This window comes from Hordeum vulgare, chromosome 6H (genome assembly GCF_904849725.1).
Source record: "Hordeum vulgare subsp. vulgare chromosome 6H, MorexV3_pseudomolecules_assembly, whole genome shotgun sequence".
Lineage (NCBI taxonomy): Eukaryota > Viridiplantae > Streptophyta > Magnoliopsida > Poales > Poaceae > Hordeum > Hordeum vulgare.
The window spans coordinates 57990280-58134458 of record NC_058523.1 but is presented as its reverse complement, the minus strand read 5'-3'; positions in this window follow the sequence as shown (position 1 = coordinate 58134458).

The window sequence follows — 144179 nt, the reverse complement described above, 5'->3', positions numbered from 1 at the left end:
ACCAAGATGCCCATCATATTACCACTTATCTTTTTGCCACCCTCATTGATGATAGTCGTGGTGTTCATGTTATCAAATTTTGCCGATTGATGTCCACTTATCTTTTTTTGTGAAATGCATGGATAGTTTTTTACTCAGTGAACATTTTTTGAATCGATGAACTTTATCATAAATGGAGTACAAAATTTGAAATTCGCATTTTCTTGAGTTTCTGTGAACATTTTTTAAAATTTCACACACATTTTCTTTAAATTCACCTATATGTTTTGAATACATGATCATTGTCAAAATCTTGAACGGTTTATATTTGCTAAATATATTTTTCACAACTGTGAACGATATACGAACTGTTCTATAAAATCATCAACATTTTTTAGTCCGTGAAAATTTTATGATTTCCTGAAACCGTTTTTTAAAATTACCAAGCATTTTATAATTTCATGATTTGTTTTTCCAAAACTCGAAACTTTTAAAATATAGAATTTTGAAAATAGTGAATTAATTTATAGAATAAAAAATATTGAAATAAGAAACATTATATATTTTTTCAGAATATATTTGTCAAAATTGTGAATTCTTTTATAATATGCGAACAGCTTTTTGAAAATCATAAACAATTTTGAACGCGCAAACATTTTATGATTTCCTGATCCTTCTTTTAAATTCCTAGACATTTTACGATTTCATGAACATGTTTTCTATGTTTGAATACATGATCATTTTCAAATCATGAATGTTATATATTTTCTGTATATATTTTTTGAAATTCCAAATTCTTTTCAAATATGCAAACGTTGTTTTCAAATCATCAACATTTTTGAATCCCCGAACATTTTATGATTTTCTGAACCTTCCTTGAAACTCCCATCATTTTATGATTTCATGAGGGATTTTTTTTCGAAAATCTAAAGCTTTCTAAAATCATCAATATTTTTTGAATCCGTGAAAATTTAATGAACATTTTGAAAAATTCCGAATTACATTAAAGAAGGCAAAAAATAAATTGAAATAATGAAACAGAAAAAAGATGTATGTTCAGGAATCGAACCTCGAACTCCCCAGGTGATGATCATTTTCAAATCATGAATGTTTTATATTTTCTGAATATATTTTTTGGATATTCTAAATTCTTTTAAAATATGCAAACATTGTTTTCAAATCATCAACATTTTTGAATTCGCGAACATTTTATGATTTTCTGAACCTTCTTTGAAACTCCCAACATTTTATGATTTCATGAGGAATTTTTTTCGAAACTCAAAATCTTTCTAAAATCATCAGCATTTTTTGAATCCGTGAAAATTTAATGAACATTTTGAAAAATTACAAATTACATTAAAGAAGGCAAAAAATAAATTGAAATAATGAAACACAAAAAAGGTGTATGTTCAGGAATCGAACCTGGGACTCCCTAGGTGGAGGAGCAACGCTATAGCTAGTACACCACGCAAGGCATCTATGTTTTTTAAGGTCTCAGCCTTTAAGTACCTACCGGGATGATGACTTTGACAAAAAAGAAATCGAATCATTTTCCTCACTTATGGATGGCATAGTGAGTAAATTAATACAACAATGGGGGTAATTTCAATGACGTACGACAGAAGCAATCCACGCTTTATTATTAGGACTAGCACAAGGACCCGTGTGTTACAACGGAGAATACAAATTTTAGTTATTTTACTTATTTTTTGTATGAAATGCATGGACAGTTTTATACTTAGCTAACATTTTTGAGTCGATGAACTTTTTTGAAATTAGAGAACAAATCTTTAAATTAATGATTTTTTTAGTTTATGTGAACATTTTTTTTTAAATTTCATAGACATTTTCTTCGAACTCATGAATATTTTTTTTAATGCATGCTCATTTTTCGAATTATCAATTTTTTATATTTGCTAAATATATTTTTAAAAATCATGAATTATTTTATAATATGCGAACAATTTTTTAAAATCATCCACATTTTTTTGAATCCGTAAACATTTAATGATTTCCCAAAGCATTTTTTGAATTATAGAACAATTTACGATTTCATGATTTTTTTTTTCAAATTTCACAACTTTTAAATTTTGGGTTTCTGAAAATTCCCTATTTAATTTATAAGGAAAAATCAAATTGAAAAAATAAAATATAAGCGAGCTCATGAACTGGTGCTAGAACAAAGGAGGTGCATGCTGCTATTTTAATGATTTCCCAAAGCATTTTTTGAATTATAGAACAATTTACGATTTCATGATTTTTTTTTCAATTTTCGCAACTTTTAAAATTTGGGTTTCTGAAAATTCCTTATTTAATTTATAAAGAAAAATCAAATTGAAAAAATAAAATATGGGCGGGCTCATGAACTGGTGCTAGGACAAAGGAGGTGCATGCTGCTATTAAAGAGAGAAAAAAGGGGGGAGAAGAAATTGCAAGAAAGGGGGATCAAACCCAGCTCTCCTAGGTGCACAAGAGGTGCTCCAGCCATTACGCCAAACGACTGATACTGATAGACTAGGGTCTCATTCTTTAAGAAGGATAGCGTTGACAGGAAAAAAATCTGAACCGTTTTTTTTAATTATGTGTGGCAGCTTCTCTATAAATGGGAAGGTCCTTACATTGTTGAGGAAGTATATCGTTCCGGTGCCATCAAGATCAGCAACACGGAAGGTAATTTACCGAGAGTGGTAAATGGGCAAAGAATCAAGCATTATATCTCAGGTACTCCCATAAATGTTGAAAGCAATATTATCAATACCATAACTCCGGAGGAGTACATAAGGGATATTTATCAGTCTGTTTCAGACTCAGAAAACGAAGAGGTATGTGATTCGGTAAGTAAACCGACTGCAAAAATTTTCTAGTATGAATTTTTCTCCGTTTTGGAATTTTTAGAAAAATAGAAAAATTTAAAGTAGTCCGGAAAGCGCACGAGGAGGCGACAAGCCTCCCAGGCGCGGGCCACCCCCTGGCCGCACGTGGGGGATCGTGTGCCTCCCAGACTTCGTTTTATTGCGGAGTACTCCTTCTGGTCGAAAAAAAAATCATTATATATTCTCCCAAAAGGTCTGACCCTCGTATCATGCAAATTTCCTTTGTTTTCGTTTCGAGCCTGTTTCTGCTGCAGATCTAGATCGCTATGGCGTCCCCAAAAGCTCCGAAGGACAAAATCTTCGAGAAGGTCATCAATCCCTACCTCGCGGGAGTGCTGCAACACCCTCAATCTATTGAGATGCGTGAGGGGATGCTGCACAGCCGTGATGTTGAGGGGCCCAAGAAGACCGAAAGGATGGAGGCGAGGCTCGAAGCAATGGAGCAACAAGTCTTCAAGTGCCAAGGGATGGTTGAACATGGACTCAACGCCAAACACATGATGATCACGGAGTTCACCAACAAGCACAAGATCGATGCCAATGACATCGGGAAGCACCTCTCCAGGCTCTATGACAGAATTGATCACCTCCAAGCCCAGATCTATGACTTGCAAAGCCAAAACTGTGAGTATGAGTATAGATTTAAATCAATACGGTTGGCTGCAGATTTGAGGATTCCGGACACTCGGTCATCTTTCCATGATGGAGAACCTATGACTTGGAAGAAGGAGGATCAAACCCATGTTGCAACAACTCCACCACCATCACCTCCGAAGGAAGACAACTAAGCACGGGTATGGGAAATCCCCTTGGCTTGTGCCAAGCTTGGGGGAGTTGCCCAGGTATCGTATCACCATCACATCTTTTGCCTTTACCTTTTCTTAGTTCGATCCTTTTTGGTTTTATCTTTCTCTAGTAGAATAAAGTTCTTAGTGTTTTAGGCTTGAGTTTTGCTTTGTGTCACCCCGACGTATTCGAGCTCATGAGTCATATAATAAAGAGTGTTTTAGTTAAAGGCCTTGCTTTATGCCATGATGTGAAAGAAAGAATGATAAAAGTACACAAGCATGAAAGATCATGTAATTATCTTATGGGAAGTGATGACTTCACATATAAAAAGAATGTTAATTGAAACTTTTTGCGGGTGGACAAACGTAGACCTTGGTCATTGATACAATTAATAGGAAGTAATAAGGAAAGAGAGGTTCACATATAAATATATCATCTTGGACACCATCTATGATTGTGAACACTCACTAAACTATTGCATGCTTAGAAGTAGATGTTGGACAAGGAAGACAACATAATGAATTATGCCTGCTTGGTTCCGAACAATGATTATATGACTAGAGATCCCTTAGCATGTGACGCTTGCTTCCACCTCATATCAGCCAAAACTTCTGCACTAAGTAGAGATACTACATGTGCATACATAAACCTTCAACCCCAGTTTTGCCATGAGAGTCCACCGTACCTACCTATGGATTGAATAAGATCCCTCGAGTAAGTTGTCATCGGTGCAAGCAATAAAAATTGCTCCCTAAATTTGTATGATCTATTATTGTGTGGAAAATAAGCTTTGTACGAACCTGTGATGAGGAAGACATAAAAGCGATAGACTGCATAATAAAGTTCTTTATCACAGGAGGCAATATAAAGTGACGTTCCTTCACACTAAGAGACCACACATCCAAACCTCAAAAGTGCATGACAACCTCTGTTCCCCTCTGCGAAGGGCCTATCTTGTACCTTTACTTTTTGCCCTTGAAAGAGTCATGGTGATCTACACCAATTCCTTATTTTGCTTTTATCTTGGCTAACGTCATATGCTAGGGAAAGGTCTATATTCATATGTCAACTTGGAGGTAAGTATTCATGAATTAGTATTTTTGACATTACCCTTGAGGTAAATGGTTGGGAGGCGAAACTATAAGCCCCTATCTTTCTCTGTGTCCGACTGAAACTTTGATCTCATGAGTACCACGTGAGTTGTAGCAATTGTAGAAGACAAAAGGACGATTGAGTATGTGGATTTGCCTTGCAAGCTCTTATTTGACACTTTCCGATGTTATGATAAATTGCAATTGCTTCAATGACTAAAGGCTATTGGTTGTTAATTCTCAATAAGGTTCTTGATCCATACTATACTTTCTGAAGGAATTATCACTTTAGGATGAGATATTATATGATGATATTGCTGTTCTAACTATGATCATGATGCCTGCATGTCCATATCTTGTTTTGTCGACACCTCTCTCTCTAAACATGTGGGCATATTTATTGATCTCGGTTTCCGCTTGAGGACAAGCAAAGTCTAAGCTTGGGGGAGTTGATACGTCCATTTTGCATCATGTTTTATGTTGATATTTATCGCTTTATGGGTTGTTATTACACTTCTTGGTACAATACTTATGCCTTTTCTCTCTTATTTTGCAAGGTTTACATGAAGAAGGAGAATGCCGGCAGCTAGAATTTTGGCCTGAAAAAGGAGCAAGTTTGAGATACCTATTCTGCGCAACTCCAAAAGCCGTGAAAATCAACGAGGAATTATTTTGGAATTTATAAAAAATACTGGGCCGAAGAAGTACCAAAGGGGAGCCACCAAGAGGCCACAAGTCTGCTAGGTGCGCCCTACCCCCTGGCCGCGCCTAGGGGGCTTGTGGGCTCCCTGTTGGCCCTTTGGCTCCCCTCTTTTGCTATAAGGAGGGTTTTGTTCCAGAAAAAACCAAGAGGAGGCTTTCGGGAGGAATCGCCGCCGCCACGAGGCGGAACTTGAGCAGAACCAATCTAGAGCTCTGGCAGGGTCGTCCTGCCGGGGAAACTTCCCTCCCGGAGGGGGAAATCATTGCCATCATCATCACCAACACTCCTCTCATCGGAGGGGACTCATCACCATCAACGTCTTCATCAGCACCATCTCATCTCCTAACCCTAGTTCATCTCTTGTAACCAATCTCCATCTCACGACTCTGATTGGTACTTGTAAGGATGCTAGTAGTGTTAATTACTCTTTGTAGTTGATGCTAGTTCGATTACTCGGTCGAAGATTATATGTTCAGATCCTTGATGCTATTCAATACCTCTCTGGTCATGAACATAATTATTCTTTGTAAGTAGTTACTTTTGTTCCGAAGGACATGGGATAAGTCATGCTATAACTAGTCATGTGAATTTGGTGTTCGTTCGATATTTTGATGCGTTGTATGTTGTTTTTCCTCTAGTGGTGTTATGTGAACGTCGACTACATAACACTTCACCATTATTTGGGCCTAGAGGAAGGCATTGGGAAGTAGTAAGTAGATGATGGGTTGCTAGAGTGACAGAAGCTTAAACCCTAGTTTATGCGTTGCTTTGTAAGGGGCTGATTTGGATCCACTAGTTTAATGCTATGGTTAGACTTTGTATTAATTCTTCTTCGTAGTTGCGGATGCTTGTGAGAGGGGTTAATCATAAGTGGGATGTTTGTCCAAGTAAGGGCAGCACCCAAGCACCGGTCCAACCACATATCAAACTATCAAAGTAGCGAACGCGAATCATATGAACATGATGAAAACTAGCTTGACAGAAATTCCCATGTGTCCTCGGGAGCGCTTTACCTCCTATAAGAGTTTGTCCAGGCTTGTCCCTTGCTACAAATGGGATTGGGCTACTTTGCTGCACTGTTGTTACTATTGTTACTTGCTACTTGCTACGAATCATCTGACGACACAACTATCTGTTACCGATAATTGCAGTGCTTGCACAGAATACCTTGCTGAAAACCACTTGTCAGATCCTTCTGCTCCTCGTTGGTTTCGACACTCTTACTTATTGAAAGGACTACGATAGATACCCTATACTTGTGGGTCATCAACTGCCTGCACAGCCTGCCTCATGCACATGAAGAAGCTGGGTCATGGGACCCTACCAAGTCGCCCTCGACGGGCCCACTCCACGAGAGTCTCAGGGGCAGACCTCGCGATGGATGCCCTCCCGAGGCCCTTGGCGATGATTTTCAAGCACCCACCTTGCGAGGCAAGGGCCCTCGCAAGGATCCTCCTTTCCAGGGGCCCCATAGCAGCGCTCAAGGTCGTCTTCTGTATGAGCCCACCCGTTGGGGGGCAAAGCGACGCGGGAACCAACCGCTCATGGGACAAGCTCGACGCGTGGCATCCGAAGTGACGTGGGACCGACCCATCCCACAACACTTCGGGAACCGCTCCAAGCAGACCAAAGCAAAGCTCGTGTGCAAGTCTCGCCCTCATTGCTTCCGATCAATGCCATCCAGTTGCGACGTCCTTCCTGCGAAGACAACCGGTTGGGGGAAGGAGGCCACGCAGGTCAGAACCGCCCACCGGCCAATTGTTGCACACGTCGCATGACGGGCGCACATCGCCACTACTCCCATGACCCTCGGGGGCCATGATCATGGCTATAAAACGCCCCCCAGGGCCTGCAACCACACCGCTTCTTCCTTCCTCCTACTCTTGTGGCACTCCACCATCCCCGCATGAAGGCTGCATCCTTCCTACCTCCTACCATTTCATGGCGACAGGAAGGGATTCTTCCGGCGACGAGATGTACGTGGGGCCTTCAAAGCCGTGGCTGCCCCCACTGCAACGGTGCTGGGCCACGAGCGACGAGTAAGTACACCGCTATCGTTGCTTCTTCTCATGTGTCTTTCTTGGCCTGACGAATCTTGATCGCTGGACCTTTTAAGGCGCCCGTGCCCTAGAGGCGCCGCATGGGCCCGCTGGGGGGCATCCTCTCGCGTGCGGCCTTCCGGGGATGCCTCCTCCTCCACAAGCGGCCTGGCATGGACTGTGGGACCCGCAGCCCCTGCTGGAGCAATGGCCAGGCCCTGGGCCGGACCCAGCTCCCATGCCTGCCCCACGGGTCACTGGGCACGACATGGAGGAGTGATTGACGATGAAAATATGTGTTCATAATTAGTACTACCGACTTTCTATGAACTAGCGTATACATCGCTCTAGTTAATTAGTTTGCGTATGAGGAACTTTGTTATTTATGTTTACTATAGGTTGCTTGTATTTTGCTAACTATGCTAGTTTGTGTTTCTCGTGTACAATATGTTGCATATTATCATTCAATTCATCAACTTACGATGCATGTACATAGATCGGAGATGTCGAAGGACTGCTACGTCGTATTCATTGGGAGGATTCCAGGAGTGTACGACCAATCGCCAGCCGCTCAGGCCCAGGTGGACAGGTACCCGGGAGCTATCCACAGATGGTTCGAGAGCAGAGCCGAAGCGGAAAATAGTTACTTGAGGTGGATACTACGAAAAGAGAGGGAGCAAAACCGGTGTCTCAAGAAGTACTACATAGTCGCGCTCTTGATCATGCTGATCGCTGTTGATCATGATGTGGCTCACGTGCGAATCACTTCAAGCGGAGACGGGCACGCTCAAGGCCCAGCTGCGGGATGCTCATGCCGTACTCCTAGAACCCTCAGGGGCGAGGAGGACGCCAAGGAGGAGCTGGCCGCACTCCAGGCCGAAGTTGAAGAAGCTGCCGATGCCGTGCATGTGGCCAAGAACGACACAGCACATGCAGAATGATGGAGGTGCAACGTGCCAAGCAGTTCCTGGAGCTCGCCCTTTGCCCGAATGGCGTGTTGTGTCACTTCGTCGCGGACGCCCTGCTGCTACCTCGCGCGCTTGGCGATGGGGTTACCTCGACTTCATCCTCAAGGTAGTGTAGGCGCTGGAGTCGGGCATCTCCAAGGTGGACGACGACATCGAGTCCAGCGCGTGCGACCTTCGAGGCGATGTTTGATATGTCTCCAACATATCTATAAGTTTTGATGGTTTCATGCTATTATCTTGTCAAACTTTGGATGTTTTGTATGCCTTCTATATATTTTTTGGAACTAACTTATTAACTCAGTGCCAAGTGCCAGTTCCTGTTTTTCCATGTTTTTGACCCCTTTCAGAGGAGGATTTTGAACAGAGTCCAAACGGAATGAAACTGCCAAAAAGATTTTTCCTGAAACAGAAAAAGATCAGGAATCCGGAGAATCAGGGCAGCGGGCCTGCAGGGACCCCACAAGACCTCATGGCACGACCAGGGGGGCCCACGCCACCGAGGCTTGTGGGCTCCCTGGGCCACTTGTGCCATAGGTTTTGCGCCTATATATTCCCTAAAATCCCAGAAAAAATCAGGAGATCATCGAAAGTACTTTTCGGCCGTCGCAAGCTTCTGTCTCTGCAAGATCCCATCTGGGGCACGTTTTGGTGCCCTGCCAGAGGGGGGATTCAGACACGGAGGGCTTCTTCATCAACACCATGACCTCTCCAATGATGCGTGAGTAGTTCACCATAGACCTACGGGTCCATACCTAGTAGCTAGATGGCTTCTTCTCTCTCTTGGATCTTCAATACAAAGTTCTCCATGATCTTCATGGAGATCTATCCGATGTAATCTTCTTTTGCGGTGTGTTTGTCGAGATCCGATGAATTGTGGATTTATGATCAGATTATCTATGAATCTTATTTGAGTTTCTTCTGATCTCTCTTATGCATGATTTCATAGCCTTGTAATTCTCTTAGAGTTGTGGGTTTTGTTTGGCCAACTAGATCTATGATTCTTGCAATGGGATAAGTGCTTGGTTTTGAGTTCATACCGTGCGGTGACCTCACCCATTGACAGAAGGGGTAGCGAGGCACACATCATGTTGTTGCCATCAAGGGTAAAAAGTTGGGGTTTTGATCATTGGTTTGAGATTATCCCTCTGCATCATGTCATCTTGGTTAAGGCGTTACTCTGTTCATCATGAACTCAATACACTAGATGCATGCTGGATAGCGGTCGATGTGTGGAGTAATAGTAGTACATGCAGAAAGTATCGATCTACTTGTCTCGGACATGATGCCTATATGTATGATCATTGCCTTAGATATCGTCATGACTTTGCGCGGTTCTATCAATTGCTCGACAGTAATTTGTTCACCCACCGTAATATTTGCTATTTTGAGAGAAGCCTCTAGTGAACACTATGGCCCCCGGGTCTACTCCACACCATATTTTCAGCCTTACACTTTTTTTTCGTTGCACTTTCCACCTTCAGATCTAACTTTGCAATCAATCTTGAAGGGATTGACAACCCCTTTATAGCGTTGGGTGCAAGCTCTTTCCTCTTCAAGGGATTGACAACCCCTTTATAGCATTGTGCAGGTACTCTGGACTTGACGAGATTCTCCTACTGGATTGATATCTTGGTTCTCAAACTGAGGGAAATACTTACTACTCCTGTGCTGCATCACCCTTTCCTCTTCAAGGGGAAAACCGACGCAAGCAAGAGAAGTAGCAAGAAGAATTCCTGGCATTGCCGGGAAAGGACTTTTGTTGCCGTAGCAACGTGCTGACGCGTGTCTTCTTGAACCTGCACCGCCGTGATCCCTCGTTTGATCTCCCCTGCATAACAGAGCCGGTGTCCACGAACCTCCGGGCCCCCCTCAGGAATGAGGTGCGCGAGCACGTGGAGTCCCTGGTGGAGTTGTTCGTCCGGGCGGACGCCCCTAAAGGAAGCGGCATCCCAGGCGAGGGGCTTTCGAGGCCCACAATGAAGACAACGCAACCTCCGCCTAGGCTTCCCTTTTTCCTGTTGCATTCAAAATCACTCAGCCCCGTGCGGGGGCGTTAGATGTCATGTAATATACCTTTGTTTTTAACGATGTTTGACTGTCATGCTTGGCGCGTCCCTGCTCCCCTCGCGAGGCCTTCCTGCACCCCACATGAGTTTCCTTAGTCCTCATCGGGGCTCGAGCAGCACTGTGCTCGAGTGGCCCTTTCCCATCGGGCGACGAGGCCTCGAGGGGTAGCCCACGAGTGCTCCTTAATACTTGCCCTTGCCCTTGCATGGCGAGGCTGCTGCTCCGCGCTACCTTAGTCGTCCTTCCTCATGCAGCCCCTGAGCGACTCTCACCACCGCTCTGCGGGGGCGCTTCGAAATCCCTCATGTTAGTCGCAGGCGCAAGCCATGCAAGACTGGTGCCTTCGCGAGGGCCGTGTTAGCGCGGCATGTGATACGTCCATTTTGCATCATGTTTTATTGCTGCTATTTATAAAGTTTTTGGTCAATATAACAATTCATGGAGTATTTCTAATGCCTTTTCTCTCTTAATATACAAGATTTACACAAGAGGGAGAATACATGCACCTAGATTTCAGGGCTTGGAAAAGCTACAACACACATACCTATTCTGCACATCTCCAAATGGGCTGAAATTTCACGGAGAATTATTTTGGAATATATAAAATAGTGGGCCAAATATCCACTGGAGGAGGCAAGCCAGGTTCCCACTGATACGTATCCAACGTATATATATTTATTAAGTATTCATGCCATGTTTATCACAATTCTATATTGTTTTCGTACGTTTTGATTAGAACTAACCCAGACTGACGCTGTTTCGAGCAGAACTACCGTGGTGTTGTTTTTCGTGCAAAAATAAAAGTTCTGCAAATGCAAAGAAACTTTTTGATTTGAGTTGCAGAAGTGCTCCGAATAAATTATTTACTACCCGTTGTTCTGTTTTTCACAGATTCTGCCATGTTTTGCGTTTTCATTGTTTTGCAAATCCTAATCTTGCTTTTTATTTGCAAAAAACCTTTCTCATTCATAACAAGCAGTAGCCTTTCATGAAAATCTTTATTTCTAGCAAGTATTGAATTATTTTATTAAGGGAAGTAACCACTCTAATCAGCTTATGATGAGTTTTGTATGAAGGGAGTTTTCAAGTATGCGATGGGAGAGATGATGAAAGAAGATACAGGAGTGTCAAGCGCTCAAGCTTGGGGATGCCCACATGCATCCCAAGAAATATTCAAGGAGACTCAAGCGTCTAAGCTTGGGGATGCCCCCGTGCATGCCCTTCTCTATCAACAATCATTAGTTCGTCCATCTCCATGCTATATTTTTATCACTTCATATGATATGTGCTATGCTTGGAGCGTCCCGCTATTTGCTTTTTAGTTTTTTTTAGTTTAGTTTGCTGGTCATAACAAACCGAAATCTAGCCTACCTTGTTTGGGAGAGATACACGCTGCATTCCACTCTAGAACACAACATAGCTCTTCATGCTTATCTTTTTTGTGTGTTCTTCATCTTTTCGTAGCTACTCTCATGCTTAGCTCTTAGTTTTCATGCTTATCTTTTTCAGAGCTATTATTTAGGTTGATTTTGGAACTCTATTGAGTTATCATGCTTATCTTGTTTAGAGAGTTGGCTCGTTGCACTTAGTTGTTTGTCTTGCATGAGTAGGTAATTGAGGTTGCTATTTATGTATAGTAGTAACTTGCAATAGTTTTGAGGTATTGATTTGAGTAATGTTTGGACTATTGGTGCCAAGAGCTTGAGCCTATTAGTGATAGGTGTCGTATTTTGGGAAATCCGTATGTTTTTTCGAAACTAAAATTAGTTGAGAACTCTAGCTACTAAATTGATCGCTAACCTCTGGAGGGGTTGGAATATATAGAGTACCCTCACGTTACCATGAGTCGAGGATGCACAAGGTTAACCAAACCCCCAAACATTCCTCCTCGGGGTACTTGTCTCTTTGTGAATTTCCTAACTATCTAGAGAGTTAGCGATAATAAGTGTATGAGTTCTTCATACTAATGTGAGTATTCGATTGTTGGCACTTCCACCATCCATATTTTGCGAGCCTCTTCGGTACCGTGCATTGCCCTTTCTCACATTGAGAGTTGGTGCAAACTCCATCGGTGCATCCAAAACCATGACATGATACGCTCTGTCATACAGAAGCCTCATTATATATTTCCTCAAAACAACCACCATACCTACCTATTAAGGCATTTCCATAGCCTTTCCGAGATACATTGCCATGCAACATCCACCATCTAATGACTTGATCTTCATGTCATATATGCTTTTGCTTGATTGTAGAGTCGGATGCTAGTTGGGCCTTGCCCTCATTACTGCTACATGATGTGCTAGTATCATTGCATATCCTGCTACACTAGCAGAGGCGTACATTTGCATACATCATGATAGTATTCACTTGTCTTTATATTGAGTACTTCTTATAAAGTGTGCTAATTTTTCTTTCTATTCATGTAAAACATAGAGTGTTGCCCTTAAGTGAGGAAAAGAACCCAAAGTGGACAAAACAAAAGATCCCAAAGAGGACAAATGAGAGATAAAAAGAAAGAGCCAAAGAGGCCACAAAAAAATAAAAATAAATAAAAAGAGAGAAAGGGGCAACACTACTATTCCTTTTGAAAGATCCACACTCGTACTCCATTACTATATTGATACTACATAGAGATTATCATTCATGCATAACTATGTGGGGACTCTTACACTATAGAACTTAGTTTGCATATTCCAATGACGAGCCTTCTCAAATGAGCTCTAGGTCTTCATGAGCAAACAAGTTGGATGCACCACCACTAGTTCCATTGGAGAGCTTACCTTGGCTCATATGTGCATCCGTTGCATGGCAATCCCTACTCCTCACATCATATCTATCATTTGGCTTTCTCTCGCCTATGGTTGTCCTCGTTGATGTGAGCCTTCGACACCCTTTTTGACTTCCTTCCCCATCATTATTCTATTTTTCATCCTAAGTGCCAACATATCTTGCTTACACTCATCCATTGCATGAGTGCTCACAATCGAAAGGGAGAGGATCATTTTGACTTGTGTCTGACAAGTGGTCTGGGGATGAGTCAAAATAAGATTCCGAAGGAGATTAAGTGTGAGGTTTAGTAGATTGATTTCTCAATTAAAAAATATTTTATAATCTCTGAAACCATCTCCCACTTCTTGCATGCAAACACCATTTGGAGACATTCGAGTCACGAACAACAAGAGCTCTTGCACCTTTATGTTCTTACTTTGCTAAATTCAATGATAGAAATAGGTGATAACCCATAAGTATAGGGGATCGCAATAGTTTTCAAGGGTAGAGTATTCAATCCAAATTTATTGATTCGACACAAGGGGAAGCCAAAGAATATTCTCAAGTATTAGTAGTTGAGTTGTCAATTCAACCACACCTGAAAGATTTAGTATTTGCATCAAAGTATCAGTAGCAAGGTAATATGATAGCAACAATAATAACGGTAACCAATAGCAGCAAAGTGACAACAGTAGCGACAGAGTAACAGTAGCAACAGCAGAGTAATAGTAGCAGCAGTGACAGCAATAGCAGCAAAGTAACGTAGCAAGGACCAGTAGGAAAAGACTCGTAGTCATTGGATCGGTGATGGATGATTATGCCGGATGTTATTCATCATGCAACAATTATAACACGGAGAGATATGTAACTAGCTCCAGTTCGTCAATGTAATGTAGGCATGTATTCCGTATGTAGTCATACGTGCTTAGGGAAAAGAACTTGCATGACATCTATTGTCCATCCCTCCCGTGGCAGCGGGGTCCTAATGGAAACTACGGGATATTAAGGTTCTCTTATTAATAAAGAACCGGACCAACGCATTAACACTTAGTGAATACATGAATTCCTCATACTATGGTCATCTCCGGGAGTGGTTCCGACTATTGTCACTTCGGGGTTGCCGGGTCATAACACATAGTAGGTGACTACAACTTGCAAGATAGGATCAAGATCACACATATATTGGCGACAATATAATAGGTTCAGATCTGAAATCATGGCACTCGGGCCCTAGTGACAAGCATTAAGCATGGCAAAGTAGTAGCAACATCAAACTCAGAACATAGTGGATACTAGGGATCAATCCCCGTCAAAACTAACTCGATTACATGATAGATCTCATCCAACCCGTCATCGTCCACCAAGCCTACGATGAGATTAATCACGAACGGTGAAGAGCATCATGGAATTGGGGATGAAGGAAGGTTGGTGATGATGATGGAGACGATCTCCCCTCTCCGGAGCCCAGAACGGACTCCAGATCTGCCCTCCAAAGGAAGAACTGGAGGTGGCGGCGCCTCTGTATTGTAAAACGCGACGAACTCTTCTCCTTATTTTTTTCCGGACGAAAGGGACTAAATAGAGCTGAGATTGGAGGCAGTGGAGCAACATGGGCCCCACAAGCCTGGCAGGTGCGGCCAGGGGGCCCCGCGCATGGTGGGCTTGTGGGCTCTTGATAACCCACAAGTGTAGGGGATCGCAACAGTTTTCGAGGGTAGAGTATTCAACCCAAATTTGTTGATTCGCCAAAGGGGAAGCGAAAGAATATTCTCAAGTATTAGCAGCTGAGTTTGTGAGATTCAACCACACCTGAAAGATTAGTGTCTGCAAGCAAAGTATCAGTAGCAAAGTAGTATGATAGCAACGGTGCCAGAAACGATCTGTTGACGGCAGACTATTCCTAACTGTTGTATCAATGGCGCCAGTAGGTTGTACGTGAGCGAGTAACTATTCTTCCCCGACAACAGTGTCGGAAAAGGATCTTGCAAAGAGTAACAACAAAGGAGCAAGTAACAGCAGTAGTGACAGCAGTAGCGACAGCAGTAGCAACAGTAGTAGCAACAAAGTGGCCCAAACCCTTTTGTAGCAAGGGAAAAGCCTAGACAAAGTAACGTAGCAAGGACCAGTAGTAAAAGACTTGTAGGCAGTGGATCGGTGATGGATGAGTATGACGGATGTGATTCATCATGTAACAGCTATAACACGAAGAGATATGTAACTAGCTCCTGTTCGTCAATCTGATGTAGGCATGTATTCCGTATGTAGTCATACGTGCTTAGGGAAAAGAACTTGCATGACATCTATTGTCCATCCCTCCCGTGGCAGCGGGGTCCTAATAGAAACTACGGGATATTAAGGTTCTCCTTTTAATAAAGAACCGGACCAACGCATTAGCACGCGGTGAATACATGAACTCCTCATACTATGGTCATCTCCGGGAGTGGTTCCGGCTATTGTCACTGCGGGGTTGCCGAGTCATAACACATAGTAGGTGACTACAACTTTCAAGATAGGATCAAAAACACACATATATTGGTGACAACATAATAGGTTCAGATCTGAAATCATGGCACTCGGGCCCTAGTGACAAGCATTAAGCATAGCCAAGTAGTAGCAACATCAATCTAGAACATAGTGGATACTAGGGATCAATCCCCGTCAAAAACTAACTCGATTACATGATAGATCTCATCCAACTCATCACCGTCCAACAAGCCTATGATGAGATTACTCACGAACGATGAAGAGCATCATGGAATTGTCGATGGAGGCAGGTTGATGATGACGATGGCGACGATTTCCCCTCTCCGGAGCCCCGAACGGACTCCAGATCTGCCCTCCAGATGAAGAACAGGAGGTGGCGGCGCCTCCGTATCGTAAAACGTGATGAAACCTTCTCTCTGATTTTTTCCGGGTGAGACGGAAGATATAGAGCTGAGTTTGGGGGCGGTGGTGCCACGTGGGCCCCACAAGCCCTCACGGCGCGACCTAGGGGGGTGGCCGTGGCCCAAGGGCTTGTGGCCCACTGGCACGCCCCCTCCGGTGGATATTTGTGCAGGTATTTTTCTTTTATTCCAGAAAAATTCTCCGTAAATTTTCAGGACATTTCGAGAACTTTTATTTCTGCACAAAAATAACACCATGGCAATTCAGCTGAAAACAACGTCAGTCCGGGTTAGTTCCATCTAAATCATGCAAATTAGAGTCCAAAACAAGGGCAAAAGAGTTTGGAAAAGTAGATACGACGGAGACGTATCAACTCCCCCAAGCTTAAAGCCTTGATTGTCCTCAAGCAATTCAGTTGACAAACTGAAAGAGACAAAAGAAAAACTTTGACGAACTCTGTTTGATCTTGTTGTTGCAACTATGTCTAACTCATAACCAGAATTTCAGCAAGATCACAAGCAAACCACATAAGTAAATGACATCTAGGTCTCATGGTAAACTCATATCAATGGCATAGTCAACTAGCGAGCAAATAATAATAAGTCTCAAACGTCAACACTTCAATCAAAACAACATGAAGCAGTACGAATAGATGGTATCTCGCTGATACGTCTCCAACGTATCTATAATTTTTTATGGTTCCATGCTATTATCTTGTCAACTTTGGATGTTTTATATGCATGAATATGCTATTTTATATCTTTTTTTGGACTAAGGTGTTAACTCGGTGCCAAGTGCCAGTTTCTACTTTTTCCGTGTTTTTGACCCTTTTTCAGACGGAGTCCAAATGGAATGGAACTTTAAAATGATTTTTTTTGGACCAAAAGAGACCCCCGAAGCTTTGGAAGAAGGCCAGAAGAGCCACGAGGGAGTCACAAGCCCTGACGCCGCGGCCACCCCCCCAGGCTGCACCGTGCAGGCTTGTGACCTCCCCGTTGGCCCAACTTATGCAATTCCACCGCCATAAATTCCTATAAATTCAGAAACCCCCAGAAAGAAACCTAGATCGGGAGTTCCGCCGTCGCAAGCCTCTGTAGCCACCAAAAAAAATCTGGAGCCCGTTCCGGCACCCTGCCGGAGGGGGAATCCATCTCAGGTGGCCATCTTCATCATCCTGGCAATCTCCATGATGAGGAGGGAGTAGTTCTCCCTCGGGGCTGAGGGTATGTACCTGTAGCTATGTGTTGGATCTCTCTCTCTCTCTCTCTCTCTCTCTCTCTCTCGTGTTCTTGAGATGTCTTGATCTCGATGTACCGTGGGCTTTGCTACTATAGTTGGATCTTATGATGTTCTTCCCCCTCTCCCTTCTTGTAATGAATTGAGTTTCCCCTTTGAAGTTATCTTATCGGATTGAGTCTTTGAGAACACTTGATGTATGTCTTGCACGTGTCTATCTGCTTTGATCAACTTGCGGGTTTCTGACATTGGGAACCTATGCATATGGGTTGGCACACGTTTGATTCATGTGAGTACTCGATGTATGTTTTGGTGATCAACTTGCGGGTTCGTGACATTGGGAACCTATGCATAGGGGTTGGCCCACGTTTTGACTCTCCGGTAGAAACTTTAGGGCAATCTTTGAAGTTCTATGTGTTGGTTGAATAGATGATTCTGAGATTGTGTGATGTATATCGTATAATCATGCCCACGGATACTTGATGTGACAATGGAGTACCTAGGTGACATTAGGGGTCTTGGTTGATATGTATCTTAAGGTGTTATTCTAGTACGAACTCTATGATGGATCGAATGGAAAGAATAGCTTCGTGTTATTTTACTACAGACTCTTGAATAGATCGATCAGAAAGAATAACTTTGTGGTGGTTTCGTACCCAACAATAATCTCTTCGTTTGTTCTCCGCTATTAGTGACTTTGGAGTGACTCTTTGTTGCATGTTGAGGGCTAGTTATATGATCCAATTATGTTATCTTTGTTGAGAGAACTTCACTAGTGAAAGTATGAACCCTAGGCCTTGTTTCCAAGCATTGCAATACCGTTCTTGCTCACTTTTGTTACTAGTTACCTTGCTGTTTCTGTAATTTCAGATTACAAAAACCTATATCTACCATCCATATTGCACTTGTATCACCATCTCTTCGCCGAACTAGTGGACCTATACAACTTACCATTGTATTGGGTCTGTTGGGGACACAAGAGACTATTTGTTATTTGGTTGCAGGGTTGCTTGAGAGAGACCATCTTCATCCTACGCCTCCCGCGGATTGATAAACCTTAGGTCACCCACTTGAGGGAAAATTGCTACTATCCTACAAATCTCTGCACTTGGAGGCCCAACAACGTCTACAAGGAGAAGGTTGCGTAGTAGACATCACTCGCTAGCTCTTTCTGAGACCGCAAAACATAAATGCGGAGCACCTTCAAAGACCAAGGGCTGACTAAACATTGTAATTCATGGCAATGAAGATCCAGTCACAGTCATACTCAACACAGTAAAAAGCAAAGCATAAAAATGACAGAGGTGCTCTCTAATTGGTGCTTTTGTAAGAGGAGGATGACTCAATAGGAACATAAATAGACAGGCCCTTCGCAGAGGGAAGCATTGATTTGCAGAGGTGCCAGAGCTCAAGCTTTGAAAACAGAGATAATAATTTTGGGTGGCATGCTTTCATTGTCAACACAATGACTAAGAGTTATCAACATATTCCATGCTACACAGGCTATAGGCGGTTCCCAAACACAAAAGTGAAGTTTTGACTCCCCCCCCCCCACCAATCAATCACACTCCACGGCTAGCCGAATCCTCGGGTACCGTCCATACCAACATCAATCCTGGGGGAGTTTTGTTTGCAATTATCTTTTTGATTTGAGCATGGAACTGGGAATTCCAATTATTGACCCCTTTCTCGTGAATGATAGTGAATAAACACATATCGAGGATAACACGCCTAGCATGGAAGATACTGATAACCCCCAGTCACCACATGAGCGGTTCGGGCATGCAAAACAGATTATTTCTTGAAGATTTAGAGAGTGGCACATGCAAATTTACTTGGAACGGCGGGTAGATACCGCATATAGGTAGGTATGGTGGACTCATATGGAACAACTTTGGGTTTATGGAAGTGAATGCACAAGCAGTATTCCCGCTTAGTACAAGTGAAGGCAAGCAAAAGACTGGGAAGCCACCAACTAGAGAGCGACAACAGTCAGCAAAATGCATTGAGATTAACCAACATTGAGTGCAAGCATGAGTAGGACATAAATCACCATGAACATGAATATCATAGAGGCTATGTTGATTTTGTTTCAACTACATGCGTAAACATGCGCCAAGTGAAGCCACTTGAATCATTCAAAGGAGGATACCATCCTATCATACTACATCATAGTCATCTTAAGATTCATGTTGGCATCCAAGACAAACCATTATAATGTCCTAGCTAATTAGGCATGGCATCAGAAACTATGATCTCTAAGTTGTCATTGCAAATATGTTTCTCTCACAACAAAGCTGAATCAGGAATGATGAGCTAGTCATATTTACAAAAACAAAATAGATCGAGTTCATACAAGGTTTTCCACGCTCAGTCACTTCATCATATATCGTCATTATTGCCTTTCACTTGCACGACCGAATGAGGTGAACAATAATAAGAGTGCTCATGCATTGGACTACGCTGGAATCGGCAAGCAAACACAAAGGAGAAGACAAAGTAATATGGCTCTTTGACAGAAAAACAGATATGCATGCAAGAGCCACTAAACATTGTAACCATGGTCTTCTACCTTGACCCAAAGAAAAAGAAAACTATTTACACGGGAAAGCTCCCAACAAGCAAAAGAAGAATGGAAAATCTTTTTGGGTTTTCTCAAACTAGACAAACACACGAGAAGAAAACGAGAAAAAGAAATAAACTATCATGGATGATGCAGTGGCAAAGTGTGAACACCGACTAACAAAGTGAAAGTGTGAGCAAGAATATAAAGTCGGTGAGAAACACGTACTCGCCCAAGCTTAGACTTTTGGCCTAAGTTGGTCTACTCCCAAGGAGGGAAATAACCGTCTCCAGGGTACTCCGGAGTGGACTGGGGATGCCACTGTTGTGTGAGCTCCTCTGGCTCACACTGATAAACTGGCGGCTGGTACTCGACTGGTAGCTCGGGCACGGGCGCGTGTGGTTGGGCTATGCCCCAATATGCGTAGATGTCCGAGGGCATAATAATGTACCTGCCTGTATGAAGATTCAACAAAGAAGGAGCAGACAAAGTAATAGTTTCACGAGTGCCCTGACTAAATACGAGGTTATAAACCATCCTTATATTTATATCTCTATCAAGAAAGTCATGGCGAACCATGCTATCATAATCTAGATATCTCTCAGGAAGAAGAATCTCTTCTTCCTTGTCCAGTCTAATAGGTATTGATACGTCTCCATCGTATCTACTTTTCCAAACTCTTTTGCCCTTGTTTTGGACTCTAATTTGTATGATTTGAATGGAACTAACCCGGACTAACGCTGTTTTCAGCAGAATTGCCATGGTGTTGTTTTTGCGCAGAAATAAAAGTTCTCGGAATGACCTGGAAATTTACGGAGAATTTTTGTGGAATATATAAAAAATACTAGCGCAAGAATCAACTAAGGAAGTGGAGCATGGAGCCCACAAGCCCAACAGGTGCTCCCCTGGCCGCGGCTGGCACGCTTGTGGGGCCCACGTTGCTCCACCGCCTCCAATCTCAGGTCTATTTAGCCTATTTCGTCCGGAAAAAAATCAAGGAGAAGAGTTCATCGCATTTTACGATACGGAGGCACCGCCACCTCCTGTTCTTCCTGTGGAGGGCAGATCTGGAGTCCGTTCTGGGCTACAAAGAGGGGAGATCGTCGCCATTGTCATCACCAACCTTCCTTCATCGCCAATTCCATGATGCTCTTCACCATTCGTGAGTAATCTCATCGTAGGCTTGCTGGATGGTGATGGGTTGGATGAGATCTATCATGTAATCAAGTTAGTTTTGACGGGGATTGATCCCTAGTATCCACTATGTTTTGAGATTGATCTTGCTACTACTTTGCCATGCTTAATGCTTGTCACTAGGGCCCGAGTGCCATGATTTCAGATCTGAACCTATTATGTTGTCGCCAATATATGTGTGTTCTTGATCCTATCTTGCAAGTTGTAGTCACCTACTATGTGTTATGACCCGGCAACCCCGGAGTGACAACAACCGGAACCACTCCCGGAGATGACCATAGTATGAGGAGTTCATGTATTCACCAAGTGTTAATGCGTTGGTATGGTTCTTTATTAAAAGGAGAACCTTAATATCCTGTAGTTTCCTTTAGGACCCCGCTGCCACGGGAGGAATGGACAATAGATGTCATGCAAGTTCTTTTCCCTAAGCACGTATGACTACATACGGAATACATGCCTACAATACATTGACGAACTGGAGGTAGTTACATATCTCTCCGTGTTATAACTGTTGCATGATGAATAGCATCCGACATAATCATCCATCACCGATCCAATGCCTATGAGTTTTTCCTACTGGTTCTTGCTACGTTACTTTGCTGGTACTGCTGTCACTGCTGCTACTTTTACTCTGCTGCTACTACTGTCACTTTGCTGCTACTGGTTACTGTTGCTACTGCTGCTATCATACTACCTTGCTACTGATACTTTGCTGCAGATGCTAAATCTTTCAGGTGCGGTTGAATTGACAACTCAACTGCTAATACTTGAGAATATTCTTTGGCTTCCCCTTGAGTCGAATCAATAAATTTGGGTTGAATACTCTACCCTCGAAAACTGTTGTGATCCCCTATACTTCTGGGTTATCAGGTATCTCAAAATGTCTAGCAAGACGAGTAGCATAGATACCTCCGTAGACAACGCCTTTAGAATGGTTCGTGTTCAACCGTTGAGCTACTATAGCGCCCAAGCTATAAGTTTTATCATTATAAAGGGTTGCGCGCAAGACCGCAAGATCTGGGGAGCTAAGGGCCCCATCTTTCCCACGACCAATCAAACATTTTCCCACAAATAGTGAGAAGTACCGAAACACAGGAAAATGTATGCTAGAAGCTCTAGCGCAAGACACTCCTCTCTCCTCTCCTACAACAATAGTATCTATGAAAGCATCCAAGTCCCGTGGACGAGGTTCATGAATATCCCCAACATAAGGTAATTTACAAACATTGCAAAAATCCTGAAGTGACATGCTCTGGGGGATATCATATAACTTGAACTCAACCATAGGAGGACTCTTCCTTGGGTAGAAGTTAAAGCTTTGCACGGAAATATTAGTGAGGAGGAGGTATTGCGGACACTTATCTCCAATGAAGGTGGTAAAGCATGCGTTCTCCACCAAGTAGTAAAAGTCCTCATAAAGTCCGGCGGCGCGTAAGAACACATCGCTTGGCCACTCGCACGCTCGAACTTCTGCAACTCGGGGGACCGGATACTTGGGTTTCTTCTTCTCATTCCCATCATCCTTGGGGTCATGGCTTGAAGAGCCTCTTAAGAACCTCCTCATCTTTTCCTCTTTCTATCTCTGAAAAATTCTGAAATTTTTAGTGACTCAAAGGAAGAGTGAACAAGGCTCAACTAAACTCGTAGCAACTACTCCTTCAAGTGCCTAGAGGCCATATCACGCATCAAAACTACTTGGGACCAGCTAAAATTAGCATGCAAAGCTCAAGAACAGGGTCACCAAGGCAGCAAAAATACGCAAAGTATATGGCACTAGAGAAAAAACTAATTGGACCAATGGAGGAGTCACATACCAAGGAACAATTTCCCCAAAACAGCTTGGTGAATGGTGCTTTGCACAAGGAGATCAAAAATCCCAGCAAGAAGAGCAAGAACACGGGTTTCAGCTGCGAAACGATTTTTTCTGGAGGTAGGAGAAGCGAATGGGAGCTAGAATGAGTGGAGGGGGTACACGTGGGCCCCACAAGCCTGGTAGGCGCGGCCAGGGGGGTGCCCGCGCCTCCAGGGCTTGTGGCCCACTGGTGCAGCCCCCTGACTAGCTCTCCGTCTCAGAATTTTTCAAAAATTCCAGAAAAAACCATACTTGATTTTCAGGACATTCAGAGAACTTTTATTTTCGGGGTACTTTTCTATGGGACGCTAAAATCAGAAAACAGGGAAAACTAAACTAAATCTATCATTTTTCTTCTAAGCAACCGAAAGTGAAAGCTTTGAACAGAGGTTTGTGACTCCTTGATTCATCCATCCCATGGTCATCGAAAGAAATCCATCAATGAGGTTGATCAAGTCTCCTTGACAAACTTTTTCGAATCTTAAAAGAGAACGAAGAATTTTTGAATAGCCACTAGGTTACCTCAATGGGGATGTGAATATCCCCAACAAGCAAATCATACTTCATCTTGATAAGAGGTATAGGGCATTCGAAGCTCCCAATAAGAATTGATGAAGTTTTTTCGATAGCATTGATGCAATGTACTCGATATTGTTTCTTCGGAAAGTGCACCATATGCTCATTACCGTTGACATGGAAAGTTACATTGCCTTTGTTGCAATAAATAATAGTCCCTGCATTGTTTAGAAAGGGTTTTCCAAGGATGACTGCCATGGCATCATCCTCGGGAATATCCAGGATAACAAAGTCCGTTAAGATAGTGACGTTAGCAACCACAACAGGCACATCCTCGCAAATGCCGATAGGGAAATCAGTTGATTTGTCGGCCATTTGCAGAGAGATTTCAGTGGGTGTCAACTTATCAAGTTCAAGTCTATGATAAAGAGACAGAGGCATAACACTAACACCGGCTCCAAGGTCGCATAAAGCAGTTCTAATGTTGACTCCTTTAATGGAGCAAGGTATAGTGGGCACTCCGGGATCACCTAGTTTCTTAGGAGTTCCACCCTTGAAGGTATAATTACCGAGCATGGTGGAAACCTCAACCTCAGGTATCCTCCTCTTAGGGGGACATTTTGAGCATATCTGTCAAACGCATTTGCAGAAAGATAGGTCTAATCATTTCAACAAATCGCTCAAAATCCTCATCATCCTTTTGCTTGGATGGTTTGGGAGGAAAGGGCATGGGTTTCTGAACCCATGGTTCCCTTTCTTTACCATGCTTGCTAGCAGCGAAGTCATTCTTATCGTAACTCTTATTCTTAGGTTGTGGGTTATCAAGATCAACAGGTTCAATCTCCACATCCTTATCATTGCTAGGTTGAGCATCAACATGAACATCACTATTGATATTATCATTAGGCTCATGTTCATCACCAGATTGTGTTTCGGCATCAGAGACAGAGACATCGTTTGGACTCTCAGGTGTAACAGCAACAGGGTGCTAGGGTGCAAATTCCTATCATCTTTCTTCTTCTTTCTAGGATGACTAGGTGCATCAGTGCTAACTCCTTGAGAATCTTGTTCAATTCTCTTAGGATGACCCTCGGGGTACAAAGGTTCCTGGGTCATTCTACCACCCCTAGTGACGACTCTGACAGAATTGTCATTCAACTCATTGAGCAAGTCATTTTGAGCCTTAAGTACTTGTTCTACTTGAGTAGTAACAATAGAGGCATGTTTAGTGAAGAGCTTAAGATCATTGACGTTTTTGTCCATACAAGCACTTAAATGACTAAGCATACGAGCATTATGTTGCAATTGTCTGCTAACATAATCATTGAAACTTTGTTGTTTGGCAACAAAGTTATCAAATTCATCCAGGGATAAGCTAGCAGGTTTATCAAAAGGAATATCACTCTCATTGAATCTACGAAGAGAATTTACATCTACTACCTGTATCGGGTTATCAAGACCATGGATCTCTTTGATAGGTGGTAGATTTTTGACATCTTCAGATTTAATGCCTTTCTCTTTCATAGATTTCTTGGCTTCTTGCATATCTTCAGGACAGAGGAATAGGATACCTCTTTTCTTCGGAGTTGGCTTTGGAGGTGGTTCGGGAATAGTCCAAGCATTCTCATTGCACAAGATATTATTCAATAGGATCTCAGCTTGTTCTACAGTTCGTTCCCTAAAGAGACAACCGACACAACTATCTAGGTGGTCCTTAGAAGCATCGGTTAGTCCATTATAGAAGATATTAATTATTTCATTCTTTTCAAGAGGGTGATCAGGCAAAGCATTCAGTAGCACGACGAGCCTCCCCCAAGCTTGTGGGAGACTCTCTTCTTCAACTTGCGCAAAGTTGTATATTTCCTGCAAAGGCAGCTTGCTTCTTATGGGCATGGAAATATTTTTCAGAGAAGTAGTAGATCATATCCTTGGGACTACGCACACAACCAGGAGCAAGAGAAGTGAACTAGGTCTTAGCATCATCCTTTAGCGAGAAAGGAAACAACTTAAGGATATAGTAATGGCGGATCTTTTCCTCACTCGTGAATAGGGTGGCTATATCATGCAGCTCAATAAGATGGGCTACAACCGTTTCAACTCATAACCGTGAAAATGATCAGATTCGACCAGAGTGATTAACTCAGGGTCGACAGAGAATTCATAATCCTTATCGGTCACAAAGATAGGCGAAGTAGCAAACTTCGGGTCGTATTTCATCCTAGCGTTCAAAGATTTTTCTTTCCACTTGCGCAGTAATTTCTCAACATCATAGCTATCCTTACAAGCAAGAAAGTCCTCAGCTATCTCTCCCTCCATAACATATCCCTTAGGCATATCAGGCGATTCATACTTAGGAGAGCTAGTTCTAACAGGCGAAATAGCAGGTTCTACTTCAATAATCTCAGCAGTTTCAGAAGTATCATCACATCTAGCAGCAACTCTAGCAATTTGTGCATCAAGGAATGCACCTAGTGGCCAAGAAGTATCAGGCATAGCATCATCACAAGCATCATGGACAACAGAAGTAGCATCATCAAGCACAGGCGACACATCAAAATTTCTAGCAGGAGGTGGTGTCGCAAACTTACTCATAACTAAAGGTGAATCAAGTGCAGAGCTAGATGGCAGTTCCTTACCTGTCCTCTTGGATCTTTCTGATTCCTCATAGTGATCAGCAGATGTAAATCCCAAGTGACTCAGAGAATATAGCTATGCCTCCCCGGCAACGGCGCCAGAAAAAGGTCTTGATAACCCACAAGTATAGGGGATCGCAACAGTTTTCGAGGGTAGAGTATTCAACCCAAATTTATTGATTCAACACAAGGGGAAGCCAAAGAATATTCTCAAGTATTAGCAGTTGAGTTTTCAATTCAACCACACCTGAAAGATTTAGTATCTGCAGCAAAGTATCAGTAGCAAGGTAATATGATAGCAGCAGTAGCAACGGTAACCAGTAGCAGCAAAGTGACTGCAGTAGCGGTAGAGTAACAGTAGCAGCAGCAGAGTAACAGTAGCAAAAGTGACAGCAATAGCAGCAAAGTAACATAGCAAGGACCAGTAGGAAAAGACTCGTAGGCATTGGATTGGTGATGGATGATTATGTCGGATGTTATTCATCATGCAACAGTTATAACACGGAGATATATGTAACTAGCTCCAGTTCGTCAATGTAATGTAGGCATGTATTTCGTATGTAGTCATACGAGCTTAGGGAAAAGAACTTGCATGACATCTATTGTCCATCCCTCCAGTGGCAGCGGGGTCCGAATGAAAACTACGAGATATTAAGGTTCTCCTTTTAATAAAGAATCAGACCAACGCATTAACACTTAGTGAATACATGAACTCCTCATACTATGGTCATCTTCGCGAGTGGTTCGAGCTATTGTCACTCCGGGGTTGCCGGGTCATAACACATAGTAGGTGACTACAACTTGCAAGATAGGATCAAGAACACACATATATTGGCGACAACATAATAGGTTCAGATCTGAAATCATGGCACTCGGGCTCTAGTGACAAGCATTAAGCATGGCAAAGTAGTAGCAACATCAATCTCAGAACATAGTGGATACTAGGGATCAATCCCCGTCAAAACAAACTCGATTTCATGATAGATCTCATCCAACCCATCACCATCCAGCAAGCCTACGATGAGATTACTCATGAACGGTGAAGAGCATCAGGGAATTGGCGATGAAGGAAGGTTGGTGATGACGATGGCGATGATCTCCCCTCTCCGGAGCCCAGAACGGACTCCAGATCTGCCCTCCAAAGGAAGAACAGGAGGTGGCGGCGCCTCCGTATTATAAAACGCGATGAACTCTTCTCCTTGATTTTTTTTCCAGACGAAAGGGACTAAATAGAGCTGAGATTGGAGGCGGTGGAGCAATGTGGGCCCCACAAGCCTGCCAGGCGCGGCCAGGGGGGCCCGTGCCTGGTAGGCTTGTGAGCTCTCAGCTCCACCCCTCCGGTTGATTCTTGCGCCAGTATTTTTATATATTCCACAGAAAATCCCCATAAATTTCCAGGTAATTCCGATAACTTTTATTTCTGCGCAAAAACAACACCATGGAATTCTGCTGAAAACAGCTTTAGTCTGGGTTAGTTCCATTCAAATCATGCAAATTAGAGTCCAAAACAAGGGCAAAAGAGTTTGGCAAATTAGATATGATAGAGACATATCAATAGGCATATCTCACTAGCTTTAATTTCAAGTTCTTATATGTGCGTTAGCATGTCACCACAGAAATTATTGTGTTATCATTTATCTACTCGAGGACGAGCAGAAATTAAGCTTGGGGATGCTGATACGTCCGAAACGTATCTATAATTTCTGCTTGTTCCATGATCTTTTGGGTGACATTGTGATTTGTTTTGCTACACTTTTCTATCATTTTACACATATTTGGACTAACCTACTAAGTCAGTGCACCCAGTGCTAGTTTTTGTCTCCTGATATCTATTTTGCAGGGCTTTTACCCAATTTTCCGAAGCTCGAATAAATCCAGAAAAATATATAAAAAATCAGCGAAACAGAAGCTTCAGGGTCACCTAAGGAGGGCTAGAGGGGGCCCACGGGCCTCCGAGTCGGCCTCCTGGCGCGACCAGGCCCTAGGCCGCGCAAGGAGGTCGCCTGGGTGGGTCCCACCTCCTCTGGTGCCCTCCTTTGGTCTATATTTAATATTCCGTAAGGAAAACCTCGTAGACTTTCTGGAATCGCAAATTTCTCCATCGATCCGCCGCCGCAGCGCTTCCAAGATCGGGAGCGTTAGGAGACCTCTTCCCTGCACCCTGCCGGAGGGAGGATAGACCTCCGGGAGCTTCTCCACCGCCATGGACGCTTCCCGGATGTGCCGTGAGTAGTCCTCCTTGCACCATGAGTCCATGACCAGTAGCGATGTGATGTCTTCTCTCCAATCTTGTGCTTCAATGGTTAGTCCTTGTGAGCCGCCCTACAAGATCAAGGCATATATGTAATCCTCTTGCTTTTGCTATGCTCGGTTTGTTCGGATCCGATGGATATGAGATTATGTTCAGATTGTTATGAGTTATATATTTGATTATCCTTTTATATTATGTTCCATAGTGATTCTTGCATGTTCTCCATTGCATTTTATTGCTTTGGCGAAGTAGTAGATCGTAACTCCAAGAGGGAGCGTTATGCATGATTATGGGTTCGGCCCCCTCGATGTCTAGCTTGAGTGACAAAAACATGAGACTAGGGGAGGTGCTTGTTGCCACCAGGTAGAAAACAACGGTTCTTGTGACTACGGTTGCAAGGATTGTTTACCTTACGCATAGTTCGGTAATGCAGTTGTCCGTTGCTTTGAGTTTACACTTTGGGTGGGGCTCGCAAATTAATACTAGCAAGATGTTCTGGACAGATATATCAAGGTGGATGATTATGATGTAGATGCTGATGAATAAACGGTCTACTTGTCTTGGCGTATTGCCCATTACTATTGATCCTCTAACTATCAAGGAGCATAATTAGCATTGCGGTGCGATCATAATTCTATCAATTGCCCAACTGTGATTTGTTTACCCAAGCATAGTTTTTTATCGTCTTTTCAGATAGAGACATCACTAGTCAACATCATGTGACTCCGGTCCATATCACCATCATTGTTTACACCTCCATCATTTACCGCTTTCATTTACTTTTCTGTTGCAATCACTATTACCTTCTCGCTTGTGTTTTGATCATTTACAAACTACAAGGCGGGAAAGATTGACAACCTCTCTGTACTCGTTGGGAGCAAAGTTATTTGTTGTGTGTGCAGGTCCATGTCTTCTGCTAGCGCCAGGGTGGAAGACACCTACTTGTTGAGCCTAGGATTCCTCCTGATTCGGTAAACCTTACAGTCTCCATGTAAGGGAAATTTTTTGCTGACTACATCTCCACCTTCCACTTGGGGTATCCAACGAGGAGCGAGAAGTATATACATCAACTCGTCATCAGGGGTCTTTAGCCATTCTTTGCAAAAAAAGTGGTAACTTCGGAAAGTCTACAATTGTCAAAATCAAGATTACTAGCATTAATTAAAGTGGTGGTAATGTCAGCTAAGCTCATTCTTCTGGTAGTCTCTAAATTCAAAGGACCATCTTGTCCTATAGTTGAGGTATTAGCATCGCCATTAATAGGTCCATTGGGACTAGGGGTGTGATGGGTGCTAAAAGTTTTGAGATCCTCAACAACTGGTATTGTAGAAATGGTAGTATGTGTAGGAGGTCTCTTAATCCTATATTCCTCTTCTTTTTCTCTAGCCCATCTATCTTTAAGTTTGGCTAGCATTCTTATGTTCTCATTAATTTGGACTTGGATATCATTCATGGGTGTGGTGTTTCTTTCCTCATGGGGGGGGGTTCTAATTCAAAAATAGACTATATATTTTTTCTAATTTCTGTTCTACACTCTTGTTGAAGGCTTTTTGAGAAGTGATAAAGTCTTTAAGCATGCTCTCTAATTCAGAAGTGGAGTTTTTGGTGCTAGGATAATTGTTGTTGGATGGGAACGGTCTATGATTGCTACCAAAATTACTCCTATATTCCTTCAATTTTTTTTACTCCTATAAGCATTATTATTAAAGTTGTTCCTAGAGATAAAATTAACATCAACTTGCTCTCTTTCTTGAGCAACCAAAGAATTTAAAGGAACATCATGAGGATCAATAGGAGTTGCTTAGTAAGTAAAGTCATGATCATGTCAACCTTGTCATTAAGGGAGGAGATCTCCTCAATAGAGTTTACCTTCCTACCCGTTGGAGCTCTCTAGGTGTGCCATTGAGAATAATTTGTCATCATATCATCCAATAGCTTTGTGGCAGCACCAAGTGTAGTTGACATAAAGGTTCCTCCCGCGGCCAAGTCTAACAGATTCCGTGAGGTAAAGTTCTATCCTGCATAGAAAGTTTGTATAACCATCCAAGTAGTCAAACCATGTGTAGGGCAATGTCACGCCCAAGATGCGACCCTATCCTCAATTTGGCATGAAGGCCTCGTCAGGGATAGAAGCGCATCTCGTCGTGTCGCAAGAATGGATATCATTACAAGTACATGTACTGAAAGGAAGATATATATATATATATATATATATATATATATATATATATATAGAATTGGCTTACACTCGCCACAAGCTACATCAGAGTCACAGCAGTACATTACATATTCATCAAGAGTAAGAGCAGGGTCCGACTACGGACGAAAACAAATGAGAAAAATAAGACCGACGTCCATCCCTGCTATCCCAGGCTGCCGATCTGGAACCCATCATAGATCAAAGAAGAAGAAGAAGAAGAAGAAGCAACTCCAAATGAACAATCAACGCGCTCGCATCAAGTAACCTTTACCTGTACCTACAACTCGTGTTGTAGTAATCTGTGAGCCACAGGGGACTCAGCAATCTCATTTCCAAAGGTATCAAGACTAGCAAAGGTTAATGGGTGAGGTATGGTAAAGTGGTGAGGTTGCAGCAGCGGCTAAGCATATATGAGGTGGCTAAACTTACGAGTACAAGAATTAAGAGGGGGAAGATCTACGCATAACAGACGTGAACTACTGATGATCAAATGAATGATCCTGACCACCTACCTACGTCAGACATAACCCCACCGTGTCCTCGATCGGAGAAGGCACTCACGAAAGAGACAGTCACGGTTACGCACACGGTTGGCATATTTTAATTAAGTTACTTCAAGTTATCTAAAACCAGTGTTAAACAAAGTTTCCACGTTGCCACATAACCGCGGGCACGGCTTTCAGAAAGATTTAACCCTGCAGGGGTGCTCCAACTAGTCCATCTCAAATTACCACAAGCCGCATAGACATCCTCGATCACGAAGCCCGCAATCTCGTCGGACTCCTTTGTGGAAAACCTCAACTCTGAGATTACCCAAAGCATCACCCGAATCCCGATGCACAAGATGTCTCGTCAAAGGTAAAACTAATCCAGAAAGGCCGCCCGACGTGTCGATGTAACCGATAGGAGCCGCGTATCTCGTTCTCAGGACACGACGGATGGAACTAGCTACGAGTGCCAAACCTCGAGTTTCCTCGCGGTGGCCCCGCAGGCAGACCGTTTGGGACCAACATCATCAGCACTGCCCCCCTGTTTATGTAAAATTACTCCTCGGGTAGCGCTAACTCCCTATGCATTTCAAATTAACAGAATTATTATGTTGGGCAAATAGTATCAAAGTTGGGCCTTGCCAGATGTGACAGCCCGAGACCGACGTTCCAGAAGATTCCCCCCTTTATTCCGTTTTCGTCGTGTGTTTAGTTTTTATTCGTTGCATCGTCATGTAGTTGCATCATCGCATCATGCATGGCATCATGTCATCTGTGTTTTATCGGTGTTGTTTGTTGCTTCGTGTTGTTGGGTGTTAGTGTTTCGTGAGTGGCGTCATTTGTTGGCGCGATGAGAGAGGGAGCGTGAGAGCCACCGCTAAACCCCGTTGCACCGCCGACCTAAACCTTCTCCCCTCCTCTCCCCTCCTAAGTTGTTTTGTGGTTTTGCTAAGGATTTCTAACTTTACCCCTCTTCCAAAATATTCGTCTTCTTTTAAAAAAATCCTTTTATTAAACGTAGGGGCAACCCTTAGGTTTTAATTTTTCTCTCCGTTTGTTTCATATTAAAAACCCTCCCATTTTATTTTCTCTTTTAAAAGGCTTTTACTTATCCTTTGAATAAAGAGGTTTTAATTAATTCTTTTGAAAAGGGGTTATTTTTATCTTCTTGTTAAAAGAGCTTTATTTTAATTCTTTTAAAAAGGGTTTTGATTTTTTTTAAACTCTTTTAAGTAGGGTTTTATTTTAATTCGTAAAAGGGGTTTCATTTTCTGTTTTAAAAAAAAGCCCAAGCTACTTTAGAGTTGGGGAATAATTTACAAAAGGAGTGAAACATTTATTTTATTTTATTTTATTTTATTTTGTTAAAGAATTTTTTTCTTTTCTTTTTCTTTAGTCTTAAAAAAAGCTGTTGTTTTAAAAGTGTTTTTTGAAAAAAACATATGGGGGAGGAGCCAGCCCAGGCCAGCAGCCCCCCCAACCCTAGCGAGCCTCCCGATCCCATCTCCTTCCTTAGCCTCCCAGCGCCTCCTCCCTCACCTCCTCTTCCCCGCGCCGCTAGCAGCCCCTCCTGCCGCCTCCTCCTCCTCCCGAGCGCGCCGCCCACCTGCAGGAGGTCCGCCGCCTGCGTTCGCCGTCGCCCCCGAGTTCCCCGCCTCCGGCAGCCCCGCAGCTCCCTCGCCCTCCCCGTGCTCCACCTCCCGTCGTCCTGCCCGAGTGCGCCGCCCCCTCTGTTCCCGTGCGCCCCGCCGGCTCGCCCCGCCGCCAGAGCACCCTCAGCCCCGCGCCGCCAGCCCTCGGCCTCGCCGCACCGCCGACCGCCTCGCCTCCCTTGCACTGTCTGCCTCCAGTAGCCATCGCCGCCGGCCTCAGCTCCCCGCCAGTACCCTCGCCGGCGTCAGTCCGGGCAGCTCCGCCTCCCCGCGCGCCAAGCTTCGCCGTCGCCCTGGCCTCCCTCCTCCTCGCCTTGGTGCCCGAGCTGCCGCGAGCCCCATGCCGCGCCGGCTTGCTGGTCCCTGCCGCCGCGCCCTCTCATCGGCGCCGCTCCGTCAGGGCCGCCTCCTCTCGTCGGCCTCGCCCCTCGCGAGCTCGCCCTGACAGAGCCGGGCACGTTCCCCGCGCCGCCTCTCCGAGATGCGCCGCTGTTGCCGTCGTTGCCGCTGTTGCTCCGTGTCGCGTGATGTAGCCTGTTGCTGCTCAAACTGCTGTGCGAGCTGCTGTTGCTGTCCTGCTGCCCATGCTGCCGTTGCTGTTGCTGCGCTCGTGCCAAGTTGTGTCGGTGGCTGCTGGCATTGATGCTTGCGTGTTGCTGTTAGACTGCTAGGCCGCTGTTGCGTTTTGCTGCTGCTATTCCTGCTGCTGGTAGTAGATGCGCGCGTTGTCTGCTGCCCTGCTTGCCTGCAGACGCTGATGCTGATTGTTGTTGCTGCTGTGTGCTGTAGCTAGCTGTTGGAGCTGTGCCGTTTTGCTGCTATTGCTATGCAAGCTGTCATGCTTGTTGCTGCCGAGTTTGTGTCCTGTGTGCCTTGCTGATATTGCTGCTAGCTTGGCTTAGCTGCTGCTCGCCTTGGTCCCATGCGCCCCCGTGCTCGCCCTGTTGCTGTTCTGCTGCCTTAGGTGTGCCTGCTGCCGAGTGCTGTTGCTAGCTGCCGTAGATGCTGCTGCTGCTAGCTGATGCTTTTGCTGTTAGATGCTAGTCTAGGTAGCTAGTGGCTTGCGGTTGTCCGCTTATTCTAGTCATGATGCTGCCGCTTGCGCCGCCGCGCGGACCATCCTCGCCTACCGTGAGTCGTCGACGAGATTGGCAAGTACAACGACGACCTCAACGGACCCCGAGCATCGACGGAGACGTGAACGACTACCGACGCCGAAGACCGTCTGCCGACGCTAAGAGTACGACTACCGTCGACGAGACCGTGTACCACTACCTCAACTACCGGTGCGTGTACGACTACTTCCACGACGACCACGACGTCCGCTTCGACCGAACCCCTCCGATTCGCACGCGTCGAAGGTATACCGAGGGGACATGTCATGTACCGTGTGCTAGTGATGTTCGAATGTATGTGTTGTACAAGTTGAATGCATGTATGCACCGTATGTATGCACCGTTTATTTGCCGTGCACATCGTCCTCCTTTTCGTCGAGCCCTCGACACATGGGAACCCGAGATACGGGATCACCCCACCTTTATTTACCGTTCCCGCACGCGCTCCCTATTCATTGTCACCGATATCTTGTTGAGTATCGGGATAGGAACGTTGCCGGGGCATCGTTTCCGATTCGCCGCCTTGTTTTCCTCTCGCTCGCCATGGCGACACCATGCTTATTTCCTCCTTGTCGTGATGTTTGAACTCGCATGCATGACGCATTCATGGCATATTTATTTTGTGTTGCTTGTTCTTGTGCCGTAGCTCTGTTCAAAGTCCGACGTGCTGTCGACTAGGTTGTCATGTAGGTTCATCGCTCACCCCTTGCCATGTTAACAACATTTAATATTACCATGATAATTAATGGGAGTTAATTAAATATTTAAACGTGGAGTTTCGTCGATATGCAACCCGTTGCATATCGAGCTTCATTTAATGTGTAGTGTATGTGTGAGGTGTTTTGCCGTGCCATCCCGTGCATCGATGACCTGTTCATGCATCATATTAGGGTTGCATCATGTCCTGCTTTGTGGTGGTGAATACTTGTGTTGATGTTTGTTTCCGGTTTCCTCCGTCTCGATAGAGTTCCGCAAGCGTGTCAGAATGTGAGGACCGTTCGACTACGTCGGTTCGCTGACTTCACCGAGTTGTTCTTCTTCCAAGCGGGATCTCAGGCAAGATGATCATTTCCCCAGATACCATTACTATCATTGCCATGCTAGTTATCGCTTCTATCATTTATGTCTCGTTGCCTACCACATGTTTCCATATCAGCCTCTCAACAATGCCATGATTACCTTCAACCTGTTCGACCTAGCAAACCACTGATTGGCTATGTTACTGCTTGCTTAACCCTGTTGTTAGCGTTGCTAGTTGCAGGTGCAGTTGCTTCCATGTGATAACATGGGTTCCTTGTCATATCACCATATTTAAATGTTATTTAATTTAATGCACCTATATACTTGGTAAAAGGTGGAAGGCTCGGCCTTTCTAGCCTGGTGTTTTGTTCCACCTTTGCCCCCCTTAGTTTCCGGCTACCGGTGTTATGTTCCATAAATGAGCGCTCCTAACACGATCGGGGTTGTTATGGGGACCCCCTTGATAATTCGTTTTAGATTAAAGCTGGTCTGGCAGGGCCCAACTTTGGTACTACATTTGCCTAATAACTAATGAACTGCATAGGGAGTAATTAACCCGAGGAAATTTAATCAACCCCCGGGCCAGTGCTCCTCATGAGTGTTGGCCCCACCTGAGCGATGTCCGGCGCCCCTCTGGTCACCCGGAGGTTTAGCGATCCCGACGTCTAGCTCATTCGCCGTGTCCTGAGAACGAGGTACGCGACTCCTATCGGGATCGTCGACACGTCGGGCGGCCTTGCTGGATTAGTTTTACCTTTGACGGAATATCTTGTGCATTGGGATTCCGGTGATGCTTTGGGTAATCTCAGAGTTGAGGTTTTCCACTAGGGAATCCGACGAGATCGCGAGCTTCGTGATTGAGGATTTCTATGCGGCTTGTGGTAATTTGTGATGGACTAGTTGGAGCACCCCTGCAGGGTTAAATCTTTTCGGAAAGCCGTGCCCGCGGTTACGTGGCAACGTGGATACTTTGTTTAACACTGGTTATAGATAACTTGAAGTTAACTTAATTAAAACATGCCAACTGTGTGCGTAACCGTGACTGTCTCTTTCGTGAGTTCTTTCTCCGATCGAGGACACGGTGGGGTTGTGTCTGACGTAGGTAGGTGTTCAGGATCATTCAGTTGATCATCAGTAGTTTACGTCCGTTATGGGTAGATCTTCCCCCTCTTATTTCTGGTACTCGTAAGTTTAGTCACCAAATATATGCTTAACCGCTGCTGCAACCTCACCACTTAACCATGCCTCACCCATTAAGCTTTGCTAGTCTTGATACCTTTGGAAATGAGATTGCTGAGTCCCCTGTGGCTCACAGATTACTACAACACCAGTTGCAGGTACAGGTAGAGGTTACAGACGCGAGCGCGTTGATTGTTCATTTGGAGTTGCTTCTTCATCTTCTTCTTCATCGATCTAGTGTGGGTTCCAGGCCGGCAGCCTGGGATAGCAAGGATGGACGTCGTTCTTCTTTTGTCGTTTGTTTTCGTCCGAAGTCGGACCCTGCTCTTACTCTTGATGATTATGTAATGTACTGATGTGACTCTGATGTAGCTTGTGGCGAGTGTAAGCCAACTCTTTATATATCTCTTGTTTTCAATACATGTACTTGTAATGATATCCATTCTTGCGACACGACGAGATGCGCTTCTATCCCTAACGAGGCCCTCTAGCCAAATTGAGGATAGGGTCGCATCTTGGGCGTGACACCAGACCAGCTTTAATCTAAAACGAATTATCAAGGGGGTCCCCATAACAACCCCGATCGTGTTAGGAGCGCTCAATTATGGAACATAACACCGGTAGCTGATACTAAAGGTGGAACAAAACACCAGGCTAGAAAGGCCGAGCCTTCCACCTTTTACCAAGTATATAGGTGCATTAAATTAAATAGCATTAATATGGTGATATAACAAGGAACCCATGTTATCACATGGAAGCAACTGCACCTGCAACTAGCAAGGCTAACACAGGGTTAAGCAAGCGGTAACATAGCCAATCAGTGGTTTTCTAGGTCGAACAAGTTGAAAGGTATCATGGCATTGTTGAGGGGCTGATATTTAACATGTGGTAGGCAACGAGACATAATCGATAGAAGCGGTAAAACTAGCATGGCAATGATAGTAATGGTATCTGGGGAAATGGTCATCTTGCCTGAGATCCTGCTTGGAAGAAGAATGACTCCGTGAAGCAGACGAACCGATGTAGTCGAACGGGTCCTCACAATCCGACACGCTTGCGGAACTCTAGCGAGACAAAGGAAACCGGAAACAAGAATCAAGACAAGAAATTCATGACACGATGCAAGACACACATGATGCATGAGCAACTCAGAACATGCAAGTCACGGCATGACAATTCACGTCAATCAAACACTACACATTAAGTGAAGTTCAATATGCAACGAGTTGCATATTGACGAAACTCCACGTTTATTTATTTAGTTCTATCCCGAATAGGTACACGACAATAGTAAATGTGGTTAAACATGACAAGAGGTGAAGCGTAATTAAACTACCTATCTAGGCATTTTAAATGAGGTCGGAAATGACATATAGCACCTCCGAGGCGACCTCACATGTTAATTTACAATTCTGCCCAGATCTGAACTAACACGTTTAATTGGTCATTAAACAGCAAAACAAATAGGTTCACGTGATTCTACGCCTCATGGTAAGAAATTTACACATAGAGATCATCTCCAACGGAGCTACGGATCGAAAGATACAAGCATCGCTAGATATGATGGCATGAATGCAATATGTGTGCAACGACGGACACGAGCACTTCAAAACATACAACCAGCAAGATAAAATGAAACTACACGAGATTCTAAGAAAGTTTCATATAGGACACGATCAAAACGGAGCTACGGTTCAACAACTACGAGCAAAACAAGAAAACACTACACTCTGCCAAAATCAGCCACATAGCATTTTCTACACCCAACAACTACGAGCTACACAACTCCAATCTACTCAACCAAGGCATGACACAAAAGAGGGCGAGAATAACTACAACAAACAACTAACAACAACTATCATGGCATCAAGGAACTCTAGGAAAAGAAGTCACAAAATGGCATCTCACACACTACTTCTGACTTAGTGAAAATAACACTTCATGAAAGTGCAGTTTTCGGTCTGAAGGCATGTTGACAGCAGAAAAACCATAAGCTACATGACTCCAAATGGCATGAAAATTCACAACATGCTAAAGAATCACAAGGTCTACAACTAACTCCATTGGACCAACCTCAAAAGAGCTACATATCAAAAGATACAAGCAAGACAAGACAACGACAAAAATATAACTGATCTCAGACTTAGAAATATTTTTGCACCTCCAAATCATTACTATTTCTAACAACTTGAGAGCAAGCAAACCACACCTAAACATGCATTTCTATTGCAACCAAAAATACCAGGGACTAGACTAAACATCAAAGAAGAACTCTCTAGTTGATAACTTAATCAAACGAAGCACGGAATAAATCCTTCGAAAAAGACAAGAGGGCAACATGGCAAAATATCGCCAGACCTAACTTGCTCTAATGCTAAAACTAATTGCACAGAAAAGTCCTATGGATTTTTCTACCCCGAAAACATATAAAACATGTGGGGTTGCAACACAAAAATATTGCCACACGTAAATGCGAGATAATAACCTCTACACGGGAACATAAACTAGAAGCAATCCCTACACGCAAAAATACCAACGTCTACTCTAAAATACATGGAAAAGTGGTTCCTAAAACATGAACATTTCTACTACGGCATTCGTGCAATCCGGACACGCACGAGAAATAACTACAGAATAAAACATATCGAGACAACACGCACAACTAGGCACTAGGCACGCTAAACTACAAGAAACAAATATGCAAGTTTTATAATCGGATTCTACGCGAAATTCTACACCAAAAGCATATACAACTCATCGCGATTCGACTTACGGATTAAAAAGATACGCGCGTTTTAATATCTATATAATTCCTGGAATTAAAATAATTCTGAAATTCCTATTTAATCTAACCGACCTAACAGCTAATGGGCTCAACAGGCTTGCGCATTCTAACTAAGGCGCGCTGGGGCGGGGCATAGGGAGGCTCTCACCGGGTGCGCTCGGCCCATGTAGTAGGAGGCGGAGGCGGGCTGGGATAGGCAGTGGCCGACTAGGCCTCGGGGCGCTTGGGCCGGCTCGACGCGCTCGTGTGCGGCCCAGCAGCGCCTAGGGCACGGGCGACGGGATCGGGCTGCTCGCCCTCCCGATCCGGTGTGGTCGCGGCGCGGCTCGTAGATTCCGGCGAAGGCGGCGCCGCAGGTGGCCGGGGACGACGCGAGGAGGCGGATCCGGCGGGGCAGGATCGGGTCCGGTGGCCGGCACGACGACGGTGGCGGCTGCTCCGGCTGGTTCCGAGGGCGGCGGCGGGCTACTCCGACCGAAGTTGGCTGCGAGGAGATCCAGGGCTCCGGCAGGGCGAGCTGCTCGACGCGGGCAGGTGGCGAAGGCGGCTGGAGGCGCGGGGCACCGGCGCAGGCGGCGGGGATCCGCCTGCCGACGAGGGAGCCGCCCCGGCTCGGGCTTGCTGCTACAACCAGGAGAGGGAGGCTCGCCTCGAGGCGGCGGCGCGAGCAGGGCCCCGGCGGCGACCGGCCAGATGGGCTCGAGAGGGCCCGATCCGGGCTGGGCGGGCCGGTGGCTGCGCAGTGGAGGTGGATGAGAGAGAGTGGGCGACTGTGTGTGGGGGTCACGGAAATCGAGGCAGGGCTAGGGTTTGCCTAAAAAAATAGGAGGGGGTGTGTAAATAGAGAAAAGGGGGGCTAGGTTTACCAGAATTGCGTTCCGGATCCAAGCATGGCTCGGATTCGGATAATTCCGAACGCGGGAATGGTTACGAGGCCGTGTAGAGGGGATATCCGGAGACGAGAGGGAGAACGGGCGGCGCGGCAACGATTTTTAAAACACCGACAACCATCCGACGATAGACCGAATACGGTGCCGCTACGGTCGACCGTTTGGGTACTAGACGGACTCCGATCGCGACGAAATTCGACACGCGACCTAGCCATAACTAATTACGACCGCATGCCAAGTTTCACCCGGATCAGAGAAATTTCCAACACACTTTTAAAAACAAGGTTTGACGATGCCGCGGGCGCGTGCGAGGGCGGTCGGGCTCAGAACGGACAACGACGAGAACCGGCAACTAACAACGGATGCAACTTTTGAAAACTGGCGGCAACGGAGATGCCGATGCAATGCAGATGATGCGCATGATGCAATGATGATGCGACAAAAGAAAATAGACACACGACGAAAACGGAATAGCAGGGAAATCTTCCGGAACGTCGGTCTCGGGCTGTCACAACTCTCCTACACTACAAGAGGATCTCGCCCCGAGATCCAAGAATGAAAGGGGGAGAGGATGAGAAAGAACAAGAGGTAAAAACTTAGTTGCTTATTTGACAAACCAGTGAAACCAATGATCTTTGAAGGTTGCAAAGAGATGAGGAATGATATGAGAAAGAAGCAAGAAATTCACGGAACATTTCGGCAGCACTTCGGTAGGAAAATGGGACAAAAAATTCGATAAGATAGGAGAAATAGACAATATTCATAACAAACAACTAAATAGAACAAGGGAACACCATGATCTTGATAGAACAACAAGATTGACCCAAAGAGCAACATCACAATGCCTTCGGAATAAGTGAATATAAACTAGCTCAAGCGGAAGAAGAGAATGAAGAAAAGAATGACAACTACTAACTCCAATGAACTAGGCAAGCATCCTTGCAACAAGAATTGAACGGAGTTGTTGGAAAAACAACAACAAAAAGAACAAGATAGTAGCGGGCTTATGGAAACCTTTCAAACTAATGAAGTGAAAACCAGCCACTAACAGAAACAAGGATTGATTGGGAGAAACAAGATATGAACAATTTCTTACACCAAGAGGATACATTGAGAACTTGGATTAATGACAAGCCCCATGATAGCAAAAATCCATAGGACAAGCTTTAGGTGAAATCCAAACCAAGATAGCTCAAAGAAGAAATCATGGGTTGAAATATCTCATGACCACAGAATTGGTGGATTTAATTATCTCATTCTTGAAGGAATAACTCTTCGAGGCTCCTACACTAACAAGAATGCTATAATACCACCTCAAAAAATAAAGGAAGAACAATTGCACATATAAATGCAAGAGAAAGGATACTTGAGGTACTCCAACAGAATCTTGAAGAACACTTGAGAATGAATTGATATCACGAGGCAGTCCGGAAGAAGAATTCAGATTACTATGAACAAGAATAAGAATTATGTTATGCTTATCCTTCATCAAGTTTAATTGATGACAAGCAACAGATTTAGCATATCACTTATTCTACTAGAAATGAATCTTGAAGAGGCATAGAGATAAGCACCACTTGAGGCATGATTGAAGGATGCACCGGTAAGAATTCACAATTGAATGGGAATACCAAGAATTAATGGAGATACATGAGAATGAAGAGATCATGATCCACCTAACAGAAAACTTGAACAAGGCACCGGAAGAAACGAGAGACGAATGAAGAGACAACAATTAAGAAGAATTGAGGATGAAGCAGAAAGCTGAGAACGAAGAATCTTCTGAAATGATGGCCTTCGGAGGATCGAGAATGAAAACAATTCAGAAAAGCACCGGATAGAAAGAAATGAATCACTCATGATTGAAAACAAATTCAAGATGATGGCACAAAGCTGAAATGAAGAATCTCCAAGAGAATGGACCAAGATTTGAGAGAAGCACTCCTTCGAATTTGCAAGCTGAGAATGACGAGGAGAACAACAACAAGAATAACTGAGACACTCCGGAATAACGAAGAATGAAAGGTTGAGCCAAAGAATGAATTAATTCGAAAAGATCTTGTAGAAGGGCTATAACTGATGAAATTCACACTTACGTCATAGTTGAAAACATATAGAGATCTCCGGAAAAATTACAAAGCTATATAAGATCCTGGGAAAAACATGTGTGTTATGGGCCCACTCAAAGTAACCACCGTTGAAACAATTACTAACAAAGAAAGATACCGCACCGGTAGAAATGAAAACTTGATGAGGTTGAGCACCTCAAAATAATTAAAGAATTGAAAACAAGAAACTCTAAGACATCTTCAACGCTCCGGATAGAAAAGAGAGGAATGAATAAACAAGATAGACTGATAAGAATTTCGAACATGGAAAAGAATTAACAAGGAAGAAAAGGACAAGATGAGCACGGATAATTGAATTGAATTCATCGAAAAAATCATAAGAATGAATAAGATGAACAAGAAGCTCATGATAATCTTCACAACGAATCACCGGATAGGACACGAAAGAAAAGATAGCGGCGTCTATAAAGAAATGAAATGCACTTGGATGAAATCCAATTACTGAAGAAAAGGGAGGGAGGGCGGGGAAAAACAAAGAAAACTTGGGACAGATGAGACAAACTCCGGTAAGAATTGAGAGACTGATCCGCAAATATTGGATAGGATTGAATTCACTTGGAGAGAAACACACCGGTTGAAAAGAATTGACACCACAACTCCGGTTGACAAGAATTGATATGACAATTTGAATGAACAAAAGAATTTGCACTCTCACATAAAAATGTGAGAACACCTCTTAGAAAAGATCTGAAATCACCACTTGACATCGAAGCAACTTGAATTACCATATTCCAACAAAACAAGGGGTGAGGCTTACGAAACAAGCCAGAACAAACCCATGAAAGAGATTTCGTCCGATATTTTCGTGGATAGGATCGCACGGGCTCGATCCTTACAGTAGCCATCAAGTGCAAGGCAGTGCACTCGACATACGAAGCGCCCCCGAGTTGTAGCAAGCTACAAGGACTCTTTAAGACACAACGTGTACCGCTGTAAGTCGACCGTCATCAAATTAATCCACTAGATGTCGAATCCCAACCTAACATCATGCATTTGTTGGAAGATTGACCTAAAAGCAACTACTGGAATTCCCACTTAAGAATTCCCGAAATATCTGGTCATGCAATCTGGTACACGGATACAAGGAGTAATATTCACACAACTCCTATACTAACCTGTCACATGTATCACATCCGTCAACGCACGACCAAAATCTCGGACCTTCATCTACAACAGACCCTCGTGATCACAATGATGCAAAGTATGGCAGTACTCCCGAATAATCTGCACCAGTACTGGGGACATCGGGGTTATCTCGCCACTACTAGTATTGAAGCAATTACGAACATCCTTCGTTCTGAGATATTAAGAAATCTGAATGATAAGGATGTGCTCGAGAATCCCCTGGAGCTCAACTCCCCGGAAGAAAATCAAGTCAGGCAGGAGGCACCAAGACAGAACTCCGTCACATCGGCATCATATAGATCCCAAAAATATCCGCGTGATCCTAAAAAAAATTTGAGTGAGAAGAGGAGTAGAATTAAATTATTACGTCAAGATTCCTCACCAGAGCATAGAAGAGGAGAAGAAAGAATCCCACTCTCCGATATATAACTAGACTCAAAGCAGTTTTTCACTAGACTCGACTCGGCCAAGTTCGATCAACCAACGGGGCTCCTAGGTCGGTACTGGTATGATACCAACTTGTCACCCCAAGATGCGACCCTATCCTCAATTTGGCACGAAGTCCTCGTCAGGGATAGAAGCGCATCTCATCGTGTCGCAAGAATGGATATCATTACAAGCACATGTACTGAAAAGAAGATATATATATATATATATATATATATATATATATATGTATGTATATAGAATTGGCTTACACTCACCACAAGCTACATCAGATTCACAACAGTACATTACATATTCATCAAGAGTAAGAGCAGGGTCCGACTACGGATGAAAAGAAACGAGAAAAATAAGAACGACGTCCATCCTTGCTATCCCAGGCTGCCGGCCTGGAACCCATCCTAGATCGAAGAAGAAGAAGAAGAAGAAGCAACTCCAAATGAACAATCAATGCGCTCGCGTCAAGTAACCTTTACATGTACCTGCAACTGGTGTTGAAGTAATGTGTGAGCCACAGGGGACTCAGCAATCTCATTTCCAAAGGTATCAAGACTAGCAAAGCTTAATGGGTGAGGTATGGTAAAGTGGTGAGGTTGTAGCAGCGGCTAAGCATATATGAGGTGGCTAAACTTACGAGTACAAGAATTAAGAGGGGGAAGATCTATGCATAACGGACATGAACTACTGATGATCAAATGAATGATCCTGAACACCTACCTACGTCAGACATAACCCCACCGTGTCCTCGATCGGAGAAGGAACTCACGAAAGAGACAGTCACGATTACGCACACGGTTGGCATATTTTAATTAAGTTACTTCAAGTTATCTAGAACCAGTGTTAAACAAAGTTTCCACGTTGCCACATAACCGTGGGCACGACTTTCCGAAAGATTTAACCCGACAGATGTGCTCCAACTAGTCCATCACAAATTACCACAAGCCACATAGAAATCCTCGATCACGAAGCTCGCGATCTCTTCGGACTCCTTAGTGGAAAACCTCAACTCTGAGATTACCCAAAGCATCACCGGAATCCCGATGCACAAGATATCTCGTCAAAGGTAAAACTAATCCAGCAAGGCCGCCCAACGTGTCGACGTACCCGATAGGAGCCGCGTATCTTGTTCTCAGGACACGACGGATGGAACTAGCTACGAGTGCCAAACCTCGAGTTTCCTCGCGGTGGCCCCGCAGGAAGACCATTTGGGACCAACACCATCAGCACTGGCCCCGCTTGTTTATGTACAATTACTCCTCGGGTAGCGCTAACTCCCTATGCATTTCAAATTAACAGAATTATTATGTTGGGCAAATAGTACCAAAGTTGGGCCTTGCCAGACCAGCTTTAATCTAAAACGAATTATCAAGGGGGCCCCCATAACAACCCCGATCGTGTTAGGAGCGCTCAATTATGGAACATAACACCGGTAGCCGATACTAAGGGGGCAAAGGTGGAACAAAAAACCAGGCTAGAAAGGCCGAGCCTTCCACCTTTTACCAAGTATATCGGTGCATTTAATTAAATAGCATTAGTATGGTGATATAACAAGGAATCCATGTTATCACATGGAAGCAACTGCACCTGCAACTAGCAACGCTAACACAGGGTTAAGCAAGCGGTAACATAGCCAATACTTGGTTTGCTAGGTCGAACAGGTTGAAGGTTATCATGGCATTGTTGAGGGGCTGATATTTAACATGTTGTAGGCAACGAGACATAATCGATAGAAGTGGTAAAACTAGCATGGCAATGATAGTAATGGTATCTGGGGAAATGGTCATCTTGCCTGAGATCCCGCTTGGAAGAAGAATGACTCCGTGAAGCAGACGAACCGATGTAGTCGAACGGGTCCTCACAATCCGACACGCTTGCGGAACTCTAGCGAGACGAAGGAAACCAGAAACAAGAATCAAGACACGAAATTCACGACACGATGCAAGACACACATGATGCATGAGCAGCTCAAAACATGCAAGTCACGGCATGGCAATTCACGTCAATCAAACACTACACATTAAGTGAAGTTCAATATGCAACGAGTTGCATATTGCAGAAACTCCACGTTTATTTATTTAGTTCTATCCCTAATAGGTACACGGCAATATTAAATATGGTTAAACATGGCAAGAGGTGAAGCGTAATTAAACTACCTATCTAGGCATTTTAAATGAGGTCGGAAATGACATATAGCACCTCCGAGGCGACCTCACATGTTAATTTACAATTCTGTCCAGATATGAACGAAGACATTTAATTGGTAGTTAAATAGCAAAACAAATAGGTTCACGTGATTCTACGCATCATGGCAAGCAATTTACACATAGAGATCATCTCCAACGGAGCTAAGGATCAAAAGATATAAGCACCGGAAGATATGATGGCATGAATGCAATATGTGTGCAACGATGGACACGAGCACTTCAAAACATACAACCAGCAAGAGAAAATGAAACTACACGAGATTCTAAGCAAGTTTCATATAGGACACGGTCAAAACAGAGCTACGGTTCAACAACTACGAGCAAAACAAGAAATCACTACAATCTGCCAAAATCAGCCACATAGCATTTTCTACACCCCACAACTACGAGCTACACAACTCCAATCTACTCAACCATGGCATGACACAAAATAGGGCAAGAAGAACTACAACAAACAACTAACAACAACTAGCATGGCATCAAGGAACTCTAGGAAAAGAAGTCACAAAATGGCATCTCACACACTATTTCAGACTTAGTGAACATAACACTTCATGAAAGTGCAGTTTTCGGTCTGAAGGCATATTGACAGCAGCAAAACCATAAGCTACAGGACTCCAAATGGCATGAAAATTCAAAGCATGCTAGAGAATCACAAGGTCTACAACTAACTCCATTGGACCAACCTCAAAAGAGCTACAAATCAAAAGATACAAGCAAGACAAGACAACAACAAAAATATAACAGATCTCAGACTTAGAAATATTTCAGCACCTCCAAATCAGCACTATTTCTAGCAACTTGAGAGCAAGCAAACCACAACTAAACATGCATTTCTATTGCAACCAAAAATACTAGGGACTAGACTAAACATCAAAGAACAACTCTCTAGTTGATAACTTAATCAAACGAAGCACGAAATAAATCCTACGAAAAAGACAAGAGGGCAACATGGCAAAATATCGCGTGAACTAACTTGCTCTAATGCTAAAACTAATTGATCAGAAAAATCCTATAGATTTTTCTACCCCGATATTGCCACACGAAAATGCGAGATAATAACCTATACATGGGAAAATAAACTAGTGGCAATCCCTACACGCAAAAATACCAACGTCTACTCTAAAATACATGGAAAAGTGGTTCCTAAAACATGAACATTTCTACTAGGGCATTCGTGCAATCCGGACACGCACGAGAAATAACCACAGAATAAAACATATCGAGACAGCATGCAAAACTAGGCACTAGGCACGCTAAACTACAACAAGCAAATATGCAAGTTTTATAATCGGATTCTACACGAAATTCTACACCAAAAGCATATACAACTCATCGCGATTCGACTTACGGATTAAAAGATACACACGTTTTAATATCTATATAATTCCTGGAATTAAAATAATTTCGAAATTCCTAATTAATCTAACCGGCCTAACAGCTAATGGGCTCAACTGGCGTGCGCAATCTAACTAAGCGCGCTGGGGGCGGGGCATAGGGAGGATCTCACCGGGTGGGCTCGGCCCATGCAGTAGGAGGCGGAGGAGGCCTGGGGTAGGCAGTGGCCGACTGGGCCTCGGGGCGCTTGGGCCGGCTCGGCGCGCTCCTGCGCGGCCCAGCAGCGCCTAGGGCACGGGCAACGGGATCGGGCTGCTCGCCCTCCCGATCCGGTCTGGTCGCGGCGGCGGCTGGTAGACTCCGGCAAAGGTGGCACCACAGGTGGCCGGGGAAGACGCGAGGAGGCGGATCCGACGGGGCAGGATCGGGTCCAGTGGCCGGCACGACGATGGCGGCGGCTGCTCTGGCTGGTTCCGAGGGCGGCGGCGGGCTACTCCGACCGAAGTTGGCTGCGAGGAGATCCAGGGCTCCGGTGGGGCGAGCTGCTCGACGCACGCAGGCGGCAAAGGCGGCTGGAGGCGCGGGGCACCGGCGCAGGCGGCGGGGATCCGGCTGCCGGTGAGGGAGCCGCTCCGGCTCGGGCTTGCTGCTGCGACCAGGAGAGGGAGGCTCGCCTCCAGGCGGCGGCACGAGCAGGGCCCCGGCGGCGGCTGGCCAGATGGGCCCGAGAGGGCCCGATCCGGGCTGGGCGGGCCGGCGGCTGCGTAGTGGAGGGGTAGGAGAGAGATTGGGCGGCTGTGTGTGGGGGCACGGACATCGAGGCAGGGCTAGGGTTTGCCTAAAAAAATAGGAGGGGGTCTATAAATAGAGAAAATGGGGGCTAGGTTTACCAGAATTGCTTCCGGATCCAACCATGGGGTCGGATTCGGATAATTCCGAACGCGGGAACGGTTACGAGGCCGTGTAGACGGGATATCCGGAGACGAGAGGGAGAATGGGCGGCGCGGCAACGATTTTTAAAACACTGACAACCGTCCGACGATAGACCAAATACGGTGCCGCTACGGTCGACCGTTCGGGTACCAGACGGACTCTGATCGCGACGAAATTCGACAGGCGGCCTAGCTATAACTAATTACGACCGCATGCCAAGTTTCACCCCGATCACAGAAAGTTTCTAACACACTTTTAAAGACAAGGTTTGACGATGCCGCGGGCGCGTGCGAGTGCGGTCGGGCTCAGAACGGAAAACGACGAGAACCGTCAACTACCAACGGATGCAACTTTTTAAAACTGGCGGCAATAGAGATGCCGATGCAATGCATATGATGCGCATGATGCGATGATGATGCGACAAAAGAAAATAGACACACGACGAAAATGGAATAGAAGGGGAATCTTCTGGAATGTCAGTTTCGGGCTGTCACACGCAATTCTTAACAACAGATTTCATACGTTCCCAAGCTTGAGCAACGTGTTCATTATCCAGTTGCCTAAAATTCATAATGTTGCTTCTTAACTAGATAATCTTAGCATGCGGGTAATACTTCCCAATAAAAGCATCTTTGCACTTATCCCAGGAATCTATGTTATTCCTAGGCAAAGATTGAAGCCACACTGTAGCTCCTCCTCTCAAGGAGAAAGGAAAAAGCTTAAGTTTAACAATATCACCATCTACTTATTTATATTTTTGCATATCACAAAGGTCAACAAAATTATTCAAGTGCAAGGCAGCATCATCTCCAGCACCGCGGAATTGATCTTTCATAACAAGGTTGAGTAAAGCACGTTTAATCTCATAGGAAGTAGCCCTAGTGGCGGGAGCAGCAATAGGAGTGCAGATAAAGTCATTTTTTTGTGACTAGTGAAGTCACACAACTTGGTGTTTTCAGTGGAACCCATAGCAGCAGCAACAAGCAAGAACAAAGAAACTAATTTTTTGTGGTTTTTGGTGTAAGACTCTAAGGCAAAAACTAGAAAGCAAACTAGCAAGACTAAAAAGCAAACTAGCAAGACTAAAAAGGAAATGTAAAAGATAACATGCAACTCCCCTATCTTGAAGACTGGAGTTGCCGGCAACGGCGCCGGAAACTTGCTTGATGACGAGTGGATGAATATACTTCTCACCCCTTGTTGGTTACCCCAAGTGGAAGGTGGAGATGTAGTCAGCAGCAAGTTTCCCTTACACGGAGATTGTAAGGTTTATCGAACCAGGAGGACTTCGAGGATCAACAAGTAGGTGTCCGCTGCTCTGGCGCTAGCAAAAGACGTGGACCTGCACACACAACAAATAACTTTGCTCCCAACAAGTACAAAGAGGTTGTCAATCTCTCCGGCCTTGTAGTTTGCAAAGGATCAAAACACAAGCGGGAATAGTGATAGTGATTGCAACAGAAAAGTAAATGAAAGCAGTAAATGATGGAGGTGTAAGAAATGGTGGTGATATGGACCGAAGTCACATAATGTTCACTAGTGATGTCTCTCTCCCAAAATACGGTAAACAACTATGCTCGGGTAAACAAATTACAGGTGGGCAATTGACAGAATTATGAATGCACCGCAATGTTTATTATGCTACTTGAAAGTTAGAGGCTCGATAGTAATGGGCAGTACGCCAAGAGAAGTAGACCATTTATTCATCAGCATCTACTTCATAATCATCCACCTTGAGATAGCTATTCAGAACATCTCGCTGGTATTAAGTTGCGAGCCCCATCCAAAGTGTAAACTCAAAGCAACGGACAGCCGCATTAACGAACTATGTGTAAGGTAAACAATACTTGCAACCTGGTCACAAGCACCGTTGTTTTCTCCCTGGTGGCAACATCACATCCCGTAGTCTCATGTTTCTGTCACTCAAGCTAGACATCAGGAGGCATGAACCCACAATCATGCATAACACTCCCTCTTGGAGTTACAATCTACTACTCGGCCAAAGCAATAAAGAGCAACGGAGAACATGCATGAATCATTGAAGAACACAATATAAAAGGATAATCAAATATATAACTCATCACAATCTGAACATAATCTCATAATCCATTAGATCCCAGCAAACCGAGCATAGCAATAGCAGGAAAATTACATAGATGCCTAGATCATGTAGGGCAGCTGACAAGGGCTAATCATGGAAGCACAAGATTGGAGAGAAGACATCACATAGCTACTTGTCATGGACTCATGGTCCAAGGAGGACTACTCATGACACGTCCGAGAAGCATCCATGACAGTGGAGAAGCCCCCGAAGGTCAATCCTCCCTCCCGCATGGTCCCGGGAAGAGGTCTCCTGATGCTCGCGATCTCGGAAGCGCTGCGGCAGCGGAACGACGAAGAAATTTGTGATTCTGGATATGATGGAAGGGTTTCCGATCGGAGGGGTAAATATAGGCCAAAGGAGGGCATGAGAGGAGGTGGGGCCCACCCAGGCGGCCTGTGGGCGCGACAAGGGGCCAGGTCGCGCAGGGTGACTGCCTGGGCAGCCCCTTGCTCCCCTCTGGCCCATCTTCAGTGATCTGGAAGCTTCCGTCACTCTGATTTTTATATATTTTTCTTGGGATTTTTGGGGCTTCGGAAATTTGGGTAAAAGCCCCTGCAAAAAAGACATCAGCACACAGAAACTGGCACTCGGTGCACTGAGTTAGTAGGTTAGTCCAAATATGTGTAAACAAATATTAAAGTCTAGCAAAACATATAACAATGTCAGCCAAAAGATCATGGAACAATAAGAAATTATACATACGTTTGGGACGTATCATCTTCCCCAAGCTTAATTCCTGCTCGTCCTCGAGTAGGTAAATGATAACACAAATAATTTTTGTGGTGACATGCTAACACACATATAAGAACTTCAAAGCAAAGCAAGTAAGATATGCAATTCAAGTCAAGGCAATAACAAGCAAGAGTCTATATCAAGTATTGAAATTAGCAAAGTAAGAACATAAAGGTGCAAGATCTCTCGCTATCCGTTACTCGAATGTCTCCAAATGGTGTTTGCGTGCAAGAAATGAACATATAACAATGTCACCCAAAAGATCATGGAACAAGCAGAAATTATAGATACGTTTGGTACGTATCAGTTGGGGACACAAGAGATTTCCTGTATTTGATTACAGGGTTGCTTGAGAGAGACTATCTTCATCATACGCCTCCCATAGATTGATAAACCTTTGGTCATCCACTTGAGGGAAAATTGCTACCATCCTACAAAACTCTGCGCTTGGAGGCCCAACACGTGTCTACAAGAACAAATTGTGTAGTAGACATCACCCACACAACACTAGGCCCCCCCTCGGGCGTGCCCTGATGTTGTGTGGAGCCCCTAGCCCACGTATGGCCTCCTCCTTCTGGTATATATGTCATTTTACCCTAAAAAATTACGAGGAGACTTTCGGGATGAGGCGCCGCCGCCACGAGGTGGAACTAGAGCAAGAACACTTTTGCTCTCTGACGGGCAGATTCTGCCAGGGACACTTCCCTCCGAGAGGTGGAAATCAAAGCCTTCATCATTAGCAACAAACCTCTCATGATGGGAGGTCCAATCTTCATCATCACCATCAACAACACCATCTCATCTCAAAACCATGTTTATCTCTTGTATTCAACCTTTGTGTCAGAACTTCAGATTGGTACATGTGATTGGCTTGTAGTGTTGATTACTTATCGTAGTTGATGCTAGTTGGTTTGCCACTTGAGATATTAAATGTTCAAATCCTTTATGTTATTTAATACCCCTCTGATCTTGAACACCATGATGATTAGTGAGTAGTTACTTTTGTTCTTCACGACATGGGAGAAGTCTTGTCATAAGTGATCATGTGAATTTGGTTTTCGTTCGATATTTTGATGATATGTATGTTGTGATTCTCTTAGTGATGTCATGTGAATGTCGACTACATGACACTTCACCATTCGTGGGCCAAAGGGAAATCATTGTGTAGTATTAATTATATGATGTGTTGCTAGAGTGACAGAAGCTTAAACTCTAGTTTATGCGCTATTCGGTAAGGGGCTGATTTGGACCCAAACGTTTATTGCCATGGTTAGACCTTGTCTTAATTCTATTTTCATAGTTGCTGATGCTTGCGAGAGAGGGTAATCATAAGTGAGAGGCTTGTTCAAGTAAGAACAACACCCAAGCACCGGCCCACCCACATATCAAATCATCAAAGTACGTAGCGATCGCCAATCAAAAGAACATGGTGAAAGTGACAAGATGAAATTCCCGTGTGTCCTCAAGAACGTTCGCATCACTCTAAGTACTTGTTCCGGTCTGTCCTTTGCACTCAAAAGTATTGGGCTATCTTGCTGCACTTTCTTTGCATTTATCCCTAGTTACTCGCTATAAATTATCTTGCTACCAAACTATCTGTTACCGCTTGTTTTAGTGCTTGTAGAAACTACCTTGCTGAAAACCACTTGTCATTTCCTCCTGCTCCTTGTGGGGTTTGACACTCTTACTTATTGAAAGGACTATGATTGATCCCCTATACTTGTGGGTAATCAAGACTCTTTTTCGACGCCGTTGCCTGGGAGTGAAGCGCCTTTGGTGAGTTGAAAGTGGTAAGGAAATATTTTTGCTACGTGCTAAAATTCATTGTTACTTGTCACTTTGGAAAGTAATCCTTTGAGAGGCTTGTTTGGGGTATCTTCACCTCAACCGGAAACAACTAGAGTTGCCTCTCCACTACCTACTGAAGCTACTAAAGATATTGCTTGTGAAGTTCCTGCTGGTCTTATTGAGAAACTTTTAGCTAATCCTTATGCAGGCGATGGAACTGAACATCCTGATATGCACTTAATTTATGTGGATGAAATTTGTGGATTGTTTAAGCTTGCATGTTTATCTGGAGAAAGGGCCAAGAATAAAGTGTTTCCTTTATTTTTGGAGGGAAAGGTGACATGGTATAGGCTATGTGATGATACTAACACATGGGATTGGAGTTGTTTCAAACTAGAGTTCCACCAGAAATTTTATCATATGCCTTTGGTTCATCGTGATCGGAATTATATTTATAACTTCTGGCCTCGTAAAGAATAAAGTATCGATCAAGCTTGGGGGATTCTCAAGTATATGCTTCACAAATGTCCCAATCATGAGCTCTCAAGAGAAATAATTCTTCAAAAAATTTATGCTCCACTTTCTCATAATGATTGAAATATGCTTGATTCTTCTTCAACTGGTTCATTTATGAAGAAGACTACTGAACTTAAATGGGATCTTCTTGAAAAGATTAAGCGCAACCATGAGGATTGGGAGATCAACAAAGGTAATGAGTTAGATATAAATCTTGAGTCTAATTGTGTTAAATCTCTTATGGAAATAGATGCCTTTTAGAAATTCAGCACCAAGTATGGACTTGACTCTGAAATAGTAGCCTCTGTTTGTGAATCTTTTGCTACTCATGTTGATCTTCCTAAGGATAAGTAGTTTAAATACCATCCTCCTATAGCAATTAAGGAGAAACCTCATGAGATTAAAGAAGAGATAACTATTGTCTATAATGTTGATCCAGTTGTTCCTACTACTTATTTTGAGAAACCACCTTTTCCTGTTAGAATTAAAGAGCATTCTAAGGTTTCTTCTGTAGTTAGGAAAAGTTATGTTAGAACACCTACACCTTCTGAGAAAATTAAGGTTGAACCTAGCATTGCTTTAGTTAAAGATCTTTCAGTTTATGAATTGGATGAACATGTTATTTCCTTCTGTGATAATGCTTCTAGAATTGCTAGTCCTGATCTTAAGAATAAAAATGGGCCCGTAGTTGGCATGCCTATTATTTCTGTTAAAATTGGAGATCATTGCTATCATGGTTTATGTGATGTGAGTGCTAGCATAAGTGCTATTCGTTTTACTTTATATCAAGAAGTCATGAATGTTATTGCACCTGCTGAGATTGAGGATATCGATGTCACTATTAAGCTTGCCGACAGAAATAGTACTATTTCACCACTTGGTATTGCCAGAGATGTTGAAATATTAAGTGGTAAGATCAAATACCCTACTGATTTTCTTGTTCTTGGTTCTCCACAAGATAGCTTTTGTCCAATCATATTTGGTAGACCTTTCTTGAATATTGTTAATGTTCAAATTGATTGTGCTAAGAAGATTGTTAGTGTCAACTTTGGTGGTGCGACATGAATTTATTTTCTCTAAGTTCCGTAGACGACAACCACATGATATAGAGTTGCCTAGTAAAGATGAGATTATTAGTCTTGCTTCTATTGTTGTGCCTCCTACTGATCCTTTGGAACAATATTTGCTTGAGCATGAGAATGGTTCGCATATGAAAGGAAGGAATGAAATAGATGAGGTTTTCTTTAAGCACCCACCCATCCTTAAGCATAATTTGCCTGTTGAAACTTTGGGAGGTCCTCCTCCACCTAAGAGCGATATTGTGTTTGAATTGAAGCCATTGCGTGATACTCTGAAATATGCTTATATTGATGACAACAAAATATATCCTCTTATTATCATTGCTAACCTTTCAGAGCATGAGGAGAAGAGATTATTAAAAGTTTTGAGGAAGCACCATGCCGCTATTGAATATACTCTCAATGATCTTAAGGGCATTACTACCACTCTATGTCAGCATAAGATTAATATGGAACCAGATTCTAAACCCGTTGTTGACCACCAACGACATTTAAATCTGAAGATGAAGGATGTGGTAAGAACAGAAATATTAAAGCTTCTAGAAGCAGTTATTATCTACCCCATAGATGATAGTAGATGGGTGAGTCTAGTTCATTGTGTTCCTAAAAATGGTGGTATTACTGTTGTTCCTAATGATAAGAATGAACTTATACCTCAGAGGATAGTAACTGGTTATAGGATGGTGATAGATTTTAGAAAGTTGAATAAAGCTACTAGGGAAGATCACTACCCTTTAGCTTTTATTGATCAAATGTATAAGCACAAACACTTCTGTTTCTTGGATAGTTATTATGGGTTTTCTCAAATACATGTTGCACAATGTGATCAAGATAAAACCACCTTTACCTGCCCTTTGGGAGCTTTTGCTTATAGACGTATGCCTTTTGGTTTATGCAATGCACCTACTACTTTTCAAAGATGTATGAATGATATCTTCTCTGATTTTTTTGAAAAGATTGTTGAGGTTTTCATGGATGAGTTCTCCGTATACGGAACTTCTTTTGATGATTGCTTAAGCAACCTTGACCGAGTTTTGCAGAGATGTGAACAAACAAATCTTGTCTTGAATTGGGAGAAGTGCCACTTTATGGTTAATGAAGGTATTGTCTTAGGCCATAAAATTTCTGAAATAGGTATTGAGGTTGATAAAGCAAAAGCGGATGCTATTGGGAAGATGCCATGCCCGAAGGATATTAAAGGTATAAGAAGTTTCCTTGGTCATGCTGGTTTCTATAGAAGATTTATTATAGACTTCTCTAAAATTTCTAGGCCTCTTACCAATCTTTTGCAAAAAGATGTTCCTTTGCTTTTGATGATAATTGTGTAGAAGCCTTTGAAATTCTTAAGTCAACTTTAATTTCTACACCTATTGTCCAGCCACCTGATTGGGATTTACCTTTTGAAATTATGTGTGATGCTAGTGATTATTTTGTTGGGGCTGTTCTAGGACAGAGAGTTGATAAGAAGAGGAACGTTAATCATTATGCTAGTAAGACTTTGGACACTACCCAAAGGGATTATTCTACCACTAAAAAAGAGTTTCCAGCAGTTGTGTTTGACTGTGATAATTTTAGATCTTATATTGTTGATTCCAAAGTTACTATTCATGATGATCGTGCTGCTATTAAGTATCTTATGGAAAAGAAAGATGCTGAGTCTAGGCTTATTAGGTGGGTTCTTTTGTTGCAAGAGTTTGATCTTCATACTGTTGACAGGAAAGGGGCTGAGAATCCCGTGGCTAATAACTTGTCTAGATTGGAAAATGTGCTTGATGACCCACAACCTATTAATGATAGTTTTCCCAATGAATAATTAGCTGCTATTCATGTTTCTTCATAATACTCCTTCGTATGCAGACTATGCTAATTATATTGTTGCTTAGTTCATACCTCCTAGTTTTACTTACCAACAAAAGAAAAAGTTATGTTATGATTTAAGACACTATTTCTAGGATGACCCACATCTTTATAAAGAAGGTATGGATGGTATTGTAAGACATTGTGTACCTGAGAATGAACAGGAACAAATTCTTCAGAAGTGTCACTCCGAAGCTTATGGAGGACACCATGCAGGACATAGAACTGCACATAAGGTATTGCAATCCGGTTTTTATTGGCCTACCCTCTTCAAGGACGCTCGTAATTTTGCCTTATCTTGTGATGAGTGTCAAAGGATTGGTAATATCAGTAGACGTTGGGAAATTCCTATGAATTATTCTCTTGTTATTGAACCATTTGATGTAATGGGGCCGTAGGATTCAGTAGTGGAATCTCTCTCAAGAAAATAGCATACGTTGGGTAAACAAATTAATGTTGGGCAATTGATAGAAAATAAAATAATTATAAAGCTATCCAAGGTAGTGATCATGATATAGGTATCATATCCAAATCAAGTAGACCGACTCCTGCCGGCCATCTACTACTGTTACTTCACACATCGATCTCTATCTAGCATGCATCTAGTGTATTAAGTTAATAAGAACGAAGTAATGCATTAAGAACGATGGCATGATGTAGTCAAGACAAAAGCATATAAGAATTCATTCCAACTTGTTATCCTTAATGGCAACAACACATGCGTATCAACTTCCCTTCTCACACTAGGACTGAACACCGCAAGATCAAACCCATTATCGAGCACCTCTTCCCATTGCAAGAAGATTCAATCTAGTTGGCCAAACCAAACCAAAAGTTCGCAGAAGAAATACAAGGCTATACTAAATCATGCATTAAATAGATCAGCACAGAACTCAAGTAAAACAAGGATAGATCTGCTCATAAACTCACAATTCATCAGATCCCAACAAACATACTGCACAAAGTCATTACATCGAATGGATCTCCATGAAGATCATGGAGACCGTTGTATTGAGATACAGAGAGAGAGAGAGACATCTAGCTACTACCTACGGACCCGTAGGTGTGTGGTGAACTACTCACGCATCATCGGAGAGCCGGCAAGGTTGATGTAGAGCGCCTCCGTGATGAGCTCCCCCTCCGGCGGAGTACCCGAGAAGGCCTCCAGATGGGATCTTGCGAGAACGGAGGCTTGTGGCGGAGGAAAAAGTATTTCATGGACTCTGTTGAGGGTTTTGGAATATTGCTGAATTTATAGTGGAAGAGGTAGGGCAAATGGAGCGTGGAGGGGCCCACACAACATCAGGGCGCGCCCTAGTGTTGTGTGGGGCCTTCCGGCAAGATCTTCCTTGGCCTCCAAGTTCCAGGTGATCCTTATATTCAATAAAAAATCCTCAAAAACTCTCGGGACAATTTGATCTTATCTGATATTGGTTTCCCGCGAAACAAAAACACGGCAGAAAACAAGAACTGGCACTTGGCACTAAGTTGATAGGTTAGTCCCAAAAATGATATAATAGGTATAAAATGATAATAAAAACATCCAAGAATAATAATATCATAGCATGGAACAAGCAAAAATAATAGATACGTTGGAGAAGTATCACCTATCATCCTCAATCTAGTGGTCAAGTTGAATTGGGCAATAGAGAGATAAAGTTGATTTTGCAAAGACTGTCAATAGATCTAGAAAGAATTGGTGTAAGAAATTATATGATGCTCTGTGGGCTTATAGAACTGCTTATAAGAATCCTATGGGTATGTCTCGTTATAAAATAGTTTATGGAAAATCATGCCATTTACCTATTGAATTGGAACATAAAGCTTTTTGGGCTATTAAAGAACATAACTATGACTTCAAGCTTGTAGGTGAAAAGAGGTTATTTCACATTAGCTCACCCGACGAATGGAGAACCCAGGCTTATGATAATGTTAAGTTGTTTATAGAAAAAGTCAAACGATGGCATGACAACAGTATCCAAAAGAGAGACTTCAAAGTGGGTGAATATGTTTTATTATATAATTCTCGTCTTAGGTTCTTTGTAGGTAAACTTCTCTCCAAATGGGAAGGACCATATATTATTGAAGAAGTTTATCGTTCTGGAGCCATAAAGATCAATAATGACGCAGGTACTAACCCGAAGGTGGTAAATGGAAAGGATCAAGCACTACATTTCACGTACACCCATTAATGTTGAAACTAATATTATTGAGACTATTACACCGGAGGAACATATCAAGGAGTCCTTCCGCATCACTCCAGAATACTGAAAAAGGGATAGGTACGTGATACGGTAAGTAAATAGACTCCAAAAATTCCGCAAAAATATATTCTGTTAGTTTTGGAATATTAAGAAAAATATAAAAATAAAAGGAAGCACAGAGGGCCCACCAGGTGCCCACGCAGCACGTGGGTGTCCCCCCTGGGGCACGCCCTGATGTTGTGTGGGGCCCTGGTGCACCTTCCCGACTCCGTTTTCCTCCCGTTTTAATTGTTATGCATGATAAAAAATCTATATATACCCCCCATAATTATTTGACCATCGCATCACGAGATATCTTGTGTTCTTGTTTCTTGCTATTTTCTGGCAGATCCAGAAATATGTCGTCCCAAGAATCCGACGATGAGAGCCATATTTCACATTATCTTCCCAACCCAAAGCTCTATGGGGGTTTAGAGCCCTATGGGTTGTTCTCAGAAGAGGAACAAGAAGGCAATTAGGAGGAAGCAAACTCGGATGAAGAAGAGATCCCTCTAACTCAGCCGGGAGACATGCATGTGAAGTTCAAGAAATCGAGCCTCCCGAACACAAGGAGAAACCCCAAAGTCTTGTTTATCCCTTCTCTTTTTCTCCAGGAGAGCAAGCAAGAATTGTGCCAAAGGATATTGAAGCTCGAGCAGGAAGTTGATGATTTTAGAGAACTAAATTTTATGCCTAAGAGGAAACTGAACAAGCTCAAGTATCTTTCACCACCACCATCACCTAAGAAGGAGGCTTGATCATATGGGTATGGTCACTCCCCTTGGCATGTGCCAATCTTGGGGGAGGTGCCCCGGTACCGTATCACCATCACTTTTATTATGTTTGCCTATTCTCAGTTTGATCCTTAGTTATTTCATGATCTAGTAGAATAAAAGTTTAGTATGATCTATATTTGAGTGCTAGTTTCGTTCCATCTATCTATGTAATCATGTGTGAGTTATATAGTAAAGAGTAGTTTGAGTTTTGCTTTTTTACTCTTGTGCTCTAATCAAAAGCATTGAAATAATGAAAAGAAAAAGATCATATGCTAATCTTATGGTGAGTAATGACATCACATAAGGAAGAGTATAAGCGGTAAAATTTATTGAAGGTTGACAAACATAACATTGTCAATGATGCAATCCATGAAAAAGTTAATAAGGAAGAGAAGATTTACATGCAAATATACTATCTTGGACATCTTTTATGACTGAGAGCACCCATTAAATATTACATGCCAAACGGTTGATGTTGGACAAGGAAGACAACATAATGAGTTGTGTTTGTTCATATTCACATAAAAGTTATAATGTCATGGATCATCCAACATGGGGTGATTTCCCAATACCATTGCTAGCCAAAAACTCCACACTAAGTAGAAATACCACTTGTGCATCGAAAACCCTTTAACCAAACACATGCCATAAGAGTCCACCATACCTACTTACGGATTGAGCAAGATCCTTCAAGTAAGTTGTCATCGGTGCAATAAAGCAATAAAAATTGCTCCTAAATATGTATGGTCCTTCATTCTAAGGGAAAGTAAGAGTGGTACGAACTTGTGATGGCAAAGAAATGAAGCGAAAACTACATAATAAAGGTTGCTATCATAAGGGGCAATATCACGTGACGTTCCTTTGCACTAAGAATGAGTGCATCCAAAATTAAAAGCGCATCACAACCTCTGCCTCCCTCTACGAAGTGCCTATCATTTATTTTATGCGAAGAATCAAAGTTTTCCCTCTATTCCTTTTTATTTTCTCCTTTCGCAAGCATCATGTGGTGGGAAATGAACTAGGCACATATATCCGGTTGAATGTGGGTGACCATGAGTTATTTTTGTTGCCATCACCATTGAGGTGATTAAGTTGGGATTCCTATCTTCCTCTGTGTACGTCTTAAACTTGATGCTCCATATGTATGGAGTGAGTGTTATCAAACATGAAAGACTAGATGATAGTTGAGTATGTGTACTTGCCAAAAGGTTCCTACATGTGACCCTTCCTGAAAGTACAATGAATTGCAATTGCATTGTTCTGTGAGAACATAGTTTGTTAGTTTTGAAGAAATTTTATGATTCATACTTCAATATTGTAGTGAATTGTTACATGCTCAAGAGAAGTCTATGATGATATTTATTATTGTTATGTTATTGTTCATGATGCTTCGATGTCCGTATTTTATTTGTGTTGACACCTCTCTCTCTAAGCATGTGGGCATGTTTTTCGATTTTGGCTTTCGCTTGAGGACAAGCGAGGTCTAAGCTTGGGGGAGTTGGTACGTCTATTTTGCATCACGTTTTATTGCTTCTATTTATAAAGTTTTTGGTAAATATAATACTTCATGGAGTATTTCTAATGGCATTTCTCTCTTAATATGCATGATTTACACAAGGAGGGATAATGCCGACAGCTGGATTTAAGGGCCTGAAAAAGCTATAGCAGAGATACCTATTCTGCACATCTCCAAATGGGCTGAAATTCATGGAGAATTATTTTGAAATATATAAAAAATATTGTGCCAAAGATCCACTTGAGGAGGCAAGCCAGGTGTCCACACAGCACCAGGGCGCCCCCCTGGGGCATGCCCTGATGTGGTGTGGATCCCCTAGCTCATGGCTGGCCTCCTCCTTCTGGTATATAAGTCATTTTACCATAAAACTTTTATGAGGATACTTTCGGGATGAGGCGCCGCCGCCAGGAGGCGAAACTAGAGCAGGAGCACTTTTTCTCTGTGGCATGCAGATTCCGTCGGGGACACTTCCCTCCAGGAGGGGGAAATCGAAGCCTTCGTCATCACCAACAATCCTCTCGTTGTGGGAGGACCAATCTTCATCATCACCATCAACATCACCATCTCATCTCAAACCCTTGTTTATCTCTTGTATTCAATCTTTGTGTCAGAACTTTAGATTGGTACCTGTGATTGGCTTGTAGTATTGATTGCTTATCGTAGTTGATGCTAGTTGGCTTGCCTCTTGAGATATTAAATGTTCAGATACTTTATGTTATCCAATACCCCTCTGATATTGAACACCATGATGATGAGGTATTAGTTACTTTTGTGCTTAGGGACATGGGAGAAGTCTTGTCATAAGTAATCATGTAAATTTGGTATTCGTTCGATATTTTGATGATATGTATGTTGGGATTCTCTTAGTGGTGCCATGTGAACGTCGACTACATGACACTTCACCATTCATGGGCCTAAGGGAACTCTTTGTGGAGTAGTAATTAGATGATAGGTTGCTAGAGTGACACAAGTTTAAACCCCAGTTTGTGCGCTATTCCGTAAGGGGCGGATTTGGACCCAAACGTATATTGATATGGTTAGACTTTGTCTTAATTCTATTTTCGTAGTTGTGGATTCTTGCAACAGGGGATAATCATAAGTGGGAGTCTTTTTAAAGTAAGAACATCACCCAAGCACTAGTCCACCCACATATCAAATCATCAAAGTAGTGAACGCGAATCAAAAGAACATGGTGAAAGTGACTAGATAAAATTCCCGTGTGTCCTCAAGAACGTTTGCATCACTATAAGTACTTGTTCTGGCCTGTCCTTTGCACTCAAAAGGACTAGGCTATCTTGCTGCACTTTATTTACATTTGTCGCTAATTACTCGCTATAAATTATCTTGCTACCAAACTATCTGTTACCGCTTGTTTCAGTGCTTTTACAAACAACCTTGCTCAAACCCACTTGTCATTTCCTTCTGCTCCTCGTTCAGTTTGACACTCTTACTTATCGTAAGGACTACGATTGATCCCCTATACTTGTGGGCCATCAGCATGGTGGCGGGCCGATACCCAAGCCACGGTGCGCATCGTGAGGCCGCAATTGGCACCTATGGGCTTCCCCGGGTCTTTGGGACCAACGGCTTGACCCGCGGGTGGACGCTCGATGAGTTTTATCCTACAGTGGGCAACGGAGCGGCACGGGTCTTCCCCGCCGAAGAGTCGCGTGTGACATCTGGCCAGCAGCGGTCGCTCCGGCTTCCACGTCGCCTCAGTTGTCGTCCGACGCCGACATAAAGCCTGTGCACAACATGGGGCCATTACTGCCCCTGTTAATCTTCCACCTGTGGGGTACGTGCGAGGCGGCTGATACGTCTCCATCATATCTACTTTTCCAAACTCTTTTGCCCTTGTTTTGGACTCTAATTTGCATGATTTGAATGGAACTAACCCAGACTAACGTTGTTTTCAGCAGAATTTCCATGGTGTTGTTTTTGTGTAGAAATGAAAGTTCTCGGAACGTCCTGAAAATTTATGGAGAACTTTTCCGGAAAATATGAAAAATACCTGCGCAAAGATCCACGGGAGGGGATGGGCCAATGGGCCACAAGCCCTATTGCCACGGCCACCCCCTCGCCGCGGCAACCAAGCTTGTGGGGCCCACGTGGCTCTGCCGCCCCCAAACTCAGCTCTATAAATTCACTTTCGCCCAAAAAAATCAGAAGAGAAGATTTCGTCGTGTTTACGATACGGAGGCGTCGCCACATCTTGTTCTTCATCCGGAGGACAGATCTGGAGTCTGTTTTGGGCTCCGGAGAGGGGAAATCATCGCCATCATCATCATCAACCTTCTTCCATCTCCAATTCCATGAAGCTCTTCATCGTTTGTGAGTAATATATTTGTAGGCTCGCTGGGCGGTGTTGAGTACGATGAGATCTATCATGTAATCGAGTTAGTTTTGACGGGGATTGATCCCTAGTATCCACTATGTTCTGAGATTGATGTTGCTACTAGTTTGCCATGCTTAATTCTTGTCACTAGGGCCCGAGTGCCATGATTTCAGATCTGAAATTATTATGTTGTCACCAATATATGTGTGTTTTAGATCCGATCTTGGAAGTTGTAGTTACCTACTATGTGTTATGACCCGGCAACCCCGGAGTGAAAATAACCGGAACACTCCCGATGATGACCATAGTTTGAGGAGTTCATGTGTTCACCAAGTGCTAATGCATTGTTCTGGTTCTTTATTAAAAGGAGAAACTTAATATCCTGTAGTATCCTTTTGGACCCCGCTGCCATGGGAGGGATGGACAAAAGATGTCATGCAAGTTCTTTTCCCTAAGCACGTATGACTACACACGGAATGCATGCCCACATCACATTGACGAACGGGAGCTAGCCACATATCTCTCCGTGTTAAAACTGTTGCATGATGAATATCATCCAAACGAATCACCGACCCATTGCCTACGAGTTTGTCCCACTGCTGTTGTTACTTGGTTTGCCCAAGATGCAACCCTATCCTCAATTTGGCACGAAGGCCTCGTTAGGGATAGAAGCGCATCTCGTCGTGTCGCAAGAATGGATATCGTTACAAGTACATGTACTAAAAAGAAGAGATATATATATAGAATTGGCTTACACTCGCCACAAGCTACATCAGAGTCACAACAGTACATTACATATTCATCAAGAGTAAGAGCAGGGTCCGACTACGGATGAAAACAAACGACAAAAGAAGAACGATGTCCATCCTTGCTATCCCAGGCTGCCGTCCTGGAACCCATCCTAGATCGATGAAGAAGAAGAAGAAGCAACTCCAAATGAACAATCAACGCGCTCGCGTCAAGTAACCTTTACCTGTACCTGCAACTGGTGTTGTAGTAATCTGTGAGCCACAGGGGACTCAGCAATCTCATTTCCAAAGGTATCAAGACTAGCAAAGCTTAATGGGTGAGGCATGGTTAAGTGGTGAGGTTGCAGCAGCGGTTAAGCATATATATCTGGTGGCTAACTTACGGGTACAAGAAATAAGAGGGGGAAGATCTATGCATAACAGACGTGAACTACTGATGATCAAATGAATGATCCTGAACACCTACCTACGTCAGACATAACCCCACCGTGTCCTCGATCGGAGAAGGAACTCACGAAAGAGAAAGTCACGGTTACGCACACAGTTGGCAAGTTTTAATTAAGTTAACTTCAAGTTATCTAGAACCAGTGTTAAACAAAGCTTCCACATTGCCACATAACCGCAGGCATGGCTTTCCGAAAATATTTAACCCTGCAGGGGTGCTCCAACTAGTCCATCACAAATTACCACAAGCCGCATAGAAATCCTCAATCACGAAGCTCGCGACCTCGTCGGATTCCCTAGTGGAAAACCTCAACTCTGAGATTACCCAAAGCATCACTGGAATCCCGATGCACAAGATATCTCATCAAAGGTAAAACTAATCCAGCAAGGCCACCCGGTGTGTCGACGAACCCGATAGGAGCCGCGTATCTCGTTCTCAGGACACATCGTCTATGCAAAGTGGACGGGAACCAAACCTCGAGTTGCCCCGTGGTGGCACCGCCGACTACTAGGTGCGTGGACCAACACTCATGAGGAGCACTGGCCCGGGGGTTGATTAAATTCCTCGGGTTAATTACTCCCTTTGCAGTTCATTAGTTATTAGGCAAATTTAGAACCAAAGTTGGGCCTTGCCAGACCAGCTTTAATCTAAAACGAATTATCAAGGGGGTCCCCATAACAACCCCGATCGTGTTAGGAGCGCTCATTTATGGAACATGACACCGGTAGCCGAAAACTAAGGGGGCAAAGGTGGAACAAAACACCAGGCTAGAAAGGTCGAGCCTTCCACCTTTTACCAAGTATATAGGTGCATTAAATTAAATAGCATTTAAATATGGTGATATAACAAGGTACCCATGTTATCACATGGAAGCATCTGCACCTGCAACTAGCAACGCTAACAACATGGATAAGCAAGCGGTAACATAGCCAATCAGTGGTTTGCTAGGTCGAAGAGGTTGAAGGTTATCATGGCATTGTTGAGAGGCTGATACGTAAACATGTGGTAGGCAATGAGACATAACGTTAGAAGCGATAAAACTAGCATAGCAATGATAGTAATGGTATCTGGGGAAATGGTCATCTTGCCTGAGACCCCGCTTGGAAGAAGAACAACTCTGCGAAGTCGGCGAACCAACATAGTCGAACGGGTCCTCACATTCCGACACACTTGCGGAACTCTATCGAGACAGAGCAAACCAGAAACAAACATCAACACAAATATTCACCACGGCAAATGCAAGACATGATGCACACCCTAATATGATGCATGATCAGATCAAAATGCAAGGGATGGCATGGAAATTCACCTCACACAAACCCTACACATTTAGTGAAGCTCGATATCAATGGGTTACATATCGACGAAACTCCACGATTAATTATTTAATTCACTCCCGGTTATTTACACGGCAATATTAAATTGTTGTTATCATGGCAAGGGGTGAAGCAGTGATCCTACATGGCATCCTAGACGGTTTAACTCGCGGAACATAGAACGGAGCTACGGCACAAGAACATGCAACACAAGATGTATATGCCATGAATGCGTCATGCTTGCGAGTTACAACATCACGACAAGAAGAGAAAGAAGCAGGTGTCACCACGGCGAGCGAAAGGGAAACTATGGCGGCAAGACGGAAACGATGCCACGGCAACGTTCCTATCCCGATAACTCGGCGAGTGTCGTGGTTTTGTCACGGCAGATGTCCTCGTGAAAGGACTTAGTACTGGAGCCATCGCACCTTGGTGGCGACTCAAAGGGGTTAAGCGGGAGAGACACGGCAATTTACCCAGGTTCGTCCCCTCGTGAGGAGGTAAAAGCCTACGTCCTGCTTTGGTGTGTATTGATATGGCTTCGATTACAAGGAGGGTGTAACTCGCCGAACCTAGCACTCGATGATTTCTAACCTACCTTTTCGTCCCCTGGGATTCGCCTTTATATACAGGTCGAACCCCTAGGGTTTACAAGGATACTGTCCTTCCTCTGCAAATCGTGACCCCTGTGGTCTCTAAGTCGCCACCTTCCGAAGCTTGGAGACCTTCCAGGAGTCATAAATCGTCTTACGACCTTGATCCGTCCAAGACAAGGCCCAAATAATTGTTTGGGTGAATCGCCTAATGAATAACCCGACCCAACTAGGGCGGGTCATTCACAGGTAATATCCCCAACATTAGGCCCCAAATTGACTTGAACTCCTCTTTCATGCCAATACTTCCGCTCAGTCAAAGGCGATTCATCCCTCACCTTCCTTCATATGTCAGAAATTGTAAACCCGCCATCGGGCACCGACAATTCTTTAAGTCGCCAAACCATTTTCGGTTTGCCTCTTCTTATCCCTCGATTTTCGGGAAGACTGTCAGAACCCCAACGGATCTTAGCGCATCGTTATCCCGAAATCTTCGGCACGTATTTATAGCAAATCTTTTTATTCCTCGGCGGTTCCCGCTCACGGCGCCTCGATTCCAGCACCCGCTCTGATAAATAGACGGGGGGGGGGGGACAGGACTGGTGCTTCCCACCTTCCAGTCTTGTCAACCTCCTCCCCATCATTGCAGCGAGAAAATCTCATCGCCTCCCGAGGAATCTGCCGCCAACCGTGCTTTCCGCATTCACACGAGGAACTTCGACGCCGCCTATAGGCCTTCGCCGTTGTCCAGCTTCGCGCCGCGGCCGACCCATCCGCCGCCGTCGTCCACTGCGTCGTCGTCGACCATCTCGTCGTTCGCCACGAACTCTGCCGCCGCCGAAGACCTCTTCGCTCAACGGGACTTCCGTGCTTCTTCAACAACCTCCATCACCGTCGGCCTCTTTCGCCCGAAAGCATCAGGTTAGGCCTCCTCCCATTTTAGGAATAGATTCAATCTCTGCTCGAAGCTCTAGCCACTGCCATGTTCTTGATGTTCCTTGCAAACAGACGTCGCCAACCTTGAACCGATTAGCATGAATATCGATGAGATAGCCAATGTTTTGAATACCTTTACTTATCCGCCTTTACTCGTGAATCCTTAGAATAGTGTTTTATCAAGCGAAGGGCATCATCTGGCAATAAATCGTTGCATCCAATCATTTTTCTCAGGTTTTTTCATCTGCCTGGTAGATCCATCATTTACCTACTGTTTGCAAAAAACTGTTTGTAGTCTTCATACTCTGATACTTCGAACGAAAGTCTTCACCATCTTTAGAACGCGGCCCTCGTGAACAGCCACACTCCATAAGTCGCCGTAGTAGCCCAACTCGGCCTTTTGATATGGCGGGTCAAGCCCTTCCCTTTGTCAAAGTACTCGGCGAGTTAAATGAACTGATTTCATCCCTTATTGTCGATGTTCAAGGCATGTAAGTTCATACTTTACTTCTTTGTAGCATGGGCGCCGTCTTCAAAAGTGACTGGCTTCCTACCAAGGTTGATGACGCCATATTAGCTGATTATGTGAAAACGGGCAGCTTGGACCCCCAGAATGTTATTGGCTGGCGCACCGGGTTCGGAGAAGATCTCCCTAACCCCAAAGAAGGGGAAATAGTCGTTTTCGTTGAACACCTGGAGCGAGGTTTTAAGCCGCCCGGGTCGAAGTTTCTTAGAGATGCCGTGGCTTTCATGAACGTCCGCCTCCAGGATTTGGGACCCAATTCCATAAGTAACTTATGCCAATTCCAAGTTTTCTGTGAGGCTTATCTGCGGATTGAGCCCTCTGTTCCTTTATTCTGGCACTTTTTCCATCTGAATCGCCAAACGGAATTCCACAACGGCCCCAGCCCAGAACTTGGCACCGTCAATGTCCAACGCCGCAGGGATAGCCCGTTTCCCTCACTCGCCATGCCTAGCCATCCCAAAGGTTGGGGTGAGTCTTGGTTCTACTGTCAAGAGACTTCTCCTGCAGGCGAAAACAAGCTTCTGGGCTACAGGCCAACTCGCCTTCCAACCAACTTCAAGCTTCCAAACAAACTCACCGAGGAGGAAGAATCGGAATTCATCCCAACACTTTCCGAATTAAGATCCTTGACGAACAACGGCCTTACTGGGGTTGACCTAATCCGCTGTTGGGTCGAATGGCATATCCTCCCTCTGAGTCTCCGGGACGGTCTGATGTGTGAATTCGATGGCACCCTGGATCATCCTCAATGTTATTTCCATACGGCTTTGACAGAAAAAGACATTGTTACCATTATCAAAAAGCTAACTGGCAAGCCTGCGGGAAAATGCGGCCAAATCGGCCTCAAGCCTTTGTGCAAAATTAACCCGGCACCCAAGGTGAACAAATCTAACCCGCCTTTGGTCTTTACTCCTTATGCTTCATTTGTATTGTGGTTTTTTGTAACATATGCTATTTCAGAAAGGCGATAAGTTCTGGTCTAGGAAACCCAAAAGGCCAGCCATGAAAAATGTTAGGCCGCCCTCAAAGAAAACCAAGGGTAAGGGCAAAGCTGCTGCGGCTGAGCCATCCGAAGTCGATGAATCTCAAGTCGGCGATGTACTTTCAGAGGTAAAGATTCATCCTCTTTCCACTCGCCATCCGCTACTGTTAATATTTGTATTTATATCTCTCCCTTTTCTTGTAATAGAACGAAGACAACGAAAGCCAGGAGGACTCTGTCGAGGTAATTTCTGTTTCCTCCGATTCATCTCCTTCTCCACCTAAGCCGGCCAGGCGAATTTGTGGGAAGTTCCTTTCTCTCACCCCAAATGCTTATTTGGACCCAAATTTCCTACTGAAGAAAGCACAACATACTTCCAATCGGAAGACACGAAGTCATTCCGGCGATCTGGTGTCCGGCTTACCAGCAACGAATAAAACGAAACCAAATGAGGTATTTTATGAATAACAATTCTTCATGTCTCTTTGGATCACGACTGTGACCCGCCTATATTGTTGACGTATAATTCTTGCAGAATTCTCCTCCTACATCTGGCGACTCAGTAATGTCGACACTTCCACGAATGATTCGAGTTCCAGGGTAAGTCTTTTGATAATCTTTCTTTGAATCCTGAGGGTAATGATCCTTCAGTCCCATAATGTGCTTCTCCTTCTTTTAGGGCACAGGCCAAGAAAAGGAAAACCAGCGGGTCAACCCCTGTCACAACTTCAGAAACCATCAAGGAATCGGGGTCGATTCAGGACAACCCAGACCAAGGTGAGCCTGAAAATCAAATGGACCTTCCCGGCTCGCCCAAGGAAGAAATGGATGCTCCTAAGTCGCCAAGTCCATTGATGACTACAGAAGACCCGGATGCTGTAGTTATTACTGGTACCGGATTCTCCAAGCCGGCGGCAACAATTTTGTCAAGACATGTGGCATCCTCCTCTCAAGCCATTCCCGAGTCTGGGCTCTCCAAAGCGAAGCTTTCCGAATATGAAAATCTGGAGTTTAAGGAACTCTGCTCTGGTTTTTCAAGTCGCCTGGAGGCGAGCTATGAAATGGAGAAAAGCCTGCTGCGGATGTTAAAAAACAAACATGAGGTAAGTTTTGTTATACTATATTACTCCCATTAACCCCCAAGGGCCGGGTCATCAGTAAAAAGATGAGCCGGGTCTTGAAAAATTTAGAAAAACTTTGCGACCAGTAACCCCCAAGGGCCGGGTCATCAGTAAAAAGATGAGCCGGGTCTTGAAAAATTTAGAAAAACTTTGCGACCAGTAACCCCCAAGGGCCGGGTCATCAGTAAAAAGATGAGTCGGGTCTTTTAAAATTTAGAAAAACTTTGCGACCAGTAATCCCCAAGGGTCGGCTCATCAGTAGAAAGATGAGCCGGGTCTTTTAAAATTTAGAAAAACTTTGCGACCAGTAACCCCCAAGGGTTGGGTCATCAGTAGAAAGATGAGCCGGGTCTTGATATTGTATAATTTAATCTGAAAATAAAAAAATATACATTAGCCCCCAAGTGTCAGGGATATTGCTTGCAGTAGTTTCTGAGACTTGCCCTTGTTTTGTACTTTCAACAGGAAACTCTTGCTCAAACTGAATCGGTGCTCGGCGATTTAAACAAAAACTTATCTGATCAGCAAGACGCCCGAGCTAAGTTGGAGGGGAAATATCAATTGACCTTGGCTGAGCTAGAAAAACTCAAAGCCAAGTTGAAAAGAGCTCAAGCTGACCAAGATGCCGCCATAAAGAGAGCAGAAAAGGCAGAAGCCAGGCTAGCCACTGTGCAACAGGAATTATCCGGTTTGAAATGTCATATCTCCAACATGACACAAGCCGTCTTCGGTAAACTTACTTAAACTTTTGATCTCCTCTTCTTTCTTTATAAATAATTTTTATCGTAAGTCGCTGATCACCATGACTCCTTGCTCAGGTCCGAGAGCCGCCAACCTTCAAGAAGACTGAGTGCTGATGCTAAAGGCGATTTACACGCTGACAGAGCAACTGTACACCGACAGTGTCTTGACTGTTAAAGCTGTGATGGGTGCCAAAGAACCTATAACTTCCATAAAAAAGGTGCTTGACTGCTTAACCACACTTCCCCCTCAGATTGGCGAGCTAACTCAGTCAGCCGCCCGAAAGGGTGTTCTGACTGCCCTGAGTTGCTGCTTGGCGTATGCTCCAGAGATCAACCCGGGAGAGGTAGCAGCCGGCTTTCCTCAGCTTAAAGACAATGGGTCAGAATTTGTTGAAGAAGACTATCAACGTGTCGTCAAGGACTCCCGGCTGGCAGCAATCCAACTTGCAGCAAGTCTTGATTTATCAAAGTATCAGGCGGCTTATGATAGCAAAAACAAAAAGGTCAACCCACCAACCTTTGTGACGACCAGTCTAACTCCTCGGCGACCCAAGAACCCTTTTGACTTGGAAGCAGACCTGGCATAAATCCTGACTGATGAAGATGACTTCGCAGCTTTGGCTAAGTGCAACTGGGTACTGGGTGACTTGCAAATCGAAGTCGGCCAAAGCTCACTACAGAATGATCCTAAGGCGCCAGCAGAATAAACCTTATTGATTTTGGCCTGAGAACCATGTAATAGGTCTTTTTTCATAAGTCGGTACTGTTTTGGTGATACCCTTTGCCAGGATCTTTATATCGCCCATAAGGCGATTTTGCAATATTTGAGACTCCTTTAAGATGCTTGACAAGCCATAAATGAAGTAGTTCTGATCATCAACCTGACTTAGGCTTTGAGAACAGCATATATGAAACCAAATAAGTGATAACAAATATTTCCCAGAGGGATCAGAAAGAAAGGTAAAAAAACCCTCAAGGCTATGCCATTAAATAAAAGCAGCAATTTCGTCGGCTCATAAGGTCGCGACAGGATGAGGCGAGTTAGAAAAACTCAAGCACGCACCCTAAATGCAGGTTTCGTCGGCTCATAAGGTCGCGACAGGATGAGGCGAGTCAGAAAGCTCGAGCACGCACCCTAAATGCAGGTTTCGTCGGCTCATAAGGTCGCGACAGGATGAGGCGAGTCAGAAAGCTCGTGCACACACCCAAAATGCAGGTTTCGTCGGCTCATAAGGTCGCGACAGGATGAGGTGAGTCAGAAAGCTCGAGCACACACCCTAAATGCAGGTTTCGTCGGCTCATAAGGTCGCGACAGGATGAGGCGAGTCGGAAAGCTCGAGCACACACCCTAAATGCAGGTTTCGTCAGCTCATAAGGTCGCGACAGGATGAGGCGAGTCAGAAAGCTCAAGCACACACCCTAAATGCAGGTTTCGTCGGCTCATAAGGTCGCGACAGGATGAGGCGAGTCAGAAAGCTCGAGCACACACCCTAAATGCAGGTTTCGTCGGCTCATAAGGTCGCGATAGGATGAGGCGAGTCAGAAAGCTCGAACACATACCCTAAATGCAGGTTCTGTCGGCTCATAAGGCCGTAACAGGATGACACAATTGCTTTTTAATGTAGAAGCCCCCAAGCTAGGGAGTATTTGTAACTTTATTACTTCATAATGAAACTGAAAAACTTACAAAATGTAGAGCTTAAGAGCTCAAGTGTAATAAGGCCACAGGTGGGTAATATTCCAGGGGCGAGTTGACTGAGCCTCCGTGGTTGGCTGGTTAGGCCGGAGATCCACCAAATAATAAGAGCCATTGCGGAGGTTTTTGCTGACGACGAACGGCCCTTCCCAAGGTGGTGACAACTTGTGCATGCCTGCACGATCTTGTATCAACCGAAGAACTATGTCGCCTTCCGGAAAGGTCCGACTTTTAACCCGACGGTTGTGATAACGCTGCAGATCCTGCTGGTAGATAGCCGAATGGGCCGCAGCTAGGTCACGCGCCTCCTCTAAGGCGTCCAAAGTGTCTTGACACGCCAGCTCATTGTCTTGTTCCAGATAAGCGGCGACTCTAAGCGAGTCATGCCTTATGTCAGTAGGAAGAACAGCCTCTGCTCCGTAGACCAGAAAGAAAGGGGTGAAACTCGTCTATCGGTACGGGGTGGTCCGAATACTCCACATCACTGAAGGTAGTTCTTCAACCCAACACCCTGGGGTTTTTTCCAGGGGAACCATGAGTCGGCGCTTAATCCCTCGCAACACTTCCTGATTCGCCCGCTCTGCTTGCCCATTAGATTGTGGGTGAGCGACCGCAGAAACGTCAAGTCGGATATGTTCTCGACGACAAAACTCCTGCATCGCCCCTTGGGACAAGTTAGTACCATTATCAGTAATGATACTGTGCGGATATCCAAACCGGAAAATCAACTTCTTCAAAAATTTGACCGTTGTCTCCGCATCGCAAGCTCCAATAGGTTCCGCCTCAACCCACTTGGTGAACTTATCAACCGCCACCAGCAGGTGGGTCTTCTTGTTAGAGGACATTTTAAAGGGGCCGACCATGTCCAGCCCCCAGACTGCAAAAGGCCAAGTGATGGGGATCATTCTTAATTCTTGAGCCGGCACATGAGCCTGCCGCCCATAACGTTGGCATCCTTCGCACCAACGAACTATATCTTCTGCATCTGCATGAGCCGTCAGCCAAAAGAAACGATGACGGAAAACCTTTGATACCAAAGAACGTGACCCGGCGTGATGCCCACAGTCTCCGGAATGAATGTCATTTAGGATTATGCATCCTTCTTCGGAGAAAACACATCGCTGAAAGACTCCAGAGGCGCTCCGCTTATATAACTCGCCATTGATGATGACCATGGATTTGCTGCGCCGAATGATTTGACGAGCCAAAACTTCATCTGCCGGTAACTCGCCCCGAGTGAGATAAGCCAGATAAGGAAGAACCCAATCCGGCGTGACATGGAGAGCCGCCACAAGCTGAGACTCAGGATCTGGTATTGCTAATTCCTCTTCCGATGGTAGAGTCATGGAGGGTTTATGTAAGATATCCAGAAAAACATTAGGAGGAACCGGCCTTCTCTGGGAGCCAAGTCGTGAGAGGGCATCAGCTGCCTCATTGAGGCGTCGATCAATATGGTCCACCTGATAACCATGAAAATGACCCTCCACATCAGACACAACTCGCCTGTAAGCCGCCATCATGGGGTCCCGAGAATCCCAGGTACCCGAAACTTGCTGTGCTACCAAATCAGAGTCGCCAAAGCATCTGACTCGTGTTAGATTCATCTCCTTGGCGAGTCGCAAGCCGTGAAGCAGAGCTTCGTATTCCGCCGCATTGTTAGTGCACGGAAACATGAGTCGGAGAACGTAACAGAACTTATCTCCTTGAGGGGATACCAGCACCACACCAGCCCCCGAGCCTTCCAGCTGCCTAGACCCATCAAAATAAATGGTCTACTGAGTGAGATCAGGCCGGTCTTCCGGAGCCTGTAACTCCGTCCAGTCGTTGACGAAATCAACCAAGGCCTGGGACTTGATGGCTCTGCGGGGAGTATACTGTATATGATGGGGCCCGAGTTCTATTGCCCACTTGGTGATTCGCCTTGTTGCTTCCCGATTCTGGATGATGTCCCCAAGGGGGGCAGAGCTAACCACTGTGATAGGGTGTTCTTGGAAGTAATGCTTAAGTTTTCGACTCACCATAAACACCCCATATACCAACTTCTGCCAGTGTGGGTACCGCTGCTTGGAAAGAGTTAGCACCTCGCTCATAAAATATATCGGGCGTTGCACTGGGTATTCCTTCCCTTCCTCCTTTCTCTCAACGACCACCGCCACACTTACTGCTTTGGAATTTGCCGCGATATACAGAAGCATGGGCTCCTTTTCAGTTGGGGCGGCCAGGACCGGCGGGTTAACCAATTGGCATTTCAAGGCTTCGAGCACCTCGTCTGCCTCATTTGTCCAAACAAACCGATCGAATTTCCTCAATAACTGATAAAGAGGGATCGCCTTCTCCCCCAGGCGACTCACAAAACGACTTAGGGCCGCGATGCGACCCGCCAGTCGTTGAACTTGATTAACATTCGCCGGCTTTTCGAGGGATGTAACCGCTTCGATCTTGTCCGGGTTAGCTTCGATGCCGTGCTCCGACACCAGGAAACCCAGCAACTTCCCTGCAGGCACACCAAAAACAAACTTGGTAGGATTTAGTTTCATCTGATATACCCGTAGATTATCGAACGTTTCCTTGAGGTCTTCCAGTAGTGTCTCCCCCTGGCGGGTCTTGATCACAATATCATCGACATAAGCATGGACGTTGCAACCAATTTGGTTACGAAGACAATTCTGGATGCAGCGTTCATAAGTCACCCCCGCACTCTTGAGTCCGAAGGGCATGGACACATAGCAAAAGGCCCCGAAGGGGGTTATGAAGGCAGTTTTCTCTTGATCCTCCACGGCCATCTTGATCTGGTGATATCCTGAATAGGCGTCCAGAAAGCACAATCGTTTGCATCCCGCCACCGAGTCATTGATTTGGTCGATGCGGGGAAGAGCGAAGGGATCTTTTGGACAAGCTCTGTTGAGGTCTGTGTAGTCAATACACATACGAAAAGTACCATTCTTCTTGAGTACTAAAACCGGGTTAGCCAGCCATTGGGGGTGAAAAACTTCCACGATGAACCCGGCGGCTAAAAGACGGGCGACTTCTTCCCCAATCGCCTTGGATCACTCCTCGTTAAATCTGCGAAGGTACTGCTGGATGGGTTTGCACTTCGGGTCAACATTAAGATGGTGCTCAGCGAATTCTCTCGGCACACCAGGCATGTCAGAAGGTTTCCATGCAAAGATGTCCCGATTCTCATGGATGAATTCGATGAGCGCGCTTTCCTATTTGGGGTCCAGACCCGTCCCAATGGTGAACTGCTTGGATGAATCACCGGGCACGAAATCGATTGTCTTAGTGTCGTCCGTTGGTTTGAACTTGAGGGGCGACTCAGAGTCTATAGTTGGCTTCTTCAGGGGTGACATATCCGCCGGGTCAACATTGGCCCGATGGTGTTTGAGCTCTTCCGCAGCACAGGCGACTTCCGCATAAGCCGCGTCCCCTTCTTCACATTCCTTCGCGATCCTCCTATATCCATCGACCGTGATGGGTCCTTTGGGACCAGGCATCTTGAGTTTGAGGTAGACATAGCACGGGCGGGCCATGAAGCGGGCGTAAGCCGGTCGCCCGAACAGCACATGGTAGGGGCTTTTCAATTTGACCACCTCGAAGATTAGTGACTCCAACCTATAATTCTGCGCAGTTCCAAACGCCACTGTGAGCCTGACCCGGTTGCCTGGGACAATTCCATGGAAAACCGTGGTTGAAGGCATCAGGTCTTTTTCCAGTAGATTCATCCTTTGGAAGGTGTCGAAGTATAGGATATTGATGCTGCTGCCACCATCCATCAGTACTCTTGATAGGGTGTAACCCCCAACTTGGGGAGCCACGACCAACGCTAGATCACCCGGGTTATCAACTCTCGGCGGGTGATCTTCCCTGCTCCACGTTATGGTTTGCTCAGACCAATGGAGGTATCTGGGAATCACCGGTTCAGATACACTGTACGCCCGGTGACTCACCTTCTTATCACGCCTGCAAGCATTAGTGGTAAAGACGTGATACTACCCATTACTTAACTGCTTGGGGTTGCTGCGGAAGCCCCCATTATCATCCTGACCCTGCGGAGCCCCCTGTGGGGGTGGCTGCTAGAAAGCTCCTGGCGGGTTGTACCGCCGCTGGTGGTGCACCGGGTATTGGCCGCCGCCTGGCTGCGGGCCTCCCTCACCCCCTGTTCGGGAAAGCCGCCGAAGGGGTTCTGTCTTTGGTTGGGCGCGGCGAATTGCTCCTGGCAATGGTCCGGGTCATCGTTTTGGCTCTTCTTGATCGCCTCTGCCCAAAACTCTCGCATCACGAAGCAGTTTTCCCAAGAGTGAGTCGCCGGGCCGTCCATCTTGGCGTGGTGCGGGCAAGGGCCTTTGAGTATCTCTTCATAGTTACGCGGCCTCTTCCCACTGAACCCTCGATTCTTCTTTTTGCCGTTGTTGGCGTTGGTATTGGAGACTAAGTCCGAGGGCTCCTCCTGTGGTCTCCGCTTGCCATTAGTCCCTTGATTGTGACGGTTACGTCCCTGGAATCGGGTATGATTTTTGGATGACTCGCCCTTCTTAGGAGAATTAGCCTTACCATCCTCGCCAGGATCTTTGGTATCATCGGCCTCAGCATATCTAGTGAGGGTGTCCATCAGCTCGCCCATGTCTTGGACCTTTCGTTTGAGTCCCCAATTTTTGCACCAAGGGTTCGTAATGGCAATTGTGCTCGAGGATGAGCACAGCTTGAGCCACCTTAATGCCATCTGACGAATGAATAATTTCTGCAACCCGCAGAGACCAATGGTGGGCCGACTCATCCGGGCGCTGAACACAGTGCTGTAGATCGACGATCGTCATCGGACATTTGCAAGTTCCTCGGAAGTTTTTGATGAAGCGCTCTTTTAACTCGGCCCAGGACTGGATGGAATTGGAAGGCAAGTTTTTCAACCAAGTGTGTGCTGACCCCTCGAGCATCATCGTGAATTACCTAGCGCAAACCGCCTCGTTTACGTCGAGCATGTCCATGGCGATTTCATAACTCTCGATCCACGACGCCGGCTCGAGGTCTGGTGTATAATTAGGCACTTTCCTTGGTCCCTTGAAGTCTTTGGGCATCTTTTCGTTCTGAAGGGCCGGGGACAAGCATGGTACCCCAACTCGCCCCCCGCCCCCCACAAGGGGGGCCGGGGCGTCTTGGATGTTCGGGAGAGCCCGACCCGGCGGGTTCCGTCCAGGCGGGTTGTCCTGTGGGACGTGTCGCGGCCCGCTGTTTACAGCGGGCTGGTCCTCTGGCCTGCTCCTGGTATAACTTGCCTAAGGGGTGGAATGCAACCTCTCGAGGCTATGTGAGAACTGGGCGTTTTGAACCACCGTTGTCTTCAACATCTCGATGGCATTCCTTGCTTCTATCTCGGCTGGGGTGTTGCCGTGAATCGGAAGAGACTCCAGATGGCGAGTTGCGGCAAGCACGTTATCCACCGGATTGGAAAAGTGGCCTTGAGGCGTCCGGAACCGGGGAATGTGATCCTCAACCGGCTGAGCCGGCGGATTAGGTGGGCAGCCCGGTCCTCCTGCCGGGGTGGCTCCCGTCCCAGGGGTTCGTGGAGTATCGAACAAGCGGGTCGGATTGAGGTCATGGGGCAGGCGACCCTGGAGTCTCCGCTGAAGGACGACGTCGGACGCGCGCTGCTGTCTCTCGAGCCGCCAGTTGTCAGTGTTTAAACGCATCCTTTCGTCCGTAATTTGAGCTTGCCGAGTCTCGATCCTGGCGGACTCCATCTCGGCGTCCCGATGGGCCTTTGCCACCGCCTCTCTGAGTTTCGCCAGCTCCGTGTTTATCTCCTCTTGGTTCTCTGGTGTGAGGGGAGTCGCCATTAGCCTTGTGATCTCCGCCGCAAAATCCACCAGGACTGCGGGTGGACTCCTGGACGTCTCGCCGGTTCCATCGCCTCCAGTAGGGTTTTCTGCGGGTTGAGTCGCCCCAGCCATGTAGAAGGCGATCTGGCGGTGGGTTCGATCAAGGATTTCTGGGTCCATGGCCAGCGACAACCCCCGAGACAATCCTCATGAAGAGACCGGATTGAATCTGAGTCGCCCATGGATGATTCGTCATCAGAGTTGACCGGTGTAGTTTTCTGAGTCGTCGAGCGCTCTGGCTCCTCCGATCCCTGGGTGAACCCCACAAAGACCGGGCGAGTCAGGTTTTGCGTTATGACTTGGCGGACGTACCTGGCCGGCTCGACGATGTCGGTGGAGGCGTCCGGCTTAGGCACGGATGATCCGATCATGCCGATGAAGACGTTGATCTTGCCGAAGGGGACCCTGTAGCCAGTTTCAATTGAATCCGCTTCAGGTCCCCATTGCCGGTTGTCGATGTACGTTATCCTGCGGCGGCTCCGAGTCATGAGCGCCGTCGCGTAACTCCCAAACCCTGGTAGGGCTCCCTTCGAGAACTCAACTCCACCGTGCGTAGGCCCCACGGTGGGCGCCAACTGTCGTGGTTTTGTCATGGGAGATGTCCTCGTGAAAGTACTTAGTACTGGAGCCATCGCACCTTGGTGGCGACTCAAAGGGGTTAAGCGGGAGAGACACGGCGATTTACCCAGGTTCGGCCCCTCGTGAGGAGGTAAAAGCCTACGTCCTGCTTTGGTGTGTATTGATATGGCTTTGATTACAAGGAGGGCGTAACTCGCCGAACCTAGCACTCGATGATTTCTAACCTACCTTTCGTCCCCTGGGACTCGCCTTTATATACAGGTCGAACCCCTAGGGTTTACAAGGGTACTTTCCTTCCTCTGCAAATCATGACCCCTGTGGTCTCTAAGTTGCCACCTTCCGAAGCTTGGAGACCTTCCAGGAGTCATAAACCGTCTTACGACCTTGATCCGTCCAAGACAAGGCCCAAATAATTGTTTGGGTGAATCGCCTAATGAATAACCCGGCCCAACTAGGGCGGGTCATTCACAGGTAATATCCCCAACAGCGAGCAATCATGCCAACGTATAGGGAGCGTGTGCGGGAACGCTAAATAAAGATGGGGTGATCCCGGTTACCGGGTTCCCATGTGTCGGGGCACAACAAAAGAGGAACACAACGTACAACGGCAACATAAGGCGCCAACATACATCCATTTCATACAACATGCATTCGGTACACGACACGTCTCATCGTTATACCTTCGACGCGTGCGAAACGGACGGGTTCGGATCGGTGAAGGAGATCAACGATCGTCGTGGTCGTCGTGGAAGTTGGGGTACTCCGGTCTCGTCGACGGTAGTCGGACACGGTGCTTCTCGTCGGCACAGGGTCTTCGGCGACGGTAATTGAACACGGTTCCGGGGGTCGTCGAGGACGTCGTTGTACTCGCCGATCTTGTCGATGATCCATGGCGGCGGCGATGGTGCACGCGGTCTTCACGACGTTCCCACAGGTAGCCGGGCAAGGCAACAGCAAGCGGCGACGGCAAGCGGCAGCAACAACTAGTCTAGCAGCAACCTCGGCCAGCGACGGTAGCATAAGCAACCAGCAACAGCACTAGCTATAGCAGCAGCTAGCAAACAATCAGCAGCTACCACACTTGGCACAGGCAAAAGCAATACTTGCAGGCATCGCGTGCAGGCAAACACACATGACAACCTAGCATCAAGCAACAACTACCTAAGCACTGTCGGCAGCCAGCAACATATACAACAATTCGACAGCAGGCACTAGCATCAGGCAGCAGCCACTACAGCAGCAGCAGCAAAAACGCAGCAGCTACAGCAATCAACTTAGCAGGTTATGGCAGCGGCGCATGCACAGGGGGCAGCAAGAGCAATAACAAATGCTCGGCAACAACACGCATCAGTAGGAGCCAGCAGCAACAGGCAACGGAACAGCAGGCAAGCAGCAGCTCGGCAGCATCTCCAAGAAGCTGCGGCCAACAGCAACAACATCTGCAGCTGCTGCAGCATCACAGCACGGCGACAACAACAAGGCAGAGCTCCACGCGGCATGAGGCGCAGCACACGGCAACAGCAAGGCAAAGCACACACTAGTGGAAAACGGGCCTTTGGCCGGGACCCTTTAGTCCCGGCCTGCCTCTAGGCCGGGACTAAAGGCCCGGCCACGTCGCCCCAATTCTCAATGCCTCCCTCGAGGCTTTAGTCCCGGCCCGTAAGGAGCCTTTTGTCCCGGTTCGTGTCCCAAACCGGGACTAAAGGGCTACGCGGTGGGCAGTGGTGGTGGCAACCGTTGGTATCCCCCTTTAGTCCCGGTTGGTGGCTCAACCCTGGACTAAAGGCCTAACACGTGGCCTGCCGTAGTGGTGGCGACCATTGGTATACCTCTTTAGTCCCGATTGGTGGCTCAACCCGGGACTAAAGGCCCAAACGGTTTGCATCCCGCGTTGTTTCGGGCGATGAAAAGCACGAACCGAAGCACAGTCGCCATTTCTCTGTTTCTTCTTCTCTCTCGCTCTTGCTCTCTGTTCTTCTCCTCTCTTCTTCCCTTCTCTTCTTCCACCATGCCAACAAGCTTTCAAAAGGTGCTCGCACATGGCACGACCATGCTCGATGTCGTGTACACGAACGAGAGCAGGGAGGTGCCGTTTTTTCTTGAACAGTTGAAGGAAAAATGGCTTGACATCGCAATGCATCATGAGAAGTTCTTGGGGCTTGATCTGGAGTACACGGCCAATCAACGCGGTGTTGCCGTCATCCAACTATGCTTCGCACGCCATGTCTTGATCTTCCAATGGGCGAGGTAAGTTTTGAGGCTTTCTTTGATCCAAGATAATGACATTGTAAGTTTATTTGTTTCAATCATAGTTGGTTCCATTCAAATAGTTGTAGTGAAACAATTTTTATTAGTTGAAGGGGAACACAATCTAATTTGAATAGTGTTCCATAATCTGAAAAATCGTATTAGAATCAACTAGTGTTTAATATGTTCCATTGGAATCATAGTTGGTTCCCTTCAAATAGTTTTAGTGAAACAATTTTGATTAGTTGAAGGGGAACACAATCTGATTGGAATAGTGTTCCATAATCTGAAAAATCGTATTAGAATCAACTAGTGTTTAATATGTTCCATTGGAATCATAGTTGGTTCGCTTCAAATAGTTGTAGTGAAATTTTTTTGATTAGTTGAAGGGAACACAATCTGATTGGAATAGTGTTCCACAATCTGAAAAATCTGATTTGTTCAAAATGTTCCATTGAAATCATAGTTGTAGTGATACAATTTTATGCGGTGTTCTTTGATCCAAGGTTATGAAAATTGCATATAGCTAGTGATCTCTCTAGGTTCCATTGGATAGCAATATGATATGTCATAGTCATGAAAATTGCATATAGCTACTGATCTCTCTAGGTTCCATTGCATATGTTCTATTTGAATCCTAAAGATAATTTTCTATTTAGTTGTAGTGAAACATGTTTCCTTATTGCAGCAGTATGTAACATTTCTTCCATTTTAATTTGTTTCTGTTGCAGAAGTGACAAGCATTGTCCAGAACTCATGGACTTCCTTCGCAGCGGCATCACTTTTGCTAGCGTTGACATAAGGAACGACAAGCTGAAGATGAGGCACAGCTTCGGTATTGAGATACCAACTGGTTGCCTCATTGATCTCCAAACGGTATTCACGCTTCGACATGTCAGGACTTCGATGGCTCATATGGCAGTTGCCTTGATCGACGAGGAATATGGTGATATGTAGACCAGTTTCCCAAAGTCTCAGCACAAACTTTGGGAGAAGGGCCCACTTGATCCTATCAACATTGAGTTTGCAGCAAAAGATGCATACGTTTCATACGAGTTGCACCGCAAGATTCGAGTCGTTAACTATGGCCAGCGTCACCTCGAGGAAGGTGGACATTCTGATTTAGACGATTCAGACGAGTAGTATTCTCAATGTCGAACACTTGTATATATATCTATGGTAGCTATTATTATGTACTGTTTGGACTAGTATCATGTACTACTTGGACCAATTTATATATGTCTAGTTTATGTTTGTGCCATTATAGTTTCCAAATTTGAATGGTTTAGCCCTTTCTAACTTCATTTGCTACTTTTGAATGGTTTATCCCTTTCTAACTTCATGGTAACATGCATTTCGACCACATATATATACAAAAAGAAGTGTCCACCATACATGAGAGAAGAAGAATGCCGACTGTTGTTGTGGGGGTTGCTTCTCCTTCTTCTCTTTGTGCTTGATATTTGTTATGCACTAGGGGAATAAGGAGTAGCGACCATCATCGACGGTCGAAAAATCAGGTGAGGGAGTGTCCACCATACATGAGAGAAGAAGAATGTCGACTGTTGCTGTGGGGGGTCGTTTCTCCTTCTTCTCCTTGTGCTAGATATTGGTTATGCACTAGGGGAAGTAGGAGTAGCGACCATCATCGACGGTTGAAAAATCAGGTGAGCTAGTGTCCACCATATATGAGAGAAGTAGAATGTCGTCTCTTATTATGGGGGTCGCTGATACTTCGAGAGAGCTTGTCCGTTTTGCACACGAAGTGCATCCAGTTTTTGTCGTAGCCCTCTCAACTTTTTCACACATGCTATGTGGGTGAAATGATGATAGCATGCCAACTTTCAACATTTTCAGAGTTCATTTGTAGTGCTTTTCAATTTCAGGGTCAACTAGCTCAAAAAAATAAGTAAATGCATGAAAAATACCAAATGAAGTCCGAAATTGCTGAAAATTTGGGATGTGCCTTTGAATGGTGCATTTTGAACACACAAAAAGTATGGAGTTCAAATAGGTTCAAAAAATGAAATCCCTTTGTAAGAGATGAGTTCTCGTTCGAAACGCTGATACTTCGAGAGAGATTGTCCGTTTTGTACACGAAGTGCATCCAGTTTTTGTCGTAGCCCTCTCAACTTTTTAACACATGCTATGTGGGTGAAATGATGATAGCATGCCAACTTTCAACATTTTCAGAGTTCATTTGTAGTGCTTTTCAATTTCAGGGTCAACTAGCTCAAAAACAAATAAGTAAATGCACGAAAAATACCAAATGAAGTCAGAAATTGCTGAAAATTTGCGATGTGCCTTTGAATGGTGTATTTTGAACACACAAAAAGTATGGAGTTCAAATAGGTTCAAAAAAATGAAATCCCTTTGTAAGAGATGAGTTCTCGTTCGAAATGCTGATACTTCGAGAGAGATTGTCCGTTTTGTACACGAAGTGCATCCAGTTTTTGTCGTAGCCCTCTCAACTTTTTAACACATGCTATGTGGGTGAAATGATGATAGCATGCCAACTTTCAACACTTTCAGAGTTCATTTGTAGTGCTTTTCAATTTCAGGGTCAACTAGCTCAAAAAAAATAAGTAAATGCAGGAAAAATACCAAATGAAGTCAGAAATTGCTGAAATTTTGGGATGTGCCTTTGAATGGTGCATTTTGAACACACAAAAAGTATGGAGTTCAAATAAGTTCAAAAAATGAAATCCCTTTGTAAGAGATGAGTTCTCGTTCGAAACGTTGATACTTCGAGAGAGATTGTCCGTTTTGTACACGAAGTGCATCCAGTTTTTGTCGTAGCCCTCTCAACTTTTTCACACATGCTATGTGGGTGAAATGATGATAGCATGCCAACTTTTAACATTTTCAGAGTTCATTTGTAGTGCTTTTCAATTTCAGGGTCAACTAGCTCAAAAAAAATAACTTAATGCACGAAGAATACCAAATGAAGTCAGAAATTGCTGAAATATTGGGATGTGCCTTTGAATGGTGCATTTTGAACACACAAAAAGTATGGAGTTCAAATAAGTTCAAAAAAATGAAATCCCTTTGTAAGAGATGAGTTCTCGTTCGAAACGCTAATACTTCGAGAGAGATTGTCCGTTTTGTACACGAAGTGCATCCAGTTTTTGTCGTAGCCCTCTCAACTTTTTAACACATGCTATGTGGGTGAAATGATGATAGCATGCCAACTTTCAACATTTTCAGAGTTCATTTGTAGTGCTTTTCAATTTCAGGGTCAACTAGCTCAAAAAAAGTAAGTAAATGCACGAAAAATACCAAATGAAGTCAGAAATTGCTGAAAATTTGGGATGTGCCTTTGAATGGTGCATTTTGAACACACAAAAAGTATAGAGTTCAAATAAGTTCAAAAAAATGAAATCCCTTTGTAAGAGATGAGTTCTCGTTCGAAACGCTCATACTTCGAGAGAGATTGTCCGTTTTGTACACGAAGTGCATCCAGTTTTTGTCGTAGCCCTCTCAACTTTTGAACACATGCTATGTGGGTGAAATGATGATAGAATGCCAACTTTCAACATTTTCAGAGTTCATTTGTAGTGGTTTTCAATTTCAGGGTCAACTAGCTCAAAAAAAATAAGTAAATGCACGAAAAATACCAAATGAAGTCAGAAATTGCTGAAAATTTGGGATGTGCCTTTGAATGGTGCATTTTGAACACACAAAAAGTATGGAGTTCAAATAGGTTCAAAAAAATGAAATCCCTTTGTAAGAGATGAGTTCTCGTTCGAAACGCTGATACTTCGAGAGAGATTGTCCGTTTTGTACATGAAGTGCATCCAGTTTTTGTCGTAGCCCTCTCAACTTTTTAACACATGCTATGTGGGTGAAATGAAGATAGCATGCCAACTTTCAACAATTTCAGAGTTCATTTGTAGTGCTTTTCAATTTCAGGGTCAACTAGCTCAAAAAAATAAGTAAATGCACGAAAAATACCAAATGAAGTCAGAAATTGCTGAAATTTTGGGATGTGCCTTTGAATGGTGCATTTTGAACACACAAAAAGTATGGAGTTCAAATAGGTTCAAAAAAATGAAATCCCTTTGTAAGAGATGAGTTCTCGTTCGAAACGCTGATACTTCGAGAGAGATTGTCCGTTTTGTACATGAAGTGCATCCAGTTTTTGTCGTAGCCCTCTCAACTTTTTAACACATGCTATGTGGGTGAAATGAAGATAACATGCCAACTTTCAACAATTTCAGAGTTCATTTGTAGTGCTTTTCAATTTCAGGGTCAACTAGCTCAAAAAAAAAGTAAATGCACGAAAAATACCAAATGAAGTCAGAAATTGCTGAAAATTTGGGATGTGCCTTTGAATGGTGCATTTTGAACACACCAAAAGTATGGAGTTCAAATAGGTTCAAAAAAATGAAATCCCTTTGTAAGAGATGAGTTCTCGTTCGAAACGCTGATACTTCGAGAGAGATTGTTCGTTTTGTACATGAAGTGCATCCAGTTTTTGTCGTAGCCCTCTCAACTTTTTAACACATGCTATGTGGGTGAAATGAAGATAGCATGCCAACTTTCAACAATTTCAGAGTTCATTTGTAGTGCTTTTGAATTTCAGGGTCAACTAGCTCAAAAAAAAAAGTAAATGCACGAAAAATACCAAATGAAGTCAGAAATTGCTGAAATTTTGGGATGTGCCTTTGAATGGTGCATTTTTAACACACAAAAAGTATGGAGTTCAAATAAGTTCAAAAAAATGAAATCCCTTTGTAAGAGATGAGTTCTCGTTCGAAACGCTGATACTTCGAGAGAGATTGTCCGTTTTGTACACGAAGTGCATCCAGTTTTTGTCGTAGCCCTCTCAAATTTTTCACACATGCTATGTGGGTGAAATGATGATAGCATGCCAACTTTCAACAATTTCAGAGTTCATTTGTAGTGCTTTTCAATTTCAGGGCCAACTAGCTCAAAAAAAATTAGTTAATGCCCGAAGAATACCAAATGAAGTCAGAAATTGCTGAAATTTTGGGATGTGCCTTTGAATGGTGCATTTTGAACACACAAAAAGTATGGAGTTCAAATAAGTTCAAAAAATGAAATCCCTTTGTAAGAGATGAGTTCTCGTTCGAAACGCTGATACTTCGAGAGAGATTGTCCGTTTTGTACACGAAGTGCATCCAGTTTTTGTCGTAGCCCTCTCAACTTTTTAACACATGCTATGTGGGTGAAATGATGATATCATGCCAAATTTCAACATTTTCAGAGTTCGTATGTAGTGCTTTTCAATTTCAGGGTCAACTAGCTCAAAAAAAAATAAGTTAATGCACGAAGAATACCAAATGAAGTCAGAAATTGCCGAAAATTTGGGATGTGCCTTTGAATGGTGCATTTTGAACACACAAAAAGTATGGAGTTCAAATAAGTTCAAAAAAATGAAATCCCTTTGTAAGAGATGAGTTCTCGTTCGAAACGCTGATACTTCGAGAGAGATTGTCCGTTTTGTACACGAAGTGTATCCAGTTTTTGTCGTAGCCCTCTCAACTCTTTAACACATCCTATGTGGGTGAAATGATGATAGCATGCCAACTTTCAACATTTTCAGAGTTCATTTGTAGTGCTTTTCAATTTCAGGGTCAACTAGCTAAAAAAATAAGTTAATTGTTTGGATAGTCAAAATAATTACTTTTGAAAATAAAAAATAGTTTTGCATTATTTATTCAATTTCAAACACTTTTCATTATCATAGTTTTGTCAAATTCTCAAATATGCAAAAAGAATTTTTAATAAACATAGTTTTTAATTGAAAATAACAAAATAGTTAATAGTTTGGATAGTCAAAATAATTACTTTTGAAAATAGAAAATAGTTTTGCATTATTTATTCAATTTCAAACACTTTTCATTATCATAGTTTTGTCAAATTCTCAAATATGCAAAAAGAATTTTTACTAAACATAGTTTTTAATTGAAAATAACAAAATAGTTAATAGTTTGGATAGTCAAAATAATTACTTTTGAAAATAGAAAATATTTTTGCATTATTTATTTAATTTCAAACACTTTTCATTATCATAGTTTTGTCAAATTCTCAAATATGCAAAAAGAATTTTTGATAAACATATTTTTTAATTGAAAATAACAAAATAGTTAATAGTTTGGATAGTCAAAATAATTACTTTTGAAAATAGAAAATAGTTTTGCATTATTTATTCAATTTCAAACACTTCTCATTATCATAGTTTTGTCAAATTCTCAAATATGCAAAAAGAATTTTTAATAAACATAGTGTTTAATGGAAAATAACAAAAGAGATAATAGTTTGGATAGTCAAAATAATTACTTTTGAAAATACAAAATAGTTTTGCATTATTTATTCAATTTCAAACACTTTTCATTATCATAGTTTTGTCAAATTCTCAAATATGCAAAAAGAATTTTTAATAAACATAGTTTTTAATTGAAAATAACAAAATAAGTTAATAGTTTGGATAGTCAAAAACATTACTTTTGACAATAGAAAAAAATTGAAACTATATTCGAAATCAGAGAGAAAATTCAATCTAAATTCTCATTTGAATTTAGATTGAATTTTCTTTATAATTTCGAATATAGTTTCAATTTTCAGTGAGTTTAGGCCCGTAAGCCTGCTTTAGAGAGGAGCTCGATGGAGAAGCTGCGACGGGGCTTATAAACAAGTGTTAGTCCCCCTCGCTGGGCGAGGTGGGATTAAACTTATCGTGGAGCCGAGGAGGGGCTTTAGTCCCGGGTGGAGCCACGCCCCGGGACTACAGACCACCTTTAGTCCCGGGTGGAGCCACGCCCCGGGACTAAAGACCCCTTTTGAACACGCGAGGAGGCGGGAAACGAGGGGCTTTAGTCCCGGGCCGTGGCTCCACCCGGGACTAAAGGGGGTCTTTAGTCCCGATTCGAGCCACGCACCGGGACTAAAGATCCACCTATATAAGCGGGACTTCAAAAAATTCCAACCCAAATCATCCATTTCTCTTCTTCTTCCTCTCGTTCTCCTGCCCGACACGGCACAACGACGAACTCGACGACGCCGTCAGGCTGCCCGACGTCCTGCTCGCCGCCGCCTGCCGTCCTCCTCGCCGTCGCCGTCGTCCTCCTCGCCGCCGCCGCCCTCCTCGCCGCGCGCCGCTGTCCTCCTCGCCGTGCACTGTCGACACCTCCGGCCGGTAAGCCCCCCGACCCCTCCTCCCCAACACTCCGGCCAGTAGAAGAAAAGAAGAAAATGGAGAAGAAAAGAATAAAAAGGAGAAGAAAAGGAGAAGAAAAGAAGAGGAGGAGAGGAGAAGAAGAGGAAAAATAGAAGAAGAGGAGAAGTAGAAGAAGAGAATAAGAAGAGGAGGAGAAGAAAAGAAGAAAAATGGAAGGAGAAGAAAAGAAGAAAAAGGAGAAGAAAAGAAGAAAAAGGAGAAGAACAGAAGAAAAAGGAGAAGAAAAGAAGAAAAAGGGAAGAAAGGAAGAAAAAGGAGAAGAAAGGAAGAAAAAGGAGAAGAAAAGAAGAAAAAGGAGAAGAAAAGATGAAAAATGAGAAGAAAAGAAGAAAAAGGAGAAGAAAGGAAGAAAAAGGAGAAGAAAAGAAGAAAAAGGGAAGAAAGGAAGAAAAAGGAGAAGAAAGGAAGAAAAAGGAGAAGAAAAGAAGAAAAAGAAAAAGATTTTTTTTGTCATTTAATTCCTATTTTTATTAGGTTTGTGCTAGATTATTAGGGTTAGTAATATTTAGAATTAGGTTAGGGTTACAAGAAGAAGAAATATGAACAAAAATAAGAAGATAAGATTAGGAAAAATGAAAATAAGAAGAGGAGGAGAAGAAAAGAAGAAAAAGGAGAATAAGAAGAGGAGGAGAGGAGAAGAAGAGGAAAAATAGAAGAAGAGGAGAAGTAGAAGAAGAGAAAAAATTAGAAGAGGAGGAGAGGAGAAGTAGAAGAAGAGAAGAGGAGAAGTACTACAAGAATAGGAGAAGTAGAAGTAGAAGAAGAGGAGAAATAGAAGAAGAGGAAAAATTAGTTTAGGGTTACAAGAAGAAGAAATAATTTTTTTTGTCATTTAATTTTGCTATTGTATAGTGTATATGCTTAAGTGTTAATAGTGTTTCTAAGATTATTGCTTAATTTTGCTATTGTATATGCTTAAGTGTTAATAGTTTATTTTTGCTATTGTATATGCTTAAGTGTTAATAGTTTATTTTAGCAAGAAAATTAATAGAACTAGTTTATTTTTTTAGTTCATTTTACGATGCCTATCCTGCATCCTCGTCGTCGACTCGGCGGAGGACACCTGCTTGATCAGAGGGGCCCTGTCCGGGACTGGGCTCCGCCCGGCTGGGAGGACCCGATCCTTGTTTGGTGGCTGTCGCGTGGGCCAGTGAGGGTGCCGAGGCTTCCGGACACCGCGAAGGTGGTACGTCACCGTGTAAGCGAGGAGGATGAGCACGTCCGTCTCTACATGGTTGCGTTGGAGGGCAGGTTCGAGCATACCTGGCAGGTTCTTCGGGGATCTCATTGGAGCTATGATCCTGTGATGGTTCCTTCTCTTTGGGTGTCCACCGCCCGCGCCGATACCCGTCGGGCGCTACGGTTCTAGATGTATCAGTGATGCTATATGTATGATAGTATTCGAGGAGTATTAGTGATAATATTCGACGATGTACGGACAAAAGAGATGATGTACTAGCTTATAATTGAATGCATGCTAATTTGAATACTAGTTTATTTTACGATTTGGTTTTGCTTATTGAATGCTCAAATTGGAAAAGTACTCCTACTTTGAATACTATGCAGAAATCTAGGAGTCCCGGGTGGAGCCACGACCCGGGACTAAAGTTGTTTTGGAACGGAGTTCTTGATAGAATAATTCTTTTTTGGTACAAAGGTTAAGAGAATCCGTTTTTTTGCAGAACTATGGATCCACATATCAGGAACCTCGAAGAGGAAGAACTTCTCAAAGAAATAATCAAAGACGGCCCCGACGTTGAACCAGCTGAATCTCCGTCGTCATATCTAAACCACGACGTTGGAATGGAGGTCGAGCGACACGAAGATGAAGCCGATGGGGCAGGAGATAGGTCCAATGACGGAGAAGGTGATAGCTCCACTGATGGAGAAGCCGGTGAAGAACTAATAAAGTCCGGCGAGGTATACATATGAAGTTGGACAATCACTTGTAATATGTGAAAAATATTGGAGATAGCTCTATGTTGTATACATATACATTCATTTGACGAATGTTTCTCCCTCTTAGGCCTCCACATCGAGCAAAACTACGAAACGAGGCCCGACTAGAAAGTTGGATGCACGGACGCATTACACATTTAAGGTGATATTTCCTACTGGCGAACCCAAGCTTCCTAAGAATGCTGCAGACACATTCAAGAAGCAATGTGGAGTTCTCGTTAGGGATCACGTCCCGATCAGCGTTCGGGAGTGGAACAAGCGCAAAGGGGCAGCCGATAGTGACTATGTCGCCGAAAGGTACAAAGATAATCTTTGGAATGATCTCATGTCACATTTCAACCTGCCAGAATGTGAGAATGACGACGCCGCAGACAAACTGAGGGCCAAAGTCAAGCAGTGGACTCTGAAGAAGATGGCCGAACTGTTCCGTAGCTGGAAGAAGAAGCTATGGAAAAACTATCTGAAGACAAAGAAAGTGCCAGTATTCGAGGGGTATCTAGCCAAGCAGGCGAATCACTGGAAGGCATTTCAAGAGTACAAGGAGTCAGAAGATGCCCAGGCATTATCAGAAAAGAACAAGATAAATGCCGACAAGAAGAAATATCACCACAAGCTGGGGCCAGGGGACTATGAGACTACCATCCCAAAGTGGGATAAGAAAGAGCAAGATCTGATAGATAAAGGCATCGTACCTGAACCACTCCATGATGAGTGGGAATTGAGAGCAAGAAATTGGTTCCTTGCGCATGGTGGGTCGTACGACGAAAAAAAAGGGGACCTCATCTGCAATGACGGTCTTAGGATACCCAAGGAGAATTGGAAAAGGATAGTGAAAGAAATTAAGGAGGGAAAAAGAAAGTTCACTGCAGATAGAGATAAAGATTTGCTCACACTGGTCCTCGGCAATGACGAACATGGAGGACGAACGCGAGGCTTCGCTCCTTCTTACCCGTGGTGGCTTGGGTTTGCCAGAGACCAAGACACTTACAAAAGCCGAGAGAGAGCAAAGAAGCGGCAGCAGGATGAGGAGAATGACAAGTTCAACCAGTTGCTTGCCTGGATTAACGAGCAATAGAAGCAGATTGATGAGCTTAGAGGAGTACCGCGCCAGCAAGATCCTGCACTTGATATTACCGGCGCCCCATCTAAGCGGAAAAGCAGCGTGGCTGAATCTGAGGCCCCGCCCGATGATGCACGAAGAATGATAGAGGGCGGTCCCGGCTACCCCGTGGATGGAATCAAGGAGTCAACATCATGTGAACTCCATCAGAAATTCAAGAACATATCCATGAAGGTGGTCGTCGGACAAGCTTTACCTTCTGGCCCTGATGCACGCTGGCATGGCCGTGAGATTCCAGCTGGCTTTGCTAAAGTCGGGGTGGATGAAATCATGACGGGGTTTTATGATATGGAGCTCGACATAGCTAGACCCGAAGATGAGAGGACACTCGGAAAAGTACTGGGTAGAGTCATCCTATGGGACAAGAACTACATCAAGCTTCCAGGCTCGGCCCCAAGGACAACACCGCCTCCGAGTCATCGTAGGTCACCTACACCTCCATTACCTCCAAGCCCTCCACATGACGTCGGCCAGCACAACACGAGTCCATCTCGATCACCGCCGCCGGACTTGGGTCGTCCGTCTCCGCCGCCGCCCGCACAGGATACTAAGCGGAAGCGTGCCACCAAGAATGCTCCGCCGACGTTTCCTAAGCGACGGAGCCCCCCAAAGCGCAAACGGTCGCCCCTCCGAAAGGTACCTCATGCTAATCTTCCTATCAGACCTTATGATCGTAGCCCCGAGGAAAACGCCAGGATAGCAAAGGAACAGCATGATGCGCAGATGAAAAAGAAGGAACCCGAGCCCCGCCTGGAATACACCGAGAAGCAAATAGCATGGGCAAAAGACTTCATAACCCTTCCATCATAGTATGACTTACACTATAAGCCTGATGACTATACACGCACATTGCAGAAGGATGTGAAAAAGAGCAGCTCACGTGCAAGTGCAAGTGGGAGCAAATCAAGTTCAACTACAAGCAAGAAAAAATCAGACGTTCCCCAGCTAGGACAACAGGCCAAACAGTTGATCCCACCCCTCAAGGTGTTAACCGAGAATGTTCCCCCTCCGGTGCAGGGGCAAGCTTTTGAAAGAGCAAAGGAGTTGGCGGCTGAATGTGGTATCTCGGTTGAAGATTTGCTGGCTTCCCAAGACGACAGGATACCCAAGGCTGTGGGAGATCCTTTGGTCAGCAAAGATGATCTCCCAACAAATATGCGTTACTTGCATCAATGGTACTTAAGTGAATCAAAAATGGGAGAACGATGATCGTGCTGAGTGTCCCACGGGAGTACTACGGCCGCTCCGGAGAAATCCATATCGACTTTGATGAACTCTTCCAGATGTACAATGGCGACGCCCTCGACAAATCGCTTATGAGTTGCTATTGTCTGTAAGTTTTTCAATTTGTTGTCTACATATAACTTGTTTAGTTATTTCAATTCATTGTCTATATATAACTTGTACTCTATTATGCAAAATGAAGATTCTGGATTGTAAAAGTAAGAGCATCCTAAATATTGGGTTTATTGACCCAGATAAAGAACATATAGCAACGCTAACTGATAAACCCAAGGAGACAGAGGAAAACCTTCTAAGGTTTCTAATAGATCAAAATTTCTGTGACCACATATTGTTTCCATACAACTTCAGGTGAGGGTCTTTACTCTGTTGTGTCCATTCACTTATAAGTGTCATTGATAAGTTACTGACATATATATAGATATATACATGTGCAGCTTCCATTGGATTCTGTTGGACATTCAAATTGATAAGGGAAGAGTTGATGCCTTCGACCCATTATCGAGACCCTTGGAACAGTTCCAAAGCCTATAGGACATGCTCCAAGGGTAATTTTAATCATTCTTGCGCTCTATCGGTCTCTTTCGATGATTTTCTGATATATCAATTAATGAAAAACTTAGCAAATCATTATCCTTGTCGGGCAGGGTTTGGAAGCGGTTCAAGTGCGTGACCCCCGGTAACTTTCCTGAGAAGCTGACCTTTAGAGCGGCTCAGGTAAGTAGTAGTATGATATACTTCTATTAATTTTCAATACATTTATGATGCTAGATTATTATTTTGATTATATATATTCTATTCTCGTAAAGTGCGACCAACAGCCACGGGGAACGCATCTATGCGGATACTATGTTTGTGAGACCATTCGCACGTTTACCTCTGAGCTCAAGGATCACAGATTCGACGTAAGCAATGAACATTCACACCTCTATTTTTACCCGCCATTCTTTGTTATCATGATTGATATTCATATTCATCTCCTCTTCTTATATAGCACACGGCCATGAGGACGAAGGTCGTACCAGAGCAACGCGCGATTGCTGTTGCAGAGGAGCTTGCGGGATTTCTGAGGACGGAAGCTATAGATGACAAAGGACGATTTAGTGTAGCTAAGGGCCATTACTGATGTTCGTCCATGTAATCAAATAGACGGGCTCTAGTCCCGATAATTAAGATCTCCATATAATTATATATATATGCTCGCTTGTAAGATAAGTTAATCTTATATATATATATGCATAATTATTTCTATTTAAATTATATGAAAACTAATTCCCGAACACCAAACGAGGCATCACGTTAATCTCCCGAACACCTAAACCCTAAAACCCTAAAACCCAAAAATAATTTCATTCAAAAAAAAACCCAAAAACCAGCAAAATCTGAAAATCTTTAGTCCCGGTCCGTGTAACGAACCGGGACTAAAGGGCCTGCCCCTGGGGCGCTACGAGGCGCCCACGTGGAGCACCTTTAGTCCCGGATTGTAACAGGGCCGGGACCAAAGGTTAGGCCTTTAGTCCCGCCCCTTTAGTCCCGGTTGGTGAACCGGGACTAAAGCCCCTTACGGGCCGGAGCTAAAGGCCCCGTCCCCACTAGTGACATGCACCAGCAGCAACAGCAAACGCAGGGGAACTCCATGGTGCGGCGGTGGCGAGCTCCAGCGGCGATGGCACAGCAGCGGCGCGCAGGGGGGAGAGCGGTCAAGGAGGCGCGGCGACAGGGAACGCAGCACGCGGGCGGCGTGCCGCGACGGGAGGCCAAAGGCGGCGTCGGCGGGACGAGGGGAGGCACGCGGGACTGGCGGCGCTGGGAAGCAAGGGGATCGGGCGGAGGATGGGAGGACGGCACCCAGGCTCGAGTTGGGAGATGGGAGAGGATGACGGCGCTACGGGAGGAGAGGGGATCAGGCGAGGCTGCCGCGTCGCTAGGTCAGCGGCCTTGCCGCGGTAGGCCTTGGGCCGGCTTGGTTCTTCTCCTTTAAAAAAACAGAAAACAACCGCAAAAGAAAAGAAAAAAAGGTTTTTAATAAAAATAAACATAAAATGCCTTTTGACTCCTTTAAAAATCTACCCCAACTATAAAAATAGTAGGGCATTTTTTAAACAAATAAAAATGAAACCTTTTAAGAATTAAAATAAAACCCTTTTCCTTTAAAGAATAAGATAAGAGCTCTTTAAAGGATAAAAGAAAATGAGACATTTTAGAAAAATAAACAAAAGGGAAAACTAAAGGAAACCCAAGGGGTGGCCCTCATATTTAATAAAATGGTTTTTAAAAGAAGGCGCTTTTTTTAAACGGGTTAAAATGGAAACCTTTACACAACCCCAAAACAAAATCAAAGAGAAGAGAGGAGGGGAGTTCGTATCGCCCTAAGACTAAGAGAGCACTCGAAGCACCACACGCGACAGACGATGCAAGATGCCATGCATGATGCACTGATGCAAACTACATGATGATGCAACCAGTAAAAATAACACACGACGGAAACGGAATAGAAGGGGGAATCTTCTGGAACGTCAGTCTCGGGCTGTCACAACTCTCCTACACTACAAGAGGATCTTGCCCCGAGATCCAAGAATGAAAGGGGGAGAGGATGAGAGAGAACACGAGGTAAAATCTTAATTGCTTCTTTGACAAACGAGTGAAACCAACGATCCTTGAAGGTTGCAAAGAGAAGAGGAATGATATGAGAAACAAGAAAGAATTCACGGAAAATTTTGGCAGCACTTCGGTAGGAAAATGGGACAAAAAAATCGATAAGGTAGGCGAATTAGACAATAATCACAACCAACAACTAAATAGAGCAAGGGAACACCATGATCTTGATAGAATAACACGATAGATCCAAAAGAGCAACATCACAATGCCTCCGGAACAATAGAATAGGAACTAGCTCATACGGAAGAAGAGAATGAAGAAAATAATGACAACTATTATCTCAAATGAACTTGGCAAGCATCCTTGCAAGAAGAATTGAACGGAGTTGTTGGAAAACAAAAATGAAAAGAACAAGATAGTAGTGGGCTTATGGAAACCTTTTCAAACTAATGAAGTGACAACCAGCCACTAAAAGAAACAAGGAATTATTGGGAGCAATAAGATATGAACACTTCTTTCACCAAGAGGATACCTTGAGAACTTGGATAAATGATAATTACCATAACAGCAACATCCTTAGACAAGATTTAGGTGAAGTCTAAACCAAGATAGCTCAATGAACAAATCATGGGTTGAAATATATCATGATCAAAGAACTGGTGGGTTTAATTATCTCATTCTTGAAAGGAAAACTCTTCAAGGCTCCTAGACTAACAGAACGCTATAATACCACCTCAAAGGATGAAGGAGGAAGAATTGCACTTTGAAATGCAAGAGAAAGGATACTTGAGGTTCTCCAACAAGAATCTTGAAGAACACTTAGAGAAAATCACATCCTTGAATAACCACTATGACGAGCCTCTGTATCAAAAGGATGATGCAAGATATGAAGGATGAAAGAATAAGATTATGACCTTGCAAAGTCTTCGATGAAGCATCACGAAGAGATACTTGAGAAAACTTGGAACTCCGGAAAAGAAAAGACAAGAACACTTGAGAACAAGGAATTGATATCATGAGCCACTCCGGAAGAAGAATTGAAATCATAATGAAACAGGAATAAGAATTATGTTATGCTTATCCTTCATCAAGTTTAATTGATGACAAGCAACGGATTTAGCATACAACTTAATCTTCTAGAAAAGAATCTTGAAGAGGCATAGAGAGATAAGCACCACTTCAGTTATAATTGAAGGAAGCACCGGTGAGAATTGGATTGAATGGGGATTCCAATAATTAATGGAGATACATGAGAATGAAGAGATCATGATCCACCTCAAATAAAACTAAATCAAGGCACCGGAATAATTGAGAGACGAACGAAGAGACAACAATTGAGAAGAATTGAGGAAGAAAGCTGAAAGCTGAGAACGAAGCATCTTCTAAAATGATGGCCTTCGGAGGATCGAGAATAAAAACAACTCAGAAATGCACCGGATAGCCAGAAAGGGATTAATCATGATTGGAATAAATAAGATGACGACACCAAGCTGAAATGATGAATCTCCAAGAGAATGACAAGGATTCGAGAGAAACACTCCTTCGAATGTGCAAGCTGAGAATGATGACGAGAAACAACACCAAGAATACTGAGACACTCCGGAATAATGAAGAATGAGAGGTTGATACAATTATGAGAATTAATTCAAATAGACCTTGAAGAAGGGATAAGACTGAAGAAATCATACTTACGTCATAGTTGAAAAGAATTAGAGATCTCCGGGGGAGATCCTGGGAAAGAACCTCTGGGTTATGGGCCCACTCAAAGAAACCATCGTTGGAACAGATTACATGGAAGAGAGATATTGCACCGGTATGAAGAGAACAAGATGAGGTTGAGAACCTCGAAATAATTGAAAAGATTGGAAACAAAAACTTCTAAGATAGCTTCAACGCTCCGGATCGAAAACAGAGGAATAAATAACAAGATAGGCACATAAGAATTCCCAACATAGGAAAGAATTACAAGGATGAATGGATAAGATGGCATGGACAACTAAATTGAATTCACCGGAAAAAACCACAAGTATGAATAAAGATAAACATGAAGCTCCTAAGAATCTTCACAAGAATCACCGGGTAAGAGACAAAAGAACAAACAGCGGAAGCACAATGAAAAGAAGACTCTTGGATGAAAATTGAATCACTGAGAAAAAGGGCGGGAGGGTGGGAAAAATAAATACAACTTGGGTTAGATGAGATGAACTCCGGAATAAAATGTGAGAATGATCTTGCAAAAAAAATTTGGAGCGGATGGAATTCCATTGAAGAGAAGCACACCGGTTGGAAAAGAATTAACATGACAACTCCGGTCAAAAGGAATTGACATGACAATCTGATTTGAGCAAAAGGATTAATACTCCCATAGAAATATGAGAACACCACTTAGAAAAGATCTGAAATCACCACTTGACATCGAAGCAACACAAATTTGTTGGAAGATCGTCCTATAAGTAACTACTTGAATTCCCACCTAAGAATTCCCGAAATAACTGGTCATGCAATCTGGTACACGAATACAAGGAGTAAAAATCACACAACTCCTGTACTAACCCGTCACCTGTATCACATCCGTCAACACACGACCAGAATCTCGGACCTTCATCTACCACAGACCCTCGTGATCAACACGATACAAAGTATGGCAGTACTCCCGAACAATCTGCACCAGTACTCGGGACATTGGGGTTATCTCGCCACTACTAGTATTGAAGCAATTACGAACATCCTTCGTTCTGAGATACTAAGAAATCTGAATGATAACGATGTGCTCAAGAATCCCCTGGAGCTCAACTCCCCTGAAACTCAAAGCAGATAGGAGGCACCAAGACAGAACTCTGTCACATCGGCATCATATAGATCTCCAAAATATCTGCGTGATCCTAAAAAAAATTTGAGTCAGAAGAGGAGTAGATTAACTTATTACGTCAAGATTCCTCACCAGAGCATAGAAGAGGAGAAAAAAGAATCATACTCTCCAATATATAACTAGACTCAAAGTAGTTTTTCACTAGACTCGACTCGGCCAAGTTCGATCAATCAAGGGGGCTCCTAGGTCGGTACTGCTCTGATACCAACTTGTTAAGCCCAAGATGCGACCCTATCCTCAATTTGGCACGAAGGCCTCGTTAGGGATAGAAGTGCATCTCGTCGTGTCGCAAGAATGGATATCGTTACAAGTACATGTACTGAAAAGAAGAGATATATATATAGAATTGGCTTACACTCGCCACAAGCTACATCAGAGTCACAGCAGTACATTACATATTCATCAAGAGTAAGAGCAGGGTCCGACTACGGACGAAAACAAATGACAAAAGAAGAACGACGTCCATCCTTGCTATCCCAGGCTGCCGGCCTGGAACCCATCCTAGATCGATGAAGAAGAAGAAGCAACTCCAAATGAACAATCAACGCGCTCGCATCAAGTAACCTTTACATGTACCTGCAACTGGTGTTGTAGTAATCTGTGAGCCACAAGGGACTCAGCAATCTCATTACCAAAGGTATCAAGACTAGCAAATCTTAATGGGTGAGGCATGGTTAAGTGGTGAGGTTGCAGCAGCGGCTAAGCATATATATCTGGTGGCCAACTTACGAGTACAAGAAATAAGAGGGGGAAGATCTACGCATAACGGACGTAACTACTGATGATCAAATGAATGATCCTGAAGACCTACCTACATCAGACATAACCCCACCGTGTCCTCGATCGGAGAAGGAACTCACGAAAGAGACAGTCACGATTACGGACACAGTTGTCAAGTTTTAATTAAGTTAACTTCAAGTTATCTAGAACCAGTGTTAAACAAAGCTTCCACGTTGCCACATAACCGCGGGCACGGCTTTCCGAAAAGATTTAAAGGGGTGCTCCAACTAGTCCATCACAAATTACCACAAGCCGCATAGAAATCCTCAATCACGAAGCTCGCGATCTCGTCGGATTCCCTAGTGGAAAACCTCAACTCTGAGATTACCCAAAGCATCACCGGAATCCCGATGCACAAGATATCTCGTCAAAGGTAAAACTAATCCAGCAAGGCCACCCGGTGTGTCGACGAACCCGATAGGAGCCGCGTATCTCGTTCTCAGGACACACTGTCTATGCAAAGTGGACGGGAACCAAACCTCGAGTTGCCCCGTGGTGGCACCGCTAACTGCTAGGTGGGTGGACCAACACTCATGAGGAGCACTGGACCGGGGGTTGATTAAGTAACTCGGGTTAATTACTCCCTATGCAGTTCATTAGTTATTAGGCAAATGTAGAACCAAAGTTGGGCCTTGCCAGACCAGCTTTAATCTAAAACGAATTATCAAGGGGGTCCCCATAACAACCCCGATCGTGTTAGGAGCGCTCGTTTATGGAACATAACACCGGTAGCCGAAAACTAAGGGGGCAAAGGTGGAACAAAACAGCAGGCTAGAAAGGCCGAGCCTTCCACCTTTTACCAAGTATATAGGTGCATTAAATTAAATAGCATTTAAATATGGTGATATAACAAGGTACCCATGTTATCACATGGAAGCATCTGCACCTGCAACTAGCAACGCTAACAACATGGATAAGAAAGCGGTAACATAGCCAATCAGTGGTTTGCTAGGTCGAAGAGGTTGAAGATTATCATGGCATTGTTGAGAGGCTGATATGTAAACATGTGGTAGGCAACGATACATAACGTTAGAAGCAATAAAACTAGCATAGCAATGATAGTAATGGTATCTGGGGAAATGGTCATCTTGCCTGAGACCCCGCTTGGAAGAAGAACAACTCTGTGAAGTCGGCGAACCAACGTAGTCGAACGGGTCCTCACATTCCGACACGCTTGCGGAACTCTATCGAGACGGAGCAAACCGGAAACAAACATCAACACGGATATTCACCACGGCAAATGCAAGACATGATGCACACCCTAATATGATGCATGATTAGATCAAAATGCAAGGGACGGCATGGCAATTCACCTCACACAAACCCTACACATTAAGTGAAGGTCGATATGCAACGGGTTACATATCAACGAAACTCCACGATTAATTATTTAATTCACTCCCGATTATTTACACGGCAACATTAAATTGTTGTTATCATGGCAAGGGGTGAAGCGGTGATCCTACATGGCATCCTAGACGGTTTAACTCGAGGAACATAGAACGAAGCTACGACACAAGAACATGCAACACAAGATGTATATGCCATGAATGCATCATGCATGCGAGTTACAACATCACGGCAAGAAGAGAAAGAAGCAGGTGTCGCCACGGCGAGCGAAAGGGAAACTATGGCGGCAAGACAGAAACGATGCCACGGCAACGTTCCTATCCTGATAACTCGGCGAGCAATCATGCCAACGTATAGGGAGCGTGTGCGGGAACGCTAAATAAAGATGGGGTGATCCCGGTTACCGGGTTCCCGTGTGTCGGGGCACAACAGAAGAGGAACACAATGTACAACGGCAACATAAGGCGCCAACATACATCCATTTCATACAACATGCATTCGGTACACGACACGTCTCATCTTTATACCTTCGGATCGGTGAAGGAGATCAACTATCATCGTGGTCGTCGTGGAAGTCGGGGTACTCCGGTCTCGTCGACGGTAGTCGTACACGGTGCTTCTCGTCGGCACAGGGTCTTCGGCGACGCTAGTTGAACACGGTTCCGGGGGTCGTCGAGGACGTCGTTGTACTCGCCGATCTTGTCGACGACCCACGGCGGCGGGGATGATGCACGCGGTATTCGCGACGTTCCAACAGGAAACCGGGCAAGGCAACAGCAAGCGGCGACGGCAAGCGGCAGCAACAACTAGTCTAGCAGCAACGTCGGCAAGCGACGGCAGCATAAGCAACCAGCAAAAGCACTAGCTATAGCAGCAGCTAGCAAACAATCAGCATCTACCACACTAGGTATAGGCAACAGCAACACTTGCAGGCATCGCGTGCAGGCAAGCACACATGACAACCTAGCATCGGGCAACAACTACCTAAGCACTATCGGCAGCCAACAACATATACAACAATTCGACAGCACGCACTAGCATTAGGCAGCAGCCACTACAGCAGGAGCAGCAAAAAACGCAGCAGCTACAACAATCAACTTAGCAGGCTACGGCAGCGGTCCATGCACAGGCGGCAGCAACAGCAACAGCAAACGCTCGGCAACAGCACGCATCAGCAGGAGCCAGCAGCAACAGGCAACGGAACAGCAGGCAAGCAGCAGCTCGGCGGCATCTCCAAGCAGCAGCGGCCAACAGCAACAACATCTACAGCCGTGACAGCAGCACAGCACTGTGACAGCAACAAGGCAGAGCTCCACACGGCATGAGGTGCAGCACACGGCAACAGCAAGGAAAAGCACATGCACCAGCGGCAACAGCAAACGCAGGGGAACTCCATGGCGCGGCGGTGGCGAGCTCCGGTGGCGACGGCACAGCAGCGACACGCAGGGGGGAGAGCGGTCAAGGCGGCGCGGCGGCGAGGAGCGCAGCACGCCGGCGGCGTGTCGTGATGGGAGGCCAAAGGCGGCGTCGGCAGGACGAGGGGAGGCACGCGGGACCGGCGGCGCTAGGAAAGCAAGGGGATCGGGCGGAGGATGGGAGGACGGCACCCAGGCTCGAGGAGGGAGATGGGAGAGGACGACGGCGCTACGGGAGGAGAGGGCATCGGGTGAGGGTGCCCTGTCGCTAGGTCAGGGGCCTTGCCGCGGTGGGCCTTGGGCCGGCTTGGCCCAGGCTGAGCTCCTCTCATCCCCTCCTTTTGGTTCTTCTCCTTTTTAAAAAAAAACAGAAAACAACTGCAAAAGAAAAGAAAAAAAGGTTTTTAATAAAAATAAAAATAATATGCCTTTTGACTCCTTTAAAAATAATATGCCTTTTGACTACTATAAAAATAGTTGGGCATTTTTTTAAACAAATAAAAATGAAACCTTTTTAAGAATTAAAATAAAAATCTTTTCCTTTAAAGAATAAAATAAGAGCTCTTTAAAGGAGAAAAGAAAATGAGACGTTTTAGAAAAATAAACAAAAGGGAAAAATAAAGGAAACCCAAGGGGTGGCCCTCACATTTAATAAAAGGGTTTTTAAAAGAAGACTCTTTTTTAAAGGGTTAAAACGGAAACTTTTACACAACGCCAAAACAAAATCAAAGAGAAGAGAGGAGGGGAGTTCCTAACGCCCTAAGACTAAAAGAGCACTCGAAGCACCACACGCGACAGACAAAGCAAGATGCCATGCATGATGCGATGATGCAACCAATAACAATAACACACGACGGAAATGGAATAGAAGGGGGAATCTTCTGGAACGTCGGTCTCGGGCTGTTACACGCGGCCACCCCCTAGCCGCGACAACCAAGCTTGTGGGGCCCACGTGGCTCTGCCGCCCCCAATCTCAGCTCTATAAATTCACTTTCGCCCAGGAAAAAATCAAAAGACAATATTTCGTCGTGTTTGCGATACGGAGGCGCCGCCACATCCTGTTCTTCATCTGGAGGACAGATCTGGAGTCCGTTTTGGGCTCCGGAGAGGGGAAATCGTCGCCATCGTCATCAACAACCTTCTTCCCTCTCCAATTCCATGAATCTCTTCATTGGTCGTGAGTAATATATTTGTAGGCTCTCTGGGCGGTGATGAGTAGGATGAGATCTATCATGTAATCGAGTTAGTTTTGACGAGGATTGATCCCTAGTATCCACTATGTTCTGAGATTGATGTTGCTACTACTTTGCCATGCTTAATGCTTGTCACTAGGGCCCGAATGCCATGATTTCAGATCTGAAATTATTATGTTGTCACCAATATATCTGTGTTTTAGATCCGATCTTGCAAGTTGTAGTTACCTACTATGTGTTATGACCCGGCAACCCTGGAGTGACAATAACCGGAACCACTCCCGATGATGACCATAGTTTGAGGAGTTCATGTGTTCACCAAGTGCTAATGCGTTGTTCCGGTTCTTTATTAAAAGGAGAACCTTAATATCCCTTAGTATCATTTTGGACCCCGCTGCCACAGGAGGGATGGACAATAGATGGCATGCAAGTTCTTTTCCCTAAGCACGTATGACGACACACAGAATGCATGCCTACATCACATTGACGAACGGGAGCTAGCCACATATCTCTCCGTGTTATAACTGTTGCATGATGAATATCATCCAAACAAATCACCGACCCATTGCCTACGAGTTTGTCCCACTGCTGCTGTTACTTGTTTTGCTCTGCTACTGTTACTTGTTTTGCTCTGCTGCTGTTACTACTTTTGCTGCTACTGTTACTTGCTCTGCTGCTGCTACTGTTACTTGCTTTGCTGTCACTTGCTACTGTTACTACTTGCTACTACTGTCACTACTGTTGTTCCTTGCCACTGCTATTACTCGTTACACTGCTGCTACATGCTACAATTTTGATTCGCTGGTTGTTGATGGGAACAGACAATTTCCGTCAGTGGGCAACTTCTGGCCGCCGTTGATACGACAGTTAGGAATAGTCTGCCGTCAACAGATCATTTCTGACACCATTGTTATCATACTACTTTGCTGCTGACTCCTTGCTTGCAGATACTAATCTTTCAGGTGTGGTTGAATCGGACACATTCAGCTGCTAATACTTGAGAGTATCCTCTCACCTCCTATAGGCGTATCAACAAATTGGGCCGAATACTCTACCCTCGAAAACTGCTGCGATCCCATGCGCTGGTGGGCCGTCAACAACATTCTTCTAGTTTCGTAGCCGGGGAGTACTAGCAGCATTCTTCTGGTGCCGTTGCAAGGGAAGTTCTGTTGTCACACGGAGTCAGCATTTTTCTGGCGCCGTTGCCGGGGAAGTTCTGTTGTCACACGGAGTCAGCATTTTTCTGGCGCCGTTGCTGGGGAGGTAATTGCTATATTCTCTGAGTCACTTGGGATTTATATCTGCTGATCACTATGAAGAATCTGAAGGATCCGAAAACCAAAGTCTTGCCCTCAACTACAAGGGGAGGTAAGGAACTGCCATCTAGCTCTGCACTTGATTCACCTTCAGTTATGAGTAAGTTTGCGACATCACCTCCTGCCAGAAATCTTGATATGTCGCCTATGCTTGATGATGCTTATGATGCTACTGCTAGAGATACTATGCCTGATGATGCTATGCTTGATACTATGCCTGATGCTATGCCTGATACTGCTATACCTGATGATGCTAGAGATGCTATTTTGCGTGATGATGCTATGCTTGATACTGCTAGAGATACTACTTTTCCTCATGTGCCACTAGGAGTGTTCCTTGATGCTCATATTGCTACAGTTACTGCCAATGCTCGTGATGGTTCTGAAATTGCCGATACTATTGATATAGAACCTGCTTTTGCTCCTGCTAGATCTAGCTCTCCTAGATATGAATTTCCTGATGTACCTTAGAGTTACGTTATGGAGGGACAGATAGCTGAATATTTTCTTGCGTGTAAGGATGCCTATGACGCTGAGAAATTACTTCTCAAGTGGAAGCAAAAATCTCTGAAAGCTAGGATGAAATATGACCCGAAGTTTGCCACTTCACCTATCTTTATCACCGATAAGGATTATGAATTCTCTGTCAACCCTGAGATAATCTCTCTAGTTGAATCTGATCCTTTTCACGGTTATAAGTCTGAGACGGTCGTAGCCCATCTTACCAAACTACACGATATAGCCACCCTTTTCACTAGTGAGGAGAAGATCTGCCACTACTATATCCTTAAGCTATTTCCTTTCGCTCTAAAGGATGACGCTAAAGCCTGGTTCACTTCTCTTGCTCCTGGATGTGTGAGTAGTCCCCAGGATATGATCTATTTCTTCTGTGAGAAATATTTCCCTGCCCATAAGAAGCAAGCTGCCTTGCAGGAAATATAAAACCTTGCTCAACTCAAAGAAGAGAATCTCCCACAAGCTTAGGGGAGGCTCGTCCAGCTACAGAATGCTTTGCCTGATCACCCTCTTAAGAAGAAAGAGATACCTGATATCTTCTATAACGGACTTACCGATGCTTCTAGAGACCACCTAGATAGTTGTGTCGGTTGTGTTTTTAGGGAACGAAATGTAGAACAAGTTGAGACTCTACTGAATAACATCTTGATCAACGATAATGCTTGGACTATTCCCGAACCACCTCCTAAGCCAACTCCAAAGAAAAGAGGTATTCTATTCCTCAGTCCCGAAGATATGCAAGAAGCCAAGAAATCTATGCAAGAGAAAGGCATTAGATCCAAAGATGTCAAAAATCGTCCACCTATCGAAGAGATCCATGGTATCGATAACCCGATACAGGTAGTAGAAGTAAATTCTCTGCGTAGGTTTGATGAGAGTGATATTCCTTTTGATAAACCTGCTAGCCTATGCTTTGATGAATTTGACAGCTTTTTTGCCAAACAACAGAGTTTCAATGATTATGTTAGCAGACATTTGGAACAAAGTTCTCGTATGCTTAGTCATTTAAGTGCTTGTGTAGACAGAAATGTCAATGATCTGAAGCTTCTGAGTAAACATGCTTCTATGATTACTACTCAGGTAGAACAAGTACTTAAAGCTCAGAATGACCTGCTCAATGAATTAAAAGACAACTCTGTCAGGGTCATTACTAGAGGAGGCAAAATGACTCAGGAACCTTTGTATCCTGAAGGTCATCCTAAGAGAATCGATCAACATTCTCAAGGAATGAATGCAGATGCACCTAGTCATCCTAAGGAGAAGAAGAAGGATGATCGAAACCTGCATGTTAGTTCACCAAATACTATCACACCTGAAGAACCAAATGATATTTCTGCGTTTGATGCAGAAACACAATCGGGTGATGAACATGAACCTGGTGACAATGTGGACAGCGATGTTCATAATGACGATCAACCTAGCAATGATAAGGATGTGGAGATTGAACCTACGGTTAATCCTGATAACCCACAACCTAAGAGATATGATAAGAATGACTTCACTACTAGGAAGCATGGTAAACAAAGAGAACCATGGGTTGAGAGGCCCATGCCCTTTCCTCCTAAGCCATCCAAGTAAAATGATGATGATGATTTTGAGCGCTTCATTGAAATGATAAGACCTGTCTTTTTGTAGATGCAGTTAGTTGATATGCTCAAAATGTCTCCGTATGCCAAGTACATGAAAGAAACCAGATCTTGACGATCAACCTAGCAATGATAGGACCAATAAACGGAAGATACCAGATCTTGAGATCCCCACCATGCTTGCCAATTACACTTTCAAAGGTGGTACTCCTAAGAAACTTGGTGATCTCGGAGTGCCCACTATACCTTGCTCCATTAAAGGAAATTACGTAAGAACTGCCTTATGTGACCTTGGAGCCGGATTTAGTGTTATGCCTCTCTCTCTTTATTGTAGACTTGAACTGGATAAGTTGACACCTACTGAAATCTCTGTGCAAATGGCCGACACATCAACTGCTTTCCCTGTCGGCATTTGTGAGGATGTGCCTATTGAGGTTGCTAACACCACTATCTTAACAGACTTTGTTATCTTGGATATTCCCGAGGATGAAGCCATGGTTTTCATCCTCGAAAGACCCTTTTTAAACACTTCACAGGCTGTTATAGATTGCAACAAAGGCAATGTCACTTTCCATGTCAACGGTAATGAGCATACCGTGCACTTTCCGAAGAAACGATATCACGTACATTGCATCAAAGCTATTGAAAAAACTTCATCGATTTTTATTGGGAGCTTTGAATGCCTTATTCCTCGTGTCAAGATGAAGTATGAATTGCTTGTTGGGGAGATTCATATCCCCATTGAGGTGACTTAGTGTCTATTCGAAAATTCTCCGTTCTCTCTTGCGATTCGAGAAAGTTTTGTCATAAGGATTTGATCAACCCCATTGACGGATTTCTTTTGAGGACCATGAAATGGATGAATCGAAGAGTCACATGCCTCTATTTTAAACTTTCACTTTCTTTTTCTCAAAAGAAAAGTGATAGGTTTAGTTTAGTTTTCCCTGTTTTCTGTTTTAGCGTCCCGGAGAAAAATACCTCGAAAATAAAAGTTCTCCGATGGTCCTGAAAATCTAGTATGATTTTTTCTGGAATATTTGAAAAATACTGGGAGAGAGAGCTGGCCTGGGGGCCACCCAGTGAGCCACAAGCCCTATCACCACGGGCCACACCCCTGGCCGCGGCGAGCAAACTTGTGGGGCCCACAGGGGCCCCCTCCACTTATTCCAGCTCCTATCCTCTTCTTGTTCCTCCAGGAAAAAAATCGCAACTCAAACCCGTGTTCTTGCTCATTTGTCTGTGATTTTCGATCTCTTTGCTGAAAGCACCATTCTCCGAACTGTTTTGGGGAAATTACTCCTTGGTAAGTGACTCCTCCATTGGTCCAATTAGTTTTTGCTCTAGTGCTTTATCCTTCGCGTATTCTTGCTACCTTGGTGACCCTGTTCTTGAGCTTGAATGTTGATTTTAGCTGGTCCCAAGTAGTTTTAGCGCGTGATACGGTCTCTAGGCACTAGTAGGAGTAGTTGCTACGAGTTGGGTTAATCTTTATTCACTTTTCTTTCAAAGTCTCTAAAAATTTCAGAATTTTTCAGAGCTAGAAAAGGAAAAAAGATGAGGAGGTTCTTGAGAGGCTCTTCAAGCCGTAACCACAAGGAGGACGAGAAGAACCTCCCCAAACACGTGGTTCCTCGAGTCACAGAAGTTCGAGCGTGCGAGTGGCCAAGTGATGAATTTTTACGCACCGCAAGGCTTTATGAAGACTTTTATTACTTGGTGGAGAACACAGGTCTTACCGCGTTCGTTAAAGATAAGTGCTCACAATACCTCCTCCTCACCAATATTTTTGTTCAAAGCTTCAACTTTTATCCGAGGAAGAATCCTCCCATGGTTGAGTTCATGTTGTACGATATCCCCCAGTTCATGACACTACATGATTTTTGCAATGCATGCAAATTACCTTATGTTGGGGATATTCAAGATCCTCATCCACAGGACTTGGAGGACTTAATAGGTACTATTGTTGTTGGAGAGGAGAGAGGAGTGTCTCGCGCTAGAATTGCTAGCATACATTTTCCTGTGCTTCGGTATTTCTCATTATTTGTGGGAAAATGTTTGATCGGCCGTGGGGAGGATGGATCACTTAGTTCTCCAGACCTTGCGGTTTTGCGCGAAGGCCTTTATAGCACTAAGACTTATAGCCTACGTGCTATAGTAGCTCAGCGGTTGAACACAAATCGTTCCAAAGGTGTCGTCTATGGAGGTATCTATGCTACTCGTCTTGCAAGACACTTTGAGATACCCATTAGACTTCGCGAGGAAGAAGAGATGCTTCTTCATGAGAAATATCTGGATTATGACAGCAGGGTTCGCCATGATTTCCTAGATAGAGATGCTAGTAGACGGACGATTTATAACGTGGTATTTAGTCAGGGTACTCGAGAGACTATTACTTTGCCTGCTCCTTCTTTGTTCGATCTTCATGCAGGCATGTACATTATTATGCCCTCGGACATCTACACATATTGGGGCTTGGCCCAACCACATGTGCCAGTTTATCAATGGGAGCCAGCGGAGCTCACACAGCAGTGGCATCCACAGTCTACTCTAGAGTATCCCGGAGCTGGTTATTTCCCGCCTTGGGAGTAGACCAAGCTAGGACAAAAGCCTAAGCTTGGGGGAGTACGTGTTCTCACCGACTTTACATTCATGCTTATGCTTTCATTTTGTTCGTCGGTGTTCACACTTTGCCACTGTACTATCCATGCTTGTTTATTTTTGTTTTCTTGTTTTTTGTCCTTTTGAGAAAATCCAAAAAGATTTTCCTTTCTTCTTTTGCTTGTTGGGATCTTTCCCGTGTAAATAGTTTTCTTTTTCTTTGGGTCAAGGTAGAAGATATTGGTTACAATGTTTAGTGGCTCTTGTATGCATACCTGTTTAGCTTTCAAAGAGCCATATTACTTTGTCTTCTCCTTTGGGTATGCCTGTAGATTCAGCTTAGTCCAATGCACGAGCACGCTTATTATTGTTCACATCGTTTGATCGTGCAAGTGAAAGGGAATAATGATGATATATGATGAAGTGACTGAGACTGGAAAAGCTGGTATGAACTCTATCTATTTTGCTTTTGTAAATATGACTAGCTTCTCGTCCCAGATTCAGCTTTGTTTTGAAAGAACCATGTTTGCAATGACAACTTAGAGATCATAGTTTCTGATGCCATGCTTATTTAGCTAGGAGCTTATAATGGTTTGTGTTGAATACCAACATAGATTTTGAGATGACTATGATGTAGTATGATAGGATGGTATTCTCCTTTGAATGTTTCAAGCGGCTTGACTTGGCGCATGTTCATGCATGTAGTTGAAACAAAATCAACATAGCCTCTATGATGTTCGTGTTCATGGTGATTTATATCATGTTCATGCTTGCATTCCATGTTAGTCAAACTCTTTGTATCTTGATGACTGTTGTCGCTCTCTAGTTGGTCGTTTCCCAGTCTTTTGCTAGCCTTCATTTGTACTAAGCGGAATACTGCTTGTGCATCCACTTCCATAAACCCAAAAAGTTTTTCCATGAGAGTCCACCATACCTACCTATTTGTGGTATTTACGTGCCATTCCAAGTAAATTTGCATGTGCCATTCTCTAAACCTTCAAGAAATAATCTGTTTTGCACGCCCGAACCGCTCATGTGGTGACAGGGGGCTATTAATATCTTCCATGCTAGGCGTGTTATCCTCGACATGTAGTTATTCACTGTCATTCACGATAAAGGGGATGGTAATTGGAATGCCCAGTTCCATGCTTAAATCGAAAACATAACTGTAAAACAAGACTCCCCCTGGATTGATGTTAGTATGGACGATACCCGAGGATTCGGCTAGCCGTGGAGTGTGATTGATTGCTGGTGGGGGAGTTAAAACTTTACTTTTATGTTTGGGAACCGCCTATAGCATGAGTAGCGTGGAAGATATTGAGAACTCTTGGTCATTGCGTTGACAATGAAAGCATGCCACCTAAAATTATTATCTCTGTTTTCAAAGCTTGAGCTCTGGCACCTCTACAAATCAATGCTTCCCTCTGCGAAGGGCCTGTCTATTTATTTTCATGTTGAGTCATCCTCTTCTTATAAGCACCAATTAGAGAGCACCTCTGTCATTTTTATGCTTTTCTTTTGATTGATATTGAGTATGACTATGACTGGATCTTCGTTGCTATGAATTACAATGTTTAGGCAGCCCTTGATCTTTGAAAGTGCTCTGCATTTATGTTTTGCGGTCTCAGAAAGAGCTAGCGAGATACCACCTACTCATATTGCTTCTTGCTTGTTTTGATTGAATTGTTGGTATCTAAAACTCATTATTATTTGCTTGTTAGCTGATTATGCCATTGATATTAGTTTACCGTGAGACCTTTGTGTCACTTGCTTATGTGGTTAACTTGTGATCTTGCTGAAATTCTGGTTACGAGTTAGACATAGCTGCAACAACAAGATCAAACAGAGTTTGTCAAAGTTTTTCTTTCTCTTTCAGTTTGTCAACTGAGTTGCTTGAGGACAAGCAAGGTTTTAAGCTTGGGGGAGTTTGATACGTCTCCATCGTATCTACTTTTCCAAACTCTTTTGCCCTTGTTTTGGACTCTCATTTGCATGATTTGAATGGAACTAACCTGGACTGACGTTGTTTTCAACAGAATTGCCATGGTGTTGTTTTTGTGCAAAAATGAAAGTTCTCGGAACGTCCTTAAAATTTACGGAGAATTTTTCTAGAAAATATGAAAAATACCTGTGCAAAGATCCACCAGAAGGGATGGGCCAGTGGGCCACAGGCCCTGTTGTCGCGGCCACCCCCTGGCCGCGGCATCCAAGCTTGTGGGGCCCACGTGGCTCTGCCGCCCCCAAACTCAGCTCTATAAATTCACTTTCAACCAGAAAAAATCACAAGACAAGATTTCATCGCGTTTGCGATACGGAGGCGCCGCCTCATCCTCTTCTTCATCTGGAGGACAGATCTGGAGTCCGTTTTGGGCTCCGGAGAGGGGAAATCGTCGCCATCGTCGTCATCAACCTTCTTCCCTCTCCAATTCCATGAAGCTCTTCATCGTTCGTGAGTAATCTATTCGTAGGCTCGCTGGGCGGTGATGAGTAGGATGAGATCTATCATGTAATCGAGTTAGTTTTAACGGGGATTGATCCCTAGTATCCACTATGTTCTGAGATTGATGTTGCTACTACTTTGCCATGCTTAATGCTTGTCACTCGGGCCCGAGTGCCATGATTTCAGATCTGAAATTATTATGTTGTCACCAATATATGTGTATTTTAGATCCGATCTTGCAAGTTGTTGTTACCTACTATGTGTTATGACCCGGCAACCCCGGAGTGACAATAACCGGAACCACTCCCGGTGATGACCATAATTTGAGGAGTTCATGTGTTCACCAAGTGCTAATGCGTTGTTCCGGTTCTTTATTAAAAGGAGAACCTTAATATCATGTAGTATCCTTTTGGACCCCGCTGCCACGGGAGGGATGGACAATAGATGTCATGCAAGTTCTTTTCCCTAAGCACATATGACTACACACGGAATGCATGCCTACATCACATTGACAAACGGGAGCTAGCCACATATCTCTCCATGTTATAATTGTTGCATGATGAATGTCAACCAAACGAATCACCGACACATTGCCTACGAGTTTGTCCCACTTATGTTGTTACTTGCTTTGCTCTGCTGCTGTTACTACTGTTGCTGCTGCTGTTACTTGCTATTGTTGCTACCTGCTACTGCTGTCACTACTGCTGTTCCTTGCCCCTGCTGCTACTCGTTACACTGCTACTACCTGCTACAATACTGGTTCGCACGACGTTGACGGGGAAGAATATTTCCCGTCCACGGGCAACTTCTGGCGCCATTGATACGATAGTTAGGAATAGTCTGCCTTGTCACCAGATCATTTCTGACACCGTTGTTATCATACTACTTTGCTGCTCATACTTTGCTTGCAGATACTAATCTTTCAGGTGTGGTTGAATCTGATACATTCAGCTGCTAATACTCGAGAGTATCCTCTCACCTCCTGCCTGTCGAATCAACAAATTTGGGTCGAATACTCTACCCTCGAAAACTGCCGCGAACCCATGCGCTGGTGGGCCATTGCAAGACAATTGCAAATTTTTGAGCAACTGGGAGCAGTTCTGGCTCTGTTGTCGCGAAGGTAGCAAGCTAGGGACTCGCCAACAACATTCTTCTAGTGTCGTTGTCGGGGACTGCCGTTAGCAGCAGCATCGACCAACTTCCCGCTCTCAGGCCCCATATAAAGGCAAGGGTGAGGGACCTCCTGCCCTAACGTTCTTGCCCTTGCCTCCCTTTCCTTCTTACTGATGTTGTGGTGATGGTGCAAGCGAAGAGGTCCCTCATCGCCGAGAGGAAGACGGAAGTAAAGAGGGGAGCGGGTGTGCGACTGTCGGCGATGGAAAATGGGTGTCCTCGCACGCCTGTTGCCGCTCTCGAGGCACCTCCCGGGGGACGCGGGCGCTCCCCGTCAGCGGCCCGTGGCGACCTCAACATCCGCGGGAGGGGTGCCTTCCACGGGCGTGGTGGGCGCGGCGGACGTCACGGATGGGGCGGCTGCGGACGGGGCCGGCAAGGTGATGTCTACTATGCAACCTTGTCCTTGTAGACGTTGTTAGGCCTCCAAGAGGAGAGGTTTGTAGGTCAGTAGCAATTTTCCCTCAAGTGGGTGACCAAAGGTTTATCAATTCATGGAAGGCGTAGGATGAAGATGGTCTCTCTCAAGCAACCCTGCAACCAAATAACAAAGAGTCTCTTGTGTCCCCAACACACCCAATACAATGGTAAATTGTATAGGTGCACTAGTTCGGCGAAGAGATGGTGATACAAGTGCAATATGGATAGTAGATATAGGTTTTCGTAATCTGAAATTATAAAAACAGCAAGGTAATTAATAATAAAAGTGAGCACGAACGGTATTGCAATGCATGGAAACAAGGCCTAGGGTTCATACTTTCACTAGTGAAGTTCTCTCAACAATGATAACATAATTGGATCATATAACTAGCCCTCAACATGCAACAAAGAGTCACTCCCAAGTCACTAATAGCGGAGAACAAACGAAGAGATTATTGTCGGGTACGAAACCACCACAAAGTTATTCTTTCTCATCGATCTATTCAAGAGTCCGTAGTAAAATAACACGAAGCTATTCTTTTCGTTCAATCTATCCTAGAGTTCGTACTAGAATAACACCTTAAGACACATATCAATCATGACCCTAATGTCACCTAGATACTCCATTGTCACCTCAAGTATCCGTGGGGATGATTATACGATATGCATCACACAATCTCAGAATCATCTATTCCACCAACACATAGAACATCAAAGAGTGCCCCGAAGTTTCTACCAGAGAGTCAAAACGTGTGCACACCCATATGCATAGGTTCCCAATGTCACGAAACCTGCAAGTTGATCACCAAAACATACATCAAGTACTCACATGAATATCCTATTGTCACCATAGATAGACACGTGCAAGACATACATCAAGTGTTCTTAAAGACTCAACCCGATAAGATAACTCCAAAGGGAAAACTCAATTCATTACAACAAGGGAGAGGGGGAAGAACATCATAAGATCCAACTACAGTAGCAAAGCCCGCAGTACATCGAGATCATGACATCTCAAGAACACAAGAGAGGGAGAGATTAAATACATAACTACTGGTACATACCCTCAGCCCCGAGGGAGAACTACTCCCTCCTCGACATGGAGATCGCCGAGATAATGAAGATGGCCACCGGAGATGGATTCCCCCTACGGTAGGGTGCCAGAAAGGGCTCCCAATTGGTTTTTGGTGTCTACAGAGGCTTGCGGCGGCGGAACTCCCGATCTAGGTTTATTTTTGGAGGTTTCTGTATTTATAAGACCATATGGCATCGAGAACAACTCAGGGGGACCCACGAGGGAGTCACGAGCCCCCCAGGTGCGCCCAGGGGGTGGGCGCGCCTCCCTGGCTCTTGGCTTCCTCGGGACTCCTCTCCGGTATCTTTTTCTTCTGGTATTTTTGATATTTTCCATAAAAAATCACAGCGAAAGTTTTATTCCGTTTGGACTCCGTTTGATATTCCTATCTTAAAAAGGTCAAAAACAAGGAAAAAACAGGAACTGGCACTGGGGTCTAGGTCAATAGGTTAGTCCCAAAAATAATATAAAATAGCATATTCATGCATATAAAACATCCAAAGTTGATAATATAATAGCATGGAATGATCAAAAATTATAGATACGTTGGAGATGTATCAAGCATCCCCAAGCTTAATTCATGCTCGTCCTCGAGTAGGTAAATGATAAAAACAGAATTTTTGATGTGGAATGCTACCTAACATATATTGTGGCATGAATATTCAGATCTATATGATTCAAGACAAAAAGTTTAATGTTGACATAAGAACAATAATACTTCAAACATACTAACAAAGCAATCATGTCTTCTCAAAATAACATGGCCAAAGAGAGTTATCCCTACAATATCATATAGTCTGGCTATGCTCCATCTTCCCCCACACAACATATTTAAATCATGCACAACCTCGGTATTAGTGAGGCAATTGTTTTCACACTTTTACTTTATCAAACCTTTTCAACTCTCACGCAATACATGAGCGTGAGCCATGTACATAGCACTATAGGTGGAATAGAATATGGTGGTGGTTGTGAGGCAAAAAGGAGGAGATGGTCACATCAACTACGCGTATCAACGGGCTATGGAGATGCCCATCAATAGATATCAATGTGAGTGAGTAGGTATTGCCATGCAAGAGATGCACAAGAGCTATAAGTTTATGAAAGCTCAAAAAGAAACTAAGTGGGTGTGCATCCAAGTCGCTGGCTCACGAAGACCTAGGGCAATTGAGGATGCCCATCATTGGAATATACAAGCCAAGTTCTATAACGAAAATTCCCACTAGTATATGAAAGTGACAATATATGAGACTCTCTATCATGAAGATCATGGTGCTACTTTGAAACACAAGTGTGGTAAACGATAGTAGCATTGTCCCTTCTCTCTTTTTCTCTCTTTTTTTGTTTGGGCTCTTTGGCCTCTTCTTTCATTTTTTTCATTCATTTTTTTGGTGGGATCTTTGGCCTCTTTTATTTTCTTTTTATTTTAAGTCCGAAGTCTCATCCCAACTTGTGAGGGAATCACAGCTTCCGTCCTTTCCTCACATGGGACAATGCTCTAATAATGATGATCATCACACTTTTATTTACTTACAACTCGATACCTAGAGCAAAGATATGACTCTATATGAATGCCTCCGACAGTGTACCGGGATGCAATGACTCATGAGTGACATGTATGAAAGGTAACAGTGGCTTTGCCACAAATACAATTTCAACTACATGATCATGCAAAGCAATATGACAATGATGATGCGTGTCATAATAAACGGAACGGTGGAAGTTGCATGGCAATATATCTCGGAATGGCTATGGAAATGCCATGATGGGTAGGTATGGTGGCTGTTTTGAGGAACGTATATGGTGGGTTTATGCACCGGCAGAAATTGCGCGGCACTAAAGAGGCTAGCAATGGTGGAAGGGTGAGAGTGCGTATATACCATGGACTCACATTAGTCAGAGAGAACTCACATACTTGTTGTGAAAGTTTTATTAGTAATCAAAACAAAGTTCTAGACGCATGCTCCTAGGGGAAGGGTTGGTAGGAGTTAACCATCACGCGATCCCGACCGCCACACAAAGGATGACAATCAATAAAAACATCATGCTCCGACTTCCTAGCATAGCGGTTCACCATACGTGCATGGTACGGGAATCACAAACTCTAACACAAGCATTTCTATCAATCCATAATTCCTCACTAGCATGACTCTAATATCACCATCTTTATATCTCAAAACTATATGCAAAGAATCAAACTTCTCATAGTATTCGATGCACTCTATATGAAAGTTTTTATTATATCCCTCTTGGATGCCCATCATAATAGGACTAGATTCATAACCTAAGAAAATTACCATGCTGTTTAAGAATCTCAAAATAATATAAGTGAAGCATGAGAGTTCAACTATTTCTATAAAATAAAACCATTTCAATGCTCTACAAATATATAAGTGAAGCACTAGAGCAAAAGACAAACTACTCCACAAGATATAAGTGAAGCTCAATGAGTAGTTGAATAATTATTTGGCTATGTGAAGACTGTCCCATCTAAGAATTTCAGATCCAAAGTACCTTATTCAAACATAATAAAAAAACTCAAGTATAGCACGAAACATGTGAAGAAGCAAAAACTTAGGTTCAACCGATACTAACCGATAATTGTTGTAGAAGAAAGGTGGGATGCCAACCGGGGCATCCCCAAGCTTATACGCTTGAGAATTCTTAAAATATAGATTGGGGATGACTTTGGCATCCCCAAGCTTGAGCTTTTTGTGTATCCTTAATTCCTCTCATATGACGGTTTCCGAAATCTTAAAAACTTCATGCACACAAAACTCAATCAAGAACTCGTGAGATAGGTTAGTATAAATCAATGCAAAACTTTATCATCCTCTACTATAGCAAATCACTAAAATCATTATTTGACATTGAATACTAAATGGCTCTGCATATTTAAAACTCCAATCCTCAAATGGAATCATTAAACAAGCAAACATATGCGAACAATGCAAACATAACAACAATCTTCCTAAACAGAACAGTCTGTGAAGAATGCAGCAAGATCCATACTTAATTAAATCCAAAAAATCTGAAAAATTTCCACACTTTAGAGAATTTATAAGATCATACTGTGTCCAAATTTCAAGTTATTATGACTTACACAAAATTCTAGGGAATTTTTGCACTACAAGCAAACTTTCTGTTTTGGAACAACAACTCCTAAACTTGCAAATTAAGCATGGTAAAGGCTATCCTTGACACTTTTATTGAACTAAATGATGAAAAAAATTATTATAAATAACATAAAGCAAGTACTAATAAAATAAAATGACACTCCAAGCAAAACACATATCATGTGGTGAATAAAAATATAGCCCCAAGTAAAGTTACCGATGGATTGAAGACGAAAGAGGGGATACCTTCCCGGGGTATCCCCAAGCTTAGGCTCTTTGGTGTTCTTGAATATATCTTTGGGGTTCCTTGGGTATCCCCAAGCTTAGGCTCTTGCCACTCCTTGTTCCATAGTCCATCGAAACTCTATGCAAAACTTGAAAAGTTCACAACACAAAACTTCACGGAACTTCGTGAGATGGGTTAGTATGGTAACGAGTAAATCAATCACTTGGGTAGTGTCTTAACAATACTCATAATTATTTTCACACATTTACTATTGTATCTTACTATTTCCACAATTTATATTACTCAATATAATCTAAGGAAACACCAAAACAAGCAAACTATGCATTGAAAACAGAATCTGTCAAAAACAGAACAATCTGTAATGATCTGAATGATAACCATACTTATGCACTTCCAAAAATTCTGAAACAAGTATGAAAATTAAGGAAATTTGTATATAAATCAGAGTAAAAAAGAATCAACCTAAAAGCACTCTCTTGATAGAAATTATAAATGATTTTGCGAGCGCAAAGTTTTTGTCTTTTTCAGCATGATCAAACAACTATCACCCAAACTAATCATAAAGGCTTTACTTGGCACTTTATTGAAACTAAGGCAATAAAACATGATTAATACATTAGTTTAATCATGTAAATGCACAAAAATAGTAAGGATACATATTGGGTTGTCTCCCAACAAGAACTTTTCTTTAATGCCTTTCAAGCTAGGCATGATGATTTGAATGATGCTCACATAAAAGATAAGGATTCAAACATAATGGAAGCATCATGGAGCATATGACTAGCACATTTAAGTATAAACCACTTCCTATGTATAAGGACTTTGTGATGAAACAATTTATTGGAGCAAGAATCAACTAGCATAGGAAGATAAAACAAGCATGACTTCAAAAGTTTCAACACATGGATAGGAAGCTTGATATTATTGCAATATGTAGAAGCATACGATCCTCTCTCATAATAATTTTTAGTAGCATCATGAATGAATTAAACAATATAACCAGGACCTAAAGCATTCTTTTCACGATCTACAAGCATAGAAATTTTACTACTCTCGACATAAGGAAATTTATTCTCATCAATAGTAGTGGGAGTATCGTAAAAGACTTGAACACTACGAATTGTTTCCACATTAAAAGAGTAATGTTCAGTAAGAGGGTACTCATAATTGTGACAAGTTTTATAATCATTCTTCTATATAGCATAAGTATCATCACAATAATCATCATAGATAGGGGGCATGCTTTCATCATAATAATTTTGATCATTCAAAGTGGGGGAACTAAAAAGATCATCTTCATCAAACATAGCATCCCCAAGCTTGTGGCTTTGGATATCATTAGCATCATGGCTATTCAAAGAATTAATACTAACAACATTGCAATCATGCTCATCATTCACATATTTTATGCCAAGCATTCTATGTAATTCTGCTTTTAGCACTTGAGCACAATTTTCATTTCCATCATTTTCACGAAAGACATTAAAAAGATGAAGCATATGAGGCAACCCTAATTCCATTTTTTTAGTTTGTAGTTTTATTTTAATAAACTAAACTAGTGATAAAACAAGAAACTAAAAGATTCGATTGCAAGATCTAAAGATATACCTTCAAACGCTAACCTCCCCGGCAACGGCGCCAGAAAAGAGCTTGATGGCTACTATGCAACCTTCTCCTTGTAGACTTTGTTGGGCCTCCAAGTGCATAGCTTTTGTAGCGACCCGACTCAAAACGAGTCAAGCCTCTGTGTATCTGTGCCATCCCTGGATCAGTATGCTGGCACACACAATACATCAATGTATATATCAAAGTGCAATCACATGTAAATAACGTTAAATTGATATATACCTCAAAAATCTCAGCGGAAACAGTCAAAGGGAGTGTAGTCCCAATAAACACCAACGGCAGGTTGAGTGCGGACCGTAACCCTGAATCGTACTCTTACTCGTCGAAGAAAGTATCTGCAACATAAGACGTTGCAGCCATGTAGGTCAGCATATTGAATATGCCGGCAAGTCACAAAAGAGAGGGGTAAAATAACATCTATACTATATGCATATCTGGCAGGTGGGGCTGTAAGTTTTTTTAGCGGAAAGCAAAGTTTTCTCCTACCTTAAGAGAGGGGCTAAAAGCAAAATATTACTACATTGTTGGTTGTCAATGAGATGGTTCCACCAACAAGTTCTCATACCCAAGTTATCAATATTACCCACATCCATAATAAATGGTGTTGAGAATTCGTGATAATTTCAGTTCCTTCGGCTCAATTTGTCCATGACCATGGACACATCTAATAGATTAGGTTTGAGTACTCTGCAGAGTTTTGCACACATTCCCCACAAGATTTGATCGCCTCCGTTGAAGTCTTTGCACTTCAGGGTGTTCGAGAACCGGATGATCAAAACATGGTCTTTCAACAGGTTCCTTTGAGACTCTGACGGTGCCCATCCAATCCTACCGTTCTTCTACATCTCGTAGCACCGCCTGTCCAGAGTCATCCCGTTGTCCAACCAAGCCATAGCCCATAATGACTTGTGGCTGTGCAGGTAAACCTTGGGTCTTGAAGTATCCATACATCTCTTTGTGCCTGGGTGAAGCTTTCCGCAAGATGGCATGACGCTTCTCCATGCATCCCGGGTCGTCCACTGGTTTCTCCAGGGAGCCCATCTAAACCATCCTTTAGCCAGAGGTATATTTCCTTCCGAGGTCTTGCAAGTCTCTGAGTCTTCAGGTCTTGATTTATTAAGTTCTCACAACACTCATGATAAACACTCAACCAAACCCCGTCTACGAGGAGCACAACACAATAACGTCCTGGCCAAAGTAACAAGGGTGATGGGTGACTACCACATGATACTACATCAAGATCCAAATTTCCAAGTACCTACTTTGCATGCAATTGGGTGAAGAAGGTAGAACTACTATGCATGTAAAACATAGGTAGAATATGATCAACGTGACTTGCCTTGCTGATGGTTGTCGAGCTCGAGCGCGTCTAGATAACAAGCTTCGCACTCTGGATAATCTATCGACACAATCAATTTCACACAATAAGCACCACAATGACAAGAAATCGAAATAAAGCATCTAATAAGAAAATAGCTATAGCACACGGTGAAAAATTGTCTTCCATAACCAAATCAGAATCCGTTTTGGTGAAGACCCAAAGATAAAATATGTCAAAAATTCTGAAACTGAACCTAGAGATAAATAAGATCACTAGTGATCAGTAGCAAAAACAATTAGTTAAAAAGCTATTTTTAAACTCCCGGTATAAGCAAAACAAGATTTAAACCAAATCTGTTCTAACTCAATTTTTATAAATTCAAACATAGTAAAATTATATATTTTTGGAAACTACAAGAAATTTGTGATATAATGCAAAAAAGAATGACTTTAATTGGATTTGTATAAACGTTATTAAGAAAACAAAATCAGAACTGTTTCTGCTTTGAAAAAAGAAAACTTAAAAAAAGATTACCTGCGGGCTACAAGGAAGATAACGCTGGCAGGGTTGAACGGCGGCAAGGAGAGGCTGCTCCGACGAGGGGGGTCGCTGGCGGGGAGGGGAAATGGCAGAGGAGGTACTGGCACTAGTGGGGGTGGCGTCAGGGGCGTCCGGGGTGTGGCGTCCTGGCTCTGGGCGTCGTTCCCTGGCAGAGTTCCTGTCAAGGGACAAATGGTGGCGAGGAGAGGCTGTAGGGGCGACAGGGTGGGGTGGAGGTGACGTGGGGGTGTAGCGGCAGGGGAGCGGTGGCACGGCAGGTTCCAGGGAGGTGCTGGAGATTACCTAGCGATGGGGGTGACGGGAGAGGCTCCTGGTGAGGTCGGCGAGGTAGGGAAAGAGGAGATGGTGGCGAGGTGGCTACGGGCAGGGAGACGTCGGGCTGATGGGGAAAATGGAACGAGGAGAGGTGGGGCGTTCTTATAGTGGTGGTGGGAGGCTCGGGAAGGAACTATAGCCCGCGAATCGGGCGAGGGAAGCTTCCTGGGAAGCTTCTGCCATGGCCAGAGAAGGAAGGTCGTGAGGAGGAAGAAGAAGGTGGGATTGGGCCAGATTTGTTTCCTAACGTGGCCCAAGTACATTCCTAAAATAAGAGATCTCTTTCCCATTTTATTAAAACCGGAATTAATACGATTAAAAGGAAATAGAATATCCTCAGAATATAGGGGTATAATATATTAAAATTTTCAGAAAAATAAATCCAAAAAGATGGACATTTTTTCACGTCCAAGATAAATACTTCAAAAAAATGTTTTCCAGAAAATCCCTAAATTGTTTTTTCCCTTTTTGCAAATATTTTACAAATACCATTGGGTTTTATGGTTCAAATATTTCAAAGAAATATCCCTGGTTTGGAGGGTCATGTTCCTCCTCTCTTTTTCTTGCTTGTCAAGATAATGTTCCCGGTACTACGTGAATGAATAAAATGCAAAGCAAAAATCGAAAGATATTGAAATGCCAACTAGAGTCAAATTCTTTATAGTTGAAGAAGCCATGCTATCTTCTCTCACTGTTTTTAAAGGGATGAATTTGAATTCACAGGAAAAAGGGAAGTCATTTTATTCCCTCTCATTCAAAAGCTTTTTTTTTTAAGTTTCAAACTTCACTCAAGTTTCAACCATTCAAACAAATAAACAATCAATCTAATAAGTATATTAATATTCCAAAATTTGGGATGTTACAAACCTACCACACTTAAAATGAATCTCGTCCTCGAGATTCGAAGATGCTAGAAAGAAAAGGTTAGGGTTTGGGGGTCTTCTAACAAATCCAATCTCGTATAAAGTGGGATGCTACCACACTAAAAATGAGAGTTACTGGTCCCTCAAAATTTTAACAATCCTCTAGGGTCTTGGCATCTGACTCCTCACATTCTTCATGGTAACTTCTTTGGTGAAGCTCTTCCATTATATTTCATAATGTTTCCATCGAAATCGAGGGTTCTTCTGTTGTTATAATCTTATTCCGTCACTGAGTCTCCTTAACTGACAGTCTCGTGATCAATTCTAAATAACCTTTTGATGATTCTCCCGGTGGTCTATCATTTGTGGTTATCCTGCAGAGAGAGGGGTCTTGGTTTCATCCTCACCGTAAAATTTCCTACGCGTGACAACAAGTGCCATGTACATGGGTCTTCATCATACCATTCTAAGGCTTAAACAAAAGCTTCAAAGAACGTCGTCTCTCTACTATGGATAAGTCTCTCAGATTTACCATTCTGAATAGCAAGAGAATGAAAATAGTAAGTCGTCATGGTGATCAATCAATTCCGCACCCAAATCATTACTCTGTATAAGGTTTAGTGAATCTCGTATTCTAACACTTGGGCATCCTCACGAGCGTTGCAGAATTTTCTTGTCCACGAACGAAGTTCGGATAATCCATTAGTTCTGCAAGCTGAACAAAACATCTATCGTATGTTCACAACTCTCGGTGGTACGCAAGCTCCTAAGAAAACATTTGCTGATTCCATCATAGCTTCTTCCAAGTTTCTTTCTTCATAAAGGTAGTGATTGATCCTTATTAGTCCCGGGGTCTCGGTGTTGCAGGCCCACTTAACTCATACTTGGAATTACTCCGCCTTTAAACCCTATAGTGTCTCATTCCATCATACTCTTGGGGTAACCATCATATAATAAAAATCCTCAGACTTGTTTTTGGTACACATTCCACTATGTGGGATACTTTTCTTTTTCCATGGGTGTGTTTACCATTAAAAGGTATTGGTTCATCCATAAATCATATTTATTTCATACTCAATCCTTTATTACATCCTTAATTTCTTCTCAAAAACTCCAATTCAAAAGTACTTTATTACAAATGCTGCCATCCACATTGTTCGGTATGGTCAAGCATTTCTACCAACTTTATTCAGTCGTCTCCCTTGGAGATAATTTAGTCCCACTGGAACTTTTCGAGGTGCTCCTTGAAATCATCCATCTTTTGCTTTATCATGGTGGCCATGAGCTTCATCTACATCAGCTCCGCATGCACTTCACTCAGGTATTCCTGGGTGTGACGGAGTCTTGCTTCAAGTATTTCTCCAATATGACTTATGGGTTCCATGGCAGCTTCACAAACAGCATCAAAGAAGGTTGCTCGTGGTACACGTGAAATGAAAAAGTATTGTCCCATAGTCTTTCGACAAACTCCTTTCACATGGTGGAGGTGTACTTCCACATACCAAAGTTCCACTCCACTTTCCATGAATGGGTAGCCTTTGTAGACTGCATCTCCTTTAAGATGAATGTGCTTCATCATGTCCTTAGGGATTTTCGGGTAATCATGATCACTAGTCAGGGTCATGATCGTTTCTGGGCCCTTAAGGAAGGACTCGTAGATGGTTGTCATCTGCAGGTGTCAGAAAAATGGGTGCTCAGAGGAATGTATGTGTCTCCTTGGTATGCATGGTACATTCCTACTCATTGGATCATGTGGGTTTACCGATTACTACCACACTTAAAATGAAATATACTCATGGCTGCATACATCATATTTTCTCATGTACTTATAATTGTTCAGAGATCTTTGTTCATAGAGCATCAATCAATATAGTTCCAACATAGGAAATCATGAAACAATAAATTTATTGATTCATGAAGTTATTACAGTCTCTGAGTCTTCTATTAAAAATTCAACTCCATAATCTCATGAAAACAAGAGTGCTTCATGTCACACTTATTGTCATTGTCAAGACTTAACTACTCCATTTTAGCTTTCTTCCCATGTGGACAATTACTAGCATAATGTCGTGCTTCCTTGCAACGAAAGGAAATGACTTTCGACGTATCTCTAGGCTTCTTGGTCTTTGTTCTTTTCTCCTCGGGTTTCCCGCTTCCTTGTTGGGCACATATTGGCATAGTGACCTAACGTCTTGCATTTAAAACATGAGATATGACTCAGATCCTTATCCGCAGAGATTTCGCTTTTCCGATTGTACTTTCTCTTCTTTCCGAAATTCTTCTTCTGGTCAGTTCTTCCATTTCGTGAGGGTCAAACTCTACTTTTTATGTCGGGAAGTTTCCGAGATATTTATGGCTTTCCTTCGTGCAATCCTGTGAATAATGTCCTTCTTCTCCACATGAGTAGCATGCATTGGAGAAAAATCTGGTTAGACCTTGTCCATTAGGGTCTTCTAGATTTTCCTTCATCACAGGTTCTTCTATAATCTTCTTCTTGAGAGTTTCCTTCATTGCTTCTTTTTGCTGTTTGACAACTTGTTGCACCTTGGGATAAAGGTAACACTGGGCTGGGTAGTGGGTGGTTCCTTCACACAAGAAACAAGTCACCTGACTAGTTGGGCATTGCTATGGCGACAATAGAACTTTCCTGGCAATGGCGCCAGAAATCCTTCTGCTGCTGGTTACGCCTATAGGGACTTCCTTGGCAAATATGCAAAGGATTCCCCTGCAGCCCTGGAGCCTTGTGTTAGTGTTCCCTTGAAGAGGAAAGGGTGATGTAGCACTGCGGCGGTAAGTATTTCCCTCAGTTTGAGAACCAAGGTATCAATCCACTAGGAGGATCGCGTCAAGTCACAAGTACCTGCACAAACACAAAGACCTTGCACCCAACGCTATGAAGGGGTTGTCAATCCCTTATAGATTGTTTCCAAAGTGAGAACTGAAAGCAAAACGTAAACAAAGCAAAGTAAAAGTAAAAGTGGAGACGATAGTTGTGAATAGACCCGGGGGCCGTAGTGTTCACTAGTGGCTTCTCTCATGAAAGCAAGTATACGGTGGGTGAACGAATTACCGTCGAGCAATTGATAGAACCGCGCAAAGTCATGACGTTATCTATGGCAATGATCATATCTATAGGCATCACGTCCAAAACAAGTAGACCGATACTTTCTGCATCTACTACTATTATTCCACACGTCGACCGCTATCCAGCACGCATCTAGTGTATTGAGTCCATAAGAACAGAGTAACGCCTTAAGCAAGATGACATGATGTAGATGGACAATCTCAAATCTATGATGAAAGCCCATCTTGTTACCCTTGATGGCAACAACATGATGCGTGCCTTGCTGCCCCTTCTGTCACTGGGAAAGGTCACCGCACGGTATGAACCCAAAACCAAGCACTTCTCCCATTGAAAGAATCAATTGTGGATCTTTCTATCCAAATCCTCAATAAGTTCAATTGTGGCAAAAAAATCAATGGCATCAATCCTTTGCATCACGTGTTCCAAAGTCAAGGTAGTCCCATTAACCATGAGCGGGGCTGAGCCTACCAAATTCATGATAGCTCCATAGGAGTCAATAGTATGGCTCCCCAAAAACATTCCCACCTACGATGGTACCAAGAATATTCCTATTCCAAGGAGAGATTCCAACATAAACACTGCGAAGAAGAACGGTAGTGGATTGCTTACGAGTAGATATACTTTGAGCATTGCAAATCCTGTACCAAGCGTCCTTTAAATTTTCTTCCTCATCCTGCTTCAAATGGAGAACCTCGTTCTCAAGGGTATCATTTGGAGTGGTGGGTCTAGCCATTGATGGACTATCCCACACGCAAACGAGTAGGAAGTAAGCGAGTGAAACGGGCAAAAGAGAACGGCAAAAAGGCAAATGAAAATGGCAAAGGAGAAAGGCAAAAAGGCAAATGTGAAGTGGGGGAGAGGAAAACGAGAGGCAACTGGCAAAAAAAGTAAATGCAAGAGATGAGTTTGTGACACTTACTTGGATAGATCTTGACTTGATCTCTCCCCGGCAACGGCGCCAGAAATCCTTCTGCTGCTGGCTACGCCTATAGGGACTTCCTTGGAAAATATGCAAAGGATTTCCCCGCGGCCTTGGAGCCTTGCGTTGGTGTTCCCTTGAAGAGGAAAGGGTGATGTGGCACTGCGGCGGTAAGTATTTCCCTCAGATTCAGAACCAAGGTATCAATCCAGTAGGAGGATCGCGTCAAGTCACAAGTACCTGCACAAACACAAAGATCTTGCACCCAACGCTATGAAGGGGTTGTCAATCCCTTATAGATTGTTTGCAAAGTGAGAACTGAAAGCAAAAGTAAACAAAGCAAAGTAAAAGTAAAAGTGGAGACTATAGTTGTGAATAGACCCGGGTGCCGTACTGTTCACTAGTGGCTTCTCTCGTGAAAGCAAGTAGACGGTGGGTGAACGAATTACTGTCGAGCAATTGATAGAACCGCGGAAAGTCATGACGTTATCTATGTCAATGATCATATCTATAGGCATCACGTCAAAAACAAGTAGACCGATACTTTCTGCATCTACTACTATTACTCCACACGTCGACCGCTATCCAGCATGCATCTAGTGTATTGAGTTCATAAGAACAGAATAACGCCTTAAGCAAGATGACATGATGTAGATGGACAATCTCAAATCTATGATGAAAGCCCATCTTGTTACCCTTGATGGCAACAACATGATGCGTGCCTTGCTGCCCCTTCTGTCACTGGGAAAGGTCACCGCACGGTATGAACCCAAAACCAAGCACTTCTCCCATTGAAAGAATCATAGATCTAGTTGGCCAAACAAAACCCAAGACTCGGAGAGACTTGCAAGGGTATCAAATCATGCATATAAGAAATCAGCAAAGACTCAAATATAATTCATAGATAATCTGATCACAAATCCACAATTCATCGGATCTCGACAAACACACCGCCAAAGAGGATTACATCGGATAGATCTCCATGAAGATCATGGAGAACTTTGTATTGAAGATCCAAGAGAGAGAAGAAGCCATCTAGCTACTAACTACGGACCCGTAGGTCTGAAGTACACTACTCACGTGTCATTGGAGAGGCAATGATGTTGATGTAAAAGCCCTCCATCTCCAAAGTCCCCTCCGGCAGGGCACCGGAAAGGGTCTCTAGATGAGATCTCGCGGAAACGGAAGCTTGCGGCGGCGGAAAAGTGGTTTCATGGACGCCCTCATTTTTTCGGGGATTTTAGGGAATATATAGGCGAAAGATCTAGGGCAGGGGAGCTCCAGGGGGCTACAAGCTTGGTAGCCGCGCCCCCCCTGGCCGCAGCTACAGGGCTTGTGGGCCTCCTGCCTTGGCCGTCAAGTCCCCCGATCTTCTTCTTTTCTGGAAAATTTTATTTCTGGGATTTTATTCCGTTTGGACTCCGTTCCAAAATCATATCTGAAAAGAGTCAAAAACGCAGAAAAAACAGGAACTAGCACTTGGCACTGAATTAATAAGTTAGTCCCAAAAAAGATATAAAAAGGTACATAAAACATCCAAAGTTGACAAGATAACAGCATGAAACCATCAAAAATTACAGATACGTTTGAGACGTATCAGGCATTCCTCCGCTGGGTGATTCTCTTCACAATGAGGGCATCTATAGATCTTCCTGGGCATGGTGATACGTTTGATTTCAAAGGTGTTCTTCCTGGGTGTGTCCTATTTATCCATAGATCTTGCATGCACAACATAGCACCTTTGAATAAGATGGGATCTTAAGAGAGTCTTCTTGAATTCACCCAAGGTTTCTGCTCCACTAAATACTTGTATGGCATGGTGCATTTTCCACCAAATAGCAGCACCTTGGGTAAAGTACTGAAGAGCGTGTGCCACTTCATATTTCCTTGAAATCAAATTGTTCTTGAAGTGGTTCTCCTTGTTCTGAATCCATATATCAGCCTCCAGCTGGGTCATTGGTCCTGAGATTACAAGTCCAGTTTCATACTCCATCTGGTAGGGTTCAGGTTTTGGGGATGACATGGGTAAGAGAGAGTGGGAGAAACACACAATACAAGCAATATTTTTGAGAATAGGTTTTATTTGTGGCTGTCGGAAAACACACACCAATGACGGCTCACAAATCATCGTATCTAACGTGGGTATATAACAGGGGTTTGGATTTCTAATGGTCATATAAATATTCGAACGCTTCAGGGTCTTTGAATTCTTTGGGTCTTGAGAGTCTTCAATTGGCGCAGCTTCAATTCTTCAAATGCATGATGAAATCCTCTTTACTTTGAAGTGGGACTCAGTTGATCCTTCATGTGGTCAAAGGGGTAAGGCTATTGTCTAATTATTTGAGGTGAGAGAGAACATTTGATGAAATCAGAAAGGATGAGAAGTAAAGGATGTTTTTGGAAATAAAATTTTAGAGAGATCCTATCCTAAGAAGTTTCCAGTTTCTAGGGTCACGCCCTACAGTCAACATGTGCTCTGATACCATATCTGTAGCGACCCGACTCAAAACGAGTCAAGCCTCTGTGTATCTGTGCCATCCCTGGATCAGTATGATGGCACACACAGTACATCAATGTATATATCAAAGTGCAATCACATGTAAATAACGTTAAATTGATATATACCTCAAAAATCGTAGCGGAAACAGCCAAAGGGAGTGGAGTCCCAATAAACACCAACGACAAGTTGAGTGCGGACCGTAACCCTGAATCGTACTCTTACTCGTCGAAGAAAGTATCTGCAACATAAGACGTTGTCGCCGTGTAGGCAGCATATTGAATATGCCGGCAAGTCACAAAAGAGAGGGGTAAAAATAACATCTATACTATATGCATATATGGCAGGTGGGGCTGTAAGTTTTTTTTTAGCGGAAAGCAAAGTTTTCACCTACCACAAGAGAGGGGCTAAAAGCAAAATATTACTACATTTTTGGTTGTTAATGAGATGGTTCCACTAACTAGTTCTCATACGCAAGTTATCAATATTACCCACATCCATAATAAAAGGTGTTGAGAATTCCTGATAATTTCAGTTCCTTCGGCTCAAGTTGTCCATGACCGTGGACACGGCTAATTGATTAGGTTTGAGTACTCTACGGAGTTTTGCACACGTTCCCCACAAGATTTGATCGCCTCCGTTGAAATCCTCACACTTCAGGGTGTTCGAGAACCGGATGATCAAAACATGGTCTTTCAACGGGTTCCTCTGAGACTCTGACAGTGCCCATCCAATCCTACCTTTCTTCTACATCTCGTAGCACCACCTGTCCAGAGTCACCACGTTGTCCAACCAAGCCAGAGCCCATAATGACTTGTGGTTGTGGAGGTAAGCCTTGGGTCTTGAAGTATCCATCCATCTCTTTGTGCCTAGGTGAAGCTTTCCGCAATATGTCATGGCGCTTCTCCATGCATCCCGGGTCGTCCACTGGTTTCTCTAGGGAGACAATCTAAATCATCCTTCACCCAGAGGTATATTTCGTTCCGAGGTCTTGCAAGTCTTTGAGTCTTCAGGTCTTGATTTATTAAGTTCTCGCTACACTCATGATAAACACTCAACCAAACCCCGTCTACTAGGAGCATAGCCCAATAACGTCCCGGCCAAAGTAACAAGGCTGATGGGTGACAACCACATGATACTACATCAAGATCCAAATTTCCATGTACCTACTTTGCATGAAATTGGGTGAAGAAGGTAGAACTACTATGCATATAAAACATAGGTAGAATATGATCAACGTGACTTGCCTTGCTCATGGTTGTCGAGCTCGAGCGCGTCTAGATAACAAGCTTCGCACTCCGGATAATCTATCGACACAAACAATTTCACACAATAAGCACCACAATGACAAGAAATCAAAATAAAGCATCTAATAAAAAAATAGCTATAGCACACTGTGAAAATTTGTCTTCCATAACCAAATCAGAATCCATTTTGGTGAAAACCCCAAGTTAAAATACCTCAAAATTTCTGAAACTGAACCTACAGATAAATAAGATCACTAGTGATCAGTAGCAAAAAGAATTAATTAAAAAGCTATTTTTAAACTCCCGGTATAAGCAAAACAAGATTTAAACCAAATCTGTTCTAACTCAATTTTTATAAATTCAAACATCGTAAAATTATATATTTTCGGAAACTACAAGCAATTTGTGATCTAATGCAAAATGAATCACTTTACTTGTATTTGTAGATTAATTGTTATTAAGAAAAGAAAATCAGAATTGTTTTTGTTTTGAAAACAGAAAACTGGAAGAAAAAAGATTACATGCGGGCTAGAGGGAAGATAACGTTGGTAGGGGTGAACGGCGGCGAGAAGAGGCTGCTCCGTCGAGGGGCGCTCACCGGCTGGGAGGGGGAACAGCGGAGGAGGTACTGGTGCTGGTGGGGGCGGCGTTAGGGGCGTTCGGGGCATGGCGTCCTCGCTCCTGGCGTCGTTCCCTGGCAGAGTTCTTGTCCAGGGACAAATGGCGGCGAGGAGAGGCTGTAGGGGCGACATGGTGGGGTGGAGGTGACGTGGGGGTGTAGCGGCAGGGGACGGGTGGCGCGGCAGGTTCCAGGGAGGCGCTAGAGATTCCCTGGCGATGGGGGGAGACGGGAGAGGTTCCTGGTGAGATCAACGAGGCAGGGAAAGTGGAGATGGTGGCGAGGTGGCTACAGGCAGGGAGACGTAGGGCTGATGGGGGAAAATGGAGCGAGGAGAGGCGGGGCATTCTTATAGTGGTGATGGGAGGCTCGAGAAGAAAGTATAGCCCGCGAGTCGGGGGAGGGAAACTTCTTGGGAAGCTTCTGCCATGGCCACAGAAGGAAGGTCATGAGGAGGAAGAAGAAGGTGGGATTGGGCCATATTTGTTTCCTAACGTGGGCCAAGTACATTCCTAAAATAAGAGATCTCTTCCCTTTTTATGAAAACCTGAATTAATACGGTTAAAAGGAAATAGAATATCCTCGGAATATAGGGGTATAATATATTAAAAATTTCAGAAAAATAAATCCAAAAAGATGGACATTTTTCCAGAGCCAAAGTAAATACTTCAAAAAAATGTTTTTCAGAAAATACCTAAATTGGTCTATTTCCTTTTTGCAAATATTTTACAAATACCACTTGGGTTTTATGGTTCAAATATTTCAAAGAAATATCCCTGGTTTGGAGGGTCATGTTCCTCCTCTCTTCTTCTTGCTCGGCAAGATAATGTTCCCGGTACTCCGTGAATGAATCAAATGCAAAGCAAAAATCGAAAGATATTCAAATGCCACCTGGAGTCAAATTCTTTATAGTTGAAGAAGTCATGCTATCTTCTCTCACTGTTTTTAAAGGGATGAATTTGAATTCACATGAAAAAGGGAAAGTCATTTTATTCCCTCTCATTCAATTTTTTTTTTAAATTTTTCAAACTTCACTCAAGTTTCAACCATTCAAACAAATAAACAATCAATCTAATAATTATTTTAACATTCCAAAATTTGGGATGTTACAGGTCTGTAGGACAGTAGTAGTTTTCCCTCAAGTGGGTGACCTAAGGTTTATCAATCCGTGGGAGGCGTAGGATGAAGATGGTCTCTCTCAAGCAACCCTGCAACCAAATAACAAAGAGTCTCTTGTGTCCCCAACACACCCAATACAATGGTAAATTGTATAGGTGCACTAGTTCGGTGAAGAGATGGTGATACAAGTGCAATATGGATAGTAGATATAGGTTTTTGTAATCTGAAAATATAAAAACAGCAAGGTGATTAATAATAAAAGTGAGCACGAATGGTATTGCAATGCGTGGAAACAAGGCCTAGGGTTTATACTTTCACTAGTGAAGTTCTCTCAACAATGATAACATAATTGGATCATATAACTAGCCCTCAACACACAACAAAGAGTCAATCTAATAGCACAGAACAAACGAAGAGATTATTGTCGGGTATGAAACCACCACAAAGTTATTCTTTCTGATCGATCTATTCAAGAGTCCGTAGTGAAATAACATGAAGCTATTCTTTCCGTTCAATCTATCCTAGAGTTCGTACTAGAATAACACATTAAGACACATATCAACGAAGACCCTAATGTCACCTAGATACTCCATTGTCACCTATAGTATCTGTGGGGGTGATTATAAGATATGCATCACACAATCTCATAATAATCTATTCAACCAACACATAGAACTTTAAAGAGTGCCCCAAAGTTTCTACTAGAGAGTCAAAACGTGTGCCAACCCATATGTATAGGTTCCCAATGTCACGAAACCCGCAAGTTGATCACCAAAACATACATCAAGTACTCACATGAATATCCCATTGTCACCACAGATAGACACCTGCAAGACATACGTCAAGTGTTCTTAAAGACTCAATCCGATAAGATAAATCCAAAGGGAAAAGTCAATTCATTACAAGAATGGAGAGGGGGAAGAACATCATAAGATCCAACTATAGTAGCACAACCCGCGGTACATCAAGATCATGACATCTCAAGAACATGAGAGAGAGAGAGAGAGTGATCAAACACATAGCTACTGGTACATACCCTCGGCCCCGAGGGAGAACTACTCCCTCCTTGTCATGGAGATCGCCGGGATGATGACGATGGCCACCGAAGATGGATTCCCCCTCCGGCACGGTGCCGGAACGGGCTCCCGATTGGTTTTTGGTGGCTACATAGGCTTGCGGCGGCGGAACTCCCGATCTAAGTTTATTTATGGATGTTTATTTCTGGCCCAGGGGGGTGCACTAGTAGAAAAAGGGCTTTTTGTCCTGGTTCATCAGGGCCTTCTGTCTCGGTTTTGGAACTTGGACTAAAAGGTCGGTACTAATGCCCTCGGCCTTTAGTCCTGATTCTTACACCAACCAGGACAGATGGGCCTCCACGTGGCCGCTGCGGCCAGGCCAGTCAGGGGGGCCTTTAGTCCTGATTGGTGACATCAACCGGGACTAAAAGGCATCCACGCGTCAGCACCTGGATGAAGCTGAGTTTTTTTTGAAAGGGGTTGGTTTAGGGGTTAATTTAGGTTGTTATATACACTAACCAAGGAGCATCCATGAGCAAGCACAAAAATAAATAATTTTATCTTTCATCAGTGAGCATCCATGAGCATGCACAAAATTTCATCAGGCACACCACCATCATACTTAAAAGTGCAGTAGCAGTTCAACACTATCGTACTTAAAAGGTTTACACTATAAAGATTAAAGCTCCATCAGGTTCTTAAGATCTTCACCTTCTCCTTCATCATCCTGATGCGCTTAGAGCGGCGAAGCCCCAGGCCAGGCTGTGGGATGTACTCCTCTACCAGAATTGGCATGGCCCTGTCGCCCAGCTGTGGGATCACCATCGCGAGGCCATTGACGATGCTACTTTTGCTTTAGCCAGAGTCGCTGCTACTTTTGCTATAGCCAGAGTCGCTGCTGCCGTAGACATAGCACCTGTCGCAGTACTCGCTGCTCCTGCTCCCATTGCCTTGCCAAATGCAAAAATGTTTTTTTAAATGGGTGTGAGCCATAGCCTAATGGATAGGAAGAAGAGACAGAGCGTACTGGCATCATCGTCGTCCTGGTAGCGCCTCCAACACAGAGTCGTGTCGAACACCTTCACGGCGAACGTGGTGTTGTCGTCGTACCTGAAGACAAGGAAGTACCCATGTCGTAGGTCGTAGGCACGGACGAACTGCTTCCAGCCATGATCTAGGTACATGCATGCACCGTGTGCCGAATGCCACCTCCACGTCCCACAGCTTGCGAAGCCCGTTGCCGGCCTGCCTCAGCTTCATGTTCTGTGGCCGATGACCGTCCAACATCTTCACAAAATTGTCCGGCAGCACCTGCCTGTTGGAGGATTTCTCAAGTATAATCGTGAAGAACTCCATCTCTGAAAAGCAGCAGAAGAGACCAATTACTACCCTTTACAACATTGTCAGTACTCGCTGCTCCTTCTCCCATTGTCTTGCCAAATGCAAAAAAGTTTTTTTAAATGGGTGTGAGACATAGCCTAATGGAGAGGAAGAAGAGATAGAGCATACTGGCATCGTCGTCGTCCTGGTAGCGCCTCCGACACATAGTCGTGTCGAACACTTTCACGGCGAACGTGGCATTGCCGTCGTACCTAAAGACAAGGAAGTACCCGTGCCACAGGTCGTAGGCACGGACGAACTGCTTCCAGCCACGATCTAGGTACATGCTTCCATCGGTGTCGAACACCACCTCCATGTCCCACAGCTTGCGAAGCCCGTTGTCGGCCTGCCTCAGCTTCATGTTCTGTGGCCGATGGCCGTCCAGCATCTTCACAAAATTGTCCGGCAGCACCTGCCTTCTGGAGGATTTCTCAAGTATAATCGTGAAGAACTCCGTCTCTGAAAAGCAGCTGAAGAGACCAATTATTACCCTTTACAACATTGTCATACAACATTTACAGCAACATGATCATCAGTATTAGGTAGGACTTTTCTGCATAGTGCTCTCCAATTTTAGCATTCAAAGTAGGAGTACTTTTCCAATTTGAGCATTCAATAAGCAAAACCAAATCGTAAAATAAAGTAGTATTCAAATTAGCCTGCATTCAATTATAAGCAAAACTACATCATCTCTTGTCATATATATAGCATCACTAATACATCTAGAACCGTAGCGCCCAACGGGTATCGTCGCGGGCGGTGGACACCCAAAGAGAAGGAACCATCACAGGATCATAGCTCCAGTGAGATCCCTGAAGAACCTGCCAGGTATTGGAGAACCTGCCCTCCAATGCAACCATGTAGCGACGGACGTGCTCGTCCTCCTCGCTGACACGGTGACGTACCACCTCCGCGGTGTCCGGAAGCCTCGGCATCGTCACTGGCCCACGCGACCTCCACCAAACAAGGATCGGGTCAACAACGGGCTGCCTCCTCACCAACCTATGCTCCCCGGAAGGTAGCACCTCCCAATACTAGCCGGGCAGAGCCCAGTCCCGGACAGGGCCCCTCTGATCAAGCAGGTGTCCTCCGCCGAGTCGACGGCGAGGATGCGGGATAGGCATCGTAAAATGAAGTAAAAATAAACTAGTTCTATTAATTTTCTTGCTAAAAATAAACTAGTTCTATATATAGTAAAATAAAGTAGTTTTATTAAATCAACTAGTTCAACTACTAAGCACTTACTATAAATAAATAAAACCGAAGTTATATTCACTATGGTGGTAATACTAGTTGTTAATTATCTGTCTCATATTGCACTACAACTAACAATCTAATGAACAAGAATTAATATATGCCATCTTTTGGTTGGTAACAACATTAGATTAATTCAACTACCATAAGTTTTTCCAAAGTGGCAGAAATGTTTATTGTAGTGAGCAAAAATTGCATATCTAATCCCATTGCTCATGCAGGACAACATAGGATATGCATATCAAAGGAAATGATGTTCCTAGAGTATCCGAAATGCACAAGTATCTGAAATGCACAAGTATTCGATATGCAGGACTACCAAAATAGGTCAGGATGCACAAGTATCGGATTCGTAGGACTACCAAAATAATGCTATATGTTTCTTCTACGTTCGTGCCAACAATAATTATTTTTATCCTATAATTGTCACTTCTTTTTCAACAGTATGCATTATTCCATGGAATTTCTAACATAAGTACTTGTACCTGTTATGGAAAAATGTCAATATCTCCTTCCTTGATCTTAATCAACTAATACGCGAATTTATTTTCTTTAGTTATTACGAGATGCATACTATCTAGATAACATCTTGCAAACTAGAACACAAACATATGGTACAAGAAATTAAAAACATTGTTAGTTTAATTTAAAAAAAAAGGTTTCGGACAAAGATCTGGATGACTACAAATTTGACATATTCGATCTTTGCATATATATGAACATACAAACATGCATATTCAACAATAATATCACCAAAAAAATCAAAAATTAAAAACAATAAAAAAAACAGAGCTGTGGCGGCGGCGGCTCACGTCGGGGGCGGCCGGGGCGACGGCGTGGGCGGCGAGGGCGACGGCGACGGCGGGCGGGGGCGGAGGGCGAGGGCGACGGTGACGGGCGACGGCTCGGGGGCGGTGGAGGGCGACGGCGACGGTGGCGGGGGGCGGGGGCAGAGGGCGACGGCGACGGGCGACGGCGTGGGCTCGAGGGTCGGAGGGCGACGGGCGATGGGCGACGGCGACGGGGCAGCCTGGCGGTGTCGTGGATGAGCTCACGGCGTCGTCGGGCGTGGATGAGCTCGCGGCACCGTGAAATCTGAAAATTTCCAAAGTGTTGGCTTATATAGCAAAGGCATTAGTCCCGGTTCATGGCACCAACCGGAACCAAAGGCCTCTTTTCAGCAGCCCAAAGGGCGGGAAATAGAGACCTTTGGTCCCGGTTGGTGGCACCAACCAGGACCAAAGGCCTCTTTTCAGCAGCCCAAATGGCGGGAAACAGAGACCTTTGGTCCCGGTTGGTGGCACAAACCGGGACCAATGCACCCCTTTAGTCCCGGTTGGTGCCACCAACCAGGACGAAAGGTGTGTTCGCGGCAGTTCCGAAGAAGTTTAGTCCCACCTCGCCAAGCGATGCGCCCTGTTAATGGTTTATAAGCCCCTCTACGGCTGCTTATTCTAAGTGTCTTATAAACAAAATTCAACCTAAAAATCGAAGGTTGTTTAGGTTGAATATTCTCTACAAGCGCATCTATTTTGTTGCAAATTTTTTTTATTTTATGAAAACTTTTTTTAGTTGATATTTTTTGATTTTTTTAGTTCATTCTTCTTATTAATGTTTTATTTGATTCTTTTTAATTCATTCTTTTTAGTCTATTTTTTAACAAATAAATACCAACCGGGACCAAAGGGAGTGTGCTGGCGCGGTGCGGTGCTATGTTTAGTCCCACCTCGCTAGCCGAGAGGGGCTCGGGGTGGTTTCTAATTACTTATTTATTTTATTTTACGATAATTCTTTTTGCTATTAAAGTTTGTAACAAAATTCTAATTACTTATTTATTTTCTTTTATGATAATTCTTTTTGCTTTTAATGTTTTGAACAAAATTCTAATTACTTATTTATTTTCTTTTATGATAATTCTTTTTGGTATTAAAGTTTGTAACAAAATTCTATATAATTTTAGTTTCAATAATACTAGAGGTTTATAAAAGCTTTTTAATTGATTCCTTTAGTACCAGTTCAAAGGTTGTTACAAAGGTATTTTATACGGAAACTTGTCTGTTAAAACATGCATATTCATACGGAAACTTGTCTGTTACAACATGCATTTCAAATGAACTACAAAAAGGTTGAAAGTTGGCATGGTATCATCATAATAGTTGTGGACAAAGTCTTCACTTTTGCTTCGCTTGTGTCCTTTCCTTATTGCGTCGTAACCATGGATAATCTTCATCATTTATCAGGATGCTTGGGTCAGCCTTGACTTTGAAGGGAGGAATTTCATGAAACTTTTCATAATCTTCGGACATGTCTGTCTTGCCCTCCACTCCCACGATGTCCCTTTTTCCTGAAAGAACTATGTGGCGCTTTAGCTCATCATATGATGTATTCGCTTCCTTATTTTTTCTTTTTCTCGGTTTGGTAGACATGTCCTTCACATAGATAACATGTGCCACATCATTGGCTAGGACGAACGGTTCGTCAGTGTACCAAAGATTGTTCAGATCCACTGTTGTCATTCCGTATTGTGGGTCTACGTGTACCCCGCCTCCTGACAGATTGACCCATTTGCACTTAAACAAAGGCACCTTAAAATCTACTCTGTAGTCAAGTTCCCATATGTCCACTATGTAACCATAATATGTGTCCTTTCCCCTCTCGGTGGCTGCATCAAAGCGGACACCGCTGTTTTGGTTGGTGCTCTTTTGATCTTGGGCGATCGTGTAAAATGTATTCCCATTTATCTCGTATCCTTTCCAAATCATAACAGTCAAAGATGGTCCCCTGGACAACGAGTACAGCTCATCACAAACAGTGTTTTCATCTCTGAGATGTGTTTCCTACCAACTGCTGAAAGTCCTGATGTCTTCACATGTAATCCAGTCGTCGCACTCCTTCGGGTGTTTGGAGCGCAGACTGTTCTTGTGTTCATTGACATAAGGGCTCACCAAGGTAGAGTTATGTAGAATTGTGCAGTGTGCTTCAGACCAAGAATATTCGTCCCTGCATATTATTGTCTCCCCTCCAAGCGTGCCTTTTCAGTCAGTCTCCCCTCATACCGCGATTTAGGGAGACCTATCTTCTTAAGGTCAGGAATGAAGTCAACACAAAACCCAATGACATCCTGTGTTTGATGGCCCATGGAGATGCTTCCTTCTGGCCTAGCGCAGTTACGGACATATTTCTTTAGGACTCCCATGAACCACTCAAAGGGGTACATATTGTGTAGAAATAGGGGGCCCAAAATGACAATCTCGTCAACTAGATGAACTAGGACGTGCATCATGATATTGAAGAAGGATGGTGGGAACACCAGCTCGAAACTAACAAGACATTCCACCACATCACTCCTTAGCCTTGGTATGATTTCTAGATCGATCACCTTTTGAGAGATTGCATTGAGGAATGCACATAGCTTCACAATGGCTAATCGGACGTTTTCTGGTAGAAGCCCCCTCAATGCAACCGGAAGCAGTTGCATCATAATCACGTGGCAGTCATGAGACTTTAGGTTCTGAAACTTTTTCTCTGCCATATTTATTATTCCCTTTATATTCGACGAGAAGCAAGTCGGGACCTTCATACTAAGCAGGCATTCAAAGAAGATTTCCTTCTCTTCTTTGGTAAGAGCGTAGCTGGCAGGACCTTCATACTGCTTTGGAGGCATGTCTCTTTTTCGTGCAAACGTTGCAGGTCCTCCCGTGCCTCAGCTGTATCTTTTGTCTTCCCATACACGCCCAAGAAGCCTAGCAGGTTGACGCAAAGGTTCTTCGTCACGTGCATCACGTCTATCAAAGAGCGGACCTCTAGGTCTTTCCAGTAGGGTAGGTCCCAAAATATAGATTTCTTCTTCCACATGGGTGCGTGTCCCCCAGCGTCACTCGGAACAGCTAGTCCGCCGGGACCCTTTCCAAATATTACGTGTAAATCATTGACCATAGCAAGTACGTGATCACCGGTACGCATGGCGGGCTTCTTCCGGTGATCTGCCTCGCCTTTGAAATGCTTGCCTTTCTTTCGACATTGATGGTTGGTCGGAAGAAATCAACGATGGCCCAGGTACACATTCTTCCTGCAGCTTCCCAGGTATATACTTTCGGTGTCAGCTAAATAGTGCGTGCATGCATGGTATCCCTTGTTTGTCTGTCCTGAAAGGTTACTGAGAGCGGGCCAATCGTTCCTGGTTACAAACAGCAACGCGTGCAGGTTCAATTCCTCCTGTTTGTGCTCATCCCACGCACGTACACTGTTTCCATTCCACAGCTGTAAAAGTTGTTCAACTAATGGCCTTAGGTACACATCAATATCATTGTCGGGTTGCTTAGGACCTTGGATGAGAACTGGCATCATAATGAACTTCCACTTCATGCACATCCAAGGAGGAAGGTTATACATACATAGAGTCACGGGCCAGGTGCTGTGATTGCTGCTCTGCTCCCCGAAAGGATTAATGCCATCCGCGCTTAAACCAAACCATATGTTCCTTGGGTCACGTGCAAACTCAGCCCAGTACTCTCTCTCGATTTTTCTCCACTGTGACCCGTCAGCGGGTGCTCTCAACTTCCCGTCTTTCTTACGGTCCTCACTGTGCCATCGCATCAACTTGGCATGCTCTTTCTTTCTGAACAGTCGTTTCAACCGTGGTATTATAGGAGCATACCACATCACCTTCGCAGGAACTCTCTTCCTGCGGGGCTCGCCGTCAACATCACCAGGGTCATCTCGTCTGATCTTATACCGCAATGCACCGCATACCAGGCATGCATTCAAATCCTCGTACGCACCATGGTAGAGGATGCAGTCATTAGGGCATGCATGTATCTTCTGCACCTCCAATCCTAGAGGGCATACAACCTTCTTTGCTACATACGTAATGTCGGGCGATTCATTATCCTTTGGAAGCTTCATCTTGAATATTTTCAGTTGCTTCTCAAATCCTTTGTCAGGCACAGCATTCTCTCCCTTCCACTGCAGCAATTCCAGTATGGTACCCAGCTTTGTGTTGCCATCTTCACAATTGGGGTACAACTTTTTTTTGTGATCCTCTAACATGCGATCGAACTTCAGCTTCTCCTTTTGACTTTCGCATTGTGTCCTTGCATCGACAATGACCCGGCGGAGATCATCATCGGGCACATCGTTTGGTTTCTCTTGATCTTCAGCAGCTTCCCCCGTTGCAGCATCATCGGGCACATCGTATGGTTCCTCTTGATCTTCAGCAGCTCCCCCATTGCAGCATCACCATATACAGGGGGCACATAGTTGTCATCGTCCTCTTCTTCTTCGTCGTCTTCCATCATAACCCCTATTTCTTCGTGCCTCGTCCAAACATTATAGTGTGGCATGAAACCCTTGTAAAGCACGTGGGTGTGAAGGATTTTCCTGTCAGAGTAAGACTTCGTATTCCCACATTTACTGCATGGACAACACATAAAACCATTCTGCTTGTTTGCCTCAGCCACTTCGAGAAAAATATGCACGCCCTTAATGTACTCGAAGGTGTGTCTGTCACCATACATCCATTGTCGGTTCATCTGCGTGCATTACATATAATTATGTGTGTCAAAATTAAGAAAATCAGACAAATATCTATCTAAAGTAAGAAAATCAGACAAGTATCATAAAGAAGATAAGAACAAGAGGCTCACCACGGTGGTGCCGGCGACGAGATCGGCGCTGGCGATCGACGGCGGTGAAAACGGGGACGGGGCGTGACGGACCCCTAAATCTAGACAAATCTCGAAAAAAATGGAGCTCCTAGGTCGAGCTTCGAGAGGAGAAAGCTTAACTAGTGTGGCTCGGGCATTTCATCGAACACCTCATGTGCATAGGAGGTGAACTAGAGCACCCAAATGCCCTCTCCTCGCCGGATTGAAAAAACAGAGCACTGTGGAGTGCTCTGCCGCGGTGGTGGGTATATAGGCAAGTTATTTGTCCCGGTTCGTGGGATGAACCGGGACTAAAGCCGCCGCTTCTGTCCCGGCTCATGCCACGAACCGGGACCAATGGTTGTGGGCCAGCAGCGAGAACCATTGGTCCCGGTTCGTGGCTCGAACCGGGACAAATGGTTCCACACGAACCGGGACCAATGCCCACGAGGCCCCGGCCGGCCCCCTGGGCTCACGAACCGGGTGTAATACCCCCCATTGGTCCCGGTTCTTGAAGAACCGGGACTAATGGGCTGGCCAGGGCCGAACAATAGCCCTGTTTTCTACTAGTGGTGGGCACGCCTCCCTGGCTCGTGGCTTCCTCGGGACTCCTCTCTGGTATCTTTTTCTTCTGGTATTTTTGATATTTTCCATAAAAAATCAAGGCGGAAGTTTTATTCCGTTTGGACTCCGTTTTATATTCCTATCTGAAAAAGGTCAAAAACAATGAAAAACCAGGAACTGGCACTGGGCTCTAGGTCAATAGGTTAGTCCCAAAAATAATATAAAATAGAATATTCATGCATATAAAACATCCAAAGTTGATAATATAATAGCATGGAACGAAAAAAATTATAGATACGTTGGAGACGTATCACAAGGCGGCACAGGCGTCCGGCCCACCAACTCGTGAAGCCACTCTACCGATGTATCTCGCCAATTCATCGTGCGGGTGGAGGGCAGGCCCTGGACCTCGCTCCGGCTCCGATACTTCTTCGCAGAGGAGATGGAGGATCTCGCGCCCTTGGGCTTGTGGCTGCAACCGAACGGGTGTTGCAACGGGCCTAGTTGGGTGGCAATGGAGTTCAACTCCCTCGGCTTCATGTTCCTCAGGCGCGGGTGGAAGATGTTCACCCTCGCTCAACGCTTGCGGGATGGGCATGTCCTCCACTTCAAATTCGATTGGTCTGCCATGTTCTTCGTGAAGGTCTTCGTAAGCGCCGACGGACGCCTGGATTGCTGCATGGAGGACAGGAACGACGGCAGCAGCAGCCCTCTGGCACCGATGAGAGCGGCAACAGCTCCTCCTCCGGCAGCGGTGGGGTGACAACGACTACAATGGCTCCCTGGGCGCCCGATTGATGAAGGAGGCAGACTCCGACTAAGCGCTGTGCGCACCATCGGCGTCAGAGTCTTCGGTCGTGGTGCTTCGAGGGCCCGTCATTCTTTTACTTATGTCGTTTCTCCTTTCCTGTAATGCAACATGCTGGCCCGGCAGGGTGTGTAAGAGAGATTCTGTTCTCCAAACCTTGAATTGGGGGCTATTTTGAATTGAAAATGAACTTCTCCCCTACATTTTCTGCCATGCTCGGATCCAGCCCTCGTGCGCGGGCTCCGAGGTTCCTGGGGCACGAGGCCAACCTCGCCAGGCCTTGACGGTTCGCAAGGCCTCGGGGGGAACCCGCGGATGAGCGCTTAGTCACGAGAGCTTGCGTTTTCCTTCCTGTGTGAGGTCGTCGCGTGAGGGGTACACCTCATGGCCTTGAGGAGGCGGCGTTTGTGTGGGATGTGCCCGTAAGCTGGGGCCCAGCTCCCCAGGTACCAAACATTGCGAAGCAACCCCAGACTGAGGCGACGTGCCCAGCCCCCGCGAGCGCAAGGCCTGATACGTCTCCAACGTATCTATAATTTTTGATGGTTCCATGATATTATATTGTCAAACTTTGGATGTTTTGTTTTCCTTTTATATCTTTTTTGGGACTAACTTATTAACTCAGTGCCAAGTGTCAGTTCTTGTTTTTTCCGTGTTTTTGACCCTTTTCAGAGGAGAATTTTAAACGGTGTCCAAACGGAATAAAACTTCCGAAAAGATTTTTTTCCGGAACAGAAGATACGCAGGGGATGTGAGAACCAAGGTAGAGGCCATCAGGGGAGGCCACAAGCCCCCTAGGCACGGCCTGGCGGGCACGCCTAGCAGGCTTGTGGGGCCCCTGTGGCTCGTCTGCCCTACCTCTTCCGCCTATAAATTCTCGAAAAATCGAAAACTGCGAGATAGATCCACAAAAATACTTTTCCGCCACCGCAAGCTTCTGTCTCCGCAAGATCCCATCTGGGGCACGTTCTGGTGCCCTGCCGGAGGGGGGATTCGGATACGGAGGGCTTCTTCATCAACACCATGACCTCTCTGATGATGCGTGAGTAGTTCACCATAGACCTTCGGGTCCATAGCTAGTAGCTAGATGGCTTCTTCTCTCTCTTGGATCTTCAATACAAAGTTCTCCATGATCTTCATGGAGATCTATCCGATGTAATCTTCCTTTGCGGTGTGTTTGTCGAGATCCGATGAATTGTGGATTTATGATCAATTTATCTATGAATCTTATTTGAGTTTCTTCTGATCTCTTATATGCATGATTTCATATCCTTGTAATTCTCTTCGAGTTGTGGGTTTTGTTTGGCCAACTTGATCTATGTTTCTTGTAATGGGAGAAGTGCTTGGTTTTGGGTTCATACCGTGCGGTGACCTCACCCAGTGACAGAAGGGGTAGCGAGGCATGCATCATCTTGTTGCCATCAAGGGTAAAAAGATGGGGTTTACATCATTGGTTTCAGTTTATCCCTCTACATCATGTCATCTTGCTTAAGGCGTTACTCTGTTTTTCATGAACCCAATACATTAGATGCATGCTGGATAGCGGTCGATGTGTGGAGTAATAGTAGTAGATGCAGAAAGTATCGGTCTACTTGTCTCGGACGTGATGCTTATATGTATGATCATTGCCTTCGATATCTTCATGACTTTGCACTGTTCTATCAATTGCTCGACAGTTATTTGTTCACCCACCATAATATTTGCTATTTTGAGAGAAGCCTCTAATGAACACTATGGCCCCCGGGTCTACTTCACATCATATTTTCAGCCTTACACTTTTACTTCGTTGCACTTTCCGCCTTCAGATCTCACTTTGCAATCAATCTTGAAGGGATTGACAACCCCTTTATAGCGTTGGGTGCAAGCTCGTTTGTGTTTGTGCAAGTACTCTGGACACTTGGCTTGATTCTCCTACTGGATTGATACCTTGGTTCTCAAACTGAGGGAATTACTTACTGCTCTTGTGCTGGATCACCCTTTCCTCTTCAAGGGAAAAACCAAGCCAAGCTCAAGAGGCAGTAGAAGGATTTCTGGCACCGTTGCCGAGGAGGATCAAGTCAAAGAATAGTCTCCCGTCAATGTTTCAATCTGTGGCACCGGGGATTATTCTAGGTGAAGCTCATCCAAGTAAGTTTCGCAAACTCATCTCTTGCATTTACTTTTTTGCCTCTCGTTTTCCTCTCCCCCACTTCTGAAAAACAAAAAATTACAAAAAAAATTTGCCTTTTTCGTTTGCCCTTTTTCCTCTCTTGCTTTTTGTTCGCTTGTCTGCCTGCCAAGGCCTGTATGGCCCAACCAAAGGATTTTGATGCTTACTATGCGAGGTTGGAAGAGATTGAAACTAGTGTTAAAGGCTTCATGTCTACACAATTTGATTATAACAGTTACTTACGTAGAGAACTAAAGGAGCAAAATTCTTTTTTGGCTTTTATGAATAAAGAAGTTGATGATATGGCC